Source organism: Hylobates moloch, unplaced genomic scaffold, assembly GCF_009828535.3.
Source record: "Hylobates moloch isolate HMO894 unplaced genomic scaffold, HMol_V3 SCAFFOLD_22, whole genome shotgun sequence".
In the NCBI taxonomy this organism is placed as follows: domain Eukaryota; kingdom Metazoa; phylum Chordata; class Mammalia; order Primates; family Hylobatidae; genus Hylobates; species Hylobates moloch.
In genome coordinates this window covers 28,159,391-28,303,569 of record NW_026652297.1, presented here as the reverse complement: position 1 = coordinate 28,303,569, position 144,179 = coordinate 28,159,391, and the positions used below count along the sequence as shown (strand labels likewise).

The following is a 144,179-nucleotide window of genomic DNA, read 5'->3' as shown; positions in this document are numbered from 1 at the left end:
GAGGAAGCTGTAGAATGTGCAGGGCAAGAAGCACCTGACTTGGAGGCGTGGACCTGTGCAAGCCCTGCTTCCAGTGTTCACTAGCTGAGTGGCTCTGGCCTGTTTCTGGCAAGCTTCCTCCTCTGTAGACTTTGGTCATTCATACTACATGGTGAACAAAATGTAGAGGAAAATAAACTCTATATTTGGAAGAGTATATATCTGAATTATATATGCTTCACCGTGGGAGCTCATGGTGAAGTTTAGATGTAATTTTGGAGAGTCGGGGAACGGAGGACAGAAAATGAGGGGTGCAGAGGGAAGAGGTTCAGGCTTTCTCCCAAATCCTGCTTTTTTTTTTTATAAGAATTACTCTAACCCTGACATCCATCTGCTCCATGCAACACACAGGTACATTACTACCCTACTTATAATTTAGCCAGTGCTGGGTGTCTCCCTGGGTCCCAGCACTCCTCTGCTTTGTGCCAGAGAGAAGACTCCTGGCCACGGAGCAACTGCAGCTAGCATTATGTCAACTAGGGCACCTGGTGGTGTGGTGTGCTTTCAGGCTTTGTTAGTCTTTGGTGTTTTGTGGGTTTTTCTGGTTTGTTTGTTTGTTTGTTTGTTTTTGAGACAGTCTCGCTCTATGACCCTGGCTGGAGTGCAGTGGTATGATCACTGCTCATGCAGCCTTGAACTCCTGGGCTCAAGCAATCCTCCTGCCTCAGCCTCCCGAGTAGCTGGAACTACAGGCACTTGTCACCACACCTGGCTAATTTTTAAATTTTTCTGTAGACACAAGGTCCCACTATATATTGCCCAGGCTGATCTCAACCTTCTGGACTCAAGCAATCCTCCTGCCTCAGCTTCCCAAAGTCCTTGGATTACAGGTGTGAGCTACTGCACCTGGCCTGTTTTTTATAATGCACTCTCATCCCCATCCCGGTAATTTTAAGTGGAGTGCATATGTTGGGAGGGCCTCAAAGGACTCTGGGCACACAGTCCCTCCCTCCCTCATACAGGTCTTGTCCTGTAGCCCCAGATTCCTTGCTTTCCCTAGGACAGTGCTGTGTTTCTAAATCTATCCGAGACTCATACAGAAATGAGTCTCCCCATGAGATGGACGAATAAATGGAGGCAAAAGCTAGCCTCCCTCTCAAACCCCAAGTCAGATAAAGAAGAGATGGGAAAGAGCCATCAGATGGGTGAACACAGGGCTGCCTCACTTTGCCAGGCACCCTTGTACAACCAGTGGTGACTGGCAAGGGTCAGAGCTGGGGTGTAATCAGTAACTGGAGAGAGAAGCGTTGATCTGCCTCCCAGGAGCCTGCCGGTGCCCTGGCGTCCTCCGACTCTGCTGCTTGACTCTACTAATCATCATGCCACGTGACGCGGGTGGGTCACCACAAGAGCTGACATCTGCATTTTTCCCTCTCCTCGCCTATTTCCACAAATACACTGGGTGCCCCCATCACCTAATAGAACCTCTCTTCCCTGCTCCTTACCTGAAGCTAGTACCCTACGTCTCTCCTCCATTCTAAAGTCCTCGGGAGAGGAATCTCCCTGCTCTCTCTGCTAAAAATGCACTCAGTCTTTAACCCTTTGTGTGACAGTTTCTTTTCTTTTCCTTTTTTTTTTTTTTTTTTTTTTTTAGACGGAATCTCACTCTGTCGCCAGGCTGGAGTGCAGTGGCGCAATCTCGGCTCACTGCAACCTCCGCCTAGAGGATTCAGGTGATTATCCTGCCTCAGCCTCCTAAGCAGCTGGGATTATAGGCGCCTGCCACCATTGCATGGCAGTTTCTAACCCTTGCAGTTTTCTACAGGAATTTTCGTGTGCCAGCCACATCGGCTGCTCCTCCCAGCATGAACCTCTCAGCCTCCGCCTCCTCTGGAATCCCTTCCTCACTTCCGCTCGCTTTCTTGGGGCCCTCTGCCTTTTCTCCCCCTCCTTCCTGCCTCCCTGCAACCCCCGTCCTGGCAGCTGCTGTCCTGTCCTCCCGTTGGTCATCTCTCCTATTCCCACACCCCAGTTACGAACCCCAGCTGCTACTCATTCCAGTCCCACGTATTCATGTGTCTCCTGGCAACTCTACCTGAATATTCTGCCGCACCTAAAGCTCAGAAAGCATACAATATTTGTGTCCTGGGAGTGCTCTAACAAAATGCCACAAACTGGGTGACTTAAAACAACAGAAATGTGGCCGGGCGCGGTGGCTCAGGCCTGTGATCCCAACACTTTAGGAAGCCGAGGCAGGAGGATCACGAGGTCAGGAGTTCAAGACCAGCCTGACTAACATGGTGAAACCCCGTCTCTACTAAAAACACAGAAATTAGCCGGGCGTGGTGGCATGCACCTGTAATCCCAGCGACTTGGGAGGTTGAGGCAGGAGAATCGCTTGAACTCAGGAGGCGGAGGTGGTAGTGAGCTGAGATCATGCCACTTCACTTCAGCCTGGGCAACAGAGTGATACTCTGTCAAAAAAGAAAGAAAGAGAGAAAGAGAGAGAGAGAGGAAGGACGGAAGAAAGGAAGGAAGGAAGGAGAAAGAAGGAAAGAAAGAAAGAGAAAGAAAAAAAGGAAGGAAGGAAGGAAAGAAAGAGAAAGAAAGAAAAAGAAAGAGAGAAAGAGAGAAAGAGAGAGAAAGAAGTAAGTTAGTTCTGGAGGCCAGCAGTCTGAGATGGAGGTGTCAGCAGGGCCATGCTCTCTCTGAAAGCTATCCTGGAGGACCCTCCCCCGCCAGTTCCCAGCTTCTGGTCACTCCTTGGCTTGTAGACGCATCACTCCGACCCCTGCCTCTGTTGCCATGTGGCACCCTCCCTGTGTGTCTCTGTGCCTGTCCAACCCCTCTCTTCTTATAAAGATACTTGTCATATTGGATTCAGGGCCCATCCTAATCCAGTATGACCTTGCCTTAACTTGATTACATCTGCAAAGACTGTATTTATAAGTAAGGTCACATTCACAGGTTCTGGGTGGACATGAATCGGGCGGGGGGGACAGACACTATTCAACTCAGTCCAGTGAGGCAAGAGCACCAAGAGGCCTGCGTTCCTGTCTTAACTAACATCCCTTTTTCTCGTTCCTTCATCTGTGAAATGATTATCTGGATTGGACTCACTGGTGTGCAGACCCCTCCAGCTCTGTCCTTCTAATCTTTCTTCACAATCACCAACTCCTTCTTTTTTTTTCTTTTTTATTAACACGGAGTCTCGCTCTGTTACCCAGCACAGTGGGGTGATCTCAGCTCACTGTAATCTCTGCCTCCCAGGTTGCAGCAATTCTCCTGCCTCAGCCTCCCAAGTAGCTGGGATTACAGGCACCTGCCACCACTCCCGGCTAATTATGGGGGGTTTTTGGTTTTTTTTTTGCGGGGGGGGGGGGGGACGGGTTTGACACAAAGTCTCACTCTGTCACCTAGGCTGGAGTGCAGTGGCATGATCTCAGCTCACTGCAACCTCTGCCTCCAGGGTTCAAGCGATTCTCATGCCTCAGCCTCCCGAGGAGCTAGGATTCCAGGTGCCCGCCACCATGCCCGGCTAATGTTTGTATTTTGGTAGAGACGGGGTTTCACCATGTTGGCCAGGCTGGTCTCAAACTCCTGATCTCAGGTGATCCACCTGCCTCGGCCTCCCAAAGTGCTGGGATTACAGGCGTGAGCCACCACGCCTGGCCTAGTTTTTGTATTTTTAGCAGAGACGGGGCTTCACCATATTGGCCAGGCGGGTCTCAAACTCCTGACCTTGAGTGGTCTGCCCACCCGAGCCTCCCAAAGTGCTGGGATTACAGGCGTGAACCACTGCACCTGGCCACCAACTCTTTCTAATGCCATTTTTTCCCCTTGCATTTACCTCCTTTTTACCAACCTGCGGCCAAGCATAGAGTCATCTCTCTCTTTTTTTGACTCTTAGATCCTATTAGCCACATCTGGATCCAGCCTCTGAGACAGCATCATCTATAGCTATAGTGACTCTGTAATTTATCATCATAACTGGGACACTTTTTGAGAATGAAAAAGGTCATTGTTAACAATTCCACCAGGACAGAGGGTATAAGCTGAGACTATCCTGGGAAAACCAGGACATAGAGTCACCTAATTATAGCCAGACCTTGCTTGTCATCCCCAAAACCATGTCCCTCAACCTATAGCCCTTGTCTCTTCTTATATCCTCTTGGAAGGGAAGACTCTCCACATCTCCACTGTTGAAATGATGCTCAACATTCATTTCTCAACTCAGACACCTCACCTTCCATGAAGTCTTCTCTGACCCCTAAAAAGTAAGAGGAACCCTGGAGTTCTTCCCTGCCTCTTCCACAGCTCTTAGAACCTTGCACTTTACAATAGCTCTGGAAGCCATGTCTTAGCCCTCCCATTACACTCTAAGTTCCTTGAATACACACAATGAATAAACAGTACATATTATTAGATGAGTCAGAGTTTCTTTGGAAAAGAGCTTCATCTGCCTATATAACAGCATGAAAATATTGCAGACGTCCATGATTCCCAGGGAGTTAAAGAACATGTTGCACCTCAGAGCTGGAGGTTCCGAGCACAGGTTGTGGAGAAGAGAGAAAAAGTTGACTTTTTTTTTTTCTTCCAAAGTATATGTCACAAACACTAAATTAGGGAGCTACCTTTCTTTTCTTTTTTTTTTTTTTTGAGATGGAGTCTTGCTCTGCCACTCAGGCTGTAGTGCAATGGTGTGATCTCAGCTCACTGCAACCTTCGCCTCCCAGGTTCAAGTGATTCTCCACCCCAGCCTCCTGAGTAGCTGGGATTACAGGCACGCATCACCACGTCTGGCTAATTTTTGTATTTTTAGTACAGGCGGGGTTTCACCAAGTTGGCCAGGCTGGTCTCAAACTCCTAACCTCAGATGATCCACCTGCCTCAGCCTCCCAAAGTGCTGGGATTACAGGCGTGAGCCACTGCGCCCGGCCAGGGGACTACCTTTCTTAGGACAACATGGAGTTACTAAGCTGGGGAACTGGAAGAGAACTAGAGTACAATATAGTCTATAAGTCCTTTCTTACAGGTGGACAAAAGAGATCCAAGGTAAAGTAACATGTCCAAGGACACAAAAGTGGTTGGCGGCAGAGCTGGGATAAAACCCCAGGTGTGTCATTCAATACCCGTTCACTTACTCACCTTTGAAATAAACTCAGAGCCTGATAAAACTCCTTTATTGCTATCATTTGTCATATCTCAGATGCCTGCTCTGTAAAAATCAATAGTCATCAATTCTCCACTCTGGTCAGGTTCACCTGACACAGCACATTAGCACATGGCCACATTTGCACAGTTTTGTACTGAGCTCTATGCACAGTGAATAAGAGAGTTCACTGACCACGATCCTTCAGGCAGCAAAGTCGCTGTATTTCCCTGCCTCAAATAGACTACTGAGCAGAGAAGAGGCCCCTCTGTAGGAGGATGGAGATGATATCGCATAAAAATAACAAGCATGTGCTTTGGAGACAGATCAGGATTGAGTAAAACCCACTGCTTCCAAGAGTTGCCCTTGGGAGAAGCAGCTCATTTGCAATTGGAAGCACCAACCACTGTGGTTTTCCGTTTACGTTCCATGTGTTTTCTCTGTCCACAGCATCTAATTATGCCTTGCTGGTCTCTCCTGACTTTAGTCGTATGTGTGTCTCAAGTCTGGACCTCTGTTTCAGCTGCTGTTGGGGGGCAACTGCAGAGTGATTGTGAATTTGCAGGAGAAAGATGTGCAAAGTGGGCCAGGTTGCCACCTACCAAAGCAGGGGGCGCAAAGTTAGCACTGAGAGTCTCTCAGGTGGGAGGGAGAGAAGGGTTAACCAAGGATCTCCACTTGGTGGCCTGTCTCCACACTCCTTCAGAAACATTGGGTAGCAGAGAGGAACCCTGGGAGTGGCCTCAAAGAGCAGCCAGATCTTCCCCCTCCTCTCAGGCTCCCAGGCTGAACCCTTCAGCTACTGTGTTGGTAGATGGAGCCCCAGTATCTGAGACTCCCGATGTGGCTGTGCTAGAATGGGCTGGATGGTACCTTTTCCCTACATCAAAGCTCCAGGCTATGGGGAAATTCAGCCACATACACACTGTGAAGTTCTTAATTCTGCTTTATTAATTTCCAGAGTCCTACTTGATGTAATAAACACATTCTTCTCAATTGAGCCCAAATGTGGTAATTCATAAAATTTGTCTATGTAGCAAGATGCTACGTAGCAGTTTTCCCCAAGAAATCTGCCTATTCAGGACAGATTTTCAAGAATCAGGACATTTGGTGAACATAATCAGAAAGAGTATTTTTAGTCCAGTTTTTAAAACTAACCAGCTGTGATGCAACACGTTTAGAAAACGGTCTGGCAATATCTAGTAAAGCTGCATATACACATGACCTATGACTCAGCAGTTCTACTCCTAATATATACCCCAGGAACACCTACTTGGTGCACCGAAAGACGTTCACAAAAATGCTCATAGCAGCACAATTCACAATAGTCCCAAGCTGGAAACAACCCAACTGTTCATCAGTAGCAGGATGGATAAATAAACGGTGGTATGTTCACACAATGCAATGTGACACAGCAACAAAAAGGAATGATTCTCAACTTTGGACAACAACATGGTTCAATATCACAAACACAATGTGCAGCAAAAGAAGCCAGACACAAAATAGTAGACAATATGATTCATTTAACATACAGTTCAAGAACAAAGAAAGCTAATTGATAGTGTTAGAAACCAGCATAGTCATTACCCTTGTGGCTGCAGGGAAGCGTGAGAGACCTCCTGGGATTCTGGTTGTGTTCTGGTTTTTTTTATTTGGTGTGTTCACTTCACGGAAATTCATTGAACTGGACACTTACGATTTCTACACTTTTTATAACATATATGTTATAAGTCAATATATAACTATAAATGTAGAAATATTTATATATTCTGGAGAAAAAATATAGTAAATATTTGCTTAATTGATTGAGGAGGAAGCAGAGAATAGCAGGAAAGTTTAAAGTTTATAGGAAAGGTAAACTTTGAAGTCAGAACTCCTGACTTACCACCTACTACCTAACTGTGTGTCCTTGGAAAAATTACTTACCATCTCTGAGTCTAGTTCTCAGTTATAAAATGAACACAAAGAATTCCTACATTACAGAATTAAATGAGAAATTACAGAAGGCACCTGATATATATTAATGCTATTATACATATATAGACTACTGCTATATGTATAACATATAATACATATAATAGTGATATATATATATGCCAAACTGTCAATTTCCCCTTAGTGTTTGGCTAATATTTGTCAGCATTTACTATAGTCATAGACAGTTGCCCAGGCTGGAGCACAATGGCATGATCTCAGCTCACTGCAACCTCTGCCTCCCGGGCTCAAGCAATTGTCCTTCCTCACCCTCCCGAGTAGCTGGAATTACAGGCACCCACCACCACGCCTGACTAATTTTTGTATTTTTAGTAGAGATGGGGTTTCACCATGTTGGTCAGGCTGATCTCGAACTCCTGACCTCAGGTGATCCACCCTCGGCCTCCCCAAGTGCTGGGATTACAGGCATGAGCCACCATGCCTGGCCTGCCACAGAGATTTTTCATAGCATGTTTATGTTCACCAAAGATCTGTCTCTTAATCAGCAGTTAATTCTGCTTTTTAAGTGTCCTCTGGCCAGGCGCAGTGGCTTACACCTGGAAACAACCCAACTGTTCATCAGTAGCAGAATGGATAAATAAAATCCCAGCACTTTGGGAGGCCAAAGCGAGCAGATCAACTGAGGTCAGGTGTTCAAGACCAGCCTGGCCAACATGGTGAAACCCTATCTCTACTAAAATTACAAAAATTAGCTGGGCATGGCGGCGGGCGTCTGTAATCCCAGCTACTCAGGGAGGCTGAGGCACAAGAATCGCTTGAACCCTGGAGGCGGAAGTTGCAGTGAGCTGCGATCACGCCACTGCACTCCAGCCTGGGCAACAAAAGCGAGACTCTGACTCGAAAAAAAAAAAAATTGTCCTTTTTTTTTTCCAAAAATCAAAATCTATTTGATAAATGCAAGTATATAAAATCAGGACATGAACATGATTTGCTCAGTTTAATGAACTTAATTTTAAGATATAGATCAATTCAAATTCTCATCAATTGTGTCACATCCATAAAAGTTACTTTAAGGGCATTAGCAGGCTCTCAAAATTGATCAATTTGGCACAAGTAAACCATGTTTCTCTTAAAAGGCTTGTGCACTCACCAAGGCACAAGGGTGTTACAGTTGAGCACATTTACACGGGTAGAAACACAGAGTGCCTTCTTGTAGCTTTGCTGTCTTCCCCTCTGTCCTTCTGTCACTGTCCTAGGAGAGCAGTGAACTCACTTAGTTTCAGTGTCTCTCCATTCCCGGAAGTTGGTGGCCAAGTCATCCTAAAAAATGGCAACTTGATAACTTTCCAGCACTTTCAGATATCTTATCTCCTTTCCTTCTTAGGGCTGTTATTAAGGAGTAAGCTGGAGAAATGCAGGCCATGTAATTTTATATGATACTTGGATCTATTTGTTGCTGCACCCCAAGAGGGTTGATTAATGGTGACCATATCAGCAGGAAGGGGGTGGGACACAGGACTCTGTCCTTGACTTAGGTTCAACTCAACTATTTTTTTTTTTTTTAACCAACTACTAGAAAAAGTCCTGGGATGCAGATTTATCAACCTCTTAGAAGACAAAGCTAGGGGGAGTCACTTCTTAGAATGTTAAAATTCAAATTTTGTTTTGTTTTGTTTTGTTTTGTTTTTTGAGACGGAGTTTCGCTCTTGTTGCCCAGGCTAGAGTGCAGTGGCGCAATCTCGGCTCACCGCAACCTCCACCTTCAGAGTTGAAGCGATTCTCCCGCCTCAGCCTCCCGAGTAGCTGAGATTACAGACATCTGCCACCATGCTCGGCTAATTTTGTATTTTTAGTAAGATGAGGTTTCTCCATGTTGGTCAGACTGCTCTTGAACTCCCAACCTCAGGTGATCCACCCATCTCAGCCTCTCAAGGAGCTGGGATTACAGATGTGAGCCCTTGCACCTGGCCTCAAAATTATTTTTAAAATCTTTAAAAGTATGAAATTTTACCCTTAAATCCTAAACATTAGGGATTTACTGAACAGGACTCAGCACTCCTAAGCAGATAAAACTTCACATGGCACTGTCCTCGCCCCCCAAGCTTGGGGGGCAAACTCCAGCTCCTAGAACTCCAGCTCCTAGAACAATTTTCCCTGGCTCTCTTCACCTGGATAGTTGTTACTTGTCCTTCCAGTCCCCATTTAGATGTCACCTCCTCTGGGAAGCCATGCTGACCTCACAAATTTGCTTCTAGTTGCTCAAGCCAAAAACCCTGGAGTCATTCTTAAGTCCTTGTCTTTCACACAGAAAATTCCATCAGTCAAGAATCATGCCAGCTCTACCTCCAAAGTGTCACTTTCCAATATACAGTATAGCTGTATGTATTCTTTTTAAATGTCTAACTGGGTTATTTATGGTTTTATTTATTGTGCTTATTTGTTTGTGTTTATTGACTGTTTCCCCCAATAAAATGTGTCTCAAGAGAGACAGAACTTCGATCTGTTTACTGATACTTCCCAGAATCTACAGCGGTCCTCCGGAAGACATGGTAGAAACCCAAAAAGTATTTATTTTTTATAAATGAGCAGATAAATATTCGGTACTCCTGTATCACCCTGAATTCTCTCATAAGACTTTGTATCCTGTCACGTAATTGACAGAGGTTTGTGTCTACATAAAAACCTGTCTTTTGGCCAGGTGTGGTGGCTCACACCTGTAATCCCAGCACTTTGGGAGGCCGAGGCAGGAGGATCACCTGAGGTCGGAAGTTTGAGACCAGCCTGACCAACGTGGAGAAACCTCATCTCTATTAAAAATACAAAATTAGCCAGGCGTGGTGGTGCATGCCTGTAATTCCAGCTACTCGGGAGGCTGAGGCAAGAGAATTTCTTGAACCCAGGAGGCAGAGGTTGCAGTGAGCTGAGATCGTGCCATTGCACTCCAGCCTGGGCAACAAGAGCGAAACTCCATCTCAAAAAAACAAAACAAAACAAAACAAACAAACAAAAACTGTATTTTAATCACACTTTTGCCCATGAATAAATTCTAGTTGTCATGTAATGATTTGACCATTTCGCTAGACTACAAACCACAAACAGCCCATAGCTGGTCAGCCTGGCTGACTGCAGTACCCGCAGCACCTTGGGGCAGTGCTCTGTAGAGAGAAATAGCACATGCATTAAGTGCCAGGCACTCTTCTGTGTTTTACAGGCACTAATTCATTTAACCTTCACAACTACTCAATGAGGTGGGTACTACTGCTATCTCTACTTTATAGACAAAGAAATTGAGGCCCTGAAAAGTTAAGAAATATGTACAGTGGCACATAGCAAGAGATGGATCTTGGATTCTGACCTAGGAAATCTGGCTCCAGAGCTCAAGTTCTAAACTACTACGCTGAAGTGCCTCATCTTCACAGGACACTCAATAAAAATTGTTTAATAAATAAATCCATGACATATGGCTGCCAAAAAGAGGAGAATGCATTTTTAAGCTGCATTAATAAAGCATCAAGATAAGAGAGCCTATTATAAGCCACATATATAATTTTAAATTTTCTAGTAGCCACCTTAAAAAATGTAAAAGGAAACCGGTAAAATTAATGTTAATAATATATTTTATTTATCCCAACTTCTCCAGCGTAGGGTACTGGTCAGCTCAGTTTACGATGACTCCTTTTTTTTTTTTTTTTTTTTTTTTTTTTTTGAGACGGAGTCTCGCTCTGTTGCCCAGGCTGGAGTGCAGTGGCGCAATCTCGGCTCACTGCAAGCTTCGCCTCCCGGGTTCACGCCATTCTCCTGCCTCAGCCTCTCCGAGTAGCTGGGACTACAGGCGCCCGCCACCACGCCCGGCTAATTTTTTGTATTTTTAGTAGAGACGGGGTTTCACCGCGGTCTCGATCTCCTGACCTGGTGATCCGCCCGCCTCGGCCTCCCAAAGTGCTGGGATTACAAGCGTGAGCCACCGCGCCCGGCCTGACTCCTTTTCAAAAAGACATCAGTCAACTGAAGTGGGTCTGAAGACTTAAACCGCAAAGGCAATGAGTCTGGAATTTATGAATAGTCAGTGAAACTTCTCAGCCTTTGAAGAGTTGGGGTGGGAATTCAGGATCTCCCTTCAAATCCAGAGATTCCTGTGGGAAAAGGACTCATCTGGTGCAGTGGGGCCTGAGGGCAGAGCTGAGGGGTGAGAGTTAAGTCCTAGAAAGGCAGATTTCAGTTCCCTATAAGAAGGAACTAGTAGTTAGAACTACTCAAAATTTCAAAACCCAAGGGCCTAGCAACAGATGAATGGATAAACGCAATGTGCTCTATACATACAATGAAATCTTATTCAGCCTTAAAAAGCAATGAAATTCTGACATATGTTACAACATGGATGAACGTTGAAAACATGATGCTAAGTGAAATAAGCCAGTCACTAAAGGACAATATGTGATTGCACTCACGTGAGGTACCTAGAAGAGTCACATTCATAGAGACAGAACGCAGAGTAGGGGTGACCAGGTGCTGGGAGAGTGGGAGAATGGGGAGTTAGTGCTAATGGGTGCAGAGTTTTAGTCTGGGGAGATGAAAATGTTCTAAAGGTGGTGGTGGTGGTAGCACAGCAACATGAATGTACTTAACGCCAGTTGATTGTACATTTAAGAATGGTTAAAGGCTGGGCACGGTGGCTCACGCCTGTAATCCCAGCACTTCGGGAGGCTGAGGCAGGTGGATCAAAAGGTCAGGAGTTTGAGACAAGCCTAACCAACATGGTGAAACCCCGTCTCTACTAAAAATACAAAAATTAGCCGGGCCTGGGGTGTGTGCCTGCAATCCCAGCTACTCAGGAGGCTGAGGCTGGAGTATCACTTGAACCCAGGAGACAGAGGTTGCAGGGCATCAAATGCTTTATGTGGGCATCCTATTTGGTCACAGAAGGCTCTAACTGTCCTCGGGAAGGCACATGCCCAGCCTCTGAGAACATTACTGGGCCAGGATGTCTCATGAGAGACACAAAGACTGGGCCAGTGTTGGCGGCACCATCGCTGTCCTTTCAGAGTCCAATTTCCTGGTTAACAAGTAAGTTACCTTGTTATTTTCATCACAATTTCCCGTGTCAAAACCTCAGTGCTCCCTCATTTAAAAGGCAGTTGTAAATGATGGTTTGAGAACACAAGTGCTTCCATAAGCCCAGTGCCCATTTTAATTTGATGAGCACTGTGCTTTGTGTTTGATATGGTCTGTTGGTGCTTTGAAGCAGAGTCCAGACAGTAGAAATAGAAGTCAAGCCACATTATCTAATATTACACTTTCTAGTAGCCACCTTAAAAATGTAAAAGGAAAAAGGTGAAATTAATGTTAATAATATATTTTATTTAACCCAATTTATCCAAAATAATTACTGATGAGATTTTTGCATTCTTCTTTCATGCTGTCTTTGAAGTCGGTATATATTTTATATCTAGTTACATCACATCTGGATATGGCCTAGCCATATTTCCAGTGATTAACAGCTACGTGGAGCCAGTGACTACCATATTAAACAGTGGCAGGTCTAGGCTCTTTTTTTTTTTTTTTTTTTTGAGACAGGGTCTCACTCTATTGCCCAGGCTGGAGTGCAGAGTGGTGCAATGATGACTCATCTCCCACCTCAGCCTCCCAGGTAGCTGGGACTACAGGCATGTGCCACCACTCCCAGCTTTTTTTTTTTTTTTTTGTATTTTTAGTAGAGACGAGGTTTCACCACGTTGCTCAGGCTGGTCTCAAACTCCTGGGCTCAAGCAATCTGCCACCTTGACCTCCCAAAGTGCTAGGATTACACTGTGCCCAGCTTAGGCACTTTTTTCAAGGAGTTTGATGCCGAAGTATAAAAGAGAAGTAAGGGAGTTAGATCTAGTGAAAATTTTACTTAGGATGAGATGCTGATCATACATGTCACCTATGGGGGATAGAGAGGGGAGGGACTAAAGATAGAAGAGAAAGGAAATAAATAACAGTGCCTTCTCCAGGAAGATGCTTGACTGGGGTAGATGGGGGCAGGAGGAATACAGAAGGTGTGCTATCAAGGGCCAAGACAAGGGCAAGCTTTGGGGCCAGTGCTGATCAAGTTCTTCTTCTATAAGAAACTCAACCTCTATAGAAACTCTTCTGTAAGATGACTCAAAATCATTTTACTCTTTTTATAGGATTTCTAGTTTTCACCCTTATTTCCTTCTCTCCACCCTGTTGTCCCTCATTTATCCAATTGCCATCATTGTGATATCACAACAAAAGAGCTAGGACTCACGTTACCTACAAACCCATCCCAGATGCCACTGCTCGACTATGGGACTTGCAGCAAATCAGCTTCCTTCTATGGCTCCAGCTTCCTCCTTAGTGAAATGAGATGGCCCAACTATTCAGGTATTCATTCATTCACTCAGTTAGTCAGTCAGTAAGTCATTCTGTAAGTATTAAGCACTTAATAAGCACCCCACGAGGTTCGAGCTGCTCTCTGAATGTCACCTCCCTCTGATTCTGCTTTGTGTTCCCTGTGACTCCTGGGTGACCCTCACTCTGCTGCCATGTGCTGGATCTCCCAGGCTGAAATTTTCTGTTCCCAAACCAAACCAGAGGCTCCTCAGGCAGCCCAGATAGTCCCTGCTAGTGACCAAGAAAGGGAGGAGAGTGTATTAGTCCATTCTTTCACTGCTATAAAGATACTACCTGAGGCTGGGTAATTTAGAAAGAAAAGAGGTTTAATTGACTCACAGCTCCGCATGGCTGGGGAGGCCTCCGGAAACTTACAATCATGGCCTAAGGGGAAGCAGGCATGTTTTACAGGGCAGCAGGCGAGAGAGCGTGTGTGTGAAGCGAAGGGGGAAGAGTCCCTTATAAAACCATAAGATCTCATGAGAACTCCCTCACTATCATGAGAACAGCATGGGGGAAATTGCCCCCATGATCCAATCACCTCCCGCCAGGTCTCTCCCTCGACACCTGGGGATTACAATTCAAGATGAGATTTGGGTAGGGACACAGAGTCGAGCCATACCAGAAAGGGAATGATCACGGACAGGATGGGCCACAGCTGTGCCCACTGCACTTTTCCACTCAGGAATTTTCTCAGTGCAGTGGCCTCCTTAGCTTCCATTTGGAGGTTTTGGCCAACATCCATCTGAGCTCTTTGAACTACATGCCACAGCACTGGGAGCATAGGAGAGAAGAAGGCAAACACAAAAAAAATCCCCAATCTGGTCTTCGTTCCTCAAAGCATGATTTATAACTGCTATCAGTTAGTACTTAGGGGGCCACGGGGTGGTGCCTCTCACAACCCTGGCAATGAGGGATATTTGGCTTTCCTCTGACAGTCAAAGCTGAGAGTTTGCATAGAGTACATCAGAGCTGCATAGCCACCTGAAAGACAGAGGCTGCTCAGGCACATGAAGTCTGACTGATAATGGATTGCAAGTAGCAATGCTTCCATTAGAGAAGGAGAAAAAAAATGGGTTCGCGAAAAAGAGTTTTGAAGTCTGGGAGTAAAAGGAGAGTCACACCTAGAGACTTCAGCGGTGCCTGTCCCCACAGAGATAGGAAAAGACACAGCCTTGGCAAGGCCTGGAGGTCCCATCTGCTGACAGCCTCCTGGAGCTGGGACACACAGGGCTTGTGAGCACAGGTGACAGGCCAGTATCCTGTGGCCTTTGGTTGGACAGGTGTATAATGCCCTACTGTTTATACTGATGCTGCAAAATGCCTGATTTATCTAGTTTCCCCTGAGTGTGGCTTTGTGCTCACCAGGTAACCATCCAGACCACGCTTTGGTTTTTACAAGGCTCTCCCTACAGAGAGGGAACGTGTCCAGGCTCTGGAGCCCGGTTATTTATTCCTCACTGTAAATTCACGAACAGGTTGGAAGTCTAGTTCCGTACATTAATCTTGAGAGTTTGATAAATATGAACCGGGCCCTGAGAGATCAAAGTACCCTCAGGTCACCAACAAAAGCAGAGTTCTGAGTCTGTTTGGTCCACACCATGCACAATGTGTGGGCAGTCACCAAAGGTGTTCACCCATGCCACCCAGCAGGAAGCGACCCTGCCTCAGTGGCCGCACCCCCAGAGCGGCTTATTTATTGGAGAAATGTTATCTGAACAGTTTGTGTTGGAGGGCACTGAGCTGAGTTTTGGGAGTTGCTTTTTTGTTGCCTCTGGTTTTGCTTTCTACTGTAACTTTTAGAGAAATTAAAATAACAGTGCTTTCCTTCCTCTTCTCAAGCCAAAAGATGACCTTTGAAAAAAGTAAATACGTGCAGGCTGAAGGCAACCTCTGCAGTCCTGTTCTACCCCTCCCTGCGGTTTTGCAGCCAAGGAGGTTAACTTTAATGAGTGGTTTCCCCTGATGGGGCGGTTCTTAAAATTCAGCTCTGTCTTTGCTCCATGTTACCTGGACTTAAGAGCAAGAGAGGGCCTCAAAGGCTCTGACTCTGTGGGAGCCTCTGGAGGCAGGCAAAGACAAGCTGCAAGGCAGGTGGGAGAATCAGGTACATGGGCACCCAAAAGGCAAGTCCTCCCTAAGGGGCCAGCTGTTACGGAGTAACAGGAATCCAGCCGGTTTTGGAGGTTCTATCTTTGAGTCCATTTCTGTTTTGTGAGTGTTGTGCAGCTGATCGTGTTGTGAAAACGGCCTTCGGGGGACAGTAGGAGGAAGCTGCTGATCTGTTCATTATTTGCTCACATACCATATTTAACTCTCCTGGGGGCTCCTCCCGGGAGAGCTCAGCTATATTTATCTTCCACTGACTTGCCAGGTCCTTTCTGGTTGATTAGAGAGAGGGCGGGTTCAGTCCTATATCGGAAACCATCTGCTTTCAGGCCAGAGCCACATGTATGGAGTGAGATCTCTCAGAGAGGTGGTGAGTATGGTAGGATAAGCTGGGAGTGACCCGTACCCAGCACACACCCTCGTTAGAACCCAGGGGAACCGAGGCTCTTAAAGGGCCAATATGAGGTATGTTTGTTTCTCCAGCTTGCTTTGATTGTTCAAAACATTGTCTGGTATGATTTTGGCTTAAAGGACATTAAACTAATTATCATACACTGTAAACAATCGAGGACATGGCATTGTCCAGTGGCTACTAATAGGATATGTATTTTTTATGTTCTCTAGGAGACGTTTCATCAATGATATCTATGCTACATAGATCATTTAGAAGCCAGCACTTCCAGGTGTTGCTGAAATAAAGCAGGACTAGCTTAAGATTCACTTGATGCTAAAATACAGATTCCCAGGGACCACTCCCAGAGATTCTGATTCTGTAGGTCTAAGGTAGGACCCAGGAATCTGCATTTTTAGCAACTCTCTTCACCACTACCAACATCTCCCCTACGCACATACGCACACCAGGTGATTCTGAGGTGCAGTATCAGGGGACCCCACTTTGAGAAAGTCTGTAGAGAGAGTACCAGGCTTATGATCTGCAGGCTTGGATTTGGGAATAGCTGTGTGATCTGAAATAAATTCCTCCACCTCTCTGGGCCGCCATTTCTGTGTCTATAAAATGAGGGAACTGATCCTTAAGGCGCTTTCCAGGACCAACATTCCAGGAGTTCAAGCACATTCTGAATGCCCTCGCAACGGGTGCTCCAAATCTCCTATGGTGGAAGTCAAGCACCAGAATGGACTATACCCCAAGGAGGACGGTCACCTGACTCCCGCATTCAGGATTAGGCCTTTTAGAGGAGACAATGCTATACTCTGATCTCACACAACCCCCTGCTAACTCTAAGTACTTCCTCAAGCACAGTCATTTATTTTTGCCTTCCAGCAGAGCAAAGGGTGAAACTTGCCTTATTGAAGGGACATTGAGGCACAGAATGATGGAAAAGCTCAGAGACATGGACAGCTCATCTCTCCCCAACTCCTGTGCTTCGTCCTTGAGTCTCCTGCATAACACTGACTCCTGAGGAGCTGTCATCTGTCAGAATGAATGGCGGACACTGGAGGAGACTTATAAACAGGCCAACCCCTTTTTCTTTACTATTTTGTTCTGAGCTTTTGTTGCATGTACATGTCATAGGAGCAATTTGCACAGGCCCTGCACTCTTGAAAAGGAAAACTCTCCTTCTTAAAGGAATTTGGAATCTTCATCCTTTGTGTTTGTATTAGATCTGATTATCATCCCCTCCCAGCAAAGTGATAACATCTAATGAGCCATAACTTCCTGGACTCAGAGGCTTGGAATTCAGTTGTGAATCACCACCCGTGATGTTACTGCCTGGTTATCGCAGTATGAAGTGACATACAAATAAGAAAAGTCCTTATTTGTGAGACTTGAGTTTTGCAGCCCAGTTTTACATTCTTCCCTCCCTCCTCCTTCAGATTTTGCAAAGAATAGGTCTATGATGACAGCCCCAGCTCTGCACACACCTCCCTGGGCTCCCACCTTCTCAGCTGCATAGAGTTGTGACTTTCAGGGGTTATTAATAATCACCTGATCTGTCTTGGGGAATTCTTGTATAAAATCACAAAATCTTATAGAAGATAGTGTACGACTCCAGTTTCTGTTTCAATATAGGGCTATTCTCACATTTCATCTGTTGGCATCTAATTTCTGTAACAAGAGCGTTGGGGTCATGGCATAACTTTTGACCTTAGAGAGATAACAATTTAGCAAGGAATGAAGCTGTTCTTTCCTCTCTACCCTCTACTGCCTCCCAAACTTGAAGCCAGCACTTCAGAACACCACTGAAAATCAGAAAGCAGTAAAACAAACAAACAAAAAGGGCTGGGAAAGAGCCAAAATAGATTTCATAAAGTCTGTGTGTTCTTTGATCTTAGGGAATCCTCTGGTATGAGCCGTCATGCTGATTATTGTATAAACAAACCCGAAAAGTTAATTTCTAAACCCATGGTGAATTGGAAGAAAAAAAAGGGTGCTTGAAGGCAGATACTGACAGTATAAATACATGGCAGCCTTCAGAAATGGCAAGGCTGAGAAGGCTGGAACTAGATCCTCTGTGTGCAGAGGCAGGAGAGTAGGTAAAATATTCTAGAAATTATTACAATGTAAAAATTTTTAAGAATTTAAAAGGATAAACCCTCAGCTATCTGAGAAGACACATTTCCAGAAAGTAGCTATGTTTAACTGGAGTTAAATATTTATTGTCAGTGAGTCAAATCCTTGGAGTATGCTGGTTAATAGAACATCAGTGAAAAGTGGAAGAGCCATTTACTTAAACCCCGTGAGCAGCCTTGGCTAAGTGAATCTTGGAAGCTTTTTAAAAAAATACTTCCAAAGTTTGGGGAGTTATCTAATTTTGCAATAAAAGCTGCCACACAAGCCAGGCACAGTGGCTCACGCCTGTAATCCCAACACTTTGGGAGGCCTAGTCAGGAGGATTGCTTGAGCCCAGAAGTTTGAGCCCAGCCTGGGCTGCTGAGAGAGACTCCATCTCTACCAAAATCAAAAATAAATATTAGCTGGGAGTGGTGGTGCATGCCTGTGGTCCTAGCTACTTGGGAGGCTGAGATGAGAGGATCTCTTAAGCCTGGGAGGTCCATGCTGCAGTGAGCCATGATTGTGCCTCTGCACTCCAGCCTGGGTGACAGAGCAAGACCTTGTCTCAAACTTCAACAACAAAAAAAAACCAGCCACCCCTCCTAAATACAGTGCTGTTTATCTAAGTGATGGAGCAGAGAGCGGTAGTATATTTAAGATAACCTAAAACTAACTTTTTGAGAATTTTTGAAACTTTCCATAATCCTTAAAAAATAACTGTTTTCTTGTTACAAATGTGGTAGACAAACATTGTGGAAATTTTAGAAAATGCAGATAAGAAAAAAGAACAAGCTAAAAGTTACTGATAATTTCATTCCCAAGAGATAGGACTGTGAACGCACAATGCATCCTTCCAGTCTTTTATATTTTAAATTATTTTTAATTGAAAAAGAGATACACAAACACATGCCCCTTTTAAACAAAAGTAGGCATCATATACAAGACTAAATTACCCATTGACCACCTCCCACAGTTCCAGACCCTTCCCTGCTATTCAGGTGCCCAACCGCTCTTGGGAGTTTGATGAGTTTCCTTCCAGAATTTCATATGCATTCATGTATATATATGTATACACATATATAATTTCACATATAAATAATATATATAAGGTTTTTTGTGTGTTGAATAGCATTCCGTTATATGGATATATCATATTTTATTTGACCACTTAAGCTTTCAGCAGACACTTTATATCATTAACAACTTTTCATTACTACAAACAACACTGCAGTAAACATCTGTGTTTTCCCTTTCTCTATTCTAAATTTCCGTGAGAGGAAATTGTGGGTCTGAGGTATGCCCAAATTGTCCTCGCCGTTTTAAATATGAAAGCAGAGTATGAACGCTCCTGTTTCCCTCCGATCTTGACAACCCTTCACCTACCAGATCTTTCAAGGTAGCCAGCTGAGTAAGTGTGAACAGTATCTCGCCATTGTTTTCACTGGTATTTGCCTGATAAAAAATGTGTTTGAGCATCTTCTTATGTGTTTGTGGCCATGTATATTTCCCCATTCGTGAATTGCCTATGCATATCCACAGATCATTTTTCTTTCTTCTTCTTTTTTTTTTTTTTTTTTTTGAGATGGAGTCTCTATCCATTGCCCAGGGTGAAATACAACGGTGAGATCTTGGCTCACTGAAACCTCCGCCTCCCAGGTTCATGTGATTCTCATGCCTCAGCCTCCCGAGTAGCTGGGATTACAGGCACCCGCCACCACGCCCAGCTAATTTTTGTATTTTTAGTAGAGAAGGGGTTTCACCATGTTGGTCAGGCTAGTCTCGAACTCCTGACCTCAGGTGATCCACCAACCTTAGCCTCCCAAAGTGCTGGGATTACTGGCGTGAGCCACTGTGCCCATCCCTTAGATCATTTCTCTAAAGTGCTTTTTAAAAAATTCATCTGTTTTACTCATTCTTTGATACATACATTGCAAAGTTTTCTCCCAGCCTTCAGCTTGTCTTTAACATTGGGGTATCTTATTGTATGGTTCCTTTCTTACTATTTGGATGACATTTATTCACTGACCTAATTAAAATATTCAGCCTTTTACTGCATGAGTTTTATTTTCTGTGACTTATTTAAGATCTCCATTTACTTGGGATCATAATATTTTCTTATACATTTTTAGCTCACAATTTGAAATTTTTATATTGAGGGGCTAGGTTTTTAATTCATCTATAGTATAATTTTGTGTACCACATAAGGTAGCGACTTAGTTTTATTTATTTTGTGTACACAGAGTTGATTCTGTCAATACCACTTACTTATTTTTTATTTTTATTTTTTTTTTATTTTTTTATTTTTATTTTTTTGGAGACGGAGTCTCAATCTGTTGCCCAGGCAGGAGTGTAATGGTGCGATCTCGGCTCACTGCAACCTCTGCCTCCCAGGCTCAAGCGATGATCCCGCCTCAGCCTCCCGAGTAGCTGGGATTACAGGTGCCTGCCACCATGCCAGACTAATTTTTGTATTTTTAGTAGAGACGGGGTTTCACCATGTTGGCCAGGCTGGTCTTGAACTCCTGACCTCAGGTAATCCACTAGCCTCAGTCTCCCAGAGTGCTGGGATTACAGGCATGAGCCACCACATCTGGCCAATACCATTTATTAAATAGTCCACATTCCCTCACTGATTCGAAATGTTGCCTGCATCACATTCCATTTTTGTAGTGTTGTTTCTGGATTTTTTTTTTTGGAATAATGTTTTATTGACCTAATTCTATTCTAATATTACAACAAAATGGGACTAATTTAACTGCCTTGCAGCATGAAAATGTGTGTGTGTTTACAACCTGCTTCTGTCTCATAACCTGCTATTTTTACTGAAAAACTGCAACAGGAGAATAGAGCGATTCTGGTAGTCACACAATGGAAGACTACATAGCAATGAAAAGAAACCAAATCTTAGTATATCAACATGGATACATTTCCCAAGTAAAGCATTGAGTGTAAAAAACAAATTGTGTTAAAATGTCAGGGTGCCATTTATATACGGCTTTAAAATCTGTAAGGCAATATTTCACACAGTTTAGAAATATATGTGCAGGCTGGGCACGGTGGCTCATGCTTGTAATCCCAGCACTTTGGGAGCTGAGGTGGGTGGATCACTTGAGGAGTTTGAGACCAGCCCGGGCAACATGGTAAAACCCCGTCTCTACTAAAAATACAAAAATTAGCTGGGTGTGGTGGTGCACGCCTGTAGTCCCAGCTAGTTGGGAGGGTGAGGCAGGAGAATCGCTTGAACCCAGGAGGCAGAGGTTGCAGTGAGTCGAGATCATGCCACTGCGCTCCAACCTGCACAACAGAGTGAGAATCTGTCTCAAAAGGAAAAAAGAAAGAAATATGCAAAATCCATGCAAATGAGAGAAACCAAAGTCAAAATTAGAGGTAGATTTACCATGAAGCATATGAAGCTTAAGCTCAGACCCCTCACATACCTGATCCCTTTCAAGGTCCTATACTTAAATTTGATTTCTTAATTTTTTTTTTTTTTTTTTTTTTTTTTAGACAGATCTCCTCTGTCACCCCTGGACAGTGGAGATCTCAGTCACTGCAACCTCTGCCTCCAATTCAAACAATTCTCCTGCCTCAGCCTCCTGAGTATTTTGTTTTTGGGGTTTTTTGTAGAGTGGGTTTCACCATTTGGTCAAGTGGTCTCGATCTTTGACCTCGTGATCCCCCCCGGCCTCCCAAAATATGGTTAGGGTTTGATTTCTTAATTTCAAACACTTTTTTTTTTTTTTTTTTCTTAAAAAAAAGGCTCTCCTCTTGAAAACTGTATTAGTTTCAGGCCTATCTGTAGGTGGGGGATGGGGAGGAGAGGGGAGGGAAATAGGGAAGAGAAGTGGAGAAGAAAAGAGAGCCTGTTCCAAAAGACTGAGAGTTTCTCAATACCATGGTGTTATTGGCCAGCTCTTGGGCACCTGTGCCTGGAACTTATGTTTATTGGAAACCAGAGGGTAGGATCGCAATTGTGTTGGACTTGATTCACAGTTCAGTACCTTGCACAGTGCCAGGTCTAGAGGAGCTGGAACAGAAGCCATCTGATAGTGATCAGTTCCCAGGAATGCCACTGGCTGCCATACTGCACACCTCAAACAATTCTTCCAGGCCTGATGGGCCTTTACACTGTCACAGAGCCCACAAAACCCAAGGCCGAAAGCTGAGGGCTTTGGTGGTAGATCAAGGAGAAACCAAAGCACTTGGGAGCCCCAAATTTGCTTCAGTTCTTTAACATTCTAGATTTAGTCTCAATTTCTTTTACTGAAAGTGTATAGCATTAAAAAAAACAAATAAAACAAAATAAATAAATGACAGTTATTCCAACAACAGCCACAGAAATACATACCATGAACATCGTTCCGTTAAATATTCCTCCATGACATTTTTAATACTGCATAGTACTACAGTTTACGGACATGGCAAAATGTATGGAACCCATCGATATTCTTAGACGTTTAGATTGGTTCCAGTTTCCACTCAGTAAAAGCGATACTGTAGCAAACATTCTTACAGCTAAACCCTGACACACAGCCCTAATTATTTCTTTGGAAAAACATTTCCCATAAGTGGACTTCATTTGTGAAAGAGTCTGAATATTTTCTGTTTCTGAGCTATGTTGCCAAATGTACCTCCAAAAAGATTGCGTCAATTCACACATACACATCAGTACATGACAGCGTCTGCTTCCTCAAACTGAAGCCAATACTAGATGCTTATATTAAACAAAAATACATTGTCCATTGTAGAGACTGAAGATAGTCTCTCACAGCCTTAATTTCTCATCAGTAACAAAGCTGAATTGCTGTATGTTCACTGAACGTTCGTATTTCTTTTTTTTTTTTTTTTTTTTTTGAGATGCAGTCTCGCTCTGTTGCCCAGGCCGGAGTGCAGTGTGCAGTGGCACGACCCCGGATCACTGCAATCTCCATCTCCCGGGTTCAAGCGATTCTCATGCCTCAGCTTACCTAGTAGCTGGGATTACAGGAGAGCACCACCACGCCCAGCTAATTTTTGTATTTTTAGTAGAGACGGGGTTTCACCATGTTGGCCAGGCTAGTCTCAAACTCCTGGCCTCAAGTGATCCGCCCGCCTGGGCCTCCCAAAGTGCTGGGATTATAGGCAACACTTGTATTTCTTCTTGGTTGATTTGCTATTTACCTGGTTTGCTCTGTCTTCTACTGAGGCATTCCTCTTTCTCTTATGATTAGTAAGAGCCTCTTATCTATTATATTAACCTTTTCCCTGTATGTTGGCAATATTAATATTTTCCTTTCTACTTTGCCAGTTGACTTCACATTTATTGTGTTTTTTACATACAGACATTTTTTAGTTAAAAATATCAGTGTTTTTCATTTCAGATTCTGTCTTAAGTGTTTTTTTTTTAGTGCCTTTTCCCCAAAGATTACATAAATGTTCACCTGTACTTTTCCTCAATATTTCCATGGTTTTGTTTTTGAGATTTATTCTAGTCTAAAGGCTAAAGTGGGCCTCTACTTCTTTTTTTTAATCCAAAAAGTTCACCATTTCATAAATAAGCCATCTTTTTTCTTAGTGATTTTAAATGAGACTTTTTTTTTTCTTCTGAGACAGGATTTTGCTCTGTTGCCCAGGCTGGAGTCAGCGGCGTGGTCACTGCTCACAGCAGCTTTGACCTCCCAGGTGCAAGCAATCCTGTCCTGCCTTAGTCTCCCAAGTAGCTGGAACTACAGGTGCATGCCAACACACCTGGCTAATTCTTGTAATTTTTGTAGAGATGGAGTTTCGCTATGTTGCCCAAGCTGGTCTCAAACTCAAGAGCTCAAGCAATCCTCCTGCCTTGGCTTCCCAAGGTGCTAAGATTACAGGCATGAGCCACCACGCCCAGCAGAGACTTTCAATTTTATACTGCATTGAGTCTATTTGTGGGCTTTCCTCTTCTGTTTTAATTGATGTATATTCTTTTGCCAGCATTATGTTAATTATTGGAATTATGGTATCTATCGTTTCTGGTATTATGGAAAGTCCTCATTATTTCTTTTCTGGGTTTTTGTTTTTTTTTTTTTTTGGTTTCTACATTAGTTTGGTTGTATCTGCATGTTCATTCTTCCAGAATCATTCTAGCAATTCTACTTTTTTTCTTTACTTGTATGAGCATTTTCATATAATTAATTTTTTTTTTTTTTGGCCAGGGGTGGTGGTGCATACCTGTAGTCCCAGCTACTCTGGATGCTGAGACGGGAGGATCACTTGAGCCCAGGAGTTCAAGGCTGCAGTGAGCTATGATGGAGCCAATGCACTCCAGCCTGGGCAAGAGAGCAAAACCCTGTCTCTGAAAATAAATAAATTTTTAAAAAACAAAAACAAGTTTAAAATTTTTTTCTTAAACTCAAACATGGTCAGGCCAAACTTGACCAGAAGATGATGGTTGGAGAAAAAAGTATAAGGAAATACATACCGAACTAGGTAAAATATTAATGGACTCTTGCTCTAGCCATTTTACAAACGGCCAGGCCTGAAATTCCTCCAGTGGATTCCAAAGCCCTACCACTCAAGGCACAAATTAAAACCTTCTAAGTGAAAGGCATGGATGAGAGCTAATGAAAATATGAGTAACGGTGAAACAAAACACAGGATCTGAAATTAAGAGCAACACAAAGACACATGAAATTAAAATGCCCGAAGGAACCTAGAAGAATTATTCGTGGTTTTTGTTCACTTTTACTCTTTTTTCGCTTTTGTAAACAAACATAAATTCTAAATGTTTCTAAGAAGCCACTGACATTTTTTAGTATATCCTCTAAAATAGGTCTCATTTATGGTGTACAGAACTTGTATTTCAGAGAATTACAGAATTCCAGATTCTTAGAGTTCATCTCCCTCCCAGTGCAGGAATCCCCCTCCAGCAGTTCTCCTGGGGGTGGCCGTCCAGCCTCTGCCTGGCTACTGCCTTAGGTGATCCCTGACACTATGTCATTGAATTCTTTTTGTGTTTAAATAGCTCTAATTATTAGAAAGTTTTTGCTAGTTTAGAAAGTCAGATTCTCCCTCCCAGTATCCCACCTCCACCTGCCCCTGACTTCAGCCCTGATTGTGCCTTTAGAATCATCAGAGGCCTTCACTGATTTGAGAGTGGCTCTTATCTTCCCTGTTCAGTTTTATCTTTCACAGGCTTATTGCTCCCGATTCCTTATTTTCTTAGGACATAGTTCTAGACCTCTCAAGCCCTGGTGTCTCCTCTGGAAACCTTGCAAAATAGCCAATATTTATTTTAAAGGTGAAACTCAGAAGTTAACATCATTCTCCAGATTCCATCTGAGCTGTAAAGTAAATTGAGAGAATCTCATCCCTTACTTTGCATTTTTTAAATGAATGCTTCTAAGGTAACATTCCTCTGTGAGATGAAAGACTTGGGCTTTAGCTACTATTTGGCCTTGTCAACAAAACAGCTTGCGCTTTTTTCACATAAACTAGAGACCAAATTTCATAGGTAAAAATGAACTCCTGGCCAGGTGCAGTGGCTCACGCCTGTAATCCCAACACTTTGGGAGGCCGAGGCAGGTGGATCACTGAGGCCAGGAGTTTGAAACCAGCCTGGCCAACATGGGGAAACCCCATCACTACTAACACTACAAAAAAATTAGCTGGGTGTGGTCGCGGGTGCCTGTAATCCCAAATCCCAGCTACTTTTTTTTTTTTTTTTTGTTGTGAAAGAGTTGGGTCATGTTGGCCAGGCCCGTGTCGTGAAGCGTGTCGATCTCAGCTCACTGCAACCTCCACCTCCCGGGCTCAAGTGATTCTCCTGCCTCAGCCTCCAGAGTAGCTGAGATTACAGGCGCTTAATACCATGCCTGGCTAATTTTTGTTTTTTCAGTAGAGACGAGGTTTCACCATGTTGGCCAGGCTGGTCTCGAGCTCCTGACCTCAAGTGATCCACCCACCTTGGCTTCCCAAAGTGCTGGGATTACAGGCGCGAGCCACGGGTTTCAGTGGGAGAAGTCTTCAAAGCCAAGGATAGAAAAGGAAAGCCCCTTCGATGTAAAAGTGAAGAATCACGGTTGTGTGATTATGAGTGCTATGCAAGTTTCCATGCCTAGGGAAGGCGGGTGGCTGCCCATCAAGAAGAAACCCATGGAAGTGTCACTCTTCGGGTGTCTTGTTCCAGCCACCAGTCTCTGCAATGGCAGACAGCATGTGTTAATCGTGCCTCAGCCACTTGTCAGTCTTGCTTCCTGTTTCTCGGGATTCACTGGGAGCTGTGAGAGCTTAAACTGCTTAAATTTCTGTCTTGTGTATGCCAATGTGCATACCCAGCCATGCAAATTGGAAGTTAACACTCAAGATCCCAGTTACTCTGCACCTAGTATCCTCGGGTCCTGGAGAGCTTTAGCCAGGGCCCTCCTGGCAGCTTCTTTCTAGTCCACAGCACAGAGAGCCTAACTCCCGGGTGCTCCTCCCTACCCAACAAAGCAAATGCTGTCAGCAGCCAGGCTGGTTGTGTACATGGGCAGGAGGCTGTGGTGAGTCCAGCATTAGACCTAGAGGCCTGAGTAGACCACAGCAGAGGGGGCAGATTAAGAAACTGGAAATTGCAGCCTCCCTAGCTGCATCTGATCTGCCCTCTCCTGCTGCCTCCAGACTGGAAAGATCAGGAATATTAGCAAATCAGCCTTGCCTGAAATCCAGAAGGAGGCTTACTTATAGAGCCATGCATCTCAATATCGTTGTTGTTGTTGTTACCCTCAATCCCTGGCATAGATCACAGCGAGCTGTGTTAGGAACTAAACTCTGGCTTTGGTGGGAGGGAGGAGGGGATGGGGGTGGGTGGAAGCTCATGGAGCTTCTACTGGCAGGAGAGGAGCATGGGAGGCCTAAGAGTGCCAGGATCTTCCCCAGCCACATAGAAGTTTCTTCAGGCCGGGCGAGGTGGCTCACGCTTGTAATCCCAGCACTTTGGGAGGCCGAGGCGGGCGGATCACGAGGTCAGGAGATCGAAACCACGGTGAAACCCTGTCTCTACTAAAAATACAAAAAATTAGCCGGGCGTGGTGGTGGGCGCCTGTAGTCCCAGCTACTCGGAGAGGCTGAGGCAGGAGAATGGCGTGAACCCGGGAGGCGGAGCTTGCAGTGAGCCAAGATTGCGCCACTGCACTCCAGCCTGGGCGACAGAGCAAGACTCTGTCTCAAAAAAAAAGAAGTTTCTTCAATAAGTTCATTGTCATTTGGCCCAGCCCCCTTCACCTTTTGGGGAGGATTTGTTTCCTATAATCTCTCTTTTAGAATGTAAAAATCATTTTGGAATTGATTGCCTATATCTCCTTACACTGCTATACTTCCTGGTAAATTCAGTCACAGAAGAAATACAAAATGCCCTGCTTTATCTTTTGCCCACAAATAAGGCAGCAAGAAGGTGTTGGAGAGGTGCTTTCTCTCTCTTTCTTTGGTTCATCCAGCTGGAAGGAAGGTCTCCTTTCGCAAAGTGTACAGTGGAGCACAAGGCCAGGGTTATAAAAATAGATGGGTGGGGTGGGAAGGGTGTCAGCACCCTGCATCCTGCCTGGGACCCAGGCTCACCTGGGTGGGCCTCAGCCCATGACTCTCCAATGCAAAGATGTGACTGGGGAGAAGAGATCTGCTCTGGGCATCTTACCTTTCTTTCTTCCCTGAACTCCAGGAAGCCCTGGGCAGGGGGCAGAGTTGAAACCAGTCACACTCCAAGACCCCTTCCCTTCCCAGCTCAGCCTCCTCTATGGCTTGAGAGCACTGCTGAGCAGTTACCTTACTGTTAGGTAACTTTTCGCCTGTACCTGTCTCACCTCTCAAAACTCAGCTGCATCTCTCATGGCTCACCCTGTGGCTCAAGATGAAAAACAACCGTTCTTGAATGAATGAATGCATTTATTGTGCTCACTCCACAAGTTCCTCAGAAGAAGCTGGGCCCTTAAGGGATGTTTCCACAAACTAACTGAAACTAGCAAAGCTTTTTCGAACACTGCAGTAGAGTTGGGTGTGTCTTTCTACTCTACTCTGAATCTTTACACTCTGGATTGGAATATCCCTGCAAAAGGCATTCATAAACTACCCAGTGGTACAATAGGTCTCCCCTCCTTTTTTTTATTTTAACATTTTAGCATGGAAAAATGTAGCCAAATACAAGAGAAGAGAGAGCCTGCATATATTCACCACTCAGTTCCAACAAACTCAACTCGTGGCTGATTAGGTATCCCTAGTACTTCATTCATTCATTACTGCTCCCCACAAAAGAATTATTTTGAAGCAAACAAAACAGGTCATGTCACTTTATCCTTAAATCTACAGTGTGCATCTCCAAAAGATAGTAACTTTAGTTTTAAATAGTAACTTTAGTTTTAAATCCTCCATGCCAGGATCTTTGAGACAAAGACTCGAGGCTCCTGAGCTCCTTTGAGATGACAGTCAGCCCTCTATACAACATCACTCCACAGGAACACCAAAATCTTTCCTCCTGCCTACCCACCCTGCGGCTCCACTCCTCCCCCCATTTCCCAGTACCTTGCTCTCAGGGGGCACTGGCTACTTAAGAGAGGTGTAAACTCTGAAGCCAGACTGCTGTAAACAGAATCTGAGCTCCACCCTTTCCTAGGTCTGTGACCTTGAGTAAGATGCTTCACCTCTCTGTGCTTCAGTGCCCTCATCTAAAAGCTAAATTAATTAATAGTGCTTACACATTGGGTTGCCATAGGATTAAAATACATTGAAATCATGTGAAGCAGTGGAACATCCAGACAATGGAATATTATCTGGTGCCAAAACTAAACGAGCTATCGAGCCACGAAAAGGGATGAAAGAAACTGAAATGTATATAATTACGTGAAAGAAGCCAATCTGAAAAGGCTACATACTGTATGATCCTAACTATATGACATTCCAGAAAAGGCAAAACTCTGAAGACAAACAAAAAGATCAGTGGTTGTCAGGGGTTAGGACGGAGGGAGGGATGAAGAGGTGAATCAGGGAGGATTTTTAGGGCACTGAAACTACTCTGTGTGATACGATCAGGGTGGGTACATGTCGTTATGCGTTTGTCCAATCCCATTAAACATGTACGCCTAGGGTGAACTCTAATGTAAACTATGGACGATAATGATGTGTTGATAAAGTTTCATTGATTGTAACAAATGCACCACTCTGGAGAGGACTGTTGATAGTTTGGGAGACTATGCCTGTGCAGGAGTCAGGAGTGAATAGAAACCCTATACTTTCTGCTCAGTGTTGCTGTGAACCTAAAACTGCTCTAAAAAAATAAAGTATATTTAAAATATAATTACATGAGGCACCTGGAACAGTACCTGGCACATAGGAAGTACCATGTAAGTGGTGTTTAAAATTATTATTCTTTGCTTAATAAATACACCATTTCTACCACTACCATTAAGTCTCTGAATTAAGTGACAAACAATGATAACCCCTCACATGTGCACGGTATAGTGGATATTTCTCAAAGCACATTCGTGCACAGTGTCAGGGGCAATCTGGGCATAATCTATGCATGGGGCAGCCACAGGGGATTCAGAAGCAGGACAGGGGGACTTAAAAGATTTAGCTACAATGAGCCCTGTGTATGATGGGGAAAAACGAGAGTCAAACCAAAGGTCTAACGATAGGACATTGGTTGAATAAGATATGGCACATCTGTATGTTGCTGTCATCATAATTAAGGCAAGAGAACACTTAATGATGTAAAAATTACTTTGGTAAGCTGAGGTGGGTGGATCGCCTGACGTCAGGAGTTCGAGACCAGCCTGGCCAACATGGTGAAACCCTGTCTTAACTAAAAATACAAAAATTAGCCGGGTGTGGTGGCACACACCTGTAATCCCAGCTACTCAGGGGGCTGAGGCAGGAGAATTGCTTGAACCCAGGAGACGGAGGTTGCAGTGAGCTGAGAGTGTGCCAACGCACTCCAGCCTGGGCAACAGAGTGAGACCCCATCTCAAAAAAAAATTGTTCCTACTGAGTTATGTGAAAAAGGAAAGCTACAAAAAAGTAAGTAAAGTAGGAATCTACTGAGCTTTTTTTTCCTTTTGGTATATTATGCTTGTTAAAGAGACCAGAAAGATATGTATCAGAATAATATATTTATTATTTCTCGATGGAACAATAAGGAGTCATTTTTCCTTTCTTCTTTGTGTCTGAATTTTCTATGTACTAACACATAATAAACATGTATTATTACTTTTAAAACAAGGAAAGCTTATTGTTTAAAAATGGAACACATAGTTGTATATGCAATGTGATTCAGTTACATAAAAGATATATAAAACAGGAAAATGTTCATGGGAGAAATATGAGTGATGTTTTTCTTTATGTTTTTCAGGTTTTTACAAATGTGCTGCTCTGAGAACCATAAGTTGTTTTTATGAAGATGGTTCAGATAGGGAAACTGAGGCATGGCAGTTTGGCAGGAAGACTTTCTGGCTCCAAACACACACACCTCTGCCCGCCCTGCCCTGCAAGAACCTGAGCAGATGCGGTCGATCATCCCCAGAGATGCCCTGCCTCCTGGTTCATTGCTGACTGTGGTTTAAGGCTCAAGGCGGTGACCAGCACGTAACAACACAATCTGCCCCTGCAGACTGCCAGGCAGCTGCATCTCCCAGCTCCAGAGGCCAGCTGTTAGGGAGGAGCCCCAGAGGCAGACGTGTTCTTAAGCGATAGCAGCCCACCCAGGCCCAATCTCTTGGGCCTCCCTGATCTACTTCCCTGACAAGGGTGTCTGGAACAAAATAAAACAGAAACAAAAACAGAGGTAAGTGAGGAAAGCAAAGGGAAATGAGAATGAGAGAAAAGTGTTTTCTAGATAAAGCAGTTGGATTTGATGGGTGAGCCAGGAGACCAGCAGCAGGGAGGGTGGGTGGTCCAATGGACAGAGCTATGGCTAGGCAGTGAAGAGTCAAGAGCCCCTGTTTCACCCACAGTCCATGACTGTAGGATCCAAGGCATGACCCTTTCCCAGAGCAGTGCCCCTTTAAGAGAGGGAAATGTGATCAAAAGGGTAAGAAGGGTCCCTTGCTCCTGGAGGGGAACTGCTGGCCCGTCTGCCTGATAGCCACTGGAAGGAGGCCTTGGTTAGGCCTTCCCACTGACACCCACTGGGACGCGATGGCAGAGCAGTTGGTGCTCTTGTCAACTTGCTGCTTCCAGATCTTCAGGTAAGGAAATAGCCCCCGTTTTCAGCGCCACAGAGCAAGGCTTCAGGCCAGATCAGCAGCCTCCATCCTGTCTCTGTGTATGGGAACACAGCCAGGCTTGGACTTGGGTGTGGTTGGCTGTGAGTAGCTCGATGGCCCATGACTGGCCCTTCTACAGACCCACACAGCACAGGACAGTCACAGAACTGTGTCCACTGACCTAGGAGCGAAATGGACTTTGGGGATCTTTGTTTTTCCTAGGTGGAATAGAACCAAAAAAGTATCAGTGGTTTATTGCCATGGAAATTTTACATACAACCCTGGCAGCTCTAAACATTTCCCAAGTCAGTTTGAAGGTAGTTTCTTACCCTTTGGACTTGGGAAGTCTCTAGCAGTGATTTCAAGGTGAGAATATGGAATGAGAGCAACACTGAAAATTTGGAGAGTAGGAAAGAATAATTCACTCCTATTCCCTATCTTACTGACTTTTGTTTTGTAGGTTGCTATTAAAACCCCACCAAACCGTGCCACTGGCGTACGTGGGGCTTTGTGGATTAATTCAGATTTAAGGTGAGCCCCTCTGGGCCTCGCACTGGAGGTGAAAACAGCAGAAGAATAAAAGTTGGTCTTGGGGTCCCCAAATTCAGAGGGAGTGACCAGAACAGGTAAGGTGACAGATTCTAAACCAAATTATATGATACAGATGATGAATGGTATGCTTATTCCAAATTAGCACCAACCCCAAACAAAACAGATAAACTGAACCCTAAAATGCACCCCGTCTGTTCGCACTGGCCTAGGCTAATAATAAATGTTCCGCGGGAGTGGTCTTCGGTCTAAGAAAACAGGAACCGTAGGGTGGCCATCCCATACCATGCCTGGACATTCTGGGAGTACATTAATATCAACCTATACACAATAGCACCTGGGCCTTTTAAAAATGTTTCTGGCAGTATTTACATATGTCTTGCACAGTGGATATACAGAGGGGAGAAGATATTTACTGGGACCCAAGATTAACTTCAGTGGCATCGACGCTGCTTCTAGCAGGGTTCAACTGCAGGCTGCAGATTAACCCAAGGATCCACCCCTAATTTGCAGTGTATTCTCTTAATTGACTTAACGTTTCTTTCTCACATTTTCTACTCCCCCATTACTGATGTCTGCAAATGTTCTTCCAATTCCAAGTCAGCGTTACTCAACTAAAACTCATAATTTATATTCTATGTTTTATATTTACATTTGTATTCTGCATATGTTGTAATTCCAGAGGTGTAGCAGCTGATACTTCTTTTTGTTTGTTTTTGTTTTTTGGGACAGGGTCTCACTCTGTCACCTACGTTAGAGTGCAGTAGTGCAATCATGGCTCACTGCAACCTCCACCTCCCGAGCTCAAGTGATCCTCCCACCTCAGCCTCCCAAGTAGCTGAGACCATAGGTGCATGTCACCATACCTGACTAATTTTTTAAAAATTTGTTGTAGTGACAGTCTCACTCTGTTGCCCAGGCTGGCCTTGAACTCATTGACTCAATTGATCCTCCTGCCTCATCCTCCCAAAGTTCTGGGATTATAGGGGTGAGCCACCACACCCGGCCAAGATACTTCTTTAAGTCCCAGCATGGTGCCTCAGCAAAGCTCAGCAGTCCTGTCATCAGCAAAAGAAGGGTAAACACCATTCTCAGGATCTACTGATTCTGCTCTACCATTTAACCAACTATTAAATGAAGTCCGGTGAAAACTTTCATAGGCATATTGGAAAGCAGGTGGATCAAAATCTAGTGATAGCCATGACTTGCACCTTAGCCTGTGTCAATTAGATTTTTGGAATACATTGTTCAAACCCATGTTCATGGGCACAAAGTTTACAATCAAAACAGTCATTATTATAAATAGTAAATTGTGTAGTCAGTGGTAATTTAAACAAAATAATATGTATAGTAAACATCGTTTTCAAGAACAAAAATTACCCAAAGAGCACAAATACATTCAGTAAATCTTTTGAGGCTGAAACCCACATGCTAACTCTTTTTGGGAGAATAATGAGAAAAACTTTCTTTCCATCTACACACCAGGTCCCATAGCTAATAGTTGATACGTTTGCCTTGTTACAAAACTTAGAATGATAAGTGATATATATATATATAATGCATATGAAGTCGATAAATTATATTATGTGCCCAAAAGATATATATATTTGTACGTATACATCTCTACTCAAGACAGAAATATATGACTGAATAATTCTTCAACAGAATGGAATTGACCACAAAGGTGATACCAATTAATTTACGAATTTTTTCCACTTTGCTAAGAATATTAGTGCTTGTCGCATGTATTAAAGTATATTTCCTTCACTGATGCATTGAATAGTAGTAGACGTTTGGTATAGAGATTTTAAATTTCTTACTTTCAAATACTGTACATGAACAAAACCTTCATATCTCCAATAAAAAGTAGGCTTGCAGGCCGGGCAAGGTGGCTCACGCCTGTAATCCCAGAATTTTGGGAGGCCGAGGCGGGCGGATCACCTGAGGTCACGAGTTCAAGACCAGCCTGGCCAACATGGTGAAACCCCATCTCTACTAAAAATACAAAAAATTAGCCAAGCGTTGGTGCGCGCCTGTAGGCCCAGCCATTCGGAAGGTTGAGGCAGGAGAATTGCTTGAACCCAGGAGGCGGAGGTTGCAGCGAGCCAAAATCACACCACTGCACTCCAACTCCAGCCTGGGTGGCAGAGGGAGACTCTGTCTTAACAACAACAACAAAAAATTAGGTTTGCAAAGCCTGACCTGACCTAGTATAGCTTTGGCTTTAATGAGCAACAAGATACATTTTAATTCAAATACCCAAGCTCCAGCCTAAGAACAATCATGGCTTCTGCTTACAGTGAATTACTGGACGTTATTTACATACAAAAGGATACATTTAAGCGCTTTAAATAGTTTAATCCCCTGGGTAGGTAAATCGTACTTATATTGGTTTCTTATGGCTACCCTAACAAATTAGCACAAACTGGGGGCTTAAAATAACAAACTGATTCTCTTACTGGAGTTCTGGAGGCCGGAGGTCTGAAATCAGTTTCACTGAGCAGAAATCAACCACCCAGATGATTGCTTCCTGGGACTCCAGGGGAGTGTTTCCTTTTTCTCCTAGTTTCCGGAGCCACCTGGACTCCAGCCATGCCTGCCATCACTGCAACCTCTTGCTTTCATTCTCTCACCTCTTACTTCCTCCTTCACCTTCTTGCCTCCCTCTTATAAAGACCCTTGTGATTACCTTTAGAACCTACTCAAACAATCCAGGATAGTCCCCCATCTCAAGATTTTTAATTTAGTCACACCTGCAAGTCCTTATTGCCATATAAAGTAACAGACACAGGTTCCAGGGATTAGCATGAGACCGTCTTTGGAGGGAGGCATTATTCAGCCTGCCCCAGTGCTCATCTGATCTTATTTGCAGTGCGCACTGACAAAGGCCTTCTTTTAGAGATAGCACAAAGATAAACTTCAGAATGGGGAGCCCTGATCATGAAAAAGGTGCTGGATGAACGATAAGGAAGCCGGAGTTCAAGTCCTGCTCTTTCACGGCTCCAGGGTGTAGTGGTTAAGAATACATGGACCCATTTTGAAATCCCAGATCTGACTCATTAACTGAGTGACCTTGGGCAAGTTGCTTTACTCATCTGAGGAGTAATAAAACCTCCCGGGCGGGGCTGTCCCCGAGATTATAAATGGTTTACTCTATGCAAAATACCCGGCACAGTAAGTGTTTTAAGAAATGACTGCCCTTCCCACCCCCCGTCTCAGGTATGAAGTCATGCTTGTCAGCTTTTTTTTAACTTTATAAAAGCTGAGAGCCTCTCACACATATAAATTTATGCTGTTATAAGAGACAAGGTGAGTGTAGCCCGCCCTCCTATTGTTTCTGTCCTAAGCTGGGAGGAGAACAGGGTTCTGGATATAGAAAGCCCTGGGTCTACCAGATCTTTAGCTGGAGTGGAGACTGAAAGTTCATGTAGAGAATGACTTTGGGTATAAGGCGATCAAAGAGGGAAAAGAAGATGAAAGAAAAGAGATAATATGGGATCATGGGACTTAGGAAGATAGGAAGGGTCATTTGAGTTCACCTCTATCACCTGGGTATTATACTGTGTCCGGAATTGGTTCCTGCCAGTGGGTTCATGGTCTCACTGACTTCAAGAATGGAGCCGTGGACCTTCACTGCGAGTGTTACAGCTCTTAATGATGGCACGGACCCAAAGAGTGAGCAGTGGCAAGGTTTATTGTGAAGAGTGAAAGAACAAAGCTTCCACAGCATGGAAGGGGACCCCCGAGCGGGTTGCCACTGCTGGCTGGGCGGGGGGTGGCCAACTTTTATTCTCTTATTTGTCCCCTCCCATGTTCCACTTGTGTCCTATCAGAATGCCCTTTTCTCAATCCTCCCCTAGAGTGGCTACTTTTAGAATCCTTCTGATTGGTGCATTTTACAATCCTTTTGCTAGCTACAGAGCACTGATTGGTGTGTTTTACAGAGCACTGATAGGTGCATTTTACAATCCTCTTGCTAGCTACAGAGCGCTGATTGGTGCATTTTACAATCCTCTTGTAAGACAGAAAGTTCTCCAAGTCCCCACTCGACCTAGGAAATCCAGCTGGCTTCACCTCTCAATACCATGCTATATGGATGTCTGTTCCTCAAGTGACAGAGAATGTCTTCACCTATAGAATTTAGGTAAAGATTTTTATCATGAACAGACCTTTTTTGGTGGAAAAAAAATATATGAATTTCAATGTCCCTATCTGTGAAATGGACATTATGAAGCGTGTCCCATCTTGCTCCAATTACATACAAGTCAAGGTAATGTTTGTGAAGTGTTGTGGAAGTGGTTTTATGCTGTGCACATTTAAGCCGGCACCATAACCAATTATTGTTATGAAACATGGCAAGGAGGAGCAGTGACATTCATCCAACTTCAAAACACACTCATCCTGGATCAGCAGGCCTGTGTCAGCCTGGAAGAAACAGGCAATACAGCTAAGAACAGGACTTTGCAACAACAGAAGGCAAAAAACAACTCTAGATCTCCTCTCTGTGTAGCCAATACAAATGCCTCCTTCTTTAGGACACACTGCGAGCTGTGTGTGCATCTGCATCCAGCTGCCTTGAAGGAAAAACAGCCTGACAGATGAAGCCCATCCTCCAACCCCCAACCTCTTGGTGTCTGTTTCAGTCACTCTTCCAAACCTGAACACTGTTTCCTGTTTCTAAGGAGAATGGCTTAGAAATGGCTCATGGGAGCCTGGTCGCTCCCAGGGTACCCCGCAGCACCCTGGCAGTGAAAGGATCACAATCAACCAATTTGCTTCTCCTTGAGTGCCCAAGAATCAAGGGAAATCCACACCAGGATGACGCCCTCAGGGCTTTGTCAGGCACAAAAGCATTGAGAAGTCAGTGAGTCTCTTTCGCAACTCACAGGGCTCCCAGGGCTTGCTCTTGGGTGTTGAGTCCTATTCTTAGCACACAACGATTTTCTCCTATGGGTCAAATCTCGGTTTGGTTTTCTTTTCTGGCTTTGCTCAGTTACTTTCTGGGACAGTCTTAATCCCGGGGCCTCCGTTTCTCCACTTTCCCATTAACAGGGGTATGCTCCCTTGATCACAGGCAAGTATGATTTGTTTACGTACAATCTTCTAGGACAACCCCCTCATTTTGCAGACAGGGAAACTGAGATCCGGAGAAGGGCAGTGGCTTGGCAGCCCTCACACAGGGGATGTGTGCGAAGCTAAGTGTCTGACTCCAGCTCTGTAGCCATCAAATGCAAATCGAATCATCTCAGCACCGTCTGGCTTCTTCCCTCACTGCTCTGCGGGTGTTTGTCTTGTCTCCTCAGCCAGCTCGTCAGCTCCTCTTGGGCAGAGGCCGTGGCTTGGCCTTCTTTCATGTCCCCTCAAGTGCCCAGGCCCATGGTGGGATTCTGTGGTCACTTGCTGATTGGGAGGGCTGACTGACGGAATGAAGAACTGGTGGATTTGAGTTGGGAAGATGCCAGAGTGATCCAGACCTTGAAGCAGGCCCACATGGGCAGGTGTGGGTGGGGGCTCTGGCCAGCCGCTTACCAGCTGGGTGGCCTTGGACAAGTTTCTCAATTTCTCCAAGGCTCAATTTCCCCAACTATAAAATGGGCATGACATACCCAATCCACGTGGTTTGACAATGTAATAAGATACCACATGCCTGACATGCCTCATCAATATTAAATTATTTTTGTTGTAGTTATTTTTGCAATGGGGGGTAGGCTTACTGGGCACCAAGATGGGGCAGGAAAAGAAACAATGAAAACATAATGGAAAGACATGGTAAAGCACAGGGACACCACGCTGGCCACCACCCCTGAGACTGGAGAGCACCGTGGGACTGCTGTAGGTCCTGGTGGTTCTGAAGGAGAAGGTGAGGCAGACAGAGGAGGAAGAAAGCAATGCAGAAAGCCTTAAGCGCCTTCACCTATAATTAGTCTGTGAACTCCACCCTGGCACCAAGGTGAAATGGGCGGGGCCACTACTCCCATTTCCTCCCACACCCTCCTGCACGCAGATTACCCCTTCAGGCAACTCCAAGGCAATAGTGTTGGCCTTGACCGGGCTTTGCTGCATACCTCTAGATGTGACTTCCAGACCACAGACCCCTCCCAGCAATTGATGCTACCCTGGAAGCTGGCTCCTCCAGGACGCTCAGATCATAACTCGCTACCAGCTCACCAAGATTCAGCTGGGCCAAGGAGATAAGAAGGCCCATGAGAGCCACTGGTGTGGGGCAGGCCACTCTGCTGGGTGGAAACTGGGTGGGCCACCAAGCTGAAGAGATGTTGACAAGCTATGGGGGCAGAATTCTCCTCTCACCCCTGGAAAAAAAAATAATGGCAGAGGGATAAAATGGTTGCAAGGTACTTTTAAGAAATCCTCTCCCAGGGGTCGACAACCAAGGTGCTAATGCTTAGGTGAGCTCAGAAAACAGCTTCTGGCCACGTGGCCCTGGCTGACAGGTGAGGTTTGGCAGGTGTTTCTTCCAACTCCTGAAGCAGGCTCCCTTCCAGGTGTTAATCCTGTGCCTTCTACCTGCACTCAGTGAACCTCTGCTTATCCCTGATAATAAGCAGTGAGATAATGATCACACTGGAGGCGTCTGACATTTTAATGGAGGCAGAATAAAGAGGAAACCAGTAGGAGTGAGGAAATTGGCTTTGGGATCCAGAAGCCTTGGTTTTGGGTTCCAGGGACCACTTTTCCCTGGACTTTGCACATGAGACTCTGCAGTAAGGGGGCAGATAATACAATTCATTTCAATAATTTAACACCAAAATGTTCTTCTCTAAGAAATGTGCAGGGCGGCTGGGCCCAGGGGCTCATGCCTGTAATCCCAGCACTTTGGGAGGCTGAGGCAGGTGGATCACCTGAGGTCAGGTAGAGAACCCTGTAGAGAACCAACCAGTAGAGAACCAGTAGAGAACCCTGTCTCTACTAAAAAAAAAAAAAAAAAAAAATACAAAAATTAGCCAGGGGTAGTGGTGGATGCTTGTAATCCCAGCTACTCGGAAGGCGGAGGCAGGAGAATTGCTTGAACCCAGGGGGTGAAGGTTGCAGTGAGCAGAGATCGCGCCAGTGCACTCCACCCTGGGCAACAGAGCAAGACTCCATTGAAAGAAAGGAAAGAAAGAAAGGAAAGGAAGGGAGGGAAGGGAAGGAAGAGAAGGAAGGGAAGGAAGGGAGAAAGGGAGAAAGAGAGGCAGGAAGGGAGGGAAGGAGGCAGGCAGGAAGGAAGGTGGGTCCAGGGCATGTTCTAGGCCTTGCTTCTTCCATTCTCAGACCTTTCCTGGGAGTTTCAGGGAATTCACTTTGGCCAGTTGACTTTGATTGAGTACATCCTATGTCCCTAGCAGTGCGCCTGGTGTTAGGGACGTGACCCGGAATACAATCCATTCCCCACCCTTAAGAAGCTTTCAATCTAGTGGGAGAGAAAATAATCATATATATTTTACAGATGAAGAAACTGAAACTTTAAGATTCTGATATCATTAAAATATTCTTGTTTTTTCTTTCATTCATTTATTTAGAAAATTTTTATTGAGTCCACATGATGTGCCAGGCACTCCTTGAGGTGCCGCAGGCTGATACAGGGAAAAGTCGGGCACCTTCTGCCCACATGAGACACCTATCCAGACAACAACAAATATGTATTTTGTGCACAGAAGCTTTATGACTTTTGTCCAAGTCACTTCAATTTCATCCTCTAAATGCCATTCAATGGATAATGAGAAGCTATAATTGGAGTGTGTATATGAAATACACACACACACACACACACACAATACTGAAACTGCTGCCCCAGATCTCAGGGAGGTATGGGAAGAAGGGTACCTGGAGAATGATGGCTGGAGAATGATGTAAGAAAGTCATGTCCAAGCCAGGCGCAGTGGCTCATGCTGGTAATCCCAGGACTTTGAGAGGCCGAGGCAGGCAGATCACTTGAGGTCAGGGGTTTGAGAACAGCCTGGCCAACATGGCGAAACCCCATCTCTACTAAAAGTAAAAAATTAGGCCCAGCACAGTGACTCACGCCTATAATCCTAGCACTTTGGGAGGCCGAGGCGGGCTGATCACGAGGTTAAGAGATCGAGACCATCCTGGCCAACATGGTGAAACCCCGTCTCTACTAAAAATACAAAGCTTAGCTGGGTGTGGTGATGCGTGCCTGTAGTCCCAGCTACTCGAGAGGCTGAGGCAGGAGAATCGCTTGAGCCCAGGAGGCAGAGGTTGCAGTGAGCCGAGATTGCACCACTGCACTCCAGGCTGGCGACAGAGCGAGACTCCATTTCAAAAAAAAAAAAACAAAAACAGGCCAGGCGCGGTGGCTCACGCCTGTAATCCCAACATTTTGGGAGGCCGGGGCGGGCGGATCATCTGAGGTCAGGAGTTCGAGACCAGCCTGACCAACATGGAGAAACTCCATCTCTACTAAAAATACAAAATTAGCTGGGCATGGTGGCGCATGCCTGTAATTCTGGCTACTCAGGAAGGCTGAGGCAGGAGAATTGCTTGAACCCGGGAGGTGGAGGTTGTGGTGAGCTGAGATCACGCCACTGCACTCTAGCCTGGGCAACAAGAGCAAAACTCAGTCTCAAAACAAAAACAAAAACAAAACAAAAATTAGCCAGGCATGGTGGCGCATGCCAGTAATCCCAGCTACTCAGGAGGCTGAGGCAGAAGAATTGCTTGAACCAGGGAGGCAGAGGTTGCAATGAGCCGAGATCGAGATCACACCACTGCATTCCAGCCTGGGGGGGGGGAAAAAGTCATGTCCAGCTTAAATAATTGGCTGGTTCCTGCAGGAGGAGAAGACAGCATTACAGGCTAGAGTTCAAGTGGAGGGTTAAGACATCAAGACAGGGTTAACAGCAAGGACTTGGAGCTAGTCAGTTAGATCGCCAGTAACTGTAAATGTGATCTGGAGGAAATCAATTTATCTCTAAATCTCAGCTTTCTCCTCCATAAAATGAGAACTGTGCATGTCTCATAAGGTGTGTACATAGTGAACGTTGTGAAGATTCTCGGAAATGCTCTGTGTAACATGACTGGCCTGTCATAAGAACTCGGGAAGCTATTATCACCCATCACCATCATCATTACCAAAAAAACTGCTGACAGAAGCATTCACGGGAAAGGAATAGGAGAAGGTGGTAATGAACCTGACGGGGGACTTTTGTGGCCGGGGCAGGCTGAGGAAGAAAGTGCTGAGAGAAGGCCACTCCCTATCTTCCTGAAGATCTCCAGCAACCCTAGGAGAGACCCACATCCTGAGCTGGGCTTTCAGGGGCCCAGGCTGCATCTGGCTGGAGGGAGTTTGTTTTATGTCACAACTCGGGGCCGGGGAGCCTCTACTCTGGGGTAGGGCCTAGAGGCCCTTGAGGCCCTTGAATAAGGACAGCAGTTTATCAGTCCTGTCTCCACCCAACCCCAGGAAGACAGAAACTCAACTCATCAATCTCTCTTCCATAGAGCAGGTATTTTTTTATTTTAAAATAATTGCGCTGTCTCCGCTGCCGCTGCCGCTGTGGGTGCTGCACCCGCGCCCTCTGCCGTCGCCGCTGCGGCCGCCACCCGGGGTCTCCAGGCTGAGGAGTGCGTTGGCCACTGCCCAGGAGCGCCGCAGAGCGGGGAGCAGGAGCCATGGAGCCGGCGGGAGGGCGGGCGGACGGGCAGATTAGCCTAACAGGGCAGACCAGAGACAGCGCTCACTGTCTACCTCTGGGGAATCATTGTACCACGGTCTTGGGCTGGACAAGAATGCAACCTCAGATGACATTAAAAAGTCCTATCGGAAACTTGCCTTGAAATATCACCTCGACAAGAACCCTGACAACCCGGAGGCCGCAGACAAGTTTAAGGAGATCAACAAGGCCCACACCATCCTGACAGACACCACAAAAAGGAACATCTACAACAACCAAGGCTCGCTGGGGCTCTTCCTGGCCGAACAGTTTGGGGAAGAGAACGTGAACACCTACCTCGTGCTGTCCAGCGGGTGGGCCAAGGCCCTGTTTTGTCTTCTGCGGCCTCCTCACCTGCTGCTACTGCTGCTGCTGTCTGTGGTACTGCTTCAACCGCTGCTGTGCTGCGGGAAGGGTAAGCTCAAGGCCCCTGAGGGCGAGGAGACAGAATTCTACGTGTCCCCCGAGGCTGTAGTCTGACGAGAGGGAGGCCACAGACACACCGATCATCATACAGCTGATGATGCAGCTAGGGGCCGCATCCTGCTGGCGTCACTGGCATCACCATCATTCGCTGGTGTCCGTGCTGAGCACAGTTGGCTTCGGGTCTGTGGTTTCCTGGGCCTTGTGGCAGGGTTTCTCCCGTGGGGGAATTTGGTGTGGAAAGCATAGGAGGCCCCTTCCGAGGTTAACACCGCGTCCTCCACACAGTTTCTATCCTGGGTCTCCTTGTCACGTGGACTCTGCGGCTCCGGTCCTTGGAGGTGTGTCCTTCGCCCGTGTTGGGGTCGTTTGTCTGTCTTCCTGCACTTTTCCCGGCTGTGAGCTGGATTGATGGGGCCAGTCTCCTGCTCTTCTGTCCTGGGGTCATTCTCCACATTCCTTCCAGCCCACCTGTCCTTTCCGTAGCCCTCTTTGGACCTTTACAACCACAGATGGTAGCACCAGCCCGATGAGCCACAGTCAGAGTAGAGTAGATCATCCATGTGTGAGCACCCAGCCGCTGGGGACGGGAGCAATTCCAAGACCCCTCCTCCCGTGTTTGCCAGAGCTCCCATCTGCCCCACTTGCCTTTGCCCTATCATCGATGATTCAGGCAGAGCCAGATTCGTTAGGTCCCTGGAGGAAGGACTGACTGGACCAGAGTGACCCCTCTGGCTCAGGAGGGTTGGGTCCCTGGGAGGCCAACAGTCAGACCACGGAATCCACGTGTGGACCATTGGAAGTCAGTCTCTTGTCTGTCCTAGACCTTGTTGGTGGCGCCCTGGGTAGAGGAGCGGGGGAAACGGGTCTGATGTGCCTGTGCTGGCCGAGGGCTCAGAGCTGCCCCTACTCTGTGGCTCACGGGATATGCTGGGCCTGCCTTTGGCCCCATGCTGCAGACTCCAGTGGGCTTGGTTTCTGCAGAATATCCATGGTGGCCGCTGCAGAGCTGCAGAGTTCTCAGCAGAGATGAAGCTGAGGAAGAGGCTGTGTGTGATGGCTCTGGCTGGGACCAACCAGATGAGCCTCCTGAAGCCCCTTTTCCCAGCCTGCCTGCTGACTCGTGGCCCCAGTTGACTCATTGCCCTCAGCGGCCCACCCAAGACTGTGCAGAGGCGTAGGTTGAGGTTGACCAGAAAGTTGCCAGAAGGGACATGGATGTGAGAACAAATCTGGACGTGCTTAGGAGCGGGGTGCTGGTTGAGGGCCCCCAGCTGACCCCTACTGCAGATCCCCATGTGGGTGATGAGCTGGCTGCCAGCACCAGGTCCTAGGGCAGTTTTGCTTGTCTCACTCTTCTTTGGTTTTTCTCCCTAAAATGATCATGAAGACCTTTGATGAGAGGAGAGCTATGCACTGTGATATTAAATTAGAAATAATTTGTCAAAATCAGACCTCTCCTAAAAGAATAAGAAATTCATTGGCCCATCCTGAAACTCGAGGCAGCGAGACGGTGGGGTGCCTCCATGCTGCTCAACACAGCAGCAAGTTCAGCCTGAGATGCCGGCTGTACTCATCCTTTGCGATTTTTGTAGATGTAGCTTAGGAAGTGAGTTATTTTTCCTCAGACTGGCCAAGAGCCAGGTTCTAAGCTTGGACCTAAAGTAGAAAGCCGCCTGTCAGGGGGCCTGGCTCAGCCTCACCAGGCCCCCTGTTGGGCCTGCACACAGCTCTGTGGCTAGAACACTCCAAGGCCCTTTGGTACCCATCAGAGTGCGCCCCTTGCCAGGTGACTTTTCAGTTACAGAGTCCAATGGACCATTTTTTAGAACCATGCAGCTCCCCGCAAAGGGTGGGGTAGGATGGGAAAGAGGAGCAGGTCTGGAGATTTGTGGAACCCAGTCCCTGCAGAATTTGTAAAACCTAAATAAATCATGGCCATGACAATTCTCACAGTGGTGATTGTGATTATAAGACCCCCAGGAAGCCCAGACACTCAGGGCCTGGAGTTCCTCCCACTGCCTGACCTGGAAGCAAAACTGTTTCCGGTGTTCTGCCCTATTGGTTTTAAGGCCTTGTCTTAATTCAGGAAAAAGAACCTCCCAGGTTTTCTCTTTTTCTTGAGTGGACTGTTTCCCTATTAGTTTAAAAGAGGTGGTGAGTCCCCGGGGGCAGCTTATGCGCCTCCTTGTCCACATGCTAACTAACAGATCAGAACGCCCCCAGCACCCCTGCCTGCTGGTGGTAGTGACGGGACTCTGACTCCTCACTCTTGGGCTGTGGATGATGCTGTGAGCCACTGTGGCTGTGGGCACAGAACGTCCCATTGGACGCTGCTGCTGGGTGCTGCCAGGGGCCTGCTGGGGTCGTTGTGTTTTGAGGCATGTTCGGTTCACAAGGGGGTCCAGGCAGCACTGACTGCTTCTGACCTGCAGGAGGCATGGGAGCGGCCCCGCCGGCCCTTTCAAGGCAGCTGCTGGTATGTAGATTTGTCTCCGTTCAGTGACGTGGGATTTTTTGATCCTTTTGGCTTTATTTTTAAACTGCTTTAGATACTACTGCTCAGTGTTTGTGAACTTTCCTAGTTCTCTGATGTTCAGTTAATGCAGCCAGCACCCAGTGGGGACCTATTAAAAAAAGCAACTGGCGTGTGTACATGCCCAGCAGGAAGCTTCATCTCCATGTCAGCTGCTGCCATCCAGGGAAGGCCCTGGAGCCTCATGTAGTCGAGGCTGCTCTCAAGTGCTACGTGTCACCAGTGGTGGCACTCGTTGCCCTGCCGAGCCCAGGGCATTCTGTTCCGGGCGAGCCTTGTGCTGCAGGGGCACCAGCACGCAGGCTGCCCCGGGAGGGTCTGGGTGCTGCAGGCAGAGTTCAACGTGGGGCTTGTCTGCCCTCCCTTAGCTCTGGCTCAGTGCATCCTACTGTGGGGACATCTCATGAGGGGACACAAAGTGACTGATCTTACCCTTTCCTAGTATTTGGAGCTGGGAACCCGTGTGGCGCAGGACTGACCTGTGTCTGTTATTTTGGTTGTGAATCATCCTGTGGAATTGGCAAAAGCTACATTTTTACTGTCCTTACCAGCAACGGTTCACGTCGTCACATGCTGTGCGTGTGGGCTGTGGTGTGTCCGTGTGTGTACATATGTGTTTATGTATATATCACGCAGCAAGTGTGTCATGCTGCTGTCCAGTGGTGAAGCAACAAGTACAATAAAAGGTGGCTCTAAAACGGCCTCTGGTTTCTTGATGAGTTGGGCAGGGACCTTCAGGAGGCTTTCCTGGCAGGTGCACAGAAGGAACCACTGAGCTCACTGTGTGCAGAGTGTGTGTGCCCAGGGCACTGCCATGGCCCCCACCGGCATTGGCCTCTGGTCTGCAGAGTCAGGTGCCCATCCTGGGGGCTCTGTGTCATGCTCACCTGACCCAGGTGTGTGTCCCGGTGTGAAATCTAGGAGGTGACTGGAAACCCTTTCCTCACTTGAAACATTAAAGACGATTTTCTAAGCAACAGATACAATCAGTGGCAAAGCTGCATCTGAAGGGCAGCCCAGGAAGGGGCCCTGTCCTGGCCCCAGAGGAGTCCACACAGCACCACCCTCCAGAAGCGGCTGGGCCCAGGGTCTTGAAGGTGGCACCTTTTGGTAGATTTTGTTTCTCTGGAAAATGAGGAAAATGTTTCAGCCAGGTGAGGGGAGGAAGTTAACACTGAAATACGTATTGTTTTTAAAAATTAAATGCAAATGCATGGAAGCTGGTCATCCTTTCTCTGGGTTTGTCACTGGCGTCCTGGAATCCAACCGTGTTGGGGTGCAGGCGCTGTCAGACTCTGGCTGATCCTGGCTCAACCATACACATCTAAGGGCCAGGCTGGTTTCACATGGTGATCTCCATCTTGTATGTCTGAATGTTGACCTAAAATAAAGATTACTGTTGTAAAATAAATGTTTTCACTGCAGAAAAATAATAATAATAATTGCACGTTTTTCCTGTTTACATAAATAACGACTATTTATTAGGTTGGTGCAAACGTAGAAAGGCCAAGTCGTATTTTATAATTACCTGAAGTCTCACCACCGAAAATAATCACCTTTCTATATTCCAGATTATTTCAATGTATTATTTTTGTTTGTTTCAAATGCCATAGACATCATCAGAATATAATTTTATTGTTTCTCACTTAACATTCCTTCATAAACTTTCTTTGTTATTACAGACTTCATATACACAATTTTAAAAGTCCACCTTCGATTTTAATTAGATGGTGTATCCTTCTCTGAGCATTCCTGCATTATTAGGCTGTTTTCAATTTTACACTATTACACAGAATGTTACATTAACATCTGTGTATTATAGCATATTCTATAATTTAAATTACTGTCTGATAGCAAATCTCCAAAATGAAATTTATATAGTTAAAGGACATAAACATGTATAAGGCATATAATTTAGAATATATAGATCAGGTATCTCAAAATGTTTTTCAGTTTTTTTTCTTATAGTATATGTCACACATTATTTTTATTTTTTTTTTTGAGACGGAGTCTCGCTCTGTCCCCCAGGCTGGAGTGCAGTGGCACGATCTCAGCTCACTGCAAGCTCCGCCTCCTGGGATCCTGCCATTCTCCTGCCTCAGCCTCCCGAGTAGCTGGGACCACAGGCGCCCGCCAACACGCCCGGCTAATTTTTTGTATTTTTAGTAGAGACGGGGTTTCACCGTGTTACCCAGGATGGTCTCGATCTCCCAACCTCGTGATCCGCCCGCCTCGGCCTCCCAAAGTGCTGGGATTACAGGCTTGAGCCACCGCGCCCGGCCTATGTCACACATATTCATTGTAAAAACGTTAAAACACAGAGACAAGTACACGGAATGGAAAAAATGATTAACGACCCTGCCACCTCCAAATAATCACCTCGATATTTTCATATATTCCCTTCCTCCCACATTGTTCTGGGACCACTTTGTATATAAAAAAATTGTATTTTTCTCTTATTTTAACTTATTTCTCCACATCATTAAGAATCCTTCTAAAACATGATTTTTTAGCTACCACCAAATGGCCCATTATGTGTGTACATCCAAATTTATCCTTTATTGGTGGTTACTCAGGTTTTCCCAGAATTTTTCAGTATTATAAATGACACTACAGCAGATGCTAAAAGGTCACCGCATTTATGATGAACACCTTAGTGGAAGTCACAGAATTATAGATCTTGAGCACTCGTACACCTCAAGAGATTCACTTACCCAGGACCCTGAAACTAATCTCAAAGTGTATCTACATACTCATTTTACAGCGGTAGTATCCTGCACTTAGGAGAATGGGAGTGGAGGCCAGTCACGGCGGCTCACACCTGTAATCCCAGCACTTTGGGAAGCCTAGGCGGGCGAATCACCAGAGGTCAGGAGTTCAAGACCAGCCTGGCCAACATGGCGAAACCTGGTCTCTACTAAAAATACAAAAATTAGCCGGGCGTGGTAGCACGCGCCCGTAATCCCAGCTACTCAGGAAGCTGAGGTGGGAGAATCGCTTGAACCTGGGAGGTGAAGGTTGCAGTGAGCCGAGATTGCGCCACCACACTCAAGCCTGGGTGACAGAGTTAGACTCTGTCTCAAAAACAAAACTAAACAAAAAAACAGAATGGGAGTGGCTTGTGCAAGTTCACAGATCTGGGACGTATCAAAGAAAACAACTGGAAAGCTAATGTGTTGGGTCCAAGGCTCTTCCCCAGGTGATTCAATGAGATCTTGTTATTCTGAAACATTTCTGGGTCTTGAGTATTGTGAATGCTAGGAAAGCACACCATGATGATATGGTAAGGAGAGCCTAGAGAAGATTGATCCTTCATTCAGTATCAGCCTGAGGGAAGGGAAGGTCTCTCCTGGTGTGTCATAGGTCTCTAGCTTTGACTCTGTTCTGTCCGGCACTGGGATGACAATGGATAAAGCAGGCAAGCCTTAGACGTGGACTCTGGCTAAATTCAACAACAAATCTATTGGAAGAATGAAGAGTAGTTCACATGGTCAAGGAAAAAGCTGAAGGAGCGGAGTTCTCGGTAGCAGGAACTCACGGACAGCAGTCATAGATTGCAGCTGTTGGGATGAAAGAGTTCCATTGCTCTGCATCCTGATTCCAAGGAGAGAGTAACTGATTGGCCAGACTGAGTCAAAGGAGAATAGCCCCCAGACTGTGTTCAGTGGGGTCTGGAGACTTCCTCCAGCAACATTATGCATTATTACTTACAGAAGAAGGAAAGGGTCTACACAGACAAAATTGGATGACTACTATGCAGTTATTAATTAAAGTGTAATCAGTCAGTAGGGTTGTGTATTTTCTCCAGCAATATTCAGTCTATCTGGGGCAAGCTCAAAGAAAAGCAAATCACTGAGATTGAACGAGGTGAGTATTGTGGAATAAGGAGCTTATTCTAGCAATTAAAACTTACACAATTGTAGGAGGAGCCAGGGAAGTAGGAATCCAAATATGGAACTGAAGGATCAGAGAAAAGCCACCAAACAGGCCTGCACTGGAGAACGACTGGGAACTGCAGGCTATGTGGAAGCTAGCCACATTCAGTTGCTGAAAGCGGACTGCAAAGGGGGATGGTGTCAAAGTCCATAGAAGAGTGCTGCTGCTCTGCAAATTCACATCAAAGTACCTGGTGATGGGCCTGAGGTCACTGTTGGTCAGTAGAGCAGCAGTTAGGAAGAGAGTCCCGGTGAGGGAAAGAGGGAGTGCACCCTGGAATCTCTGGTGCTCCTGTGTCTACCCCTAACCAACGACAGACACCAGCCTGGATGTCTACCTCTAATCAAGGGCAACCTTCAGAATAATGGCTGCTGTTTCACCTTGACTCCCAAATCTTGCACATTTTCACTGTTGGCCAAATCTAACTCTGAACCTTTCAGAGAAAGGGATCTGAGAAACAGCTGCCAGTGTAAAGAAGTCATCAATAGAAAAATATGGTATGGTGAGTATAATGGAAGAAAAGACAGACAAAGGGATTTAGGGTATTTTCAGGGGAGTGAAATTATGACAAGGGATCATAGAATCTAGAATACAGGGACCCCATACATTGGCAGTCTCAAGGTCAAAGACACCGTGGGTGGTAGAGTCAGTGAGTTGTAAGCGTAAAAGATGATGGTCAGAGTGGCATGCTGGAACTTGAGATTTTGGATATTGTGATGGTGACCTGTGATAATGAGGTATAAGGCGGCTAAAGTGATGGAGACCAGGGCATTGGAAGAATCATCCATGTGGATGTTGAAATAGCTGGTTACAGTGGCTAGGATTGGGCAGAGATAGTCAATGAGCCTTGAGCTGAGGTCTTCAGTAAGCATTGGGGCAGCGGCCAGTAGACTGTTAGGCACAGTAGTGAGGACGGGTGGTGGCAGCTCAGCCCTCAGGTACATGAAGGTGAGGGGGAAAACTCCACCCTTCTGAGAGGGCTGCAGGGGAACCAGTGCCCTGAAGGAAGGAGCCAGATTTCAGGTAACAAAAGCAGATAGCAGGAAAGAGAGACTACACGGCTGGGTACATGGCTCACGCCTGTCATCCCAGCACTTTGGGAGGCTGAGGTGGGAGGATCGCTTAGGGCCAAGAGTTCGAGACCAACTTAAGCAACATAGTGAAACCCTTTTTCTACAAAATATTTAAAAATTAGCCAGGCATGATGGGTGTACACTTGTAGTCTCAGCTCCTCAGGAGGCTAAAACAAAAGGATTGCTTGAACCCAGGAGGTCGAGACTGCAGTGAGCTATGATCGCACTGCCCCCTGGGCAATAGGGTGAGACCTTGTCTCTTTAAAGAAAAAAAGAATACCAGAGAATGTGCTGATCACTCCATAAGTGCTCCAAGAAAGGACAACACAATATGCAATCCTCCACCCCATAGGAGGCATGGGAGAACGAGTCAGGTTAGGGATTATAAAAATGTGCAATCCTCCACCCCAGAGGAGGCGTGGGAGACCAGGTCAGGTTAGGGATTATAAAAATGTGCAACTCTCCACCCCAGAGGAGGTGTGGGAGATCGAGTCAGGTTAGGGATTATATTAGGACTGTCCATTTTCAAATGTCGGAAATCCAACTCAAGCTAGATTCAGCAAAAGAAAAGAGAATGTGTTTGTCCACATAAGTGGAAGTGTAGTGGGGCTGCTTGCTGGCTTCAGTGCTGATCAGCTCAGGGACCCAAGCCATGTCCTCGAGGGGCTCTCCTTCGGTCTCCCTGCTCTGCTGTCCTCTGTGTTGGCCACACTCCCAGGCAGCCTCTCCCCATGCAGCAGCAGATGGTGGCCCAAAAACCCTGGGGAGTGTGGACCTCCCTTATGGCACCAGGGAAATTTCAGCCTGAGCCATCCATGGTGGTTAGTGAGGCTGCATCTCTAGTGGCCACTCTGGGTGGGCAGAACCCACCAGAATCATATGTTGGCAAGCGAGGAAGTGGTCCTTCAAAGGAAAACTGCTTTGCCGACATCAAGAGGAGGGCAGGCCAGGCGTGGTGGCTCACGCCTGTAATCTCAACACTTTGGGAAGCCAAGGCAGAGGATCGCTTGAGCCCAGGAGTTGAAGTCCAGCCTGGGCAACATAGCGAGATGCCCTCTCTACAAAAAAAAAAATTTAAAAATTAGCTGGGCCTGGTGGCACGTGCGTGTGCAGGAGGCTCTCTTGAGCCCGGGAGATCGAGGCTGCAGTGACTGTGCCACTGCACTCCAACCTGGGTGACAGAGCGAGACCCTGTCTCAGAAAAACGGGAGTGCAGGGTACTGGATAGACGTAACATCAGATACCCTCATCAGACAGACACGGAGGTCGGGAACGAGAATGAAGGTGATACTGAGTCCCTCCAGAGGCTGGATTTGGACTTCTGGTGGTCACTGAGGAAGACAGGCATATGAGGCAAGATGAGGTTGGCACTGGCTTCTTAGGGGAACGCTCAAGTCACTCTTGAGTACCTGGAGTACCGGGGTGGGGCCGTGGTCACAGCACTATCTAGTGCCATATCATGACGTAGCCGGGAAGCCAAGGGGGGAGATGCCCCCTCAAGCTCCTTTCGCTCCAAACAGCATGGTCTATGAGGGGCAAGGGGCCGCTTGACAAATATTTGCAGGCAGCGGGGACGTTTGGAGAGAAAAAGCTAAGGAAGATATAATGGCAGCTCTTGGCTATTTGAAGAACTGACCTCTGGGAGAGGGATGAAACTCACAGAACTAGCACCCTTAAGGGGTGAATGATGACAACTGGAACTGTCTAATGAAGAAATGGGCTTTCTTCCGAGGGAATGAATTCCCATCCCTGAAAGTGTTTAAGCTGTGATTTGGATGCCTTTAGTCAAAGATACGATATAAAGTCTCCCATACTGGGTGCAAGATCAAGCCACAACACGTTTAAGGTAGCTTCCAGATTATAATTATTCACACCCTGAATGAGGAAGAAATCATCCACCAAATGGTGCAGTAGCTAACTGTTGCCTTCAGTGTCCTTTCGCTTCCCTTTTGGGGCTCCTTTTTCCTGTCTCCAGGCACCTCTATTTCACACTTGGAAGCTTGAAGCTCTCATGAGGTCTACCGGCTCCCAGGCATGCCTTCCAGACATAATAACATCCCCGTTGCAAAATTCATCCTCTTCTTCCCATAAAAACTTCTAGGATCTGACAAACAGCCTATGATCAACAAATAATCCAGATGTCAACTCGCCTCTTGAATGTCAGAATTCAAGAAACGGAGCTCTGTTTGAGGAGCTATAAACTTAATTATAAACACCCAATATCATGAATTTTTATTTAATTAATTTATTTTTTGAGACACAGTCTCCCTCTGACGCCCAGGCTGGAGTGCAATGGTACAATCTCGGCTCACTGCAACCTCCACTTCCAGGTTCAAGTGATTCTCCAGCCTTAGCCTCCTTAGTAGCTGGGATTACAGGTGCCCACCACCACACCCAGGGTAATTTTTGTATTTTTAGTAGAGACGGGATTTCACCATGTTGGCCAGGCTGGTCTTGAACTCCTGACCTCAAATGATCTGCCCACCTCAGCCTCCCAAAGTGCTGGGATTACAGGCACGAGCCACCACGCACGGCCGATCATACATTTTTAATTACTTTTCATTTAGTAGCTTCTGTGTTCACTGTTAAATGTGTTTTCATTAATCTTGTCTCCTCCAGGCATTTTGTTAGACCCTGTGGGCAACAGTTTGTAACATAATCTGCTGAATCCTCCACAAAATTTGGTGTTTCAGTAATAGAATAGTTGATGAAGATCAATGTTTGCAAATTCTGTTTGTGAGTTTGTTCCTCTGCATGGAGGATGTCAGGCGCTGTGACAGACAAGAACATGTAAAGGTGAATAAATACAGCTCCAATTCACCTGGAATAGAAGTAAGACATAAAGGGCCTACTAAGTGCCAGAAACTGTGCCACACACCTGACACAGCATTACTGCATTTTACTCAGGCAGTTTCATGAGGCAGGGATTTCGAGTTTCATTTTATAAACTAGAAATTTAGGCCCGGAGAGGACTTTGCCTAGAAAATAAGAGCCAAAACTCAAGCCCAAGTTAGTATAAACAAATAAACAAAATAAATGACAAAACAAATTAGTTTTTACTGGAGAAGGTGCACGTTTCCTTTTGGGAGTCCCCAGAAACAAAAGAACATTTTCCCTAGGATTGGATCCAGGGAATGGAGAAGCAAAAACTTCCTAGTTTAGTCTTGATGGATACGCCAATGGAATCAGGCAAAACCAGGGGCGGGAGTGGCTGTGTCTGATGGGTAGAACTCTTGTCACCTCCCTGTCCCTGGCCACTGGGGCACCTCTGGACCGCTTCCTGCCGCCTTGCTGCGCCGCGGTGGAGAGCGCGAGCTCGGACGCCATCTAGTGGTGAGTCCGAGGCTTCACTAGAGGGCTCAAAGAGGATCTGGTGCCAACATGCGTTCATGATTCGCGAAGAGCTGGGATTCAGAGTCAAATGCAGTGGGTCCTGAATCCCAGGTCAGAACCCATCACAGCATCCCAAAAGAAAGCCACCTGCTGCCCGTGTTGCGCTCAGTTCCATATCCCGGAGCTCAGTGGCTTCTCTCCACCCACACCCTCAACTTCCAGGCTTCTGGGAGAGAGATGCTCTCCTTATCCTTGTTTGTATTACACTTCCAATCATGTTAGTCACAAGCGAAAAACAAAAGCCTCAGCTAATCAAGTCTAGCAACTCCAAGACACACACACACACACACCCCAACAACAACTGTGGCAGGGTCACTCATCACGCAGCCTCTCTGGGGGAACTTTTGCTAAATACAAGATCTAGGCGAGAAAAATCCAACACCCTGGGGAGGCAGATGGATGAGGCCCACCAAGGAGGAAGATGTCCTTGCAAAAGGAAGCTCTGCACACAGAGCCTAGGAACCAGAGACATTCTCAGCAGGTCCACCTTGAGGGCCTCGCTCCTGCTCGCATCCCCTCTCTCTGCCTGACGCCGTGCCAGGTCATGCCTCTGCCCTAGCCCCACCTTCCCACAGTAGCAGGCAGTTGTGCCGAGCTTGAAGAAGGGAGGCAGGCCTGGCCCTGGGGTCACAGGTGATGGACAGCCAGGCTGCATGGTATCCCAGAGAGCTTTCTCTGAATGCCTCCAGGGGATGAAGAGTTCTCTGAGCTCATTTTTATACTTGACTCACCCAATTTAGTCACTTGTTATTTAAGTGGATAAATAACGTTATATGTTCCATGGATGCATATATATACATTATTAATTTTTTATTTCTATAGGTTTGGGGGGAACAGGTGGTATTTGATAAAATGAGGAAGTTCTTTAGTGGTGATTTGTGAAATTTTGGCGCACCCATCTCCCAAGCAGTCTACACTTAACCCAATTTGTAGTCTTTTATCCCTCACCCCCTTCCTACCCTTTTCCCCTGAGTCCCCGAAGTCTATTATGTCATTCTTAGGATGCATATATTTTTAATTAAAGAAATACATTCCCATTTTAGGTCTTGTAGTAGCCAAAATAATCCCTTGCTCCACCTCTCTCACTCCCATGCATGTCCCTGACCTAATCCTTGGAATCTATTATAATACATTACCTTACATAAAGGGGATTTTACAGATTGGTTAAGGTTAAGGATCTTGAAATGGGAGATTAGCTTGGATTACCCAGGTGAGCCCAATGTAATCGCGTGAGTCCTTTAATATCGGAGAGACTTTCCAGGCTTTGGGAAGAGAGAGTTGACCGTTGCTGACTGTGAAGATGGAGGAAGAGGCCCAAGCAGCAAGCAAGGAACAATGTCTGGAATTTGGAAGTGGCATGGGTGGTCTCTGGAAGTTGGAAGTGGCAAGGAAGCAGATTCCCGCCACAGCCTCCAGAAGAGTATGCAGCCTTGTGGCTGGTGAGACCCTTTTAGGTCCATGTCAACCTAACTGTAGGGTAATAAACTTGCATTGTTTTAAGCCACTAAGTTTGTGACAGTTTGTTAGAGAAGCAATCAAAGCTATTAACAGAAGTCTCACTTAGGCGTTACGATCACACAGTTTCATTTAACATCGAAGCAAGAACCGCCTGGAGCTATGCTGCCTCTCAGAGACTTTGCATTATGGTAGGCCACAATTTTGGATTTTGTTTCAGGACCTAAGAGGAAAGGCATCATTTCTGTTAATAATCTACTTTATTACTCAGAAACCGGAAGATCTACTCTGTTCCACCTAATGGAGATGGCCGCTAGTGCTCCAATGAATGTCTTCAGACCCTTCAAAGAGATCTCAGCCAGGGACCTTTGGAAATGGCCTCTGTGCCTTTCATGGTTAACTAGAACATATTGCATGAATATGTTCCGTAGAGAGGGCAAACCCTTAAGAAACACACATTGAATCATAAAATTGTCCACACCTCCCAAATGCAGCAATTCCATTCTTGGGAATTCATTCTAAGGCACTTAATTCCAAAGGTGCTAAAAAATGTGCTTGCAAATTTTTATGACAATATTATCTACAATACTAAAAACCGCAAAGGAAACAGTCAAAATTCAAACTAAATGAAACCTTTAATAAATTATGATTCTCTGCCGGTATGGAAACATTAAAAACTGTAATTGTTTTTACTCTAGAAGCATAGGGAAATGTTCCTATTACACTCAGTGAAAACAGTATATTAAAAAATAGCATTCGGGCCAGGTGCGGTGGCTCATGCCTGTAATCCCAGCACTTTGGGAGGCCAAGGCGGGCAGATCACTTGAGGCCAGGAGTTCGAGACCAGTCTGGCCAACATGGTGAAACCCCGTCTCTACTAAAAATACAAAAATTAGCCAGGCAAGATGGCGAGTGCCTGTAATCCCAGCTACTCAGGAGGCCAAGGCATGAGAATCGCTTGAACCCTGGCCAGCAGAGGTTGCAGTGAGCCAAGATCATGCAGCTGCACTCCAGTCTGGGCAACAGAGGGAGACTCTGTCTCAAAAAAAAAAAAGTATTTATTTGAAAATCATTTGTTGGCCACGTGCTTTGTATCAAGTATTACACTGAGCACCAAGTAATGAAAGGGCACCAAAATAAATACATTCGCTGCCCTTGTAGATTGAAGTATGCTACGATGGCAAAAATATAAAGTGATCTATTCAAGTGGCAGGTGACATACCAAACAAACAAACAAAAAAAACAAGCAAGTTGTTTTGTTAGAGTGTAGTTAATATTCTAATTAAACTTCTTACATTACCTTTTCAGTTATGATGATTATATTAAAGTATAGGGCAGGAAGAAAACACAGACCTCTTGATCCACGTCACGATGCAGTGGACTTCTCACTGAGGAAGCCGGCCCTGAAAGCATTGTTTAGAAACACAACAAACAACAGCCTCTTCTCCAGCAGGGGAGCAGGAAGCCAGCTGTACACACAGGTCACTCCTGGGGGGTGCTCAGCTTTGGGAGGCCACCTTTGAGCCTGAACTGATACCCTCTGTGTATGTGTATCTGGGAAACTTTCACAGGACTGACTAAGCATGGCCATGAAAGACAACTCCTGTCTCTACCTGTCCCCCAGCTGCTGAGAGGATAACTAGGAAAGCAGATGTGTTGGCCGAGCACGGTGGCTCATGCCTGTAATCCCAGCACTTTGAGAGGCCGAGGTGGGTGGATCACGAGGTCAGGAGATCGAGACTATCCTGGTTAACATGGTGAAACCCCGTTATCTACTAAAAGTACAAAAAATTAGCCAGTGTGGTGACAGGCGCCTGTAGTTCCAGCTACTCAGGAGGCTGAGGCAGAAGAATGGCATGAACCCAGGAGGCGGAGCTTGCAGTGAGCCGAGATCGTGCCACTGCACTCCAGCCTGGGCGACAGAGCAAGACTCCATCTCAAAAAAAAAAAAAAAAAGAAAGCAGATGTGCCGCATTGCTCATCATCGTTTTTATGCTGCCGTCAGTGTGGGGCAAGCCACATACACTGCCCTCCATCTCCCTTCGTGGACAAGGAGACTCTGACTCTGAGCTTGTTCATTTCTTTTTTGTTTGTTTGCTTTGTTTTTGAGACAGAGTTTCGCTCTATTGCCCAAGCTGCAGTGCAGTGGCATGACCTTGGCTCACTGCAACCTCCGCCTCCCGGGTTCAAGCGATTCTTCCATCTCAGCCTCTCGAGTAGCTGGGATTACAGGCAGCCACCATCACTCCTGGCTAATTTTTGTATTTTTTAGTAGAGACGGTGTTTCACCATGTTGACCAGGCTGGTCTTAAACTCCTGACCTCAGGTGATCCACCAGCCTCAGCCTCCCAAAGTGCTGGGATTACAGGCTGAGCTTGTTCATTTCTAAAGTGCCTTCTGAAACTGCAGCTATGGGAGCTGTCCTGGGCTGTAGGCCAAGTAAGAGGAAACCCAGATAGGCACAGCCCCTGACCACTGGATTCTAATCTGAAGGATGGTGCAGACATGAAGAACATTTGGATCACCAAACAACTACGGAGCAAATTACATGAGTGAAAGACAGACTTGTTAGCAATGTACATTAATTGTCCAACAAGTAGCATAGTTTGATTAGGAAGGGCATTTATAGAGATGTATTCTTCTCCCTTGACTTACCGTCCACTATCAAATTAGGAGATGCCGTTTAATAATGATTCACAGTGGACTTTGTATTAATTCTTATTACATATCAAGCTTTGTACTTAGCACTTCATTTGGATTATTTCATTTAATTCTCACAGCAATCCAAACAGGTGGATAATGCTATCTCCATCTACCATTGCGAAAATGGGAGCTTAAAAAAGTGATAACGTGGCCAGGCACAGTGGCTCATGCCTGTAATCCCAGCACTTTGGGAGGCCAAGGCGGGTGGATCATCTGAGGTCAGGAGTTTGAGACCAGCCTGGCCAACACGGTGAAACCCCATCTCTACTAAAAATACAAAAATTAGCTGAGGGTGGTGGTGCACACCTGTAATCCCAGCTACTTGGGAGGCTGAGGCAGGAGAATTGCTTGAACACGGGAGATGGAGGTTGCAGTGAGCCAAGATTGTGCCACTGCACTCCAGCTGGGTGAAAAAAAAAAAAGTAATAACTTGCCCAAGGTCTCATAAGTGACTAATGGTTCAGTTCTTGGAAGTCCAGATTGAGGACTTCATGCATTGTCATTACAATTGGAACTTTGTGTCTGGTTATTTCTACTTGTTCTTCCACATCCAGCACATGAAACAGCCTACCCTTCCCTCCCACTGCCCCAACTCCAACCAGTCTCCAGCCTTCTGTGCTCTGTGTCTCTGTGATCTGTGATTGCTGCCCATGTAATGTCCCTGCTGCCAGCCCCTTGGTCTTGGACCTCCCAGTCTCTAGGACCATGAGATAATACATTTTTTCTTTCCTTCTTTTTTTTTCTTTTTTTTGAGACGGAGTCTCGCTCTATCGCCCAGGCTGGAGTACAGTGGCGCAATCTTGGCTCACTGCAAGCTCCACCTCCTGGGTTCACGCCATTCTCCTGCCTCAGCCTCCGGAGTAGCTGGGACTACAGGCGCCCACCACCGCGCCTGGCTAATTTTTTGTATTTTTAGTAGAGACGGGGTTTCACCATGGTCTCAATCTCCTGAACTCGTGATCCACCTGCCTCGGCCTCCCAAAGTGCTGGGATTACAGGCGTGAGCCATCGCGCCCAGCCTTTTTTTTTTTTTTTTTTTTTTTGCAACAGAGTCTTGCTCTGTCACCCAGGCTGGAGTGCAGTGGTGCGGATCTGGCTCACTGCAACCTCCGCCTCCTTGATTCCAGAGATTCTCCCGCCTCAGCCTCCTGAGTAGCTGGGACTACAGGTGTGTGTCACCATGCCCAGCTAATTTTTATATTTTTTGTAGAGACAGGGTTTCAACATGTTGGCCAGGCTGGTCTCGAACCTCTGACCTCAAGTGATCCACCCACCTCAGCCTCCCAAAGTGCTGAGATTATAGGTATGAGCCACCTCGCCCGGCCATAAATTTGTTCTTTTAAAATCTAAATTTCATTATAAATTACCCAGTTTGTGGTATTCTGTTAGAGCAACACAAAATGGACTAAGACATCCCCCATTTCTGGGTATATATCCAAAGGATTAAGAGCGGAGTCCCAAAGACACATTCGTATACCCATATTCATAGCGGCATTATTCACAATACTCAAAGGTGGAGGCTACCCCAGTGTCCATCAACAGATGAATGGATAAATAAAATGCAGTATATCCATACAGTGGAATATTATTTGGTCTTAAAGAGGAAAGACATTCCAACGCATGCTGCAACACAGATGAACCTTGAGAACATTATGCTAATTGAAATAAGCCAGTCACAAAAAGACCAGTGCTGTATAGTTCCACATATATGAGGTATCTAGAGTAGTCAAATTTATAGGCAGAAAGCAGACCGAGGGTTGCCAGGGGATGAAGAGAGAGGAATGGGGAGTCATTTAACAGGTGTAGAGTTTCCGTTTTGCAAGATGAAAAACTTCTGGAGATTGGTGGCACAATAATATGAATACACTTCACATTACTGAAGTGTACACTTAAAAATTATCAAGATGGGCAGGGTGCAGGGGCTCACGCCTGTAATCCCAGCACTTTGGGAGATTTAAACACAAGGATCACTTCAGCCCAGGAGTTTGAGGTTACAGTGAGCTACTATTGTACCACTGTACTCCAGCCTGGGTGACAGAGACTCTGTCTCTAAAAATAAAAAAAAATAAAAAATAAATAAATAAATAAATTTAAGATGGTAAATTTTATGTTATGTGTATTTTACCACAATTTTTTTTAACAAAAGAGGAATGCTTCCTCCTCTTCACATGTATTGTTCTCTTTGTGTCTTCAATCCCATCTCATGCCACCTCTTCCAGGAGGTTTATTCATTCCTTCTGCGTTCTACACTCTGGGATTGCCACAAACATTTGGAGGGTCAGGGCAAAGAGGACACACGTATGTTTTAAGATGTGTTAAGATGATAAATTCAGATAAACTAGTAAATCAAATGTTATAGCCCCTTTAATTTTTACTTTTTTGAATTTATTTTTAAATATATATATATTAAATCTATATATCTTTGTAACAACAACATGGAAAAGTCTGTAATGCTGTGGTTTCTGTAAGACTGAAAGTCAGGCAAGTATCAAGGCTCAAGCTCTGTCCTGAAGCCCCACACTCCCCACCCATCCTCCCAGCTGCTCAGGCCAGCCCACAGCCTTGGGCAACAGCAGAGGCTTTCACAGTCAAGGCCATAGGGCTACACTTTCCTGGGGTAGCTACAGAGCTGCTTCTAGGGCGTGGGACCTGTGCAGTCAGTCACAGATGGCTGGCACTTAGAAAAGCCCTGCACTGATCGGATCACGAGGTCAGGAGTTCGAGACCAGCCTGACCAACATGGTGAAACCCCATCTCTACTAAAAATATAAAAATTAGCCAGGCGTGGTGGCACGCACCTGTAGTCCCAGCTACTCGGGAGGCTGAGGCAGAAGAATCACTTGCACCTGGGAGGTAGAGGTTGCAGTGAGCCAAGATCACGCCACTGCACTCCAACCTGGGCCACAAGAGTGAAACTCCATCTCAAAAAAAAAAAAGAAAAGAATAGAAAAGAAGGCACAATCGGGAAACAAGCAAATAGTGCATTAAACATGTTAGAACACAGCGAAAATATATATGGGGAAGTGTCTGGACATCAGGCTTAAAAGTTGAAAGCAACTTAACCATGGCCTTGGGGTGTCATGCCAATGAGACTAGTGTGAAGCCATCCTGTCCATGACATCTGATCACCTCATTGATTTGCAGTTGATTTGCTCAGGAATTTCAACCTTAACTTAAAGGTGATGGTGCATTCTGGAAGGATGCTGAGAGGAAGAATGGTATGTTATCTGGTGTGAGGAAGGAACAGAGAGAGGTTTAAGGTGTCCAATAAACTACCCGCTGCTTCCTGCTTAAGTTTGAATAATTTTAGAAATGAAACAAAAACTATATGAAAACCTGTGAAAGGAAAATATCTCGGGGCCCCAAAATCACTAAGCCAAAGGGAAAATTCAAGCTGGAAACTGCTCAGGGCAAACCTGCCTCCCATTCTACTCAAAGTCATCCCTCTGTTCACTGACATAGAGGCATATTCTGATTGCCTCCTTTAGAAAGGCTTATCAGAAACTCAAAAGAATCCAAGTCCTTTTATCTCACCTACCAGTGATCTGGAAGCCCCCTCCTTGCTTTGAGTTGTCCCCGCCTTTCTGGATGGAACCAATGTCTGTCTTACATATATTGATTGATGTCTCATGTCTCCCTAAAACGTATAAAACGAAGCAGTGCCCCAACCACCTTGGGCACATGTCGTCAGGATTTTCTGAGGCTGTGCCACGGGCACACATCCTCAACCTTGGCAAAATAAACTTTCTAAATTAACTGAGACCTGTCTCCGATTTTCTAGGTTTACAAACCAAAATATCATCTTTATCACAGATGAAGCTGATATTGAAAAATGGGGCTTATATCTAATCAGAACAACATTGACTCATGGGCCAGTCATCATGATCAGGAGACAAAATTACCTTGCTTAACCAGGCCAGGGTCATAATTTCTGACCCATATGGACCAAATATGACCTGAGTATATTCCTTCAGAAATCTGAGGTACTGTTACCAAAACTAGAGGGATGGGTCCTGAGCAGCAAAAGCAACCATGTCTGCTGCCTACGTGTGTGTGTGTTGTGTGTGTGTGTGTCTGCATGTGTGTGTGTGTTCAATTACCCATCTCCCATGTGACTCCTTTATGGTACAGTTTGATCACTCTGCTTTGATGAGAAAAGTTTGGAGGAAACCCTGGATTTAGGGCCAGATATGGTGGCTCACGCCTGTAATCCCAGCACTTTGGGAGGCCGAGGTGCGCACATCACCTGAGTTCAGGAGTTTGAGACCAGCCTGACCAACATAGAGAAACCCTGTCTCTACTAAAAATACATAAAAATTAGCCCGGCATGGTGGCGCATGCCTGTAATCCCAGCTACTCGGGAGGCTGAGGCAGGAGAATCGCTTGAAACCGGAAGGCAGAGGTTGTGGTGAGCCAAGATCGTGCCATTGCACTCCAGCCTGGGCAACAAGAGCGAAATTTGGTCTCAAAAAATAAATAAATAAATAATTTTTAAAATTTAAGGAATTGGAGGGTTAAATTCCTTAATTTAAAATTAAGGACTTTTAAAATTTAAGTAATTTAAATTTTTAAAATTTAAAATTGGAGGAGGCCCTGGATTTTGATGTTGCTTTGAACAAGTCACTTTCTCTTTCTCTCCACAACAAAACAGCATGAAATAAAAATCCCTTTGCCTTAGGAATGCTGGGCTCATAAATGAGACCATGCCTGTAAAGTGACATGATCTCCTGAAGACAAAGGCTGTGTAAATATATAGGATTATTAGCCAAGCCACTCAAAAATAGTCTGTGCATGAATGTCTTGGAAAGCAAACAGGTCCAGGGACGAGTAAGAGGACTCCCCATTTCCACGGGCCGCAGGATTCCTTTGTTTCCTGACATCTAGCATGGTTACCTTCCCCCAACACCCACGCACTTGGGGACAGGTGAGCCAATTTAGGTTCCTTGGAATGATGGATTAAAACATTTGGAGAGCAGAATTTCAAGCAATTGCCATGTTGGAGGGTTTTCTAGAAAGATAATTAAAGAGAAATCATAATTGGATTTTACATATTGATGGTTGTTCACCTGCCCTAATCCATTCATCAACATTCCCATACACACTGTTACAAAGAAATCTCAAGTTCAACAAGAGAAGGAAAGAGGTCTTCTATCTTACGTTTGATTTTTTTTTTTTTAAGTTTTTTTGGAGACAGGATCTTGCTCTGTCACCCAGGATGGAGTGCAGTGGTGCGATCACAGCTCACTGCAGCCTCAAACTCCTGGGCTCGAGCAATCCTCCCACTTTCACCTCCCAAAGTGCTGGGATTATAGGCATGAGCCCCTGTGCCTGGTCCTTATGTTTTATTTCTCAAGAAGAAAGATGCCGGTTGCGGTGGCTCACACCTGTAATCCCAGCACTTTGTGAGGCCGAGGCGGGTGGATCACGAGGTCAAGAGATCAAAACCATCCTGGCTAACACAGTGAAACCCCGTCTCTCCTAAAAATACAAAAAAATTAGCCGGGCGTGGTGGTGAGTGCCTGTAGTCTCAGCTACTTGGGAGGCTGAGGCAGAAGAATGGTGTGAACTCAGGAGGCGGAGCTTGCAGTAAGCTGAGAACGTGCCACTGCACTCCAGCCTGGGTGAGGGAGCTAGACTCCATCTCAAAAAAAAAAAAAAAAAAAAAAAAGAAGAAGAAGAAGAAGAAAGAGAAGGAAGGAAAAAAGGAGGGAGAAGAAGAGACTGTCTTAGTTCATTTGTGCCACTATAACAAAGTACCACAGACTGGATAATTTATAAAGGACAGAAATTTATTTTCTCACAGTTCTGGAGGCTGGGAAGTCCAAAGCACATTTTGTATCTGGTAAAAACCTGTTCCTCAAAGATTGAGCCATATAGGTGTCCTCATCTGACAGAAGGTATGGAAAGACAGAAAGGGGTTGAGTGCTAAGTACTTACAGGGCAGAAGAGCAGAAGAGAGTAAACACATTTCCTCAAGCCCTTTTATACGGTCTCTAATCCTACCCATGAGGGCTCCACCCTCATGATTTAATTAATGCTGAGAGGCAGAACCCCTTAACGCTAATCACATTGGCCATTACGTTTCAACACATGAAAACTGGGGGGCACATTCAGACCACAGCAGAGAGGGAAAGGAGAAGAGAGAAAGGGAAAACCTTACTTCTAGTCTTCTCTTTTGCCTTTTAGAAATCATAGATTTTAGACCTGGAAAGAACATTAAAGGTCAGCTTAGCCATCTCCACAAACCCCTTTCCTTTTACAAATTATATATGGGTGGTGAGGACCAGTGAGGCAAACTACAATTTCTAAGCTTACACAGTCTATTGGCAGCATAACGGGATAAGGATTCAGGTTTCCTGCTTCCCAGCTTGCCACTTTTTACATTAAGTCATCCTGTCTCCCATTCAGTTTTATGACCTTGAGCAAGTCACCCAACCAGTTAACAAATATTTTTAAAGACCTAGCAACAAGTAATGGAATATCCAACCAAAAGACATTTAAACAAAGAGCTCATTTTTCTCTCCTAATAAGAAGTCAGGGGGTAGACACAGTCACTGGTACTAGTTCAGCGGTTTAATGACGCCATCATGGACCCAAACAATTCTATCTTTCAGTTCCATCATATTTATTGTTGGCTCTTATCAGGATGACTGTTGTCCCATGGTTGTAAAATGGTCATGTATCTCCAGGTAACACATATTTGCTCAATATTTCATTTAACACTTTTAAAGTCCCATGCACATAATGAGTTTTTATGTGCATGGGACTTTACAACCAAAATAAAAACTTTGATTTTACAACCATGATAGCTGTATTCTTTTGTAGATGCTCCATCAAGCTGAGGAAAATCATTCCCTTTATAGTTGATAAAGGCTTTTTTTAAAATCATGAATGGGTGTTGAATTTTGCCAAATTTTTTTTACATTGACTGAGATCATATGAATCATATGAATTTTCTTCTTTATTCTGTTTATGTAGTGAATGACATTGATTGATTTTCAAATGTTGAGCCAATTTTGCATTCCTCAAAAAAAAATCCCACCTGCTAATGCTATCTTGCTCTTTTCAGATGTCGCTGGATTTGATTTGCCAATTTTGTTTTTGTTTTTGTTTTTTTGAGATGGAGTCTCACTCTGTCACCCAGGCTGGGTGCAGTGGCACAATCTCAGCTCACTGCAACCTCCACCTCCCAGGTTCAAGCAATTCTCCTGCCTCACCCTCCTGAGTAGCTGGGATTAAAGGTGCCCACTACCTCACCTGGCTAATTTTTTGTATTTTTAGTAAAGATGGGGTTTCACCATGTTGGCCAGGCTGGTCTCAAACTCCTGACCTCAGGTGATCCACCTGCCTTGGCCTCCCAAAGTGCTGGGATTACAGACATGAGTCATTACACCCGACCTTGATTTGCCAACATTTTGTTAAAATTTTTGCACCTATGTAAGAAATATAGGTGTGTGATCTTCTTTCCTTTTTATTTCTTGGTATCAGGATTATTCTGAATTATAAATTAAAAAGTGTTCTCTCTTCCTTTGTTCTTTCAAAAGAGTTTATATAAAATCAATATTACCTTTCTTAAATGATTGATAAACATTTACTAGTGAAGCCATCTTGCTCTGGAATTTTCTTTTTAGGACCTTAAAGATATGGGGTGATTCAAATGTTCTATTTCTTCTTGTGCCAGTTTTGGGAAGTTGTATTTTTCAAAGACTTTTTCCATTTAATGTAAATTATCAAAATCATCAGCATAAAGTTATTCATAATGTTTTCTTATTACATTTTCAATTTCTGTATATCTGTAGGGATGTTCCTCTTTTATTCTTGATATTTGTTATTTGTGTTTTTTTGTCCTGCTCAGTCGCACTAGGAGTTTAGCAATTTTGTTAATGTTTTCTTTTTTTTTTTTTTTTTTGAGATGGAGTCTTGCTCTGTCTCCCAGGCAGGAGTGCAGTGGCGCAATCTCGGCTCATTGCAAGCTCCGCCTCCCGAGTTCACGCCATTCTCCTGCCTCAGCCTCTCCGAGTAGCTGGGACTACAGGCGCCCGCCGCCACCACGCCCGGCTATTTTTTTGTATTTTTAGTAGAGACGTGGTTTCACCGTGGTCTCCATCTCCTGACCTCGTGATCCGCCCACCTCGGCCTCCCAAAGTGCTGGGATTACAAGCGTGAGCCACCGCGCCCGGCCTAATATTTTCAAAAAACCAACTTGTAAGCTGGTTAATGTCTCACATTATTTTTTATTATTTTTTTCCTCCTATTCGCTTTGGGTTTAATTTGCTTTCTTATTCTAGCTTCATAAGGTGGAAACTTAGATAATTGATTTCAAACCTTTTTTCTTTACTAAAATAAACTTTCAAAGCTATAAATTTCTCTTTAAGGACTGTTCTGACTGCATTCCACATATTTTGATGTAGTTTCATTATCATTCTGTATGCAGTGTTTTCTAATGTTCTTACAACCATGCCTGGCATAAAGTACTTAGTAAGTGTTCCCTCCTGTTAGCTCCAGTTTTTTGTTTTTTGTTTTTTGTTTTTTTGACATGGAGTCTCGCTCTGTCGCCCAGGCTGGAGTGCAGTGGTGCAATCACTGCTCACTGCAAGCTCCGCCTCCCGGGTTCATGCCATTCTCCTGCCTCAGCCTCCGGAGTAGCTGGGACTACAGGCGCCCACCACCGCGCCTGGCTAATTTTTTGTATTTTTAGTAGAGACGGGGTTTCACCGTGTTAGCCAGGATGGTCTCGATCTCCTGACCTCATGATCCACCCACCTTGGCCTCCCAAAGTGCTGGGATTACAGGCGTGAGCCATCGCGCCCGGCCTAGCTCCAGTTTTTGTTCCTCTTGTTAACAAGTGAGAATGGGCCCCTTCAGAGCCTCTTTGCTGTTTCCACTGACTGAAATACTATTCCTTCTTATAGGCCCAGAATTCTAATAAATTCCCATTCATTGTGCAGGTGTGACCTCAGACATCTTACCTCAAAGAAGCTTTCCCTGATGAACCAGACCAGGATGGTCATCTCATGTACTAAGTTGAATAGTGACCACCCCCAAAAAATTCATGTCCACCAAGAACCCATGAATGTGACCTGATTTGGAAATAGGGTCTTTGCGAATATAATCAAGTTAATATGAGATCATAAGATCACACTGGATTAGGGTGAGCCTTGAATCTAATATGGCTGGTGTCTTTATGAGAAGAGAGAAACTTGGAGACAGAGACACAGACACACAGAGATAATACCATGTGACAACAGAGGCAGAGAAAAAAGTGACGCATCTACAAGCTGAGGAAGGCCAAGGATGGCCAGTAGTCACCAGAAGCTAGGAAGAGGCAAAGAAGGATCCTAGAATCTTTAGAGAGAGCACAGCCCTGCTGACACCTTCATTTCAGGCTTCTACCATCTAGAACTGGAAGACAATAAATTATCTTGCTTTAAGCCACCCAGTTTAAGGCAATTTGTCACTGCAGCTCTAGAATGTAATATGCCAAGTTACACGTTTCCATACTTTCCTATATTTTTCTTTCCTAGCTCTTATCAGACAATTATTACATATAAATTATCAGGAAATATGGATGGTGTGATAATACTTACTAGTCTGGCTTTCTCTCTCTCTCTCTCTCTCTCTCTCTCTCTGAGACGGAGTCTCACTCTGTTGCCCAGGCTGGAGTTCATTGGCGTGATCTCGGCTCACTGCAACCTCCGCCTCCCAGGTTCAGGCAATTCTCCTGTCTCAGCCTCCCGAGTAGCTGGGATTACAGGCACAAAAAAGCCACTATGCCCAGCTCGTGTTTGTATTTTTAATAGAGATGGGGTTTCACCATGTTGGTCAGGCCGGTCTTGAACTCCTAATCTCAGGCAATCCACCTGCCTTGGCCTCCCAAAGTGCTGGGATTACAGGCGTGAGCCACCATGTCTGACCTAGTGTGGCATTTTAGTAGAGCCCTCCTTAAGAAAGACTAACATAACCCCAACCAGTGTCTCCAATGGCAAGGATTTTGAAAGGCAGATAATTTCGAAGGAGCCTGTCCTTAAAATCACAGTATGTCAGTGGCCAGCTTTAGCTTCTCAATGCTAGCCTTGGATCACAGGGTTTTCTAGTGTGTAAATTATCCAAACGAGTAATTTCTTATAGCAACAGATTGTCAAAAAAAGACACTGATGCGCGAGTCATGTGGGAGTCTGAAGCATTGGTTCTGCTCTTCTCTGCCTCCAGGGGGTCTTGGCCAAGTCACTCAACCTCTCTGGGTTCCAGGCTCTTAATTGTAAAAGAAGGTGATTGGGGCTAGACCCTTTGGCTCTAACCTGCTGAGGCTTCATGGTTTCTTCCGTTAACAGTAGCTGAATCCAGGAAGAGGAGGTGACCCAGGCGGGTGCTGGACCAAGAAGGATTCTGTGTTAAGATGTAGAACTGCCTGTTCTGTCTAAGCTTGTTTTACTTGATAAATGGAATGGAGTAGACGTTTCTAGGGCTCTTGTTTTTAAAAATCTTTTAAAGTGGCTGGATTGCTGGTCACTTCCTATCTCGGACCACAGTGCATTCACCTGTATACAAGGTGGAAGAAAGGATGGAACCCGGGATTCCCAAGGTCTCTTCCAGCTCTCAAGTGCAAAGTTCTGTGTCTTCAAAGCAGTTTATTGCTAAGCCAGAGAGCTAAGAGAGCTTAGCCTTGAACTAAGTGTAGGTCATGGGGTCAATCTCAGGAACACTCTTCACTTTATTTCTTCTCATAACCATTGCGTGTGTTGAGGAGGGATGGGGCAGTCTGCCTCCTCCAACATAGGCACTAACATATGCCATCGACGGGCAAGAATGAAATCCTGGCTCTTCCTCTCACGAATCAGGTGGATCTCAAGAGAGACTGAATAAGTGTGAGCCTCCGTTTCCCCATCTGTGAAACAGGGAGAGTTGCCGGCAAAGGTGTAAATGTCAAGAGTTGAGCAACAATGCCTAGTCCTTACTGGGTTTTCAAGCGCTATTTTCCATAACCGTTAGGACAGCTAAGGAAAGATAAACTGCGGTGTCCTAAGTACGCTGAGGCTCGCTGACGACCAGACGAGCACCAGGCCACAGTACTGGGTGCCTCCGTGCCACCACTTCCACATTTCCCGTGCACTGCACGGTGGCGTGGCCGCGTGGGTCCACGGAACAGCCCAGCGCTCGGACGCCAATCATCCCGGATCAGGCTCCGCCCCCCGGCGCTCAACGCGCTCCTCGGCGTGCGCGCTCCGGGCGCAGGCGCTGACGCGTCGCCGGCGGGGCCCGGGAGGGGGTGCGGCTCCAGCAAAGGAGCGCGGCCTCCAGGAAGCCGGCTGGCCGTGATGCTGCCCGCTGGTGGTCCCCCGCCCCCGGGGTCCCCGGCCGGCCAAGCAGGTGAGGCTGCCTTCCAGGCGCGGGTGAGGGGAGGGCGGGCGGCCGAAGGGGCCGGCATCGGCGGGTGGGTTGAAGTGCGGGGGCCGGCGGCGCGGCGAGCGGGCCGCGGACGAGCCTCTCTGCCCCGCGCCCCGGCTGCCGCCCGCTCAGCCCCGCGGACCGGTTGCCGCCGCCCCTGCCGCGCAGCCACATCCGGGCGCCACGGGACCAACCCTGGTGAGCCCTGGCGGCCGGCGCGCTCCCCCAGCCCCTAGCAGGGGACACCTGGCGGTCGCGCGCCTCGGGTGACCGCTCGGGATCCCCCACCTCGAATGGGCGGAGTTTGGCCGGGCAGCAGGCATGCTGCACTCGGGACCCAGCCGGCCCTGCCTGCCGCTTTAAATGATGACATTCGCACGTCTTGTCGTTTTCGCTTTGCTTTGCTTTTGCCAGATTTCATGTTAGATTTCTTCTTGGAAAAATGGAGCTCATTGGGCAGTAAAGTGATGATGCAAAGCATTGTTTCTGAACTTGAGTAATGCGCGGATCCCTTTTAAAGGGACAGTTCTCTCATGGTCTAGAATGTGTCCCAGAACCCTTATGGTGCTCCAGACCCCAGTTAAATGAACCCTAGTGCAGAGCGTTTTCAGAGAACATTTATCACGAAGGAAACCAAAGAGATCCTTTATGATTCGCGAACTTTCAGGCAGAAGGTAAACTAGAGGTAATGGAAGAATTCTAAATTAGAGACTCAAAGCCCAGGTTAATTTCACATTGCAGTCTTTGTTGTCTCCAGCTTTTGTGATGAAAATACCAAATTATCCAGCTTTAGGGAGGCCTAAAAGAGTTATGTTATTTGTGTTACCATATATATGATGTTTTTGTATCAGGTTTGTTAATTCTGTTTGACATATTAGAATTACAAAATGGTACACTGATTCGTATAGTTTAATCGTTTATTTCTCTGTTTACCTTAACATTGATTTATCTTTTGTAGTTGTTGCATATTGAATCTATGGCTTATATTCTTCTACCTCTAATAGGAAATGTGTGACTGAGGCCCTTGAGGATATAGTCTAGGAAGGAGACAAAAATGAACTTTTATCTAAGGATTTATATTCTCTACGTATTTACTCAGCATGTTTATTTAAAATAGACTACTCATGAATAAAGAGACGATTCCAATTGTGAGAAAACATCAGGATGTGTAACAGGTTAAATCTTGACAAAGAAAGATGTTGGCTTGTGCCTTGAAAGTAGTGTAATCTTGAGAGGAGGACACGGTGGTGGCTCGGAGGAAGGGCTGTTAGTAAATGCCTGAGGCAGGCATGGAGACAGCTTGTGTGGGAGAGAAGAGAGAGACCTACTGCACTGGAGCTGAGAGATGGTATCTGGGACTGATGAGAGGATAGGTTGGTGAGATAAGGTGGACCAGTTGATGGATAAAAGGTTTCAGGTGCCACACAGGAAACTTGGTGTTGATCCATGGGCTTCCAGAAGGTTCTTAGCTGATCATATTTTGAAGGCCGTGTTTTACAAAGAGTTGCTTGCAAAGTGTGGCGTGCACAGTGAAGGCAGAAGGTGGGTGAGTCGCCAAGAGATCTGTCCTGAGGTAGTGATGCCTACTGTGGTCATCTTAGATATGAGGGATGTCTGAGGAAGAATCGACGGGCTTGGAGAGTGATAGAAGATGTCAACACAGGAAGTGGGAATCAAAGCTGAGAACCAGGTAATCCAGGTCAATGGGGATTGGTGATACCCGTCTTAGACCTGGAGAATTTGGAGGGTGGTATTAGAGTTTGCATCAGAAGATTTCAACCCTAGACTTGGACTAGTTGAGCTTGCAGTAACAGGGCTTCAGTGAGCTTGGAATGTGGAACTGGAACTTGAGGAAAGTCAGAGTTAATTCAGGAAAAGTGACCAGAAAAAGACTATTTAAAATGGGAACCAGAATTTTGCAAATTAGTAGTGAGAGGGAGGAAGAGGTTAAGATTTTACATTGAAAAATAAAATTAAAATGTGTAAGATAAATATTGAAGAACATACAGATCGTAAATGCAACTATGTACATTTCTTCTTAAAGAATGAATCAAGTTGTCTTCATGTATCTTTTGTCACAGTTGAGTAACAGTGCCACCCGGCAGCCTCCACATCAGCCTCTCACTCTCGGAAAGACAGTTGTTTCTTGCAAAACGCTGCCGGAATGGTTGAGAGCATCTTTAATTTTTCCAGGTTCTCTTGAATCCTTTGATAATCAAGTCATTCTTTTCTGAAGTATCCTTCCCTATGGTACCTTTGCTTATTCAGAAGCCGAGCTTTCCCAGAGGCTGACTTCTCTGTGATTTTGTTTGCCTGTGATTTGAGTTCACTAACATCTGTTTCCTTGCATCTTGCGTTTTTTCCACCAGAGGAACCATTTCCGTTTGTGGTTGATGTGCATTGTTTTCGTCATTATCTGTAGAACTGTCAGTGAGAGACTGACAAAGATGTTGACACCTTGACTGTAGGCTTCATTCCAATAATGTTCAGCCAAGCAGGGCCCCACTAGCTGAAATCATGAGAGTTAATGCATCTCTCTGTTGATAGGTCTAACACAATTTAGGCTTTTTAAAAACATGTCAGTTTTATGTGGTAGTACTGAATTTGCCTCCCAGGGCCCTGGTGCGAAGATTCTTAGCTAGAAGGACAATTGGAGTTTACATTTGAAGATCAGATTACCATATTGTTAACTTTTAGGCAATAATCTTTTTTTTTTATTATACTTTAGATTTTAGGGTACATGTGCACAATGTGCAGGTTTGTTACATATGTATCCATGTGCCATGTTGATTTCCTGCGCCCATTAACTCGTCATTTAGCGTTAGGTGTATTTCCTAATGCTGTCCCTCCCCTTTTTTTTTTTTTTTTTTTTTTTTTTTTTTTGTGATGTTCCCCTTCCTGTGTCCATGAGTTCTCATTGTTCAATTCCCACCTATGAGTGAGAACATGCGGTGTTTGGTTTTTTGTCCTTGCGATAGTTTACTGAGAATGATGTTTTCCAGTTTCATCCATGTCCCTACAAAGGACACGAACTCATCATTTTTTATGGCTGCATAGTATTCCATGGTGTATATGTGCCACATTTTCTTAATCCAGTCTATCGTTGTTGGACATTTGGGTTGGTTCCAAGTCTTTGCTATTGTGAATAGTGCCGCAATAAACATACGTGTGCATGTGTCTTTATAGCAGCATGATTTATAGTCCTTTGGGTATATACCCAGTAATGGGATGGCTGGGTCAAATGGTATTTCTAGTTCTAGATCCCTGAGGAATCGCCACACTGACTTCCACAATGGTTGAACTAGTTTACAGTCCCACCAACAGTGTAAAAGTGTTCCTGTTTCTCCACATCCTCTCCAGCACCTGTTGTTTCCTGATTTTTTAATGATGGCCATTCTAACTGGTGTGAGATGGTATCTCACTGTGGTTTTGATTTGCATTTCTCTGATGGCCAGTGATGATGAGCATTTCTTCATGTGTTTTTTGGCTGCATAAATGTCTTCTTTTGAGAAGTGTCTGTTCATGTCCTTTGCCCACTTTTTGATGGGGTTGTTTGTTTTTTTCTTGTAAATTTGTTTGAGTTCATAATCCATTGTACTTTTGTCCTGAGTTAAAATTACAGCGCTTCAGCAGTTATAAGCTGTCCTATTTTCTCTGCTTTTAAACACAAGTTTTGTAACTTAAAATATCTATTTGTCCTTTTGATCAAAATCATCACTTATCTCCAAAAAAAAAAAAAAGTCCTGAGACAAACCTCAGATGACACAAAGTTTCCTAAGTGTGCTGTGATCATTCTCGCGGTCACCTTCCTCTTCGAAGTGTGTTCTTTCTCACCCCATCTAGAATTGATCTCCCACCTCTAGGAATCTTTTCCTGCTAAAGCTAGCCTTCGCTGTGCTCTTCTCTGAGCTTTATAACAAGAATCCGAGTAATTTAACATTGCCTTTAATTAGTATCTTGACTGTTTTCTGGGCATTAGTATTTTCTCTGTAGCAGTCTGCAAACTTGAAATTTGGAGTTGGGTTTGTTACTCCTCATATCACCTTCGTAGTCCTGACTTTCTTCCTCAACGACCAGTTCGCCTTTAACCATGACTTTAAGCTGTTAACTAAAACTTTCTTTTCTTTGGTTCTCAGTTCAGCTATCACACAACTATCACGGATGTTTTTTTTAAATGTTGAGATTGGAATTCCTATGTCCTGATAGGCTTTTAAGATAGGCTTTCTCAATATATTGAGAAAAGTATTTGATCCTGGAAACAAGGTTTCATCAGTCAAAGGTAACTTGTTAAAAATTGTTATTTCCTCTGATGATAAAATTAATATATGTCCTTTGAAAAATATAGGCAACCCTAGGGAAGAAAATAAAGATGATACCCGATCTCATTGCCCAGAAATAACTAAGCACTGTTAATATTTTGGTTTCTTTCCTAACATTTTATCCCCCCCATGCATGGTGACATTTTTTCACTTAATATATCATGGACTTGCTTTCATGTCAATAAACAGATCTGTATCATTACCTTTAATAGTCGCATTGTATTCCATTGCATAAATATACCCCACAGTAGACATTAGTAACAGTGTTTTGCTGTTATACACAATACTATGATGACCATCCTATAGATATTTTAGTGAATTTACCCCATGACTTCCTAAAGATGAATTTCTGGAAGTGTGATGGGTAGAGCAGAGGGTAGGCATGCATAAATGTTCGTGTGTGTTACCCCAGTACCCCCAGAAGGTTAGTGATGTGCCTGTCCCGAGTCTCACAGCAGTACTCATCGACCTTTTCCACTTCCCCTGTTAGCCAAATATCACCAGGCCTTCATGTCTGCCAATATGATAGCTGTTTTTTATTTCTGTTTATCTGAATACTGATAGTTCTATTTTATCAGCCATTTCAATGAGACTTATTTCAATAATCTCAAATTGTCTTTGCTCATTTTACTGTTCAGTCTTTCTCTTATTTCTTTATAAAAACTTTGGCTATGTAAAGGTTATTTACTCTTTGTCATGCACCTTACAAGTACTTTTCCCAAGTTGTGTGTATTTGTAGCAGGGAGGGAATTTTTTTTTTTTTAAGCACACAGAAGTTTTAAACTTGTGTAGCTATTTTATAAAAACATTAAAATCCATTTAAACATCTAGATCATTGATTTTTTTTTTCTTTTTACTCTTTGTGTAAACTTTTAAATCACAGACATTGTCCTAAATTTGGGGTACATGGTACAATATGGACACCATATTAAAACTTGAACTAATTAAAGTGATTTTTTTCCCCTTTGTCAGGTAGGCATTATTAATACTTTTTACTCTCTAATATCTTTGTGTGTACGTCTTGTTTCCTCCACTGCATTATCGATTCTAAGGTCTGGGCCTATATCTAATTCATCTTTGTGTCTCCCATTTCCAGCCGTTTGTGAAACCTGCAATAATTACTCATGATTTGTGTGGCAGGCACTGGTCATGGGGGAAACAGAAGAATAAGAGGCTGTCCCTGCCCTAGTGGGGCTTGTCATGTAATGAGGAAGCCAACCACAAGTATAATACTTTAGCCCACTGCTGTGATAAGCAAATACTCTGGGGATATGAGGATTAGGGAAACTCACTGAGGACTCATGCTTGATTTGTGTCATGAGTGATTCTTAGGAATGCAACTGACAACCCAAGGGAGAGGTTCATTCTGCAGATGCCAAGGAATGCGAGGCATTTCAGTGATCTGTAGCTAGTGCCTAGGGTACATAGGAGGGGTCTGTCGGGATGAGACAGAAAGGCCCCAGATCAGTACTGTGCAAAGAACTTTCTGCGATGATGTCAGTGTTTTATGTCTGGACTGGCTAACGCAGAAGCTATATGTGACTGTCGAGCACTTCAAAGGTGGCTAGTACAACTGCGGAACTCAATTTTTAATTTTATTTAAATTTAATTACTTTAAATAACCACACATGGCAAGTGGCTGCCTCATTGGACAGCACGGGACTAAATCATGAGGGACCTCTTTTACACCCTGAGGAGTTGACTGTTTCCTGAGTGAGAGAGAAAAGTTGGGGGATGAGGAGTTATGATTCCCTGTTTGTTTTGGAAAGGTCACTCTAGTGTAGAGGTTCTTAACCCTTTTGGGTCCCAGAACTCTAAAACTTGACTTCTTGCCAGGCCCTTTCCTAGGGTCTGCAAAGCTGCAACTATAGCACTCAACTGAGCAGACCAAAACCTGGGCCTGGGGGAGCTCCTATTCTGGAGGAAGAGACAAAAAAGGAGAAACGCAACACATGCGTTACGTTAGAGGACAAGGATGAGTGGATTCTCATACTTGCATCCCACCTCTCCCTCCCAGGAGCTGTGTGACCTTAGACAAGTTACTTAGCCTCTCTGCCTCATCCACAAAGTGTTGTGATAATAGTACCTGCCTTGTAAGTTGTTAGAAGGATGAAGTTAGTATTTGTGCAACGTGTGGAGCAAGGCCTGGCGCATAATGAGCACTATATAAGCATTTAATAAATAAATAAATGCTAAGGAGAAAAGATCAGTCAGGGAAGGGAGTTGGTGGGGAGTGGGTAGGCATTGCAGTTATTGATCGGGTGACCAGGGAGGTCCTCCTTGAGAAAATGACATTTGGGTAAAGACCTAAAGGGAACGAAAAAGTGAGCCATACAGATTACTTCCTAGTAGAGGGGGCAACAAGTTGAGAGACCCTGAGACCAGAGAGTGCCTGGCGTTTTTGAAGACCGCTCAGAACATCAGTGTGGCTGGAATACAGTGTAAAGAAGGAGAGAGCAGACGTTGAGGTCAGAGCCTTAACAGGTGTCAGATCCTGTAGGACTTTGTAAGTTGGAGTCTATGGAGGATTTTGAGTACAGAAGTAATCTGATCAGGGTCCTGAGCAAGGGGTGGGAGTGTAGAGCTATCAATTTCAGAGAAAGTATCTGTGCCCGAGAGTGTTGGAGGCAGCATTGTGGGGCCACTGGTTGTGACTGCCGGTAGAAGACTAGTTAGGCTGCTCTCCTTTTTTTTTTAATTATACTTTAAGTTTTAGGGTACATGTGCACAACGTGCAGGTTTGTTACATATGTATACATGTGCTATGTTGGTGTGCTGTACCCATTAACTCATCATTTAACATTAGGTATATCTCCTAATGCTATCCCTCCCTTCCCCTACCCCACAACAGGCCCCGGTGTGTGATGTTCCCCTTCCTGTGTCCATGCGTTCTCACTGTTCAATTCCCACCTATGAGTGAGAACATGTGGTGTTTGGTTTTTTGTTCTTGTGATAGTTTGCTGAGAATGATGGTTTCCAGCTTCATCCATGTCCCTACAAAGGACATGAACTCATCCTTTTTTATGGCTGCATAGTATTCCATGGTGTATATGTGCCACATTTTCTTAATCCAGTCTATCGTTGTTGGACATTTGGGTTGGTTCCAAGTCTTTGCTATTGTGAATAGTGCCGCAATAAACATACGTGTGCATGTTTCTTTTTAGCAGCATGATTTATATTCCTTTGGGTATATACCCAGTAATGGGATGGCTGGGTCAATTGGTATTTCTAGTTCTAGATCCCTGAGGAATCGCCACACTGACTTCCACAATGGTTGAACTAGTTTACAGTCCCACCAACAGTGTAAAAGTGTTCCTATTTCTCCACATCCTCTCCAGCACCTGTTGTTTCCTGACTTTTTAATGATCGCCATTCTGTTGTAAGATGGTATCTCATTGTGGTTTTGATTTGCATTTCTCTGATGGCCAGTGATGAGCATTTTTTCATGTGTCTGTTGGCTGCATACATGTCTTCTTTTGAGAAGTGTCTGTTCATATCCTTTGCCCACTTGTTGATGGGGTTGTTTGTTTTTTTCTTGTAAATTTGTTTGAGTTCATTGTAGATTCTGGATATTAGCCCTTAGTCAGATGAGTAGATTGCAAAAATTTTCTCCCATTCTGTAGGTTGCCTGTTCACTCTGATGGTAGTTTCTTTTGCTGTGCAAAATCTCTTTAGTTTAATTAGATCCCACTTGTCAGTTTTGGCTTTCGTTGCCATTGCGTTTGGTGTTTTAGACATGAAGTCCTTGCCCATGCCTGTGTCCTGAATGGTATTGCCTAGGTTTTCTTCTAGGGTTTTTATGGTTTTAGGTCTAACATTTAAGTCTTTAATCCATCTTGAATTAATTTTTGTATAAGGTGTGAGGAAGGGAACCAGTTTCAGCTTTCTACATATGGCTAGCCAATTTTCCCAGCACCATTTATTAAATAGGGAATCCTTTCCCCATTTCTTGTTTTTGTCAGGTTTGTCAAAGATCTTTTGATAGAAACAGGCAAGAGATAAGAGCCTGATCTCAGGAGAAGGTGATAAAGAAAGGGATTTTAGATAAGCTGAGGTTAAAGAAATTAAAGGAATCGGTAAGAAATTACATTTGGGGCCAGGCGCAGTGGCTCATGCCTGTAATCCCAGCATGTTGGGAGGCCAAGGCGGGCGGATCATGGGGTCAGGGGTTCGAGACCGCCTGGCCAACATGGCGAAACCCCGTCTCTACTAAAAATGCAAAAATTAGCTGGGCATGGTGGCAGGCACCTGTATTCCCAGCTACTCGGGAGGCTGAGGCAGGAGAATCGCTTGAACCCAGGAGGCGCAGGTTGCAGTGAGCTGAGATGGTGCCATTGCACTCCACCAGCCTGGGTGACAAGAGCAAGACTCCATCTCAAAAAAAAAAAAAAAGAAAAGAAAAAAAGAAATTACATTTGGAAGATGAAGAGGGATCACACTTGAATCTGGTTTCCGATTTGTGTAGCTTGGTGGGATCAGGGTTGGGACTGCGGGGGCAGAGCAGATGAGGAGAAAAAGGGGTGAAGATTGCAGTTGTTAGGGGTGCAGTTTTAGAATTTTCTCATGGTTTTGTGCAACATTCATATAGAGACAGCTTACAGGCCGTTTAAGATGCATAGAAGAGAAGCCTGGAGTGGCGAAAGAAAAATATGAGTTATCTGATCATTGAAGCCTCAGTAATGATTGTAGTTAGAAGAGAATGAGGCTAGACAGAGAGCCTGGAAACCTAAGAGTAGTCTGGGTGGCAGAAAACACTTAAAGGATCCTGAGCATCAGTTATTCCAGAGCTCAGAAGCAGACCAGACAAGACAGCTGTCTTGAGAGGTCAAGCAGCTTTGCAAGACCAAGGAAAGATAAAGACCACTTGTCCTTTGGCTTCAGCAGATTGGAAGGAGGCCCTGGATAAAGGCCCCTGTCTGCTCTGCAATCTGAGGCCTGGAGGCTGGAGGAGGAGTGATAATGGTGGAGTCGAAGAACTAACTAGGGACACAGTGCCTTGCACAGTACTTTGTACAAAAAAGGGAAGTCTAATAGACATTTATCAAGTGAATGGATATTTCAGGTTCACATCCAGCTTATTCTACCTGTCTCCTACCTCCACCCCAAATCTCCCTTGTACCATAAGGTATTTAAGGCCTATTTGATATCCTGATATCTTGGGGTCACAGACAGTTTTGGTTAGACAGCACTAACTAGTACCAGACGATTATCATCTCTTTTGATTTAGGTCTATATCGGACAGTATGAAATTAACTTAGAAGTGTGTTGCTCAGAATAAACTATTCCAAAAGCTTCGGTGCAAGGATCATGTATAGATTATATGTGGTTGGATTTAAGCACACACTTAAAGAACGTAGACGTTTTCTTTGATGATGCTATCTTTGTGATTTGTCTCACTTCCTGGAACAGGAGGGCTCTAACTCCGTGAGGACCCCAGCATTATTTCTATAATTGTTTGTGAGAAGGACTGAATCCCAGAGCATTGCCTTGTTGCTGCTGACCTTTCAGTATGGGGAGGTGAGTGATGGGCCTAATCACCATGAAACATGAAATCTTGGTGATGCAAAAACAGGTCTTGAGAGGAAAAAAAATCTAAATCGCAAGTGAAAAATGTGAAGTTGTGCTGTGCTTCTTTTTTCTTCCAGGGCCCAGTGAGGTATTTTAATGCATGAATCACTCTTCAAGGTGAAGAATAAAGAAATTAACTGTAAAATAATAAAATTTATCCCAAAGGCAGTGAAATTTTTAAAAATCCTAATCATATTTCTAGAATGAGCCTCTCATTCTTGACATAAACTGAGGGGAAAAGTTCCTGATTATTTGCAGAAATGTCTTGTAGGAATATTTCTAAAAGCACAGGACATAGAAAACTCATTTATTGACTTTGTTATGGGGATGTTGTTGAAATGCTGTTTTCTCCCATTACTCGAGTCATCTGGGAGAAATTAAGAAAATTTGTTCCTCCTGAGCTGTTTGTATATTTCTGGTGTCATGGGCAATGAGCTCAGCCGCATTTGCAGCAGGCCCACCTTACGACATGCCTTTCTCCATACTGCATTCCCTTTTGGTCTCATCATCCTTACACCCGGTTTCATGATTGATTTATATATTTATGTTATTGAGCTTATTCTTGTAAGCTGTCTCTAATTCTTTATCTATGTTGTAACAAAGCAGGGCAAAACAAAAAATCTACATAATACTGTCAAGAAAAGGGGAAAACACCAAAGTGTCATAACCTTCAGGGCCTAATACTCATTCAGATGATGTTGTGATAAGGGGTTGTGCAACTGTTGTGTAGCATATGCAAGATGCCAGAATACAGATACCTACAGATAAGGAAATCCAGGTAGCTCAGGCCAAATATCTTATTTTAGGATCACTTTAGGTGAAGGAAGCCTCATTGGAGCAGATTGCTTTAAAATCTTTTTCTTTCTAATTTCAGGATTGGCATCTCCTGTCTTTTTCCTGCTTCTTGGCATTTTAGCATATCTCCAGTAGGGTGTCCTCGAATTCTGAATACCAATTTACGCCAAATTATGGTCATTAGTGTCCTGGCTGCTGCTGTTTCACTTTTATATTTTTCTGTTGTCATAATCCGAAATAAGTATGGGCGACTAACCAGAGACAAGAAATTTCAAAGGTAAGAGATAAAAACATTTGCTTTCTAGACCAGAAGGCATACCTTCTGTCTTACCTGTTTTAGGCTGCTGGAACAGAATTCCATAGACGGGGTGGCTTATAAACAACAGCAATTTGTTTCTGACTGTTCTAAAGGTTGGGAAATCCACAATCAAGGTGCCATAGGTTTTGTGTGTGGTGAGGGCCTGATTCCTGGTTCTGAGATGAGGAGGTCTTCTTGCTGTGTCCTCACATGATGGAAAGGGGGTGAGGGTGCTCCCTGAAGTTTCTGCCCTCATGAACTAATCACCCCCCTGAGGCCCCACCTCCTAATAACATCGCATTGGTGATTAGGTCTCCAACATATGAATTTTGGCGGGGGCCGCAGACATTCAGACCATAACACCATCATTTCATGGCTTCACGATGTTTGGCTTTCGGTTGGAATTTAAGGAACTGAAGGAACTGTAGGAACTATATTCTATACCATATTCATCATGGCATGAACAGTTAAACCATTTGAAGCTAGTTAACTGCTAACTACAAAATCCATATCATAAGAGGCCCTGGAATAATTATTTATACGTAAGTGTCTCTTGTGTTTTAAGATGATTTTTGAGTTGGTAGTTTAGAAATAGAATTTTGCATGTTGGAATTTGTTTGAACTTCTGTAAAGGAGTGTCCATCTGATTTAGATGATCTTTATCATCATTACTTGTTTTGTTTTGACTCTTCAATTATTCAACAGTTGTATTGATGTTATAGTGGTGCTGCTACATAGCTTAGAAATTACTGACTTGGTATTTGTTGCATTTTCTCTGTTAGACTTAAGATAATATTCTCTGTCTAAATCAAAGCATATTGTGTTTCTATACAAGGTACCTGGCACGAGTTACCGACATTGAAGCTACAGACACCAATAACCCCAATGTGAACTATGGGATCGTGGTGGACTGTGGTAGCAGTGGGTCTCGAGTATTTGTCTACTGCTGGCCAAGGCATAATGGCAATCCACGTGATCTGTTGGATATCAGGCAAATGAGGGATAAAAACCGAAAGCCAGTGGTCATGAAGATAAAACCGGGTATGTAAATGAGAATGTCTGCCTGGTAACCAGGGTGTGTCCATTCTCTGTGGCATCTTTCACGTCGTTCCCTTTCTACACCATGATGGCCCTGAGTCAAACCTCACACCAGAACCTGATGAGTCTCCTTGTTTCACTTTCTTTTCCCTTTTCTGTCCATTTTGCAAAGGGTGACTAACACCTTGATAAAACATCCAGACATGTCTTTTTGTCTCCTATAGCATTTTAAATAGTGCTTTACTCATGGTATCTACTCAGATGTTGCTGGTTGGCATTAACTATGGAGAGTTTTTTCCTATTTAGTAACCATTGGTCTCTATCCTTAATGACAAGGTAATTTCAGATAACTCATGAAAATCTATAATATATTGGCATATACTTGTCACTTTTAAAAATTGCTGGCCACATATAGTTCTAGTCATATAGATTATTTGGTGAGTGTGACCACAGAACTTAGAGCTAATCATAATTATGTATAGTTTTTAAAGATACTATAATTTCGAAGCCAGTGTGACATGTAAAAGTTTAGATTTGGCTTCCTAATTAGGTAATTTACATCAATGATGCTCTTTTTTCTGTGTCATCACCATTTCCACGGACAGCAGCTTCTGTCAGGAGCATTTAGAATGGGAGATACCAGGAGTGCCTTGAAACAAGCTTTTTATGTCTTGATAATTGATCACTGATTTCAAACAGTGGACCACAGATCTTAATAGAGATGCAGCACTTTTATTTCATCTTACTAATGTATTAAAACAGTAAAATATCAAATGCAAACAATCCAAGAAATTTATCTTGTAAATATTAGAGAATATCGTTAAATAATAATTATTATAGCTTATTATCCCCATTTCAGAAATAAAATTTTAAAGAATATTCAGTTTAACGTGAGAAAAATGCATATCCTCATAGAAGAGTCTCCAACCATGTAGAATGGTGACCCCTCGAGTCCTCATTCTTCACGGAGTAATTCAGACCCCACCTCCTCCCTCAGGCAGCCCTCAACAAGCTGATTATCCTTTGATGTGTGGGCAGCTAGGAACCAACATATTACTCAGAAAATCTAAAGTCTCTACCTCACTTTTCAGGTTAAAGAGAGAGAATCTACTCTGCATTATTTTATCAGAGTACATTTCCATGAACAAAGATTAATTTTTTAGTGAGTGTCTTTCAAGTTTTAGTTTTATGTATTTCTACCCCTTAAATTTTTATGTATCCCTAATCTAGAAACATTTTCAGTTAATGTAATATTGATCAAATAAAAAATTTTTGAGAAGACTAAAAAAATAAAGCATTTTGCATTTCATCTAGCTTCACGTACCAGGTCCCATCAGTGACTAAACAGATCTCATGGAATAAGATGAAAACTTCCATGCCTTGGAGTTGTCCTTTTAGAACAAAGGGTCAACTACATTATCATCCTAGAGTATATATTAGAATCTCATTAAAATCAGGCTTAACATGGGTCTGTCTTGCACTATACAAAGTGTATGAAATGGAAATCAAAATACCTTTTTATTGCACTACTCTCCTGAAGCATGGACTTCCATGTATAACATTGCAGCAAGGCTCTAGAAGTTTCCTTAATAGGGTCTGGCTGGCTTAGGGTTTCGAGTGCATTGAAATTGAATTGTATGTGGCGTCAAAAAACTTACGGTTTAGTCCATTTTTTGCTAATTCCTTTGATGAATCACTTAATCTTTGTGAGTTTGTAATTTTCTAATGTGTGAAATAAGGAATTTTTAGACTTCTAAAGCACCCCTAATTTTTAATATTGTAGGCTAAATGACACCTAGAAATATTCATTTATGTACTCATTCAGCAGATATATGCTGGGCACCTGCCATTTGCTAGGCACTGTGTTAGGTGCTGGGAATATAAGTTTGAACAGACACATTTTGTGCCCTTGAGAAGCTTTCAGTTGTAATGAGACAGGCAAGTAAATAGGTAATTTTGATATGGTGTAATGAATGTACACCTAGCAAAAGGAAATAAGCATGGAATTTAACAAGAGTCGTCTTCAGGGTTCTGTTAGGGTGACTTCCATGGAGGCTGGAGCCGAGTGGGTGTGCAGGAATTAACCAGGGGAAAAGGAGTAGGGAGGTGGATGGAGAAGACTCTTCTTGGTGGTGGAGGAGCAAGGCCCTAAGGCCACAGTAATGTGCATTATTCAAATGTTAGTTCAGTGTAGCTGAAGGCAATGGAAGGAACATTGGAAGATATAAGGGTGGGTGAGTTATGCTGAGCAGGGTGTGCTGTTCTGGAGTTGAGCCTTATCTGGAGGGCATTGAGCCACAAAAGAATTGGAAGCCTGAAGAGGCATCCTTTGGGTAGGGAATGGTGGGGAGATGGTCAGGATCAGAGGGTGGGATGTGCTGTGGCAGACTGGCAGAGGGCGTGTCCAAAGGGATGAGTAGTAAAGTCCTGTGAGAGGAACCGAAGAGAGGCAATCTATGAAACCCAGGTTGTGTGTTGGGATGACGGAGAGGGACTTCATCTAAGATCCTGGCTTGGACTGCTGGGTGCCCAGCGCTGATGGCCTCGGAGAGAGGTACCCAGCAGTGAGAGCAGGTTTGTAGTGAAAGTTGAGTTCACATTTTGCCATGATGCATTGGGGGTGGCTGTAAGGACAAGCAAGGGCAGTGTCTGGTGGACGGTTAACCCCACGCTCACCTGGAGGCTAATGAGTGCTGCATGGCCGGTGGCACAGTTTGGAGTTCATGGCATGCTGATGGTGATAGCAGCCTCAGGAGGGACTGAGCTCACCTGAGGAGAGGGGGAGCACGTTTCTTGAGGGCAGGCAAGAGCCCATGCACATGGCAGTGACACACAGCAGATGCTCAGTCAGGTTTGTGTGCTTTGATGAAGAAGAAAAGGACATAGCACTGAATAGTGCCACCAACATTTAAGTAAGGTCTGCAGAAGAAGTTGCTAGAGGGATAGGAAAAACTAAGAAAGTGTAATGTGCCGGGCGCGGTGGCTCACGCTTGTAATCCCAGCACTTTGGGAGGCCGAGGCGGGCGGATCATGAGGTCAGGAGATCGAGACCACGGTGAAACCCCGTCTCTACTAAAAATACAAAAAATTAGCCGGGCGCAGTGGCGGGCGCCTGTAGTCCCAGCTACTTGGAGAGGCTGAGGCAGGAGAATGGCGTGAACCCGGGAGGCGGAGCTTGCAGTGAGCCGAGATCGCGCCACTGCACTCCAGCCTGGGTGACAGAGCAAGACTCCATCTCAAAAAAAAAAAAAAAAAAAAAAAAAAAAGAAAGTGTAATGTGTAGCATGATTTCCCTAAAATTAGCCACTCTGAAGAAACATCACATGTTATAGCTAAAATATCTGCTTCTTAACTAAAGTATCCTGTTTCTCTAGGCATTTCAGAATTTGCTACCTCTCCAGAGAAAGTCAGTGATTACATTTCTCCACTTTTGAACTTTGCTGCAGAGCATGTGCCACGGGCAAAACACAAAGAGACACCGCTCTACATTCTCTGCACGGCTGGAATGAGAATCCTCCCCGAAAGGTGATCCTCCACGGAAGGGCAAGGGTGAGGGTGGGCTCCTGGAGGGGAGAGGGGGTGTTCTCCTCCCCCTTCCCCCTCCTCCTCTCCATCATCATCATCATCATCAAAAGGAAAATATTCAAAACTCTTTCTTCAAGTCTGTAACAGTACCAGAACTATTCCTTTAGCCAGAATCCACCAAATAGCCTTTAATTGACTTAGGACTATAGGCAACTGTAAAGTTGTCATTTTTAAAACCGTAATCTATTTTATGTAGTTAAGGAATGCTTGCAGTTGTAGTTTTACATCTAGAAATCACATAATTCACACAACTTGTTCATTTTGAAAATTCATTCCTAATATAATCTTTCCAATGAGTTTCTTTTTTTTTTAAATTAACTGTTTCATACAAGATATACCACAGCCCTGGTTTTTTTTGTTTGTTTGTTTCTTTCTTTCTTTCCTTTTCTAAACAGAAGATACCAAGCTGTAATCTTTTGATTTGTAAATGTTTTTATTGCCTTACAGCCAGCAGAAAGCTATTCTGGAAGACCTTCTGACTGATATCCCCGTGCACTTTGACTTTCTGTTTTCTGACTCTCATGCAGAAGTAATTTCTGGGAAACAAGAAGGTTGGTATATTGGTCTTCAGTTTAAAATTTGGGAAGCTGTTCCTTTAAATCCTCCCCATTTTCACCAGTGTACCCTTTGTTATATTCCTATTGTCTTAACATTTGGGAAATAATAGCCTTGAAATATTACAATTTTTAAATGACTAAATCAGTTTCTTATATGACTAGTCTTTGTTGCCCTAACATTAAGCCATTGAAAAATAACCGTTTGTCTTCACCACATGTAGGGACATGGCTTGATAGAAACTCACTTTGATAGAAAAGGCTTGTATGCCTTGCCCAAGTTGTGTGGCTTCCTGGGACTTTGATCATTATTGAGCTGTTGGAGCTTCTTCTCTACTTTGATACACTGAGAAATATCAAATCTTTGTTCTATTTTCAAAGAAATGATTCTCCTTGAGAATGAAATGTCAAGTCAATGAAATTATTTGGGGTATAGCCTGCTAGAAATGTATACCAAAAAGTATTTCAAAAGCCATCTGTCATTTCAGCATTAATACTTCCTATGTGAAAGACACTGTAGAGAATACAAAAATGGGGTGAAATTTACACATTGCCATTCAGCTGCTTACAGACAATTGAGCTACACAGTTAGCTGTTCTATGAGGGGTTTAGGTACCAGAAAAAAGATGAGGAAAAAATATCACAGGAGTTCTTAAGAGGGAGGCATTTTTTTTTTTTCCAGCTAGGGCCATGATGGAGAAAGTGACATCTGAACTTCACCTCAAGGGAAGGGATAGTTTAAATAGAGCATGCCAGAGCATGGGAAGGGTGGGGCTCTGAGGGAGGGGCAGGAAGCACACGCCAGGCAGAAGAAAGGGCTTGACTCAGGACAGGTTGGAAAGAGGGCACTGTGGACAGAGAAACACAAATGTTTTAGTTTGACTGGGTGGTGGCCCATCTGGAAGGAGTGGCGGGAATGTTAATGGTTGGCTGGCTCTTGAATTGTCTGTCCAGGAATTTGGACTTCTTTTTGTAGATGAGTCCAATAGCAGAGAGTAGAGCAGGTTGCAACAGAGAAATAGGGGCAGGGATGGATTAGATGGGCTACCCAAGGTGACAATGAAAACCAGGTGTAGGGAATGTGAAAATAGAATCAGACCTGGCAGCTGAGTGGAGGGATAAAGGAAAGAGTAGAAGATACCTCAAAATTTTGGTTTTTTTTTTTTTTGAGATGGAGTCTCGCTCTGTCACCAGGCTGGAGTGCAGTGGCACGATCTCGGCTCACTGCAGCCTCCACCTCGCAGGTTCAAGTGATTCTCCTGCCTCAGCTTCCCGAATAGCTGGGACTATAGGCGCCTGCCACCACGCCCGGCTAATTTTTGTATTTTTAATAGAGACGGGGTTTCACCATGTTGGCCAGGATGGTCTCGATCTCTTGACCTCATGATCTGCCTGCCTCGGCCTCACAAAGTGCTGGGATTACAGGCATGAGCCACCGCGCCCAGCTGATACCTTGAATTTTTAAAACCTTGGACTTGACAGGTTTAACATCATAAAAGTGAAAATTACAGTATTTTGAAACAGCTCATAAATTTCAAAAGAAAACTGGCACCTAGCGTATTGTATTTTCAACCTGTGTAAATGGTATAAAACTATAAACATTAAAGTTGAGAGTTCTTGGAAAGCCATTTGGAGGAATAAAAACATCAGTAGCAAGGTGTTATTTCAGATGATTTTACAGGTTATCAGGGAGTGAAATAAATGAGACGTTTGCACAGACTGCGCAGATAGGAGTTACACAAAATGTTTTAAAACTTTTTCTTCTCTTCACCCTGTAAAATGTCTATAGGTGTGTATGCTTGGATTGGCATTAATTTTGTCCTTGGACGATTTGAGCATATTGAAGATGGTAAGTGTCATGTTTCCAACAACTATATCTAGTTGGAAATCGGTGCTTTTCTGTTTAATCCAAAGGCTGAAAAAAGAGCTAAGCTTTGTGACACTTCTAAGCGTGTAGGAGTAGAATGAGAGCAGCTGCAGTTGAACGTAATTCAACTTGATTTTAGTTGGGAGGAGTAGACTGGGTTTGCCTGAACATGCTTGAAATAGACCATGAAAAGAAGGTGACTCTTCAGAAGAGCCCAGTTCTCTGGATTAGTTCTGTTCCAATGAACACTTTCTATTCTTTCCAGATGATGAGGCTGTTGTGGAAGTTAACATTCCTGGAAGTGAAAGCAGCGAAGCCATTGTCCGTAAAAGGACAGCGGGCATTCTCGACATGGGCGGCGTGTCGACTCAGATAGCGTACGAAGTCCCCAAAACTGTAAGCTTTGCGTCCTCACAGCAGGTCATTATCTGTACAAATTTCTTTCTGTTTGGTTTGGTTTTCATTTAACGTGTGTCCATCGTTCTTGTTTTGTTTTCTGAGTCTGAACACATCTTTACTATGCTTGCTGAGGTGCCGCCTCTCAACCCAGGAGAAAGGAGACAGGACGAACAAGGCAGACCTCAGCTGAGCCGCGTGTGTGTGTTCATTGAAATCAGCTGGTTTGTTTTCTGAACGTAGAGTTTTTCTTTGGTATATATGCAGTCGCATGCTTGAGTTTCTGTTTATATTTTCTCTTCAATCACGTCTTTTCTCGACAGGTTTTATAAAATGTAAAATAATAACATCTGATTTTTTTAAGTTAGAATTGGGGGAAATTCTTTTTTTTAATGGTTCAGACTTTGAGCTTCCTTGGGGGAGATTGAGGTTTGTATCCACTGCTTCCACATCTTTCAACTGGTGGTTTACTCGAACTGTTCTCCACCCTGTTCTGTGCCCTCTCAGTTGCTGCCTGGACAACCTTGTCTAGAGAACCCTGGCATGGTTTCCAGATGTATTTCTGAATTGCTACACGTCTATTACTCCGTTTGTGTTCAGCTGTAGATTAACACCAAATCCTAGCTTCCTGGATTTTCCCCTCAAAGGTGGGAGGCAGCATAGCCTGGCCGGCAGGAGAGGGTTCATAGTGAGACCGTGGAGCTAGACAGGCCTGGGTTTCTTCATCCTCCTCCTCCTCACTAGTCGTGTGACCTTATGCAAGTCATGTACCTTCTTTAAGCTGGTTTCTTCATCTGTAAATGTGAACGAAAGTACCTACAACATGGGGTTATTAGAGGGTTTAAATGAGATAATACATCCAGTATATCTGATGCACTGCCAGGCAGCTAGTATGTTCTCAATAGATGTTACTGACATCTTTATTAAGCTCCTTGGAAAAATGCTTTGTAAATTCAGGTATTAACAATTTGTTTTTCCTACCTCCCATTCCAGACATGCCTCTACAGACTGTTATATTCTTTGTAAAAAATCATGTTTTCCCCTCTCAATATAAAGTAAAACTGTACATAGAAATAATGTTTGAAATAAATACTGAAAAATCAAGATTAAAAATTTCCCATGGATTCATCAGCTAAAAAAGCCATTGCTAGCCTTTTAGTGAATTTCTTTTATTTTTCTATGCATAGTTTTAAAAAATATGGTTGTTACAATCTTAGTTTATATGATTTTTGTCCTTTATTTAACACTGCATGAGCATGGTCCTCCGTAAGCTATTGATTACCGTAATTAACCTTCCCTTGCTTTTATATATTTAGATGACATCTAGTTTTTTCTGTCACAGAATGACAAAGGACATCTTTGCATATAGAAACATTTCCATGTTTAGGTTTATTTCCACAGCATAGGATTCCATAAATAAATAATGTCAGAGGGTATGAACTATTTTGCTGACTTTCTCTTTCAAAAAGTCATAGCAGTATCACAAATTTGCAGCCCATCTGAAATTTCTTAAATCAGAATTGTCATATTGAATTATGAATGATGCTTTAGAAGGGTCCTTGGGAAGTGCAGAAGCAGACGTTTTTGTCCCTTTTAGATAAGACTGTTTTTAGACCCTTCTTTTTAGTAGGAGGTTAAAGTAGCTTAAGCTATTAAAGTTTGTTATGCTTATGTCTGCAGGAAGAAGTAGCTAAAAACTTGTTAGCTGAATTTAACTTGGGATGTGATGTTCACCAGACTGAGCATGTGTATCGAGTCTATGTGGCCACATTTCTTGGGTTTGGTGGCAATGCTGCTCGACAGAGATACGAAGACAGAATATTTGCCAACACCATTCAAAAGAACAGGTAAAGCACCTTTCACTACTTGGCAGTCATTTGCAAACCTAGGTCTCTCCTCATAAAAAACAGACCCAGGCAAAGTGGGAAGAACTCAATTAGCAAAAATGTGTTGCACTGTTAGCTTTTTATTCCCCCACTAGCTGAGCAGGGAGAAGAGATGAAAGCACACCAGGGTCCTGCCTTTGGCCCTCTGTCCCACCATGCCCTGAAGGAGGTGCGTGCGTGCTCTGTCTCTCTCACCTCCATCTCAACTGATGGACTAGAAATTTCACCATCAAGCTACAGAATAGTTTGGAGCCCTGGGTGGGTGGTGCTATGCATGATTCAGAGTCCTTGGGAAACCCAGTATCTGGAGCACTCCTGGAGGCCTCAGGTAGTGTGTTCTCTTGTTGTTGCTGAGGAGATTGAAATATGTGATGTTCTGGAGACTCTGTGGATGAACCAGCCTGTGCAGCTAGTTAGTGGATAAGAACCATCATGAAAGGAATTATTCAATAGGAATAAATTATCTAGAAGAGTCAGAGTTAGTGGCTTTTAAATTTAGCAATGAAGCTTTAAAAAATGAGTGTATGTAGAATTGTGGTATAGAAAATATATAAAACAAAACAGCACTCTATTGGTTTAAATTGACTTCGTAAGTGTAAGTATATAGCAATTATTGATTTGAAATTTGTAAGAACATAAAAGCTATTTGGATGAATAAAAAAATCTGAATCTGGGGTTGTGTAAGCTATCCTATTTATTACTGTGTTTTATTTGTTTATTTTGATGAAACAATTTTGAGGGGAAAAAATCCTAGTTCATAGACCTAAGAGATTGTATACTTCCTTGATTAATTTAATCTTAATAAACCTGTGAAGGCCTCAACTTGAAAAAAGACCAAGTTGGAACTATTCAGTACATTTACCACAAAGTCGTGTGTAGATAGGAAAAGCAAGAAAAACCTTTTCCTGTGTCTCTTCCAAAAGTTAACTGAATACTTATAAGATTGGTAGTCCCATGGTTTTGTATTTTTAATTGGTATTTAGCACACTTTGGTATAATCATTTTTATAGTAGTCTTAAACTAGAAATATTTTATAAAAAACATTTGAAATGTATTTTTTCTGAAACCTTAATTTTTACTCATTGGTTTTAATGTCAGAAAGCTTTATATAATGGATAGTTTAGTGGTACTTAATTTAGATATAAGACAACTAAAAATAATAGCATGAAATATATATTTGACTACTCTTGGACTTTTATAGTAATTACAAATGTTTCATGTGTCATGAATTGAGCATTGAAGTACACATTTATCTCTTCGCCATTTGTAGTGGTGATTAATTTTTTTAAATTAAGCGAACATTTTTATGGCAAAGACCTTAATTTATTACATTCAACTGCATGATGAGTGACCCTGATATGAGGAATACACAACTTGTGAGTTGAGTGAAAAGTGAAAACTTGACTGTCGGTGATGAGTATTGAATTCTGACCATGCTTAACTCTTAACAGTTCAACACCTGTCAGGCCCCTGTGATTTCACAGTATCCAACACCAACATCACTTGAGATTTTGTGAGCTCTTCTCTGTTTCTTGTTGCTTGAAGGCATGCACACACACAATAGGATGACAGATGTTCACTCCCAGAAATTTCATTAGCAAGTAATAAGCCTAGTGCCTTTCAGTTAACAAAACTAATGTTTATTTTCTACAGGGCTTCTCAGAGTGCACTGTACAATGGAAACTGCTCTCTGCTGCAGTTGGGACCCATAGCTGGTCAAGGAAAGAAATAAGTTGAAACAGAATCATAAAAATAGAGCCAGGCCTTAGACATTCTGTCTTAACTTCTCTATTCATTTGCTAATCTTTTCCTCTGAACCAAGGTCTGTTTTTAGACTCCATCCTTTCTTTGGCATGCACTGCACCCCTCATTGAGATACCGGTTTGTCTTTGTTTAAAGAATACTGAGGACTTAAAGAGGTTTGCAAAGCAATTCGATACCAAATCCTTCTAGATGTTTGCTAATTTTTCTCGGTTTTAAAAATCCTGCCCACACCTAGTTTGATAATTTTCTAGTAACTTGACCTTAGTTTTCTAAAGCATCTAACCTGCTTTATCAAGGACCAGATCTTGTCACAGTCACGTTCCTTCCATCTGTATTAGGTAAAACCACAAGCACTAGTGCAAAAATGGGGCTGGTAACACAGTTGCCTTGTGCCCAGCAGCTGGGAACATCAGGCCTTGTTGCCAGGATCGTCGGGTAATCGGATAGGTTATCCAACTGGACTCTGGTAGCCTGTCTGCTGCAGGCAAGTTTGTATCCTGACTCTCCAAGAAAGTCTCAAGTGTGTATTTTCCTAACTAATTATCTCGGAACCCTTTTCTGTTCCACAGACACAGTCCTGCAGGTCTCATGTCCCACAGAGCGTGTTTTGAGAAACACTGGTTTGCAGCCACTTCCTGAAAACACAGTTTTCTGTAGGACTCACGATGAAGTTTCTTGTTTTGCCATAGGCTCCTCGGTAAACAGACTGGTCTGACTCCTGATATGCCGTACTTGGACCCCTGCCTACCCCTAGACATTAAAGATGAAATCCAGCAAAATGGACAAACCATATACCTACGAGGGACTGGAGACTTTGACCTGTGTCGAGAGACTATCCAGCCTTTCATGAATAAAACAAACGAGACCCAGACTTCCCTCAATGGGGTCTACCAGCCCCCAATTCACTTCCAGAACAGTGAATTCTATGGCTTTTCCGAATTCTACTACTGCACCGAGGATGTGTTACGAATGGGGGGAGACTACAATGCTGCTAAATTTACTAAAGCTGCAAAGGTACCCTTGAGAGACACCATCTGCTCCGCATGCTTTTGAGAGACCGGTGTGGACGGTGACGAGTTATGTCCTCCCTTTACACTGGCAGGGAAAGACGGAGTGTGGAAGGCTGCACTGCAGCATGTTGGGATCCTGTTCCCTTTGCTTGGAGGGAGGTTGAATAGTCACAGCAGAAGTAAAAAATGTACTGTACGCTGACTTCTGCACACCACTCCATTAGCTACCCTGGTTATCAGTTACCTCCAAATTACAGTCTTTTATGTCATTTTTGTGCTTTGCTGCATCTGACGATTCTCCTACTAGCCTTCCCGCTCCCTGACCTACCAGGATACTCCTGTTCTTGTGTTCTCTCTGCCTTCCTGACACCCCTTAAACTTAGGTGATGCCAGACTTCCACACTTGGCCCCTGATCTTCAGGTTCTTGGATGGTCTCATCCATGCTCAGGGTTTGCTGCTACCTCTCAAGAAGAGGCTCCAGTCCTGACCCCTGCCCGGTTGCCTGCTAGATTCCACAACTCCAGACAAACCCAGCATTCTCTCTCCATTTTGTTCCTGTTGTTTTCTCTCTTGGTTAATGGCATCACCAACCATCCAGTCCCCCTCCCTGCAGCCTAGGATTCATGGACTTCTCCCTGTAACCAATTCATCTCTCCCTATACACCCCAGTGTAATCAGTCACAAGTGTAATATTTTATCTCCCAAGTATTTCTCAAGCCCATCTCGAAGCACAGAGTACTGTATGCTGTAATCATGTCAGACAGCTGACGTCCCTCACGCTCTCCGCGGCTTCTCCTCTGTGTCCATGTCCGTGTTCCTGAAGCGCGTATGCCGAGCCCGTTCCCCAGGCCAAGTGCTTTTTCCTTGTGCTCCCTGTCACACACCCAGGCCCATCTCCCACCTCTCTCAGCAATGTCTTCGTCCTTTAAATAGAGGTCGGGATGGTAGCCACCTCGAGGAGTTAAGTATTACATTGAGAAGACACACTTACACAATGCTCAATAAAAGTTATTATAACAAATAACTTCAGGAAAAGTGGGATCTCTTTGCCTTCTGTTAAAGACAAAAACCTTTTGCAATTATTATCCCAGTAGCTTGTACTGTGTCCTCCACAGATGTAGGACTTAGTTTGAAGTAGCTAAAATACTGCTTCACTTTTCCAAAAATGTATGCCTGTACCATGCAGTCATGGAGGGAGAAACTAAACAGTTTTGGAGAGGTTGGTTGTGGACAGCAAAGCTCTCTTTAACAATACCCTGGACAGAATTTTAAGACAAAGTATTGTGTTTGTGAATCAGTAAGTATTCCCTGAGTGTTTGTGTGTCTTGCACTTGTTGTCTAAGTTAACCTTGTGTGTTTCCTAATGGGAGGGATTTGCTCGTTAAAAATATAAATTTGGTAAACCATTTTTAAAGTGAGAATTTTAATAAGCCTTTACTAGTGATTTATTTTGGTGAATTTGTTTTCAGGATTATTGTGCAACAAAGTGGTCCATTTTGCGGGAACGCTTTGACCGGGGACTATACGCCTCTCATGCTGACCTCCACAGGCTTAAGTAAGTACTAGAAGGTCAAGCCCAGGGCACGCTTAAGAACCATAATGCAGTGTTGGCCCCACTGGCTTGCCACACCCTTGGCCCCAGTCCAGCTTCTCCTCACTCACTGTTCTTCCCATCTACCCTGGGCCCCTTTCAAACGGGACAAATACTTGTGCCCAGACATATTCCGTATCTTTTTTGTTTTGGTCACTTTTACTGTCTCTTCCCCCTGAAATTCCCCTGTTCATACCTTTGCTTGTTCAAGTCCTGCCCAGACATCAGAATCCAGCCAGAGGCTGTCTCTTTCCAATCTTCCTCTGTCCCCTCAATCAGACTACAGCCCTTTCTCTGAGTCTCGAGAATTCATCCTACCTCGTTAATGCATTTATCATGTTCTGCTTTGTTTTTCTGTTGCTTTTTAAAAATCCCCTTTCGTTGTAAGTCACTTAAGTGCAGACACTGTATCTTACTAATTATTGTATCTTCTTACTTGCTTAGCACAGTGCTTGGCAAAAAATAAACCTCTAATAAATATTTAGAGTCATAGAATATCAGAGCTGAAGAGAACCTTCCTACCATCTCATTTTATAATAAACTGAGGTACAAAGAGGTTGGAACCTGTTCAGTATTCATTCAAGGAGTACATGGTGAAATGCTAGAGGGAAAAGAAACCTATCTCAGGGATATATGACATTATGCCGTGACTGGGTTCATGCACTGATTGATTTGACAGGTGAACTGCTCCATGTTGTGGGACCAGGGATGTGAACCAAGTACATTAAGCTTGAAACGTGCGCAGTTGGTTTGGGAGAGCCGGCCTGAGGAAGCCCCTGCCCCAAGGCTGCCCACAGACGGAAGGATTGTGTGTGTGTGTGCCATCTTGACAGAGCGAGTCAGTCTGACTTGCCTTTGTGTTTGCCATTTGTAGGTATCAGTGCTTCAAATCAGCCTGGATGTTTGAGGTGTTTCATAGGGGCTTTTCGTTTCCTGTCAACTATAAAAGCTTAAAGACTGCCTTGCAAGTTTATGACAAGGAGGTTCAGTGGACCCTTGGAGCCATCCTCTACAGGACCCGCTTTCTACCATTAAGGTAGGTGAATTTGGGAACGATAATCAAAAAGATGCTTTTCTGCAGTTACAGCACCTCATGGCAGCTGTGGTCTGTGGCTGTTTGGGGCATTGCTGTTAGAGCCGGCCACGGCAGAATTGTGGGGACAATGACGTTTGCTTTTGGTCTTGCCCCCTCCCCACAAGTGCTTCCTCCCTTCCTGCCCTACCATCCCGTAATACACAGCACTCCTGTCCTACTGCCCTGTGTTTGGTTATTCTCAACTGTCTGTTCCCCAACCCCGGCAAAAGGGTCAGTTCCGGGATTCTTAACCTTTATGACTCAGTCCTCTTCTCCAAATACTGTTTTTAAATGCATGTATAAATATATACGATTACAGAAGAAACCATCATATTGAAATAATATCAAAATATTACAGAAAACAAGTTTGTGATACTGTAATATGTGTTCTTCTCTATTAACACATTAAATAACAGGATCTGGCAGCAGAGTGAGCACTTTCTGTAATTTCAGTGTAGTCAGTGAGCATCAATGGCATTTTGAGGCATTGATGATACCATAATGGACATGAAAGATCTGTGATTTTCGTTAGTAACAAAGTTGTGGGTGCTGCCAACGCTAATGATAGTTTGTTGTCTGCATTCATGGTCAAAGAAATGCTACATTTCAGTCAGCGCTTGGGTAGAACAAAGATGTGCGTTTTTCCCCATTCACGTTTGCAGATCTGCTGTCAGTTGACCTGTGGTAAGAACCTGAGTTACCTGATAGATGAGACATTTGCTGTTCCCCCCACCCCCTCCATTTAATTGAGCATTTCTCAGCAACCCTTTTAGCTGGGTTAACTGTAAAAATGGTGAGTCGTGGGTGTTACTGATCACAAGCATGCAGTTTGTTTACACGCTGACTTCTTTGTATCAGCGAAACCTTCACGGCTCTTCTAAATTCCTCTGATTTTGGTTACCCAAATTATAATGACCGACTTCAGAGTAGACTTACATGTGTTATCTCATTGATACTTAGAAGTCGCCTGCATTGGGCTGTTCCGTTCTCCATTTCAAGGTAGGGTTGCAGTTCCTGAAGTGCAGCTCTGGGGCCTGGGTCCCGCCGTCCCCGTGTGCACCCTTTCCACCCCTTTCCTTGCTTACTGTCCTGTTTGTTGTTTGGTGTTCACATGGGCAGAGACATCCAGCAGGAGGCCTTCCGAGCCAGTCACACCCACTGGCGGGGCGTTTCCTTTGTCTACAACCACTACCTGTTCTCTGGCTGCTTCCTGGTGGTGCTGCTGGCCATCCTGCTGTACCTGCTGCGGCTGCGGCGCATCCACAGGCGCACTCCCCGGAGCAGCTCGGCCGCCGCCCTCTGGATGGAGGAGGGCCTTCCCGCCCAGAACGCCCCGGGGACCTTGTGATCCGGCTCACAGCTCCACGAAGACAAAAAAGGAAAAGCCATTTTTGCCTCAGGGTTTCTCCTCTTTATTTTCCTGTGGTCTTGTTTTTTCTTTCCCTTTTTTGTTCCTCCAAACAAAAACAAAATGCATTGTTTGTAAGCCCTGCTGTCTAGAAGTATTGCCTTTAGCCATCTTGAGTACAGCTTTAAATTGAGGAGTAGGGAAGAGGGAAATTCACTTGATTTTTGCTGCACAGGATATCTGCCAAAAATAAATGAGATTTCTGGGGTTTCTTTAAGGAATGTTAAATTTAAACAAATGCACTTTGATACTGGAGGGAGGTGGAAAGATGCATTCTGTCAGTGGAGAGGGGACTGAATAGTGATGCTTTTATAGAACCAAAAAACTTACTGCCTGAAATGATAATCCTCTTTTTTCTCTATCTTGAAAGCTCTAACCTGAAGAGGGTGATGCTTATTTTTTATTTATTGTTCAGGTCTGTTACTTTATATGTTTTCTTTGCAAATTTAAATTTTTTAAACCATTTATATCCAAAACAGAGAAATATGGGCACCAGGTGATAACCATTTATAAAAGTGATAGTGAACTATCAACTAGAGCTTTGTGTGAGTGTGTGAAAAATCCCAAGAAACCAGCATGAGGGGAGGCAATGCTGGTTCTTTAAAAACACACACTTCAGAATTTACTGGTACATTTTATCTAGAAAAATCCTTGTTACTGTTATCTTTTCCTGACCACAGGTAATTACTCTCCTTATTCCATGTTTCAGTGGCATTAGAACTCATTAGAACACTGTGGTTTTGAAAGAATTGGAAATTCCTAGTTTCACCAGTTTCGGTTTTATTGGAACTAGAGCACATGCCCACTTCTTGCTCTTCAGTATTCCTCAGTGTTTCTGCTTAATTGTGCCTCAGTTTCTTCCAGCTTCCAATTGGTGTTTCCCCCACCCCACTTAATTAAAAATCGTCTCAGCTTTTAATCGTACTGGGAGACCCCATGCACAGCCTGCCGAGTGCTCTTCCTAATTGCATTGGCTGAGGCTGTTGCTGGCAGTGCCACTGTAAATCCAGAAGGGAAGAGTCTGCATCCAATACAGGAAATAAATTCACATTTTGAAGGAAAAAATTCGACAATTTAAGCCAAAATCCCAAAAGGACAATTGGATTGGCATATGTGAGATTGGTGTTTTTTCACCTATTTATTTAGTTGAGAAGTTTGGGGAATTCTCGTACAGTTTTTTTAGGCAGTTTGTTTCGTGCGAGTGTCTGTATGTGCTGTTCCCTAACTCCAGAACAGTTAAATTCATGTAGTTGGTAGCAGATTAGTACCCAGAAGTGGGGTTGTTGCTATAACAGATAACTGAGGATATGAAAGTGGCTTTGGAACTAGGTACTGGGCAGAGGCTGGAAGAGTTTGAAGAAACAGGAGAGAAAAGGCCTGTATTGCCGTGAACTGAGCATTAGGGGCAGTTCTGCTGAGGGATCAGAAGAGAAGACCAAGGGAATTCTGTCCCAGTTGTGCCTCAGACTGCCTCAGGTGCAGCTTAACCTGCCTCCCTGGAAGGTAAAATGCATCTAATCCTTGAGGCAAGAGCTGTGGGGGCATGGCTCCCTCCACCTAGATTTCAAAGCGTGTTACTAGCAGCCTGGGGACCCAGGCTCTGCCTCTCTGGATTTGCCTGCATCGTATTTGCGCTTCATGGTCAAAGTTGTTAAGAAAGGGGGTGAGCTTCTGGCTACCTAATAAGTTGGTCTTGGCCACCCGCCTGCGACACTTCCTAGAGGAGCCATGGATTATTGGTGGAGGCTGCAGGAAGCTGGCGATGGAGCCACTGGGGTCTGTGGCAGAGATAGAAGAAAGGAAAGGAAGGGGCCACAAATGGGTGAAGTGGGCAGGTGGGCACCCAGGGAGTTAGGGGACCCCCGCCTTCCAGCTCTGTGCATAAAAGAATTTGTCACATACTTGAGGGTCCTGAAACAAGGGCTGAGAAAATCTTGCTGCTCCAGCTGAAAGGCAGTAGTGGATTTGCCATTTTTAAACAGTTACCTAAGAAAAAATGTTGAAGAATATGCAACAGACACTATATGTGGCCTGTAAAGCCTAGAATATTTACTAAAATATTTACAGAAAAAGTTTGCTGGTCCTTGTGAGAACAATGCAGTTCAAAAAAGGATACAGATAGAAGCATCCTCTTAAATCAGGAATGTGGTTTCCATTTGTGGGCATGAAAAGATGGACAAGAGAAGTAACCAAACTTCAATCTTAAAATATTTGTTTATGCACCAGAATTTCACTTCGGATTTTTCCGTCTAGATTATTTTCAAGATGAGTTTTCAAACAAACCAAGAAACCTGCCCCTCACCCAAAATTGTTTAAAAAGAGACCACTCAAGGGAGTTCATTATGCTGTGTGGAGATGTCTGCAGTCGCAGCAAATCACATTCCAGAGAAGGTCTCACGTAGGTGAAGACAGCCAGGTGCTTTCTCTAAGAGATACAGGGTGGGTGAGAGACAAGCCAGGGAGGATCTTAATTCAAGAGAACAATTCATATCAAGAGCTGACCAAGAAAGCAATAAACTCTGTGTACTTGTAGCAGAAGAAATTGGACTAGGAACTTGCCCAGAGCTTTATCAAAGAAGAGCATTGTGTTCAATCTTGGTAGAAACATACCAGCAATAAGTGCTTATGTTCCATAGCCGTATCATGGGCTTCTCGCTTTTAAACCTCCTCCAGGGGATGTTCTCAGAGATTTCACAATCCCTCTGGGGACATTATAGTAGAAGAGAAACACATGGAATTGTACCAGTGCTTTTTGCCCATGTTCATCCTAAGCTCCGGCTTTAGGCAGTGCTTTCTGAGCTGGGCGGAGTGAAGGCGCTGCTGGTGGCTGAGGCCAGTAACGTGGGGCCCCTGCGCAGCCGCCCTGAAGGCGGGGTCGGTCCCTCTTTTCACCACCAGTTTTCCACACCTGTGTACTCTAGATTAACAAACTCTGGATAAACAGATACTTACATTTTAAACTCAGGCCTACACAGAGTAGTTTTCCTTATAAGGAGCATGTATCACTTAGCAAGAAACTAAAAATGGCAAATGAGTTTTTCATCCTTTAAGAAAAAAATCAGCTTTAGAATTCTGTGCGGTCGGTTGTGTGCAATGCAGCAAAACTACCTTTCAGTAAATTACTTAATTTATTTCAGTGTTTTGTTTCTTTTGATACTGTTTCCCTTTCAATAATGAACGATGTGACCAACCACAGAGAATATTTTTGTTCTATACTAAAATTCCATTTTACGGTTAGGAATTATAAAAAGCAAAGAAGCATCTTTAAATGTTTTTTTGTTTAAGTGATGTCTTCCATCCAAAGTAAGAATAATTCTCTCGGAAGGTCCTTGTGGTGTCATGTCACTTGCTGTATGTGGCAGCCTTACATTGCCACACTTGGGTACTGAAATATCAATAAAACGAAAGTTCATCATCCCATGGCCCGTAGACTGTGTGGGCTTGCTTCCCTGTCATCTTTGAATCTTCTTACTCATTAGAATGATGAGTTGAACTTGAGTCCAAATTCAGGGAAATACATTGTCTGAGTCTGACGCACATTCTTTGCGTGTGTTGGGTGTGCATACAGTGAAGCACAATTGTGTGGGGTTGTGGAGAGGGTGTCCACACTCTCTGCAGCTCAGAAACCAGATATTTCACAAGTAGTGACCAACCTACGACGTTAAGCCATTCACCAACAATAATTGCCACTCTGAGAGGACTGTTTATAAGGTCACCATTTTAAGTAGCTACTTGTGTATAGACAAGGAAAAGTAATAAAATTAACCAATTCTTAAGTATTTAATAGTAACAGCAAATGCTGACTTTATGTTACACTGTTTTGCGGTTCGATCTAAGCTTAGAACCTTTGGCTTATTTCCAGAAAATTATGACTGTCATTATTAATGTTAGGCGTTACCAATATGGAGGATGAAATTAGACGCTCAGCATGTTTCTCAGCCGTTGGAGAATACATAGATGTTCTCCTGGAGCAGGAAGGTGGGCCTGAGCCATAACCTGAAAATAGATGATAGAGACAGATGGGAAGGGAAGGGGACCAGCTGTTAGGACCAACAAAAATAAAGGCCTGAGACATGCTGGAGCGGAGTGGGAAGCGCAAAACAAAATGAGAGAACAGAGCCAGCAAAGTGAGCTCAAGGGGGGTCCTCAAGCCATTGACCGCTAGGAAAACAGGACACAGCATTAAGATAGAACTGTCATAAATAATTTTTGAGGCAGTGCAATAATTATAGGGCTTTTTGCCTAAGTATAAATACGTTCAAATATCTAAGATGTCAAAAGACATCTAAATTTTTATTCCACTTGGTGGAAGAGAAGTCAGTGCCTATTTCCAACACTAACCATGTTGACAGGTCTGAAAAGCCATGGTTCTGTGTTTCTGTTTGTTTTCAGTCTGTTTCCATTTGTCCTATGAATTGGCATGTGCCCTGTGGGGTTTTTTGGGTTTTTTTGAGATCCTGAAACGCTAATGGTTTGCACAGAGGGGTCGTGAGGTGCAGGTCACCTCTGTCAGAGTCACTGTGTCTTCTTTTGGAAACGTCATGAAAAGACAAAGGAGTGCCGGGCTAATCCCAAAGCACGCCTTGGCAGAGTGGATCTGCCTGGAGCATCCATCAGTGGCAGCATGAAAGGCAATCCTGTGAGAGTCTTCCCGGCCCCGCCTCGTCTGGGAGCACGTGAGCCTGTGATCCCACCTCCTCCTAACAAAAGAAGAGTGCATCTGTTGATGTGTTTTATTTTGCTTTTAGCCAGGCTAGTCCCCCTTCCCTTGTGCAGTCCAGCCTCTTTCTATTAATAGATCCATTAAGGTTGACTGAGACCTGCTGCAGGGGACACTAGGGGCGCTTTGGCCTTCGATGTTTGCCTTTCACCCTTGATACTGTTTGGCAGGTGAACGACATCCGGGCTCCAGACTTCATGGCCACTTCAACATTTCTGTCAACAGCCTGTGTCTGTTTCATGTAAGAGGCCCAAACAAGAAAACCAAGCCTTAAGAAGGATTTCTGCCTTGAGTAAAGGACTGAAAGCTCCTCACAGAACACAATGGTGACAGGCACAAAAGACAGGCTTCTTGTTTAAATATGTGAACTCCAAAGACGAGAGAAAAGGAGTTTTTTTCCTCCCGTTCAACCAGTCATCAAATAAACATCTCAGGCATCTGGTGTTTTGTCAAGGGATTGGGATTCCAGTGGCCCCTGTGTGACTGGAAGGGGAAAAGTTGGTCGGTGGCAAGGCCATCGAAACACAAAGGAGCAGCTTTAGAATCCCCAGTGTGGGTCTTCTGTTGTGTTGTTCTACAACGTCCCTGTTCCGGCTGTTGTTGCTGTTCTCTCAGGCTTCTAATTGGGAGTGTGAATACTACCTTTCACCCTTTTTGCCTTCATGAGAATCAGAGTTTGAAGTGGACAGTTCTGAAAATATTAATCATCTTCTTCTTTTTTTTTTTTTTTTTTTGAGACAGAGTCTCACTCTGTCGCCCAGGCTGGAGTGCAGTGGCGTGATCTCAGCTCACTGCAAGCTCTGCCTCCCGGGTTCACACCATTCTCCTGCCTCAGCCTCCTGAGTAGCTGGGACTACAGGCACCCGCCACCAAACCCAGCTAATTTTTTGTATTTTTAATAGAGACGGGGTTTCACCATGTTGGCCAGGATGGTCTCGATCTCCTGATTTCGTGATCCACCCGACTCGGCCTCCCAAAGTGCTGAGATTACAGGCATGAGTCACTGCGCTGGGCCTAATCATTTTATTCTTGCCTGTGATTACCCAAGACTTAAACTCCAGGGACCAGACTTAGCACTTTCTTTTCCTAAGATTGCTTCTTCTCCCACTTGGCCCAAGCTTTAATACCCAGATTTTAGACTCAAAACACTTAAAACATTTGGCGGGCTGTCCTCTCCTTGTAAAGTTCTTTGATACTGGTCATGGCAGCACAAGAGAATTTTCTGGAAGTTCCTGGCTGTTTAATGTTCAAATTACATGTTTAAATTCTCTCCCACCTCCCGTGGCCCTGTTGTCCATCAGTGTATCTGTTTCTGGCCCAAATGTCCTTGAACATGGACCATGACAGGTCCTGTGTTTGCTTTCTGTGTTTCTACATTTATAATCCAGTAAAGAAGACACTGAGTAGTACATAGTATTTTGTAAATATTTGTAAACTAATGAAAATCTGGTTTCTTTCACAAATTACCTCTTTAGGTTTCTAAAATTTATGAAACAAATCTTTTAAAAATCTATTCTAGGCCGGGCGCAGTGGCTCACGCCTGTAATCCCAGCACTTTGAGAGGCCGAGGCAGGCGGATCACAAGGCCAGGAGTTTGAGACCAGCCTGGCCAACATAGTGAAACCCTGTCTCTACTAAAAATACAAAAATTAGCTGGGCAAGGTGGTGGGCGCCTGTAGTCCCAGCTACCCAGGAGGCTGAGTTTTTTTTTTTTTTTTTTTTTGAGATGGCGAGCGCCTGTAGTCCCAGCTACTCGGGAGGCTGAGGCAGGAGAATGGCGTGAACCCGGGAGGCAGAGCTTGCAGTGAGCTGAGATTGCGCCACTGCACTCCAGCCTGGGCGACAGAGTGAGACTCCGTCTCAAAAAAAAAAAAAACATACGGCACATTAAAACCATATGCAATGTGCCGTGAAGGGCGGGATGGAACCCAGGCCTATGAGTCTCAGTTCTCCGTTCGCTTCCCTCCACCAGAGTTTGTTAAGGGAGTGTTGCATTTTAAAGCTGTATTTAGAAAAACTTAGGAAAACCAAGTTTACCTCAAGTGGTTTCCTTTTTTCGCAACCTGTTCAGACTTGACAGAAAGGAAAAAGAAATCCCAGAATTAGGTAGTAATAACAGAGGCAAAGTAAGATTGATATTTTCTGAAGCCCTGCTTACAGAAAATAATTCCTGCATATTTATTTTATTCTAAACATAGCTTCAGATTGTTTTTCATTCTAAGTTGTCCTTAAAAGTCACTTTTTAAACCTCACAAGAAGCACCAAATGTAAGGGGGAAAGGATGGATTTGACTACATCTAAAGTAAGGCTTTCTGTTCATCATCAAAGCTAACAGATGGCAGACTAAGAAGGTATTTGCAGGGACTAAAATTGAAAAGGGATTAAAATGTACAAAGTTTCTTGCACAACAACAAGAAAAAGGAAATCCCAAAGAAAAAACCGGCCATGGATATTAATAGGTGATTCACAGCAGGGGAAACCCAAATGGTGAACAAGAGATAAACTAAGCTGAAGAAATGCAAATGTAAATTAAGAGCCACTACCTTATGCCCCTCAGAATTGCCAGACTTCAAGTGCTGGCAGTGATGCGGGGCCCGGACTTCAATATTGCTGGTGGTGGTGCAAACTGCAATGCGTACCCCAGAAGGGAAGCTGGCAGCTTAAAAGTCAGCAGCGTGTGTGCCCTGTGATTCAGAGAGCCACTTGCACGTGGCTCTCCAGAGGGAGTTCTACCTGGGTCCATAAATGGACTCACGGAAGGATGCCTTGGTAATGATTTTGAGTGACTGTGTTGATGGAGGCAAGCAAGGTCTTGGACAAGTCAAAGGCGGCAGATGCGTACCATGGAATACTGTATAGCCATGAGAGACAGAGCTAGAGCTGTGAACAGCAAGCGGGTGGCTCTTAAAAATAGTGCTGAATACTGAAAGCAAGACATGAGAATTGTTGCATAATGCCATTGTGTTAATATAGGGCATACGACACTGTATGTCCTATGAGGATGTGCATATTTTGACTCAAATACATTAAAATGGATGTTATGGGGACACAGATTATTTATGAAAGGAGGACAAAAGATAAAACTGATCTTGTTTTAGGGTGACCTCATCTCAGTGAGCCCCTCAGTTCAGGGCCAGGGAGGATGATTGGTTACCCCACTCCAACGCAAACCAGGCTGTTTTCAGCACGGCAGCCTGATAAGGTGTGATTCAGACCTTGAAGTTGTTAGGCAAAAGCCCTCCACTCAGCTCTGTATTTGACTCAGGAAGAACCGAAGTCTTTATAATAGCCTAGACGGCCCTGCACCGTGGCCTCCCACTCCACACCTCTCTGACCACAGTCCTCGTTTCTCCGGGACTCTGCTGCAGCCACCCTGGCCTCAGGGCCCTCTCAGGACTTTCCATCCCCCTCACCCTGCTTCACTTTCCCCCATGATGCTTACGACCTTAGATCTAGTACACTCTGTTTTCATTACGTTCCATGTAAGACTCTCCCTACTACCCTACTAGAACATGATCCCCAGGAGGCAGGGAGCTTTTGTCTGTGTGTTTTCATGTTGTATCCCCAGGCACAGGATCTGATACGCGGTAGACATTCAATAAATATCTGTGGAATGAATGAACAAGGCAGGATCCTTAAAGCGAGGGGGAATGACCAGGCTGAGAACTGAGAGAGCATGCTAAACTCCACAGTCTGGCCCCAGGGATGGGGGCAAGAAACACGGCACCACCTCCTTGCTTTATTGGAGGGAAAGAAGGTGCTTCTTGTGCAGAACCGTCATCATAACAGAACGATAGCTTATTACACGCCAGGCACTGTTCTAGCTCTTTGTTAGCTTACATAATCCCTGTATTAGTTCGTTTTCACACTGCTATAAAGAACTTCCCAAGACGGGGTAATTGATAATGGAAAGAGGTTTAATTGACTCACAGATAAGCATGGCTGGGGAGGCGTCAGGAAACTTACAATCATGGCGGAAGGTGAAGAGGAGGAACCAAGACACCTTGGCAGGTGGCAGGAGAGTGAATGCAGAAGGAACTACCAAACACTTAGAAAACCATCAGATCTCTCGTGAGAACGCTATCACGAGAACAGCACAGGGGAAACCACTCTCATGATTCAATTACACCCACCTGATCTCCCCCTTGATGTGGGGATTGTGGGGATTATAATTCAAGATGAGATTTGGGTGGGAACACAAAGCCTAACCATGTCAATCCCTAAAATGACACCATGAGGAGGTGCTTTGATTACCCTCACTTTACAGGTGGAGAAACAGATGTGGAAAGGGCACACAACTTGCCCAAGGTACCCAACTAGCCAGTGGTGGGGCCGGGATTTGAACGCAGGCAGCCTGGCTCTAGTCTGTACTCTAGAGCTGCACTGTCCAGTGTGACGGCCACTAGCCACATGAAACAGGCCAATCCAAACTGAGATGAGCTGTAAGTATAAAATATACACCAGATTTCAGGCCGGGCATGGTGGCTCATGCCTGTAATCCCAGCACTTTGGGAGGCCAAGGCGGGCGGATCACGAGGTCAGGAGATCGAGACCATCCTGGCCAACATGGTGAAACCCCGTCTCTACTAAAAATACAAAAATTAGCTAGGCATGGTGGTGCGCACCTGTAGTCCCAGCTACTCGGGAGGCTGAAGCAGGAGAATCGCTTGAACCTGGGAGGTGGAGGTTGCAGTAAGCTGAGATCGCGCTACTGCACTGCAGCCTGGCAACAGAGTGAGACTGTCTCAAAATATATATCTATATCTATCTATCTATATATAGATATAGATATATACATGCCAGATTTCAAAGACTTCGTGTAAAAAAAGAAATATGAAATATCTCAGTTTCTTTACATTGGGTACATGAGACATGACAATATTTTAGGTATATTGAGTTAAATAAAATGTTACTGGATTAACATCATCTGTTTCTTTCTACCTTTTTAATGCATACACTAGACAACTCTAAATTGTGTGGCTCACAGTATATTTCTATCAGACGGAGCTGCTCTCGGTCCTTGCTTCTCAATGTGTGGTCCTTGAATCAGCAGCATCAACATCACTGAAGCCTGACGGAAGTGCTGGATCTCAGGCTTGGTCTCAGACCTCTTGAATCGAATTCTTCATTTTGCCAGCCTTCCAGGTCACTCATAATGCATGCTCACATTTGAAAAATGCCACTCCATAACAAGCAGCAATTTTTTTCTCTAAAGGGCCAGATAATAAATATTTTAACTTTGCAGGCCACATGACTTCTGTCCAAAACTCACCTCACTGCTTCTGTAGTATGAAATGAGCCAGAATATGCATGCAAATACGGATTCCACTGTAACCTGCACGGACCTAGGGGGACTGAACAAAGCGGGGCGAACACGGGAATAAAAGACGAGACAAAAGAGTATATTTTGAAGAAGGGGTCAGGGGGCACCTTGCCCCTCGTGGACAAGGCTCTGAGCTTTACACAGCCCTCCTTATTTATTAGGCAAAAGAGATAGAAGCAGAGTGGAAGAAGGGGTCAGCTGCTCAGTCTAGAGTAGGCTTGCAAGACTGCATTCCTCGAACAACAGGCTAAATGTTGGAGTAGATAACCTCAGCGCCAGGGAGTGATTGCCTCCAGCAAACCTTCTGTCAGCAGGAGCGGTCGTCAATTTGCTCACATCCTGCATTCATGATAAACAGTTTGCTGTTTGATCATATAGCCTCCAGTGGAATCCTGCGTTGGTCACATCCCATGGGCCTTCGGCTCCCTGCATATCCCCCTTTCTGTTTATGAATTAATTGAAAGAATGTAAGGCCAGGCTGGGCAGCTCTCATTCTCCTATTGGCAGTCCATCCGATTTTACAGACTATAAACAGAAGACAGAGACAAAACAACATGATTCCAAGAACTGCATATAAGATATGAATGTGGTGCCTTAGATAGGTCCAAGGGTTGAGGCTCTCCAGGCCTTGCTGGAATTCAGTCCAGGCTTCTAAAGAAGGCTGAAATTCTTGAGTTTGCCTATTTAAATCAAGAATTTTGTTTTGTAATTCACCAATATCAAAGGTGATGTTGGATGTGAATGCTCCCTGCAAATGGGCTTTCACAAGGTCCCATGGATACTCACTTTGGTTATATTCTAAGTTGGTTACACAAATATGAGTGTGATTAAAATGACAACGCAATTGCCGCTGCAACTGCAAGCTTTGTACTTGTGCCCCTAACCATAGAACTGTGGATTTTAACATTGCCACTTCAGTTTGTAGCTCGGTGTTAATTTTATTCTGAAGTAGCCACGCTTGGTCAGCTGTGTGCGTCCAGTTCTCCACGTACTGAGCTATTTGAATAGAATTATGCAAAGCTACAGAAGGTACTGCGACAGAAGTTGTTAGCATGACCAAGTAAACAGTAGCAAAAATGATCGTCCTAAGGCTCTGCAGGCACGATGAGTCAGCTGAGTTAGAAGTTTCACAAAATGCAAAGCAGGTGTAGCAGCCCAAGGCTTGGACAGATTAACAGGAGTCCATAGCCCAGGGATGCGACCAAAAATCATCAAAGTAGAGCTATTATGTGTTTGCAATGTGCTATGACTAATGCAGTGATATAACTGGCAAGACTTACAGGTCAATTGGGTATTGTTTACCTGGAGCTGGTCTTTCTAAGCTGCCAAAAAGACATAGGATTAAAAACACAAACTAAATTGAGTGATGATACTCTTTACAAATGTAACCTTAGAACTGTGTTGTGACTCTGGTCTGCCTTCTCTCTGTCTTTGCATTCAGGCTCAGCTGACTCATGGCTCATACCAGGACCGGGTCCGTGGTTGGCCACCCTGGGTTCCTCCAGTCTCCCATTCCATGGTCGCACACACCTTGAGGGCACCCACACGGTTTGTCCATCTCCTGCAAAAACACAAGTATACCCTCTTCCCCACGTTAGTAAATCCACTGGACCTTTCCATTGGCCTTCCAGGGATTTCCATAACACTTTCGGATAAACTTTCCTCTTTTCCTGTAACATGTGCCAATGTCTTTCTCCTGGAGTCGGACCATCTGTACCAGAAGTCAGAAGATTTAAAGATTGAGGTGGTAGTTGGCCCCCTATACCCCCTTTTTGTTTTTTCAACAAGCGTTGTAATGTTTAATGTGCCTGCCCTATAATGTCTTGTCCTCTAGGATTATAAGGAATTCCTGTTTTATGGATTATAGCCCAAAGCCGTAAGAAATTTTGAAAAGCATGACTAGTATACATGAGTCCATTGTCAGTTTTTAATTGTTCAGGTATCCCCATGTGAGCAAATGATGACAGACAATGTGGCCATACATGACCAGCTGTCTCACCTGTTTGGCATGTAGCATGCAGCATATGAGAATCAGTGTCTATAGTCACATGAACATAGCTAAGCTTACCAAAGGTTGCTATGTGTGTAATATCCATTTGCAAAATTTCATTTGGAGCCAAACCTCCTGGGTTACAGCCTTTTACAGGTGTGGTTACAGCCTTTTACAGGTGTAGTTCCAGGGACATGCTGGCAAGTAGGACAGGCTTGTATTAATAGCCCTAGCTTGGCTACGAGATAAATGGAACATGCGAGTAAGGGCGGAAGTATTTTGGTGCAGAAGCGCATAAGACGCTTGAGCTTGCTGAAACACAGAACCAATCAGTTTGTCTGCTCTCTCATCACCTAGAGATAGGGGCCCAGGAAGTTGTGTGTGAGAGCAAATCTGAGAAATATGAAAAGGAGCTGCATGAGAACAAATAACTTGTTGAAGTCTTAAAAATAAATTAAGCGGCCGGGCATGGTGGCTCACGCCTGTAATCCCAGCACTTTGGGAGGCCGAGGCAGGCAGATCACGAGGTCAGGAGATCGAGACCTTCCTGGCTAACATGGTGAAACCCCATCTCTACTAAAAATACAAAAAATTAGCCAGGCATGGTAGCAGGCGCCTGTAGTCCCAGCTACTCAGGAGATTGAGGCAGAAGAATGGCATGAACCCGGGAGGGGGAGCTTGCAGTGAGCTGAGATTGTGCCACTGCACTATATCCTGGGTGACAGAGCAAGACTCCATCTCAAAAATAAAGTAATTAATTAACTAAGCAGTTCTGGGTCTAGTGTACTTTTAATTGTAGCAGTTTCTATGCAACTGGCTACATTTACAACATAAGCTGAATCACAGACAAAGTTGATAGGATCTGAGGCTGTGAGCTGTAAAACCTGAATGACTGCAATTAGCTCTGAGCGTTGAGCTGAAACACCAGAGGTATCTAGCTTCTCCTGTGTTAGGGGCACAACTGTGAGAGCATAAGTGTCTGCTATTGAGGCCACCCAGTTTGTGGTGCTTTGTCATGAGGGCCCTAGGAGGCGAATACGCTTCCCAAGAGAAGGGGACCCTTGAGCTCAACAGGGAAGGCTGTGGAGCTTTCAAAGGGGACCGTACAGGAAAACGTGGTGGGCAGAAGTAACAGCACGAAGGCAGGGCCCACAACGTGGAAAAGCACAGCCACAGTTGTGCAGGCTGGAAGTCAAGCTGAGGAGTCCGCAGGGCCACGCTCCCTCTGAGACCCTGGAGAATCCTTCCTTGCCCCTTCCTGGTTTCTGGTGGTGAACAGCGATCCTCAATGGTCCTTGGCCTGCAGCTGCGTCACTTTCATCTCTGCCTCGGTCTTCACGTGGCATTTTCCTCTTCTTATAAGGACACCTGTCATATTGGATAGGGACCTGCCCTGATGACTTCATCTTAAGTTGACTGCATTTGCAAAGACTCAGTTTCAAACAACGTCACATTCAGAGCTCCCAGAGTTAGGACTTCAACATAACTTTTGGGGGAACACACGTCAACCCCCAGCCGGAAGTCTTGCTTGACTGAGTTCAGGTCCTTCTCTCTGCTCGCATGGCATCTTTTTACCGAGTTTGTCATTGGAAGTGTTGTTTATATACTTGTCACCCTGCCCTCTGTCCCACCTCCAAGACTATGCGCTTTCCTATTTTTTCTTTAGAGGCAGAGTCTTGCTCTGTCACCCAGACTGGAGTGCAGTGATGCGATCATAGCTCACTGCAGCCTCAAACTCCCAGCTCAATCAATTATCCCACCTAGGCCTCTCAAGTGGCTGGGACTACAGGTGCATGCCACCACACCCAGCTAAGTTTTTCACTTTTTGTAAAGACAGGGTCTCACTATGTTGCCCAGGCTGGTCTCTAACTCCTGGGCTCAAGCGGTTCTCCCACCTTGGCCTCTCAAAGCACAGAGATTATAGGAGTGAGCCACCGTGCCCGGCCTTCTGAGTTCTTTAGGAACAGGGACCCCATGTCATCTTTATTTCCATGTCCCCATGGCCCAGTGCCCTGAATCGTTTGTAGTAAGCATCTGATGAAAGGAGCTTGCACTCAGAAAGCCCTGGCTGTGGCCTGGAGTCGGAAGGCCCAGCCAAACCCTGCCTCTGTCACTTCGAATGTGGCCTTCAGCAAGCCATGTCACTTCTCTGGACTTCATTTTCCAATCCTATAAAATGTGAGCAAAAACTCCTGTCATACCTGCCTCACAGAGAGGTCGAGGGGCTCCAAGATGATGCGTGTGATGAAAGCCCTTCGGAGCCACTGTCTGTAAAATAGAGTTGTGACATTCATTCTTTTCCAGCACAGGACTTTATCTCCTGCTCCATCGTTCCTGACTTAGGCCTCAACTGCAGCCTCCGTCATCGTCATCCCGTCTGGAAGGTTTGCCTCAGAGCCCAGCCAAAGTCTGGGCAGGTCTGGGCATCCCCTGATTGGAGTTGGAGGTCACCTGCGGAGAAACATTGTCACCACCCAGTGGCTGCGCAACCCATTTCAGTTCCAACCTGAACTGCCCTTCTGAAAGGACAATGTGACCTTTGCAGCATAATCACTGCCAAAAGTAGTCATTTTATAGCAGAAATGCAGAGATACTGGGTGAACTCTACAAAGTGGAAGAGACAAGAAAGGTGAAGCTTTCCGCCACCTCTCACTGCAGCTCCACTGGTGGAGGGACCACAGGGATGGGGTAATGGGACCAATTCGTTCCCCTGGATAGTAGTTCCCCTGAGTGTCTACATCCAGGGCTCTCCCTCTGTTGTTTGTCTGTCTACTCTGGGTGTTTACACCCTGCCAGAGCAGAGGCTGGCTTAAGACCTGTGGGTGGGCAGATCCCAGGGTCCCTCACTCTCACACAAGCAGGTTTTAGCCCATGTTGGTGAGGCGTGAGTGACAGGCTGGAGAGGAATTCACTTCAAGTCAGTGGTTTGGGATGGCAGGGATATTCATTTCCTGATTCTCCTTGGGTTGCTCCTCTCTTAATAATTACACCTAATAATGATGGAACAATTTTCTCTTGTTAGAGAACATTCACATTTAATCTATTTGGCTTCCTTAGCAGCTTTGTGAGATATATAGGGGACATAAAATTATACCTCAATCTATGAAAAAGAACATCAAGATTCAGGGAAAATGGGACAATGCCATTGCTACAGTGAGGAGGAGGCTTTGTTATCTAAGTCAATGCCCCATTTCCTGAGGGGAAATCTAGGACTGGAATCCAAGTTGCCTGATGTCCCTGGAGCTCTCCCCAATGATAAGCCTTGGTCAGTCTGGAGGAAGTGTCTCCAGCTGCTCCTGACATATCACCAGCTCTAAAAAAATGAGACTAAAAGGGCAAATAAGGTCTTAGTTTTATTTTAAAAATAGTTTGACCCAGTGGACCCCTTGAAAGGGTCTTGTTCACTCCCAGTGGTCCCCAACCACACTTCTAGAACAACTGCTGGCCCAGAGCAGGAAGATAAACTGTGGAGGGGGTGAACAGAGAAGCAAAGTCTCCAGTGTCCCAGTGTTGGTCACAGCCAGCTGTGGCTGGAAGGCTGGGAAGGGAACATCACTCATGTGTTTGTCTCAGTCAGCTCAGCTGCTATGACAAAACACCAGACTGGGTGGCGTCAACAACAGACATTTCTCATGGTTCTAGAGGCTGGGAAGTTCAAGGTCAAGATGCTGGCCAATTTGGTTCCTGGTTCATAGACCTGTCTTTTCACTGGACCTTTCCTGGCAAATAGAGTGATTTCTCTCTCTGCCTCTTCATAGAAACCCACTGATAAAATCCTGAGGGCCCTTCCTCATGACCTCTTCTAACTCTTAATTACCTCCCCAAGGCCTCATGTCCAAATAACATCACATTGGGAGTTACCGCTTTAATGTGAATTTTGGAGGGACATAATTCAGTCCAGAGACGTGTTCGTCCTGTTTTCGTGCTAATACTATTGAGGTTCGGGGGCTCTTTTTCCTGAACCCTGGCTTCCTCTGAACATCTCATCCTCTGCCCACCATGGGCAACCCCTGGAGTGCAGGGGGCTGGCGGGCAGAGCAGAATTTGCACCTTTCCTGCCTCCCCTGTGGTGCAGACCTGGGTCTGGGCTCACAGGAGGCTCATAAATACCAGTGACTGGAACAGAGCAGTCAGGCTGTGTCCTCAGCCAACCCTGAGCGCCCTGAGCAGGCATCTCATATGCTTTCTGGGAGACCAGTGAGGCTGTGCTGGGCTGCAGCCCGGAGCGTGGGCCTTGCCAAGCGCCAGCCCATCTCTCTGCAGAAAAGCTCCCATTTTTGTCTGGTGCTCCCCCTTCCCCGTTTCAGCTGCATCTTTGAGACAAGGTGGTCAGAGCTGGCAGAAGCCAGGTGTCTGTGAATGAGATTTCAATCAGCCTTTTTTCCCCTCTGCTTGACTGTGCTAGGTGAAAGTCTCCCTTTTCTCCCAACAGGAGACTTTCCACGTGGAGGGGACAAAAGGGAAGTTAGGGGAAGCAGCAAAATGAGAATATTGTCCCAGCTTGTCTTCAGAATCTGTCACCCCATGTTCCGTGCGTAGTTCAAATTGCCAGGGTCCATCCACTGCAGCCCCTCCCCACCCGCCCCATTCCCAGATGTCCTGGGGCTCCTGCAGGAGGACGGATTAAGCTGGCCTCCCTGGTCCGTGACTCTCTCATGCCACCCAGCACCTACTGCAGTCTGGAATGCTTTGCTCTTCTTTCCAGGTCATTCCTCCTCTCACCTCAATTTCCTCCTCCTGCACATGGGCGCCCCCTCCAGACTCCATGCAGCCCCCACCGCCATCTCTAATCCTTCAGATCTCTGCTTGCTGCAGGGTGCCAGGCATTTGCAATGAATCTCACATTACTTTTTCTTGTTATTGAATATGAGATCGTCTCTCTCAAATCAGAATATAAGAAGCCCCTTGAAGACTACATCAAGTGTTATTCATTCCTAGTACCCTCCCTTCCTTCTGAATGTTGTCCTTCTCTCTTCTACTTCCACCCCACAAAACACACACACACACACACACACACAAACACACAAATAGACAGGGAGGTATGATGGCATTCTAGATGCTTGGTGGAAAACAATTTGGAGAATGAAAAGACAAGCCACGAACTTAGAGAAAATTTTGCAAAACATTATCTGATAAAAGACTTGTGTCCAAAATATACAAAGAACTCTTAAAAGTCAACACCCAATTTTTAAAAATGAACAAAAATACAAAAAATAGCCGGGTGTGGTGGTAGGCACCTGTAATCCCAGCTACTTAGAAGGCCGAGGCAGGAGAATCGCTTGAACCCAGGAGGCAGAGGTTGCAGTGAGCCAAGCTCACACCACTGCACTCCAGCCTGGGTGGCAGAGGGAGACTCCGTCTCAAAAAAAAGGGGGGGGGCGGGGAGCAAAAGATCTGAGCAGATACCTCACCAAAGATGTACAGATGGCAAACACAGACATGAAAAGATCCTCCACATCACATGTTATCAGAATTGCAAATTAAAACAACAGTGAGACACCACTGGGCGTCTGTTGGAATGGCTAATTCTAATAGATGGCTAAAATCCAGAACACCGACACCACCAAATGCTGGCAAGGATGTAGAGTAACAGCAACTTTCATTCACTGCTGGTCAGAATGCAAAATGATACAGGCACTTCTGAAGACAATTTGGCAGTTTCTTTTTGTTTTTTGAGATGGAGTCTCGCTCTGTTGCCCAGGCTGGAGTGTAGTGGCGCGATCTTGGCTCACTGCGAGTTCCGCCTCCCAGGTTCACGCCATTCTCCTGCCTCAGCCTCCTGAGTAGCTGGGACTACAGGTGCCCACCACCACGCCCGGCTAATTTTTTGTGTTTTTAGTAGAGATGGGGTTTCACTGTGTTAGCCAGGATGGTCTCGATCTCCTGACCTCATGATCTGCCCGACTCGGCCTCCCAAAGTGCTGGAATTACAGGTGTGAGCCACCACGCCTGGCCAGTTTGGCAGTTTCTTACAAAACTAGACATATTTTTACAATAAGATCCAGCAACTGGTATTTGTACTCCTTGATATTTGCCCACAGGAGTTGAAAGCTTAAGTCCACACAAAAACTTATACATGAATGTTTATAATAGCTTCATTCATAATAGCTCAAACTCAGAAACAACCTAGATGTCTTTTAATATTTTAATAGATGAATGGATAAATAAACTGTCGTACATCCCAACAGTGGAATATTATTCATCAATTTGAAAAATGAGCTCTCTGCCGGGCACGGTGGCTTATGCCTGTAATCTGAGGTGGATGGATCATTTGAGGTCAGGAGTTCAAGACCAGTCTGGCCAACATGGTGAAACCCCGTTTCTACTAAAAATACAAAAATTAGCTGGGCATGGTGGTGAGCGCCTGTCATCCCAGCTACTGGGGAGGCTGAGGCAGGAGAATCACTTGAACCCAGGAGGCAGAGATTGCAGTGAGCTGAGATCGTGCCACTGCTCTTGAGATTCGGTCTCAAAAAAAAAAAAAAAAAGAAAAGAAAAGAAAGAAAAGAAAAGAAAAAGAAAAATGAGCTATCAGGCCATGAGCAGGCATGGGATCTTAAATGTATGTTACTAAGTGAGACCGGTTGCAGTGGCTCACGCCTGTAATCACAGCACTTCGGAAGGCTGAGGTGGGAGGATCACTGGGCAATATAGTGAGACCCCATCTCTAAAAATAAATAAATAAGTACGTATATTATTAAGTGAAAGAGACCCCTCTTGGAAAGTCTACATACTGTATGACTCCAACTATGGGACACTCTGCAGTTGGCAAAACTATGGAGACGGTGAAAAGATCCGTGGTTGCCAGGGGTTATAGGGAAGGGAGGAGTAAAAAGGTGGAACACAGGAAATTTTTAGGGCAGTGAAACCATTCTGCATGATGCTGCAATGATGGATACATTTGTGAAAATCCATTGAATGTACAACACAAAGAATGAGCCCTAATGTAAACTGTGGACTTCAGTTAATAATAATATGTCCATATTGGCTCATCAATTGTGACAAAGGTACCACCGAAATGCAAGATGAAAATAGTAGAGGAAACTCACTGTGTATGAGGGGCATATGGGAGCTCTCTACATTTTCTGTTTATTTTTTTCTGTAAATCTAAAACTGCTCTTAAAATTTTTAAAGAATCATAACTAGAAAAAAGCTGTCAATTTGAAGCGAGTCTGTGTCTAACAAGTCACGTCCATGTAAATTAGTTTAAAACTGAGTGGCACTTGCTGTCTGCCAGGCATTGGGCTCTGAGCACTTCACATGCATACATTCATTTCAGCCTTACAAGAATCCTATGAGGTCCCTCCCTATTTTACAGGTGAGAAAACTGAGGCCCAGTGAAGTTAAATAACTTGCTCAGTTATGGTTAGTAAGTGGTAGAGCTGCGATTCAAACCCAGGCAGTGTTGCTCCAGCTGCTGTACTCTAAACCACATATTACCCCGCATTACTCTTCCCCAAACTTTTCATTTTATTTTATTTCTTTTTTTTTTTTTTTTTTTTTTTGACAGAATCTGGTTCTGTCTCCCAGGCTGGAGTGCAGTGACGTGATCTCAGCTCACTGCAAGCTCCGCCTCCCAGGTTCACGCCATTCTCCTGCCTCAGCCTCTGGAGTAGCTGGGACTACAGGTTCCCCCCAACACGCCTGGCTAATTTTTTGTATTTTTAGTAGAAACGGGGTTTCACCGTGTTAGCCAGGATGGTCTCGATCTCCTGACCTCGTGAGCTGCCCATCTTGGCCTCCCAAAGTGCTGGGATTATGGGCATGAGCCACCGTGCCCAGCCTATTTCATTTATTTATTTAGAGATGGGATCTTGCTATGTTGCCCAGGCTGGAGTGCAATGGCATCATCATAGTTCACTGCAGTCTTCACCTCCTGGGATCAAGCTATCCTCCCATCTCAGCCTCCCAAAGTGCTGGGATTACATACAGGCATGAGCCATCAAGCCTGGACCAAACTTTTCATTTTGAAAGAGGATAGAAGAGGAGCACCCAAGGGACTAATTTTTAAAATCAACTTTATTATGGAGTAATTTACCTAAAATAAAGTCACCCATTTTAAGTGTTCAGTTTCATGAGTTTGGGACAAACACATATGCTAATATAAACACCACCACAATCAAGGAATAGGCCATTTCCATCACCACAGAAAGCTCCCTCATGCTCCTTCCCAGGCCACCTCACCCACCTCCAGCCTCAGGCCACCAGTGATCTGCTTTCAGTCCCTGCCGTTTAGTTTGGACTTTTCTAGAGTTTTCTAGAGTTATGACTGGATCATACAGTATGTCTCCCTTTTGTGGCTGGCTTTTTTCTGCATGTCAGAGTTGGAGGCAGGCATCCTGATATGTTTGAGATTCAACTATACTGTTTGCTATGGTTTGAATGTGTCCGCCAGAGTTCATGTGTTGGAAACTTAACCCCAATGCATCAGAGCTGGGAGTTGGGGTCTGATAAGAGGTGACTAGGTCATGACAGCTCTGCCTTCATGAATGAATTAATGTTATTTCGAGAGTGGGCTTTTTGTAAAGGGGACTCTGGCCCCCTCCTGCTCTCTCGCTTGCTCTCCCTTCCAAGTGCCATGCCCTTGGACTTCCCAGCCTCCAGAACCATGAGTCAAATATATTTCTGTTCATTTTAAATTACCAAGTCTGTGGTATTCTGTTATAGCAACAGAAAATGTACTAAAACACTGTTGCATGTATTGGTAGTTCACTCAAAGGAACTAATTTCTAATTGCAAGATTTCAGATATGGTAATCCCCAGGAGAGGAAAGCACACTTTTTTTATTATTACAAACAGGACCTTCCCAGGCTGCTTAAGTTGTACTGATCCTGGTCCCGCTTCAAAGCAGGGGAGTCACTGAGTGACGTGACCCTGAACGGGACCCTAAATGGGCTCCAAGCATAGGAAGTTGTTGGAGGGATTGAGTCACTCCCAACCCACGCTGGTGATGGAAAGGGCAAGTTAGTCGTGGAACCTGGTCTCATGGAAGGCTTCTCCCTCCCAGACTGAATTTTCTTCTTTGCTGAATACAGAGGACTGCCTTGCATAGCTTTCTTCATAAAAGAAAGCTATGAGAAGCTCTGAGCTCCTCCAAGTAAACTGTTTCGTACTCTCAAACAGGCTATTAATGATGACGATTAATAATAAATTAATCAAAAGAAGGCCAGGTGCAGTGGCTCATGCTTGTAATCCCAGCACTTTGGGAGGCCGAGGCAGGTGAATCACTTGAGGTCAGGAGTTAGAGACCAGCCTGACCAACATGGTGAAACCCCATGTCTACTAAAAATACACACACACACACACACACACACACACACACACACACACACAAATTAGCTGAGCGTGGTGATGCATGCCTGTAATCCCAGCTACTCAGGAAGCTGAGGCAGGAGAATTGCTTGAACCCAGGAGGTGGAGGTTGCAGTGAGCTGAGATCGCATCACTGCACTCCAGCCTGGGCAATGAGAGTGAAACTTTGTCTTAAAAAATATATATAATAACAACAATAATAATAAATTAAGCAAAAGAAAAGGAAAGGGTTGAAGTTAGCACACTGTGGTTGATAGAATAATTTTACATCCTAGAGAATAGATTAAATGAAATTACACTTTTCAATGTAAAAACTTTGTGTTTCCTAGGAAAAAGGCAGATGCGTCCTAACCACTCCTGACTGCATACATATGCAATTTACAACTGTACTTTCTGAGCAGATTTGGAACTCTCCTGGGGCTTAGCTGACCTGGGTCTGGGTCTGGTCTCAGCACCCCTGCTAAAGCCTCCTAGGGAAGGTGCTCGGGTTGACAGCTCTGTGGGCCTCTGGTTCCATGTCTGTAAACAAGATGCTTGGAGCACAATTTCTCAAGTTACCTGGCGGCTCTTTAGATCTTAACCCTTTAAATCTCTAGAATTTTAGGGTTTTAACCCCATTGGTATAGCTTGGCCCTGAAGAGAGCAAGCGCACATTGCCGTGTGAGAGACAGACCACTAAGGGGCGCTGCTTCCTCGGAGGAGGCGGGAGTTCTCCTCCTCCTCCCCATTCTCTCCTCTGATGAAACTCCACACTCATCAAAAGCGGTTGTGATAGAATGCTCAGATTTGGAATGGTGAGAAACACAGAAGCCACATCATGGGACCTGATAGATATCTGGCCAACACAGGAACACTGGAATATGTGATCTATGTGACCATCCCCTTCCCAAGGCCAGATCGAACACCCACCCCTTGACATATACCAACGTTAATTGCTTAATGACACGAGGAAATACATTCTGAAAAATTCGTCATTAGGCGATTTTGTCATTGTGCAAACATCACAGAGTGTACTTACGCAACCCTAGGTGATATAGCTTACTACACTCCTAGGGTATATGGGCTAGCCTGTTGCTCCTACGCTACAGATTTGTATAGCATATGACTGTTCTGAATACTGCAGGCATTTGTAACACAGTAGTATTTGGGTATCTAAACATATCTAAACATAGAAAAGATACAATTAAAAAAATGATAAGGCCAGGCACAGTGGCTCACGCCTGTAATCCCAGCATTTTGGGAGGCCGAGGTGGGCAGATCACGAAGTCAGGAGATCGAGACCATCCTGGCTAACACGGTGAAACCTCGTATCTACTAAAAATACTAAAAATTAGCCAGACGTGGTGGTGGGCGCCTGTAGTCCCACCTACTCCAGAGGCTGAGACAGGAGAATGGGGTGAACCCGGGAGGCGGAGCTTGCAGTGAGCCAAGATCATGTCACTGCAGCCTGGGCAACAGAGCCAGACTCCGTCTCAAAAACAAAAAACAAACAAACAAAAAAGATAGACCGGTTTAGGGAAGGCATTTACCATGAAGGGAGCTTGCAGGACTGGAAGTTGCTTTGGCTGACTCAGGGAGTGCGTGGTAAGTGAATGTACACTGTACACTGCTGTGGGCTTTATAAACACTGCACACTTAGGCTACACTCAATTTATACCTATTTCTTTTTTCAATAATAAATTAGCCTGAGGTTACTGTAACTCTTTTACTTTATAAACTTTTTAGTTTTTAAAACATTTTTTGACTCCTCTAATAACACTTAGCTTAAAACACACTTTGTACAGCTGTACCAAATTTTTAAATTTCTTTAGTATTCTGTAAGCTTTTTTTCTATTTTAAAAATTATTTATTTTTGTCTGTGCTGTAAACTTTTTTGTTAAAAACTAAGACACAAACACGCACATTAGCCTAGGCCCACACAGGGTGAGGATCATCAATGTCAGTCCTCCACCTCCACGTCTTTGTCCACTGGAAGGTCTTCAGGGGCGTTAACAGACATGGAGATGTCATCTCCTAGGATAACAATGCCTTCTTCTGGATACTTCCTGAAGGACCTGACTAAGGATGTTTTACAGTTAGGCTTTTTTTTTTTTTTTTTGAGATGGAGTCTCACTCTGTCACCCAGGCTGGAGTGCAGTTGCACTATCTCGTGTCACTACAACCTTCACGTCCCGGGTTCAAGTGATTCTCCTACCTCAGCCTCCCGAGTAACTGGGATTACAGGCGCCCACCACCATGCCTGGGCTAATTTTTATATTTTTTAGTAGAGACAGGGTTTCACCATGTTGGCCAGGCTGGTCTCGAACTCCTGACCACAGGTCATCCTCCCGCCTTGGCCTCCCAAAGTGATGGGATAACAGGCATGAGCCACTGCACCCGGACAGCTTTTTTTTTTTTTAATAAGTCAAAGTACACCCTAAAATAACAATTAAAAGTATAGTATAGTAAATATATAAGCCAGTACCATAGTGATTTATTATCATTATCAATTATTATGTACTATACATGGTGACATGTGCTAGACTGTCATATGACTTGCAGCTTGTAGGTTGTTTACACCAGCATCACTACAAACACATGAATAATTTATTGCATGACAATGTCACAACAGCTATGGCATCAATAGGAGAGAGAAATTTTTCAGTTCTATTATAACATTATGAGACCACCAAGTGATATGGGACCACCGACATATACCTGGACCGTCATTGACTGAAATGTCATTATGCGGCCCGTGACTATATTTCCAAATCACTTTCCCAGATGGCTGGATCAATGTTTGTCTGTTTGGTTGGTTGATTGGTTCCCCACTTAATTTAACAAATAGACCATATGGAGCCTCTTCTGCAGTTCTATAAATTTAACTACTCATTTCTGCATTTTTATTCATCTAAGTAATCATTACTAATACCTACTAAAATTATTCCTACTTTCCCACTTCATCAGACGGGCCTTCCCTGGCCACCCCTACTGGACTAGCACCTGAGCCTCCTTCACCTTCTGTCCTCACCAGCTTTAGTTTTCTCTGTAGCACTCTGTCACCACCCGACTCCCACATTTCCTCATTTCTGTGTCTTTGTGTCTTGTCAGTCTCCTACTCTGGCATATAAGCACCATGAAGGTACAGACCGGCTACAGCATTGGCTGGGCCTCCCTGGAGCCTCAGGCTATGCCTACTGGGACATGCTATGCTTCTTTCAATCTAAGTCAGTCCAGACGGGTAGGAGAGTGATTTGGCAAGAGACTGAGAGAGTGCAAAAGCCAAGGGAAAAAAAAGAAACAATAGCCTCTAGCCTTTGACTCGGTAATCACATTCTGGGAATGGATCCTAATGCAGTAATTCACATGACCCCTGGGGATGGGGTGGACAGGAGATGTTGCCTTCCCTCTCCCCGTGTGGGGTCTGAAGCCCTGAGGGACAAGAAGTCACTGTGCCCTCCTCAAAGATGCCCTCCTCACAACGCAACATTTATTGTACAACACCAGGGACTGTTCTGAGCCCATTCAGTCCTTTTACTCCTTTGGAGCTTTTTTTTTTTTTTTTTTAACAGTTATGGCTTTGTCACCCGGGCTGGAGTGCAGTGGTGTGATCTCATCAAATGCAGCCTTCACTTCCTGGGCTCAAGTGATCCTCCTGCCTCAGCCCCCCCAAGTAGCTAGGACTACAAGCCCGTACCACCATGCCTGGCTAATTTTTATATTTTTTTGTAGAGACAGGGTTTTGCCATGTTGCCCAGGCTGGTCTCAAACTCCTGGACTCAAGCAACTCACCCGCCTTGGCCTCCCACAGTGCTGAGATTACAAGCATGAGCCACCCCACCCAACCTCTTAGGAGCATTTTGAGTGAGGCACTTCTTACAGATGAAGCATGTGAAGGAAAAGGGAGTTCACATCAGTTAATGGTGGAGCCAAGATTTGAACCCAGGCCCCCTGACTGCACAAGCATGCCCTGAACCCATTGTACGACTCTGCCTCTGCAGCAGTGCAGGACCTGAGTGGTGGAGGTGGCAGGGTGGGAGGTGTATCCAGACTTACAGACATAAGGCATCCCGCCATCATTTTGTTTCATCTGGGACAAGGGTCTACTGCTGCCCTGAAGTAGTTGCCTAAGTCTTTATTTCGGTTCAACAAAAGGGCATCAATAAAACACAGTGCAAACTTCACATACTCTATTCATTTTCTCTTGGAAGTAAGGACATGGCGAGGCAGAGATGGACTTACTGAGGCCTCCAGTGTGGGCCACTAATACTTGCTGGACGAGTCAAGCTCCTTTTGGTTCTCCCAGCTCGGCCATTCACCGGCTCTGTGACACTGGGAAAATCACTTCTCTGAGCCAGGGCTTTTTCATCTGTAACAATTAGCAGGAACCACACTGTACCCAATCAATAAATATTACTTTCACAGGGATAATTGTCATGGCATAATTTACACTAGCAAAAAGCTGTAAACAACTGAATATCCAATAATGGAGAAATGACTCCACTGCACAGTAATTTCAGACCAGAACTGTCTAAAACCGTTAAAAATTATATTGAAAAAGTAACACAAAATGATATAGTAAAAAAAATCAGAGGCCAGGTGAAGTGGCTCACATCTGTAATCCCAGCATTTTGGGAGGCAGAGGTGGGTGGATCACTTGAAACCAGGAGTTCGAGGCCAGCCCGGCCAGCACGGTGAAACCCTGTCTCTACTAAAAATACAAAAATTAGCCACGCGTGGTGGCACATGCCTGTAATCCCAGCTACTTGGGGGGCTGAGACAGACATGAGAATCGCCTGAACCTAGGAGGGGGAGGTTGCAGTGAGCCAAAATTGCGCCACTGAACTCCAGCTTGGGAGTCAGAGCTAGAGTCTGTCTCAAAAAAAAAAAATAAATAAAAATAAAAATCAGGATACAAAAACCGTAACTACAATTTGGTTGAACAAATATTCTGAAGGAAATACTCCAAACAGTAGGTGTTTATGGGTGATAAGACACCAGAGTGACAATTTCTTCCTTATATTTTTACATATTTTCTGAATATTTCACAAGAAGTTTGCTTTTCTTTATAACAGACAAAAGATTATTTACAAAGTTGGTCTCCTTTCACTTTCTACCTTATTGGTGAACGCTTTAGCAGGAGGGGGTAGGACCAGAAGTGGAAGGATGGGAGATGGGGAAAGGGGAGAGCTCAGTTTCACCAGCATTTATTGAGCATCTGGTACGTCCAGGCACTGTGTAGGGTGTGACAGCTGAGTGAAAGCTCAATAACCAGGCATTACTGTGCAGAGAAGGCAAGGGAACATCACGTTCAAAGGTCCTGGGGGTGTGAAATAGAAGGCTTATAGGAGCACAGAAAGTAAGGCCCAGGGGGAGAGGTGAGACGTGGTTGGGAGTTGGGCAGGCTGGAAATGCCCCAGAGGCCCTGTCAGGTTAATCAAGGGATTCAGATTACTTTTTTTTTTTTTTTTTTTTTTGAGACGGAGTGTCGCTGTCCCCCAGACTGGAGTGCAGTGGCAGGATCTTGGCTCACTGCAAGCTCTGCCTCCCGGGTTCACCCCATTCTCCTGCCTCAGCCTCCTGAGTAGCTGGGACTACAGGTGCCTGCCACCACGCCTGGCTAATTTTTTGAATTTTTAGTAGAGATAGGGTTTCACCGTGTTAGCCAGGATGGTCTGGATCTCCTGACCTCGTGATCCGCCAGCTTCGGCCTCCCAAAGTGCTGGGATTACAGGCGTGAGCCACCGCCCCCGGCCGGGATTCAGATTACATTTTGAGGACCCTGGAGCCACGGAGAATTTTTTTATATTTTTAATTGAAATTTTATTTGGTGTATTAAGTTCTATACAATTGTATCACCTGTGTGGTTTTCTGTATCTCAAGATACTGAATAGTTCCACCACCACAAAGATCCCTCCCCCTGCCTTTGATAACTACACCCCCTTCCTCTGAGCCTTTCCCTCTACTGCCCACCAGAGTCAGGGACTGATCAGTGGGGAGGGTAAGGAGGAGGCAACGGAGAAGGCCCCATATCTGCCTGGGAGAGCTCACAGGGGTCAAGGTGGACTGTGAGTTGCAGTGCCAAGTTTGGGGCTTGCCAGGGTAGCTATGGCCATGGGAATGTCCAGGTGAAAGTCTTTCGGAGGCTAATGGATTTAAATATCCATGGCTTAGGAGGGAAGCCTGGGCTGGAGGTGAGATTTGGAAGGGGTTTGTCTCGTCAGGGGGTGAAGTAAGAGAGGACTGAGGAAGGAGCCGCCTTTCAGGTGACAGTCTACTTCTGCACAGGAGTCCCTTGTTTTGCAGCTAGCTGCCTCCTTGGGACTGGCAAAGCCCTGCTCTTGCTTAAGGAGCCCTCTCTGTGCAGAGGGCTCTCCCAGCATGCCCATCCCCCACCCGGAGCCTCAGAGCCAGGCACAGGAGGTCCTTCTGCACAATGGCCACGCGTTAGCTGTGTCCTGTTCAGTCCCCAAGCACAGGGCTTGTAAATCCCAGCCCTGCCATTCCAGGAAGGACCCCAGAGGTCACGGAATCCAAAGCGTTGGTTGAACTTACAAAGAAGAAAACTAGTCCTCGGAGGAGAGGCTTGGCCAGGGCCATAGATGTGATCTGCTGGCCGAAAGGGGGCTGTTTGTTTACTGGTTCAGGATCGGTTTTCCCCCTATAGGAAAAGGGAGGTGAAACCCAGGCGAGATGGGTGCAAGTTTCTGAACACTTTCATTCGGCAGCTTTAAATGAGCGTGTACTATGTGCCAGGGAGGGCCAGGGTTTTCGGGATAGGAGGTGGACAAGGCACGGGCCCTAAGGCTGGTGGATAAGGACATCGAAGGGTTAAATTCTGGGACCGCTGCGGGGAGGAAGGGGTAGAGGAATCTCCCGAGGAAAGGCCCCCTTCCCGGCATCTCAGGCTCCGGAAACCCGGGCGCGAGGAGCCTGGGAAGGGCTGCCCCGCAGGCCTTGGCCTCCCCCGCGGAGCTCCCTCTGGCCCTGGGAGTGGCCGCTCTCGAATTACAACAAAAGAGGCCGGAGGCCGGGCCTGCTGCGGCGGCCGCCTTCGGGGAAAGGGGTGGGTCCGGGGAGGGGTTTGCCATCCTCCTCTGGTTAAAAGTAAGGGGGAAAAGAGTAAGCGCGCGACTCCAGCGCGCGGCTACCTACACTTGGTGCTTGCTTTCCCCAGCCATCGGAGACCTCAGCCGCCCCCTCTGCTCGAGAAAGGGGCTCAGCCGCGGCGGAAGCGGAGGGAGACCACCGTGGAGAGCGCGGTCCCAGCCCGGCCACTGAGGATCCCTGAAACCAAGTAAGAGCGCTTCCCGCGCCACCCCCTCCCCGAAGCGGTTCGCGAGAAAGCGGGAGCGTCCCTGTGGGGTCTCCAGGCTTCGTCCTGCGCGGGGCTGCCTCTCGACAGTGCCTGGGGGTTCCCAAAGACTTCTAGCGGGGAGCGATGCGAGGACGTGCAGGCTAACGGGTCCTCCTGCCGCCCCGGGCGGCCCCGCCCAACCCCACCTCGTCTGGGCCGGGCGCGGCGCGGCGGCTGGCGCGCCCGGGGAGCGAGGCGCTGGGTCAGTTGATCGTCCCGAGCGCCCGTAATCAGGCGGGACAGCCAGTCGAGTCTCGGTGCGCGCTGGGCGTCTTGGAGAGTGCAGCGTGGCTCCAGGGACAGCGTCTCCGGAGTTCTGGCTTTGAGGAGTGGAGCACGCGGGAGACGGGTCGGGAGACAGAGTGCCCTCGGGGCTGTGGTTTTGGGGATGTGGAGGGTGCTGGGCTGGGACGGAGTGGGGGCGGGGACCCCGGGGGCTGCGCCCGGGAGCTGTTGCGTCCACTGCCTGAACCCGGTTCAACCCCCGGCCTGCTCCAAAGGCTGTTGGGAGCGCGGGAGCGCCGTGAGTCCTGCGGGAGCAGAAACGCGCTCGGCACGCCAGGTATGCACTCCCAAGTCGCCCTGCCTCTCCAGGGACCAGGGACCCTCTCCCGCCGTCATCACCGAGAAGCCCTGGAGTTGGAAAGAACGGGCACGAGCGAACCCACGGCTACAGCTGATCCCAATCTTGAGCCGTTGGTCCCGCGGTCCCAAGTGCCTACAACTTTTACGCAGGCGCTTTGCCCACCGCGCCCGTTCTCACCAGCCCAAATCTCGAAGCCCTCTGGGTGTGGCTGCCTGCTTGAGGTGTCCCTGCCTGCTCGAGGTGTCCCAGGAATCAGCGCTGGAATAGAGATGATTGGGAGAACAAGCGAGGTTCCCTCCTCTCAGTGCCCAGGCTAATACCATCAAAAAACAGCCGGAGTGCGGGGCGGGGCGAGGGTGTGAGGAAGAGAACACCGCAGAACACGGCGAGGGAGGGGGCTGAACTACTCAATATGGTTAGGAAACCCTAAGTCCTGATGAGGGGAGAGATATGTATGACAGAAACATGCTCCAAATTAGTTTCGTCCCTAAGATCTTGAAACTGCAGAGATCTCAAAAACAATACTTTTTTTTTTCTCCCAGAGGAAGAAAAACGCTGAGGCTCACGGCCACTGGGTTAGTCAATGTGGGGACTGAAACCCCTGCCTCTTACTCCAGGTCCCTCCCCTACACCACCGCTAGCCTGTCCATCCTGGAACCCCAAAACAACATTTGTCATCTTTGGTGGAATGAATTCGTTATTGATGGTGTATCATGTACTTAATGGTCAGGGGTGGGGTTTAGGGTGGAAGAGGAAGAGTTCATTTCCCTGGTCAGTTCCCAGATAAGTGACTGACTCACTGGATCCTAACTTGACTAAATTTTTAACCTTTCTCCTCACCTTTGTCCCGTTCCTCTTCCTGGTCCCTAGTATCTCCCCTGGAATGGCCACCAGACCCATGACAAAATGCGTGCTCCCCATGGGTCCCGGTGGCTACCAAGGTTCTCCCTAAGGAAATTGAGTCTCACTAATCTGTGTGTGTGCGCACGCACGTTTGTGTATGCATGTGTGCACGTGTATGTGTGCATGCGTGTGTGTCCTCATGCGTGTGTTTGTGTATGCACCGGTGTGTGTTTATATGCGCACACAGGCGTGTGTGTGCACGCAGTGTGTGCGTGTGTGTTCGTGTGTGTGCGTATGTATTCCTATGTGCATGTGTGCACACCTGTGTGTGTGTATATGTGTATTTGTGTTTGTGTGCATGTTTGCATGTGTATGTGTGCGTGTGTGCACTTGTGTGTATGTGTGTGCATGTTTGTGCATGCATGTGCATTTGCTTCCCTGTAACTTTGTGTTAGAAAGTGACTTAGTCTAAGGTCACTTAGGCATTGAGTGGCAAAGTTGAGTATGAAACTCAGGTCTGAAAACAAAACGTACTTAACATCACACATTGGCTGACATTTTAAGTATCGCAGATAGGAGATTCTGCAAAGATGCTTCCATTTATTTTCTTTCCAACTGGGCTCCTTGCCTGGCCTCTCCTGGCCTCTTCCCAAGTCCTTGTCCTTTGACCTCTAGATGGCCAGTGTGGAAGGGCTTTGTGAAGGAAACAGATTTTCTGTGGTCTGGACATGACCATCAGCGAAGGTGTTGAGTCCCAGAAAACACTACATTGTTTATTTTTTTATTCTAAAAAAATTTCAAGTATGCAAAAAAGTACAGAGAAGGGTATAATGATGCCTCATAAGCTTCTCACTGAATTTCAACATGTATGTCATCTGTCCCTTTCTCTTTCTGTCATTGAAGTAGTTTAAAGCAAATCCCAGGCATCATGTCATTTCATTGCTACATATTTCAGTGTGATTTCTAAAGATATTAAATAACTATGATGCCATCTTTAGACCTAAGAAAACTAAAAACAAAATATTTGGTATCATCTAATGCCAAATAGCAGTCTGTATTTAAGCATTTCCCAATTTTCCCCAAAATGTCTTTTTTTATAGTTGATCTGAGTTCTGTTGATTTGTGTAACTTGTTACATTCCTATTGTATGTTTTCTTTCAAACCACTTTTCTGTCCACTATGTCTTTTGATTCTTACAAGGTCCCACTAAAGAGTTAGGTGGAAATTTTCAAATTCATTTCTCAGCTGAGGAAATGGATAAACAGATAAGCTGTCCAGAGGGCACAGCTGGTGACCCAGGGAGCCAGGGTCTAACCCCCTCTCCTCATGGCTGGGCTTTGGTGGTTCTGGTTCTCCATGTTACTCATGGACTCTCAGCTGCTCTTGGCTCAGGCTTCATCCTGAGCTTATCACTTCCTATACACCTGCTGTCAGAAATCCCTGTGTAAATATTAGTAACTGGACATTTGGTGCTTGAGATAAATGAACTGCAAAATCAGGAAGCCAGGGTTTGTTTCCTAGCTCATTGCAAAACTGTAAGGGCTCAGAGCTGCCCTCTCTGAACTAGAGAGCAGTATACTTCCTCATTATTTGACTCCAAGGTATAAAAATAGGATGAGTGAAATGACTGTTGCTGGGATTCCTGGAAGAAACAAAGGCCCCAGAAAGAAATCTAATAGAGGACAATCTCTCCTCTTTGAGCATCACCTGAGTACTCTGACAGCTGGTACCTTCATGCCGAAGCCCTCAAATCCTATGACAGAGAAGTAGGGGTATATAGGCTTCCCATTGAAGTCCTTAGTTTATGCATGACTTTATTCTGCATTTGACCAATGAAGATATGTAACACCTGATATGGCTTGGCTGTGTCCCCACCCAAATCTCATCGTGAATTGTAGCTGTCATAATTCCCATGTGTTGTAGGAAAGACCTAATGAAAGGTAATTGAATCACAGGGGTAGATCTTTCCCCTGAAAAGTAAATCTCGTGAGATATGATGGTTTATAAATGGGAGTCCCCCTGTACATGCTCTGTTGCCTGCCACCATGTAAGACATGCCTTTGCTCTTCCTTTGTCTTCTGCCATGATTGTGAGGCCTCCCCAGCCATGTGGCATTGTGAGTCCATTAAACCTCCTTCCTTTACAAAGTACCCAGTCTCGGGTATGTCTTTATTAGCAGCATGAGAACAGACTAGTACAACACCAGAGCCTTCTGCTTTTAGCGTTTTCATTACTTAAGTTTAAGTGAAATGGAATGATGAAGAAATTTCTCCACCTTGTTAATGAGACTTGTAAATTGGAATTCTCCTTTCTTGGCAGATCATGTGGGAAAAAGGAATCCCTTGTCGCAGGACTCCTAGATGTTCTGCTGTTACGCTTGTTGCTTTGAAACAGGGAATGAGCAGACCTTCCATAAAATAGCCAGTTAGAGGCAGAGAAGCTGGTCAACCCGATTCCATTCAACAGGAGGAACTCCAAAGTGGCAAGACATTAACCTTAAACCACCCTGCCTTCTGACAGCCATAGGTTCTTTTTCCTTAGCTAACAGGCTGTCTCCGTGGAGGAAGAATTTCTAGGTGATTCCACACCAGCAGCTGCAGTTGCACAAGCATGACTGCTTCCTTCATTTTAAAGTTTGGGGAGCCTTAGGAGGTGTTTTAGTCCATTTTCTGTTGCTTATAACAGAATACCTGAAACTCGGTAGTTTATTAAACAAAAGGAATTTAGTTCTTACAGTTATGGAGGCTGAGAAGTCCAAAGTCCAGGAGCTGTATCTGGTGAGGGCCTTCTTGCTGGTGGGGACTTGGCAGTATCCCAAGGTGATGCAGGACCATCATGAGGGGGCCGAGCATGGTAACATGCTAGCTCAAGTCTCTTTTCCTCTTGTAAAGCCACCAATTCCCTTCCCATGATAACGGATTCATCTATTAATTGATGAATGGATTCATCAGTTTATGAGGGCAGAGTACTCCTGACTCAACCACCTCTTAAAGGCCCCGCCTTTCAAAACTGCCACATTGGGGATTAAATTTCAACATGAATTTTTTGGAGGGACACATATTCAAACCACAGCAGGAGATATGATTTCCCATTCCCAGGGGCTGCCTGGCTTTAAAAGAGCAGCTTGTTACGGTCATCGTCCATTTCCCCCTGGAGAAAGGCTTTTGTGGTCGGTCTGCATGGCAATCACACCCTGGGTGGTCCATGAGGCCTCAGATGAAGTGGCCCAAGGCCACTCTGCTCTAGGCCCACAGACAAGGCAGGAATAGCTGTTGCAGCCTAGAAAAGGAAGGGCCAACCAGACATTCACAGAGATGCAGCCAGAGCAACACACAGCTGAGTGTCTTAAGTCTTCAGTCCTGTGTAAGTTGAAGCAAGACATCAGAAATCTCTCACCTGTGCTGTCCAACACGGCGCTTGCTCAGCAGGGAACACCTCTTGGCCAAGCGTATTGGCAGCCCTTCTTCCGTGACCAGCGTCAGGGACGTCTCTAGGCATCTTTTCAGAATAGCTGGCAACATAGCGAGACCCCGTCTCTACAAAAAAAGAAAAAAAATTAGCCAGGCGTGGTATAGTCCCAGCTACTTGGGAGGCTGAGGCAGGAAGATTGCTTGAGCCCAGGAGGTCAAGGCTGTAGTGCACTCTAGCCTGGGCGACAGAGTGAGACCCTGTCTCAAAAACAAACTAAGAAAGAATAGCCACTTGGTTGATGATGATAAAGGATGATGGGGACTGTTTAGTTCAGACTTCTGTCCAGAGTTTTAACAAATCTTTTGCATTTCCTGTGGCAGAAACAATATTACCAGGCAAGTAGTGCGTGTGGCAGATGAGAACGAGAACTAACTCAGCAGATGCTGAGGCTGTGGTTAGGAACACAGTAGGTTCTTCTTGTCCAGGGCTTTTGATCCCTTCACTTGGGATACCTTAAGTATTATATTTAATTATAGTCTTCTAAGCAAAGAGCGATGTTTTCTTTTTAGTTTTTTCATTCCTACAATCCTTGTCAGACAAGCAGACACAGCTGGCCCTCTGGATGTCCTGTGGCAACAGACGTATCCTCCTTGATGTGTTGCCAACAAAGTGCCGAGGGTATCTTCTGCAGAAATGATGCCACTTGCCTATAAAACATACACTTATGACAAGATAACTTATGGTGATGACTTGTGAACAACTTAATTTGCAGTTTCTTTATAATATCTTTCTGGAACTTGGATCCATGGACTTCTTGTGCCCCCAGCCTTGTCCTGATATACCACTGGGGTACCAAGGTAAACACAAGTATAGCTCTTCAGAGGGCCTGCATGACTCGAAGATGTAGTGAGAAAGATACTTTTCTAAATATCTTTCTAAAACAGTTACAAATTGAGAAAAGCACGTTTCTTTTTTTTTGGGTTTTTTTTTTTTTTTGAGACAGAGTCTCACTCTGTCACCCAGGCTGGAGTGTGGTGGCGCAATCTCGGCTCACTGCAACCTCCATCTTCTGGGTTCAAGAGATTCTCCTGCCTCAGCCTCCCGAGTAGCTGGGATTACAGTCATGCACCACTATGCCCAGGGAAAAGCATATTTCTTTTGTTTATTTATTTATTTTTTTTGAGACAGAATCTCGCTCTGTTGCCTGGGCTGGAGTGCAGTGGCGCAATCTCGGCTCACTCACTGCAAGCTCTGCCTCCCGGGTTCACGCCATTCTCCTGCCTCAGCCTCCTGAGTAGCTGGGACCACAGGCGCCTGCCACCATACCCGGCTAATTTTTTTGTATTTTTAGTAGAGACAGGGTTCCACTGTGTTAGCCAGGATGGTCTCGATCTCCTGACCTCGTGATCTGCCAGCCTCGGCCTCCCAAAGTGCTGGGATTACAGGTGTGAGCCACCGTGCCTGGCCGGAAAAGCGTATTTCTAAACATGCTTTCACCTACCCCCAAGAATAGCATATCTAGGTAAAATCACATGATCCTAAGTATATACCCATATAGGCTTTTTGGGTTGCTTTTGTGTTTATTGTGGTAAAATATACATAACATAAAACTCACCATCTTAACTATTTTCAAGTGTACAGTGCAGTGGCGTTAAGTATGTTGACACTGCTGTGCTACCATCACCATCAGCCATCTCTGGTACTTTTGCATCTTCCAAAACAGAAACTCTGTACCCATTGAACACTAACTCCCCTCTCCCCCTCCAGCCAATCCCTGGCAGCCCCCATTCTACTTTCTGTCTCTGTGACTGTGACTGAACTAGGTACTTCATATAAGTGGAATATATTATATTTGTCTTTTCGTGTCTGGCTCATTTTACTTAGCATGGCTTCCAGGTTTTTTCACGTTGTAACCTGTGTCAGAATTTCCTTCCTTGTTGAGCCTGAATAATATCCCACTGTATGGATAGACCACATGTGTTTTATCTCCTACTCCACTGGTGGACATGTGGGTTGTTTCCACCTTTTGGTGACTGGGAATAATGCTGCTGTGAACATTGGTGTACAAATGCCTGTGATGGATGAACTTTTACAAAGTGAACGTGCCCTTGCTACTACATCAAGAATAGAACATTAGCAAGAGTGCATGAATTTAAAGGCAAAGCAAGAGAGTTCAAATACGTTTCATGCCCGAACATGGCTGCTTCAGTTACACCTCAAGATCTTGGGACTGGATGTTGATTTTCTCTACCATGAGGGGGTTTGGAAGAGATATTTGAAAGAACACAGTTTATAATCTATGATTTGAAAGAGTTAGTTTATAATCATAGATTAGTTATGAGATTTAAGTAGCTCCTTTCCTTAAAACGTCTAGGGATGGGGGTACAGCCCGTTGAGATTTGCAATTGTAGCTGTGTTAGGGTATCACCACTAGGGATCATTCCAGGCTGCCCCTCAGCCATTGTAAGGTTCAAATCCACCTGGAGAACTCCTGGCTTTCTGGCAGCTTCTGCTGGAGCACGAGTCTAAGCCCATTCTTTGGCCATATCCTGTCTGCCCTCCTCGTTTCCTTCCTTCCTCCTTCCCTTCCCGCCTGATCTCTCTCTCGTCTTTTTTTTTTTTTTGAGACTGAGTTTCGCTCTTGTTGTCCAGGCTAAGTGCAATGGCACGATTTGGCTCACCGCAACCTCCGCCTCTTGGGTTCAAGTGATTCTCTTGCCTCAGCCTCCTGAGTAGCTGGGATTACAGGCATGCGCCACCACTCCCAGCTAATTTTGTATTTTTAGTAGAGACAGGGTTTCTCCATGTTGGTCAGGCTGCTCCCGAACTCCCGACCTCAGTATCCTGCCTTGGACTCCCAAAGTGCTGGGATTACAGGCGTGAGCCACCGTGCCCAGACTTCTCTCTCTTCTTAAGTAGAATGATTTATCAGTGACTCTGATAGTTTATGTGTGTATTTTAGAAATAAGGCCGGGCACCTGTAATCCTAGCACTCTGGGAGGCCAAGGTGGGGGGATTGCCTGAGCTCAGGAGTTCGAGACCAGCCTGGCCAACAGGTTGAAACCCCATATCTACTAAAAATACAAAAATTAGCCAGTCATGGTGGTGCACGCCTGTAATCCCAGCTACTCAGGAGGCTGAGGCAGAAGTTTCAGTCAGCCAGGATCGTGCCACTGTGCTGCAGCCTGGGTGACAGAGTGAGACTCAGCCTCCAAAAATAATAAAATAATAATAATAAAGTCTTCAGTCAAGAGTAATATTTTGATGCCTGGCAACTACCCCCAGGCTGCCTGCATGACACTTTCAAGTGTCATCGAAGTAGATTCTTTTTTAGAAGGCTTTATTGAGATATAATTTGCATATCATCCAATTCACCCATTAAAATGTACAAGTCAATAGATTTCAGTATATTCACAGATATGTGCAAATATCACCCCAGTCAACTTTAAAACGTTTTCATCAACACAAAGAGAAGTCCATATCCGTTAGCAACCACTGCCTATCCTCCCAGCCTTAAACAGCCACTATGTAGTTTCTGTCTCTATATTGCCAATTTTGGATAATTTGTGTAAATAGAATCATATAATATGTGTTTTTTTTTTTTTTGGTCTGGCTTTTTTCACTTCCCTTAATGGTTTTTTTGTTTGTTTGTTTTGTTTTGTTTGAGATGGAGTCTTGCTCTGTCACCAGGCTGGAGTGCAGTGGTGCCATCTCAGCTCACTGCAACCTCCGTCTCCCGGGTTCAAGCGATTCTCCTGCCTCATCCTCCCAACTGGCTGGAACTACAGGCATGAGCCACAGTGCCCAGCTAATTTTTGTATTTTTAGTAGAGACGGGGTTTCACCATGTTGGCCAGGATGGTCTCCATCTCTTGACCTCGTGATCCGCCCGCCTTGGCCTCCCAAAATGCTGGGATTACAGGCGTGAGCTACGGTGCTCCCCTAATGTTTTTAAGCCTCACCATGTTGTAGCATGTGTCAGTATTTCATTACTTTTTATGGCTGAATAATATTTTATTGTATGGGCATACCATATTTTGTTAATCCATTTATAGTTGACAGACATTTGGGTTGTTTCCACCCTTTGAGTATTATGAATAATAGTGCTATGAACATTCATGTAAAAGTTTTATTTGAACACCTGTTTCAATGTGTTTCAATTTTGAGGGGTATATACTTAGGAGGGGCGTTGCTGAGTCATATATTAATTCTATGTTTAGCTTTTTGAGGAATCACCAAATTGTTTTCACAGTGGCTGTGGTATTTTACATTTCCACTAGCAACGTATGAGGATTCTAATTTCTCCACATCTTTGGTGACACTTTTTATTTTCCCCTTAAAAAAATTCCAGCCACCTTTATGGATATGAAGTGGTATCTCATGGTACTTTGTGTTTGCTTAATGACGAGTGATGTAGCACACCTTTTTATGTGCTTGTAAATCATTTGTATATCTTCTTTGGGGAAGTGTCTATTTAAGTTTTTGCCCATTTTTAATTGGGTTGGTTGTCTTTTTTTTTTTTTTTTTTTCTGAGATAGAGTCTTACTCTGTCACCTAGGCTAGAGTGCAGTGGCACGATCTCGGCTCCTTGCAACCTCCACCTCCCGGGTTCAAGCGATTCTCCTGCCTCAGCCTCCCGAGTAGCTGGGACTACAGGCACACGCTACCATATCTGGCTAATTTTTGTATCTTTAGTAGAGACAAGGTTTCGCCATGTTGGCCAGGCTGGTCTTGAACTCCTGACCTCAGGTGGTCTGCCCACCTCAGCCTCCCAAAGTGCTAGGATTACAGGCATGAGCCACCGTGCCTGGCCTGGGTTTCTTGTCTTTTTATTGTTAAGTTATAAGCGATTTTTACATATTCTGAACTCTAGACCATTGCAGATATATGATTTACAAATATTTTCTCCCATTCTGTGGGTTATGTTTTCCCTTTCTTGACAGTGTCTTTTTTCTTTCCAGTTCAAATCACATTTATTCAATGTCTATTCTGTGTTGAGCACAGGGGATCCAGAAGTGTATAAGCTACAGATGCTTACCCTCTAGAGGGATCACCAGCTTAAAAGAAACAGACATGCAAATCAACAATGACAAAACAGTAGAATAAGTACGATAAATATTTAGTCATCACCCTTTTTTTATCACCCTCACCACTGCTGCCCTGGTTCATAAAGCATCTTCAAAACGTTTTTTTTGATGTGCAGAAGTTCTTTTTATTTTGATAAAGTTTAATTTACATATATGTTCCTTTTGTTTCTTGGGCTTTTGGTGTAATGTCTAAGAAATCACTGCCAAAGCCAAGGTAAGGAATCACTGCCAAATCCATGAAGACTTACTCTATGTTTTATTCTAAGGGTTTTACAGTTTTAGCTTTTACATTTAGGTCTTTGATCCATTTTCAGTTATTTTTGTAAATGCTATGAGGTGGGGCCCCAACTTCATTCTTTTGCATGTGGCTATTCAGTTGTTCCAGCACTGTTTTTTGAAGACAATTCTTTCCCCACTGAATGGTCTTGGGACCTTGTCCAAAACAATTGACCATAGATATATGAGTTTATTTCTGGACTCTCAGTTTTATCTCATTGATCTATATGTCTCTCTGTATCCCAGTACCATACTGCCTTGACTTTTGTAGTAACTTTTGAAAACAGGAAGTATAAGTCCTCTTACTTCATTCTCCTTTTCAGAATTGTTTTGGCTAATCTGGGTCTCTTGCACTTCCACAGGAATTTTAGAATCAATCAGAATGTCAGTTTCTACAAAGAAGTCAGCTGGGATTCTGATAGAAATTGTGTTGTATTTGTAGATCAATTTGAGGAGTATTCTCATCTTAACCATCTAAGTCTTCCAGTCCATGAACATGGGATGTTTTCCCATTTATTTAGATCTTCTTTAATTTCTTTTAACAATGTTTTGTAGTTTTCAGGGTATAAAGTTTATATTTCTTTTGTTAAATTTACTCCCAAGTATTTTATTATTTTTGATGCTATTGTAAATGAGATTGCTTTATTTCATTTTGAATTTTTCATTGTGACTGTATAGAAATACAGTTCATTTTTGTATGTTGATGTTGTATCCTGTAACCTTGCTGAACTCATTTACTGGTTTTGATAGTTTTTTAGCAGATTCCTTAGGATGTTTTATACACACACGTGAGTAGATTCTTAAGGGAGTAGGTGTTCATGAAGTGGATGTGTGATGTTCTAGAACAGGAAATGGCAAGTCCAAAGGCAGGGAGGTGTAAAAGCAGTTGGAACCACATGTGTACAGGTCAGCATGGCTGGAGCTCAGGGTAGCAGGTTGAAGCTAGTTTGTGTCATGCTAAAGAGGATGGAGACATCCTGTCACTGGTAGTGGGAGCCATGCCAGTCTGGAGATGCAGTAAGAATATTAGAATCATTCTTTAAAAAGAGGCCCAGAAGAGGCATGTGATCAGCACCAATGAAACTGATCAGCTTCACAGGTAGCTGACAAGGTCTGTCCCCCTCAGTAAATGCGAGGACCTGCAGATCTCTCTCTGTGCCACTACCCTGTGGATGACATTACCTTGATGAACGGTCCCTGGTGACCCAGCACCACCTGGCATTGTAGCAGCCAAGCCCGGCCAGCTTCAGTGATGTGACACTTGATGGCTGCTGCTATTGCTCTTTAGGCTTCTGGACAGGATCCAGATCATGGGCTCTTAATGAACTTCAGACCAGCACTCCTACCTGACTGCCTTATGGAGCCAGAAATTTCCAGACAAGCTGAAAATGTGGCCGTGGTCTCTGTGCCAGCTGCCCCTGCCATTACTGGGTTCTCTGGGTTTGGCTGTCATAGGACAAGCGCAGGCCTAAAGAATTGACTATTGGCCCAGGTTGCATTGCTTGGATGACAGCTTGGCCTGGCAGCTTCTGGAGATGCGAAAGGTATACAGAGCCAAGGGCGAGGTCTGCTATCATGAGCCTCACGTGAGGCACGCAACAAGCTCAGCAGGAAGGGCATAGGGAGGATGTCACTTGGGGACTGAGCTCAGAAGGTGCCTCCCTGGCCATTTTTGATGGATCATCTCAGAAAAACTGGTTTTGTACTCCCTCCAGCCCAGGACTGCCGCCATCTTTCACCCAGTACACTCATCTTATTTCCAACCACCCAAACCCCTCCTGACCTCAGCGTCTCTGCCTAGGCCAAATTTCCGCACTCCCCCTCCAGGAATTTTCATGCCATGGGCCCCATCCCTGTAATCTCTGGACTTGCTTGCAGTGATTTCATTGCCTACCACGCTTGCATGCCATTTTGGATTTGGCTTCTGCTCACCTTCCCCTTGCCTGCCTTTTGTGGACTTCAATATCGCCTTGAAAGTTGCACAGAAACTCAGACCGATTTGGCCATAGATTATTAGCTCTGAGAAACAGTGTGCCTGAGAGAGAGTGTGTATGTAGTGGGGGAGGATGATTAAAGTCTGTTACCCAAGAGTGCTTGATGGGAATGATGATATGCCTCCTGGATTTTGTCCAGATTGTTGCTGATTTTATAATTATGGTGACTGTCACCATGCTGGGCACTTTAATTTCTGATGTAGCCCATGAAGACCGTAAAACTCTTCCCCATTTGCAGAAGCCAGATTTGAATCTGAGACCACTCTCAGATGCTGGCCATGTTTTTCCAATTGTTATGCGTTACCTTATAGTCAAACCACGTCTCTCGTTTTGTTGTTGTTGTTTGTTTGTTAAGGGTGTAGGGATTGGGTAATATGAACCCGATAGGCATTGATATGATTTGGCTGTGTCCACACCCAAATCTCATCTTAAATTGTAGCTCCCATAATTCCCACATGTTGTGGAAGGGACCCGGTGGGAGATAATTGAATCATGGGGCAACTTCCCTCATACTGTTCTTGTGGTAGTGAATAAGTCTCACAAGAGCTGATGGTTTTATAAGGAGAGACCCCTTTTGCTTGGCTCTCATATTCTCTCATGTCTGCCGCCATGTAAGACGTGCCTTTCACCTTCCACCATGATTGTGAGGCCTCCCCAGCCTCGTGGAACTGTCAGTCCATTAAACCTCTTTTTCTTTATAAATTACCCCGTCCTGGGTATGTCTTTATCAGTAGTGTGAAAGCGGACTAATAAGGCATCCTTGTCTCAGTCACTTTCTGAATTGCCTTTAAGCAAAATCACCAATTTTGGATTTTCCCTGCCCCTTCTTTATGAGCTGCAGAGAAGAGATGTGTCTTATAGACACTATGTATTTGGCTTTTGCACTCTGATCCAATCTGAGAGTCTCTGGTAGGCACATTTTAAAGTCTTTGAAACTGTACCTTCAACCTTCCCAGGAAACAGCCTGGTCAGAATGAGATTCCACCCAGAGCCGGAGGTGGGCTGCGGGGAACCCCCATTGGTCACAACAAATTATGCCAACAAAGACCTCTTTTTGGAGGCTGGGGGAAAAAATGCAGTTTTATATGCTTACCTTCTCACCATCTCACTGTGCCCTGAACATTCCCACTTTGTGGCCAGAAATAGACGAGACTGAAGTAGACTCTTTGGCCAGAGGCCAAGTGGATCAGACAGCCCGGACCAAGCCTGGTGTTAAGTCTCCATTCTTGTCTAAGGGGTCCTCTGCCCCCCGAGCCAATTCCCTCATTCTCTGAGCAAACCCCATTCAGCCAAGACAGCCTTTTTCCACAAAGGAATGTGTTCCCCGTGGGGCCAGAAGCAGCCCCAGACCACAGCTGGGATCGCCACTCCACAGTGTGCTCTGGGCCATGAATGAGGACCATTCATCTCTCCTGTTGGTCCAAGCAGGAATCCCAGGCAGGGAGAGTCTGATGGAGGGGAGAGACCCCACCCTAGCCCCTGACCCCAAATGTGAATGCAGGCATCTGGCAGAAATGTCAGGCGGAACATTCTGTCTGGAAGGAAGAATTCAGCCGAGCTCTGGGCCGCACTGTTGCAAGCAAGTGTCCTTGGCAGGGTAGGGCACTGTTCCTGGCTGAGAAGTGCCAGGTTGTTTATGAGATGCTTCAAATCCGGGGCAGGCAGGACTGTTGCTGGGAGCTCCAGGGCACAAGATGTGGAGCCAGTGCTGGGAGGAATGAATCACTTCCCTATTTACTGGGGGCCTGCCGGAGGCCAGGCAAGCAAAGTGGGGTCCCACTGAAGCCTGCTTTGCGAGAGTCCTATGCCCCATATACTCATATTAGGGAAGGGGACAGTTATGAGCATCACATCAGGATCAGGTTGTGTCAGGGCACTTGAAAATCTAAAAGCATGATGTGCAAACACTGTATAATTTTTACAATGCGTTTTCCCCTTTATCTGTGCATGACTGGGAATTTTTATTGCTATTGGCAATAAAAACAATTATTGCTATTGACTAGGAATCAGTTGGTCACATGGGGCATTATTCGACTGCGTGCCACAAGGTCAAGTGTCATTGATCAGAGGCCATGTTCTGGGTTTCTCCTGTGTTTAAGAATGAACTAGGAAGCCAATTGTCCTTGATTTTCCAGAAGGTACCATTAAGCAGGTGAATTCTATAACAGAATGCCTTTTAAGGTGGATGATGAAATGATTCAAAAGGGATTGCTTTTGGAGGAAGAAAAAAATTTGAGTAGCTTCAAGAAAAATCTTGATACTGGGGAGTTTTTTGAAGTAGGCCTTTCACATTTCTTCCTAGGCAGACTGACTCAGCTATCAAGGTAGTAGCCAAAGAAAAGGACACTAAGAAAAGGACCCTTGAAAGGCCAGTTTTACATTTTCTTCTTTTCCTCTGTTAGCTCTGCTGGGTCAAAATTAAGTGAGGCTTCATGAAGGATTTTCAAACACTCATCCATTATCAGGACACTACTACTACTGGGATGGGAAAAATCAGGGATTCTGGAGTGTCCCGGAAAGTTCTTAGGGTGACAGGTGCTTCAAAGGCTAACAATGTCTTCCAATGAATAATGCTTGTTGGACAATTGTAACAGTACTGCTTATGACCAACTCAGAACCTTGAGTAAGATCAAGGTTCTGAACCTCTTTCTCTCCCTCCAACCCAGCCCTCTTCCCCAGCTCTCAGCAAGATCAGCAAGCACTGGCTGATACAAGCCCTGCTTAAAAGTCTTTTTTTTCCCCTACCCTCCTGCTTAAAAGCCTTATTTTTGCAGACTTGGCACAATTTTGCACATACCTAATGTATACAGTATATGAGAAGACACCTTTTTATTTAGATAATTAAGCCTTTTGCTAATATTGTATATTCTTTGGAGTAAATGTACATTTCTAGTTTTGTGTGTGTGTGTGTATATATATATTTTTTGCTTTTTCTTTTTGTTTTTCTTGGAGACAAGTCTCAGCTCTGTTGCCCAGGCCGGTCTGGAGTGCAGTGGCACAATCACTGCTCACTGCAGCCTCAACCTCCTGGGCTCAAGTGATCCTCTTGCCTCAGCCTCCCGAGGAGCTGGAACTATAGGCATTTGCTACCATGCCCAGCCAATTAAAAAAATTTTTTTTGTAGAGACAGGATCTCCCTATGTTGCTCAAGCTGGTCTCAAACCCCTGAGCTGAAGCAATCATCCCGCCTTGGCCTCCCAAAGTGCCAGGATTACAGGCATGAGCACCCAGCCCATTTCTAGTTTTTAAGTTGTTGCAAGGAGCTGGATCCAGAAGGAACTACCTAGGCTCAGCCTTGGCAGCTCACAGTTCCCCAAATAACACCTGGGGAAGCTGAAGATCAAAATTAAATGTAAGCAACTGTATTATGCAGCTTAGTATCACTCAGAACTGTAGTTGGTGCTTGAATAACCTGATCCGAATCTAGCAGGCAGCACCTGTTTGAACCAAGATATATTAGCTGCTATTTTTATTGACCATGTACTATGGTCTAGGAACTTAAGAAGCATAATCTTTGATTTTTACAACAGGCCTGAAAAGATGTTTCATATTTTTCCTTAAAAAAAGTTTTTTTTTTTGTTTGTTTGTTTGTTTGAGACAGAGTCTCGCTCTTGTCGCCCAGGCTGGAGTGCAATGGTGTGATCTCGGCTCACTGAACCTCCGCCTTCCGGGTTCGAGTGATTCTCCTGCCTCAGCCTCCCAAGTAGCTGGGATTACAGGTGCCCACCACTATGCCCAGCTAATTTTTGTATTTTTGGTAGAGATGGAGTTTCACCATGTTGGCCAGGTTGGTCTCGAACTCCTGACCTTCGGTGATCCGCCTGCCTCAGCCTCCCAAAGTGCTGGGATTACAGGCGTGAGCCACCGTGCCTGGCCAAAAAAGTTGTTTTTAAGTACACATCGTTTCCATTTGGTAGATGAAATCCTGAGACTTAGAAAAATCTAAGTGGGCCTAGGTCACAGAGCTAATAAGCTAAGAAATAAGATTTGAACCAAATTCTGCATGACTAAGCCACTAGTCCATGCTGCTTATGGTCAGTAAAGAGGTGGCAGAGCATCCCACCTGTTCTTCCTGGAAGGGTGTGCTGTGGGCTGTCTGAGTGGGCCCCTGCATTGGGAGGTGCCCGAGACCCTGGGGAGGGTAAGCTGATCCCAGCTGATGTTTATAAGGAATACCTCGATCCCCGAGTCCCTGTGATGTGAAGGAATTCTTTCCTGATCTCTCTCTGATAGCCCCCCGAGGACACAATGCCTCTTGTTGGCAAAGCTTATACTAGAATCATCTGTGTGAATGTTGGAGCCTTGAATGGATTGCATTGAATGTAAGAGGGTTCTCAGCTGTGCAGTCAAGAGCCCAGTGAGACCATATTAGGGGGATAATTTCTCCCTTTCTGAAGAGCCAGGCAGAACCAACTTTTCCTGGCGGTCTCTGGCTTTTATTTGTGTCAGAGACTTCAGTTCTTTGGCACCTTGCCTTGTCCTTCTAATTATGACCCACTCCTGGGCTCAACTGTGTGAATAATTAAGGCCATCTGCTACGGCAGCTCCCAGACCTCACTCAAACGAGGTTTGAACAGGATACTCTCCAAGGTGGGCCTCTCACCTTGGCTTATGCCTGCAATCCCAGCACCTTGGGAGGCCTTCCCCTTGTGGACCCTTGTGTGCCTGTGAAAGCTGCATTTCTTTGGAGCGTGTGGAGGGAGCTATGGAGATCCTTGGCCTGATTCTCCCGTGTTCTGCTGACCCAGTTGGCGGATGCTCTCTGCTTGCATTCAGGGTAGAGGAGGGTCCTGGAATTTCCATGATGTGGACTGAGGTGACTTCACTGGAGCAGATGCTTCTTAGACTGTCAATGTTGAGACACCCTTGGAGGTCTTCCAAGGTGAATGCTGAGAATAGATCTGCCTGTTTTCTAAAAACTCTCCCCACTGTGGTATCTCCACCAAGCTTTTTTATTTCTTTTGCGAAATTAAGATCTCTGAGCAAGGACTAATAGAACAGGTATGGAGAAGAGAAATGTGTCTGCCGTGTTAGTCCAGATGTCCTCAAATGTCTGGAAGGGTAGATGGAGAACTTACATATTTGTTTATTCTAAGACATCATAAGAGACACAGAGCACTTATATTTTGTTTTCTTTTTTTTTTTGGAGAGGGAGTCTTCCTCTGTCACCTAGGCTGGAGTGCAGTGGCATGAGCTCAGCTCACTGCAACCTCCACCTCCAGGGTTCAAGCAAGTCTCCTGTCTCAGCCTCCTGAGCAGCTGGGATTACAGGTGTGTGCCACCACGTCTGGCTAATTTTTGTAGTTTTTAGTAGAGACGGGATTTCACCATGTTGGCCAGGCTGGTCTCGAACTCCTGACCTCAACAATTAGTGAATAAGGGTGTCTGCTCTGGTATCTGGCTGGCCTGGTTACAAATTCCAGCTTGATCACTTTTTAGCAGTGTGACTGTAGGAAAATCATGTAGCCTTTCTGTCCCTCAGTTTTTCCTTAGGAAAATAGGGATGCTGATAATACCTTGCTCAGGGGTGTTGTCCAAAGCTGTGTTGTGCAGTATGGCAGCCACCACCACATGGGGCCACTAAACACTTGCATTGCGCTGGTTGGAATTGAGATGCACTGCAAACACAAAGTACATGCTGGATTTCAAAGAGTACAAAAAGAAAAAAGAATGCAAAACATCTCAATAATCTTTATATTGATTCCATATTGAAATAAATTGCATCAAATAAAATATATCTTTAACATTGATTTCATCTGTTTCATTCTACTTTTGGAATGTGGCTCCTAGAGAATTTAAAATTTCATTTGTGGCTCTCATTAGGTTTCTATTGGGCAGTGCTCATCCAGACGAGAGGATGAAATGAGTGAATACCTGTCTTAGCACTTTTCACATGCTGATTGATACTGATCAAAATCAGATTGATACTGATGAATGATTAATAAATATAGGTTCTGTTTTACTTTTAAACATCCAACTTTGGTTGGGTGCGGTGGCTCATGCCTGTAATCCCAGCATTTTGGGAGGCTGAGCCGGGCGGATCATTTAAGGTCAAGAGTTCAAGACCAGCCTGGCCAACATGGCGAAACCCCTTCTCTACTGAAAATACCAAAAAACAAAAAAAACAAAAACAACAAAAACAAAAAAAAAAACATTAACCGGGTGTGGTGGTGCGTGCCTGTAATCCCAGCTACCTGGGAGGCTGAGGCAGGAGAATTGCTTGAACCTGGGAGGCAGAGGTTGCAGTGGGCTGATATCATACCACTGCACTCCAGCCTGGGCAACAGGAGTGAAAAGCTCTGTCTCAAAAAAAAAAAAAAAAAAAAGAAAGAAAGAAAAGAAAAAAGATCCAACTTTCTCTTCCACAGAAGCCCACCTTCAACATCAGCCCACGTGGTGTCCAGGTTGCTGTATAAAAGTAGAGGTGATCCTGTTCGAACAGGACAGGGGGCCCAGGGAGTGGTAAATAAATACATAAAACAGACAGAGAATAGGAAAGTCTTTATATCCATAGCTGAGGGAAACTGCTGTGGAATTGCTCCCTCCAGTCTTTGCACGATAAAATTACCAGACCCCCAAAGGTTACAGCAAATTGCCTCTTTGCACCTTCTAATTCACTAATTCACTGTCCATGCTGAAATCTGGGAAAGCTGGAGGCTTTTTGTTTGTTTGTTTTCTTGAGACGGAGTTTCACTCTGTCTGGAGTACAACGGTGTGATCTCGGCTCACTGCAACCTCCACCTCCCGGGTTCCAGCGATTCTCCTGCCTCAGCCTCCCAAGTAGCTGGGATTACAGGCACCTGCCACCATGCCCGGCTAATTTTTGTATTTTTAGTAGCAATGGGGTTTCAACACGTTGGCCAGGCTGGTCTCGAACTCCTGACCTCAGGTGATCCGCCCGCCTCGGCCTTCAAAGGGCTGAGATTACAGGCATGAACTACCACGCCTGGCCGCTGGAGCCTTTTAAGTTACTCCTTCCTTCTGCCTTCCTGAGACATTTATTTGGAAATGGACTCAGATAGGAAATGAAGTCTGTCCAACTCCTTGAGCCTCCTGAACCAGCTGCAGGTATTGCTGGAAGTAAGCTGAGTGGACTTCCAGGAGGAGGTGAGACTTGAGGAATTGCCGTTCCCTGTTGGTTTTGCAGAAGTAACTGCAGGTAGCCTGTTCTCCCCTCTGTGTCAGCAACGCTCACTGCCTCAGGTCTTGACAGCCCCTTTGGAGCACCCATGTCCAGCATGTGTTTAGAGGCTCATTTCCTTCAGGGCAAGCAGGTGTGTGCAGCTGAGTGGGCGCGTTGCCTTGGAAGTAAGCTGTGCTTGGCTGGGATCATGCCTTGCTCTGCCCCTCCTTGGTCCAACCTTAAAACCCATAATTCCTGTCTACACATAAGCCTTGATTATCTGCTAGGGTGAGATTTTCTGATCTCAGATCTTCGTATTCCATAAATTACCTCAACATTTGCCTACTGCCTCTACTACACAAGTGAATTTCAGAGGCAAACGGGTATATAGGCGAGCTGTTTTGAAGGGCACGGGTCAGGTCCAACTACTGAAAAATCCTAACGTTCTTACTTCCAGCCTTGCACAATAGGTAAAATTCATATCTAGAAATTCGCATCTAGGGGTTTCTTGTTAAAAACATAAAAGTGCCCTCTTAGAAATAACTAATCTATTCCTTAAGCCTTAAATGTCTTAATATGAAAAATGACAAGGAATGAATTTGTCAGCTTGCATTCCAATATAAT

The 144,179-nt window shown here is 44.9% G+C and overlaps 1 protein-coding gene and 1 pseudogene across 4 annotated transcripts; both read left to right on the top strand.

The window, feature by feature from the left end:
- The first annotated feature begins 31,205 nt into the window (after nucleotides 1-31,205).
- Nucleotides 31,206-51,959, top strand: LOC116461767 (dnaJ homolog subfamily C member 5-like; annotated as a pseudogene).
- Nucleotides 51,960-68,244: 16,285 nt separating this feature from the next.
- Nucleotides 68,245-108,256, top strand: ENTPD4 (ectonucleoside triphosphate diphosphohydrolase 4). Of its 4 annotated transcripts, none has more exons than XM_032144056.2 (13): nucleotides 68,245-68,382; nucleotides 78,129-78,236; nucleotides 79,162-79,359; nucleotides 80,216-80,421; nucleotides 83,793-83,943; nucleotides 84,451-84,554; nucleotides 86,347-86,406; nucleotides 86,690-86,844; nucleotides 88,501-88,667; nucleotides 91,160-91,484; nucleotides 92,951-93,036; nucleotides 93,947-94,108; nucleotides 107,040-108,256. In XM_032144056.2, exons 2-13 carry the CDS (start codon nucleotides 78,229-78,231, stop codon nucleotides 107,047-107,049), a joined length of 1,632 nt encoding a protein of 543 aa, XP_031999947.1. In that variant the 5' UTR covers nucleotides 68,245-68,382; nucleotides 78,129-78,228; the 3' UTR covers nucleotides 107,050-108,256. The 4 variants fall into 4 exon arrangements, with proteins under 4 accessions (XP_031999947.1, XP_031999948.1, XP_031999946.1 ...); XM_032144057.2 differs by lacking the exon at nucleotides 107,040-108,256 and adding an exon at nucleotides 100,446-100,956; XM_032144055.2 differs by lacking the exon at nucleotides 107,040-108,256 and adding an exon at nucleotides 95,267-98,977 and having other exon boundaries at nucleotides 86,690-86,820.
- Nucleotides 108,257-144,179: the final 35,923 nt, after the last annotated feature.

What these genes read in the sequence shown, in the direction of transcription:
- ENTPD4 (XM_032144054.2), top strand. An exon ending in GGTCATGAAGATAAAACCGG is followed by an intron (nt 80,422 to 83,792) that starts GTATGTAAATGA and finishes CTGTTTCTCTAG; the next exon opens with GCATTTCAGAATTTGCTACC. An exon ending in ACCCGCTTTCTACCATTAAG is followed by an intron (nt 94,109 to 95,266) that starts GTAGGTGAATTT and finishes TCACATGGGCAG; the next exon opens with AGACATCCAGCAGGAGGCCT.